This window comes from Notolabrus celidotus, chromosome 14 (assembly GCF_009762535.1).
Source record: "Notolabrus celidotus isolate fNotCel1 chromosome 14, fNotCel1.pri, whole genome shotgun sequence".
NCBI classification, from domain to species: Eukaryota; Metazoa; Chordata; class Actinopteri; order Labriformes; family Labridae; genus Notolabrus; species Notolabrus celidotus.
Genome location: NC_048285.1, coordinates 30,058,161 through 30,196,650, shown reverse-complemented (window position 1 = coordinate 30,196,650; position 138,490 = coordinate 30,058,161). Strand labels below are relative to the sequence as shown.

The 138,490-nt window shown below is 42.2% G+C and overlaps 4 protein-coding genes across 6 annotated transcripts; 3 read left to right on the top strand and 1 right to left on the bottom strand.

The window, feature by feature from the left end:
- The first annotated feature begins 29,993 nt into the window (after positions 1 to 29,993).
- bcl9l (bcl9 like) lies at positions 29,994 to 73,427 on the top strand. The gene is made up of 9 exons (XM_034700697.1): positions 29,994 to 30,386; positions 63,629 to 63,703; positions 63,999 to 64,416; positions 67,473 to 67,595; positions 67,951 to 68,125; positions 68,260 to 68,344; positions 68,712 to 71,121; positions 71,212 to 71,451; positions 71,716 to 73,427. The coding sequence occupies exons 3-9, from the start codon at positions 64,083 to 64,085 to the stop codon at positions 72,903 to 72,905; spliced, it is 4,557 nt and encodes a 1,518-aa protein (XP_034556588.1). The 5' UTR covers positions 29,994 to 30,386; positions 63,629 to 63,703; positions 63,999 to 64,082; the 3' UTR covers positions 72,906 to 73,427.
- Positions 73,428 to 73,506: 79 nt separating this feature from the next.
- On the bottom strand, positions 73,507 to 78,815 carry LOC117825074 (C-X-C chemokine receptor type 5). Of its 3 annotated transcripts, XM_034700701.1 has the most exons (3): positions 78,789 to 78,815; positions 76,511 to 76,586; positions 73,507 to 74,777 (listed from the first exon to the last, which is right to left on the bottom strand). In XM_034700701.1, the coding sequence occupies exons 2-3, from the start codon at positions 76,559 to 76,561 to the stop codon at positions 73,719 to 73,721; spliced, it is 1,110 nt and encodes a 369-aa protein (XP_034556592.1). In that variant the 5' UTR covers positions 76,562 to 76,586; positions 78,789 to 78,815; the 3' UTR covers positions 73,507 to 73,718. The 3 variants fall into 3 exon arrangements, with proteins under 3 accessions (XP_034556592.1, XP_034556593.1, XP_034556591.1); XM_034700702.1 differs by lacking the exons at positions 76,511 to 76,586; positions 78,789 to 78,815 and adding an exon at positions 75,729 to 75,845; XM_034700700.1 differs by lacking the exons at positions 76,511 to 76,586; positions 78,789 to 78,815 and adding an exon at positions 74,942 to 75,178.
- ddx6 (DEAD (Asp-Glu-Ala-Asp) box helicase 6) lies at positions 78,757 to 91,866 on the top strand. Its single transcript, XM_034700699.1, has 14 exons — positions 78,757 to 79,059; positions 79,711 to 80,352; positions 81,217 to 81,280; positions 82,217 to 82,321; positions 83,393 to 83,522; positions 85,030 to 85,176; positions 85,622 to 85,716; positions 85,833 to 85,955; positions 86,049 to 86,177; positions 86,470 to 86,586; positions 87,026 to 87,089; positions 87,965 to 88,066; positions 88,180 to 88,359; positions 88,710 to 91,866. Exons 2-13 carry the CDS (start codon positions 80,129 to 80,131, stop codon positions 88,353 to 88,355), a joined length of 1,476 nt encoding a protein of 491 aa, XP_034556590.1. The 5' UTR covers positions 78,757 to 79,059; positions 79,711 to 80,128; the 3' UTR covers positions 88,356 to 88,359; positions 88,710 to 91,866.
- A 60-nt stretch (positions 91,867 to 91,926) lies between these two features.
- Positions 91,927 to 103,018, top strand: treh (trehalase (brush-border membrane glycoprotein)). The gene is made up of 15 exons (XM_034700698.1): positions 91,927 to 92,136; positions 92,588 to 92,688; positions 92,783 to 92,930; positions 93,010 to 93,097; positions 94,558 to 94,658; positions 94,832 to 94,924; positions 95,083 to 95,199; positions 95,399 to 95,521; positions 96,532 to 96,581; positions 97,123 to 97,323; positions 97,428 to 97,645; positions 100,635 to 100,746; positions 101,717 to 101,829; positions 101,924 to 101,977; positions 102,309 to 103,018. Exons 1-15 carry the CDS (start codon positions 92,054 to 92,056, stop codon positions 102,444 to 102,446), a joined length of 1,740 nt encoding a protein of 579 aa, XP_034556589.1. The 5' UTR covers positions 91,927 to 92,053; the 3' UTR covers positions 102,447 to 103,018.
- Positions 103,019 to 138,490: the final 35,472 nt, after the last annotated feature.

Here is a 138,490-nt window from a genome sequence, read left to right as displayed (position 1 = left end):
AAAAGTCGATTTTGCATGATATGTCACCTTTAAAGGGTCAGTTCACCTCATTCATAAAAAAACAGACAGTTTCCTTTAGTTTTCCTCACAAGAAAAAGTGGTTTAAACCAAAGACTGTATACATAATGGACATAGTATCCGTGACGTCACCCATCTGTTTCTGAAGCACTGTTTTGAGGCCAATCGGCAGCCATATTGGAATTGTTGAACTCAACATAACTTCTGTTGAGCGAGTGTGATCTAAAGAGGCGGGCCTTTAGCCTCCTCGCCAAGTAAGCTGTGCCTCTCATTGGAAAACTTGCAATCTCAATATCTTTGAAATTGCCGCGTTATGAAAAAATTCAACCCCCTGTACAGTGTGTGCCGATCCAGAAATGAGCTATCCAGGCTACACTCGTCTTTTGTACCAGACTGTGAACATGTTTTTTAATTTTTAATTTTTTAAGGTATATTTTTGGGGCTTTTTGCCTTTATTGATAGGACATATGAAGAGAGACAGGAAATGTGGGGATTAGAGAGCGGGGGTAGACCATAGACTGTAAATAAAAATGGACAGCGTTGCTCCGCCTCTTCCTGTTGTACGGTTCTGAAGCCAAAAAATCCCTCTCCTGGGCGCCGCCATTGTGCAGCCAGAGCCTGTGAAGCCACTGTAACGAGCTCCGCCCTACAGTGTACAACACAAGATGCTGTGTGTCCTTTGTCCCTCTACGGCGGCTGTGAATCAAAGGAAACCCAGAAGTAAAACCCCGTTTTTTAAACTCTAATAACTAACGAAAAAGAAACTTTTCAGAAAAAAGAGGCCTTGGACACAAAACAGTCAAATACTAACTACATATAACCACAGCATACGGATGGGAGAAACATTCGTACAACGTGTATTTATTTTTTAAAGTTTGACTGCTCCTCCATTCAAATGAATGGAGGAGACAGATTTTTGACCTATACTGCAGCCAGCCACAAGGGGGCAGACACTCCGCTGAAGGCTTCGCCACCAGCCGAGCGGAATGCACCCCTGGGGTAGACATGCAGCGGATGGTCGCGGCCGGGAGTCGAACCGGCGACCTCTGCGACGAGGACTATTGCCTCTGTATGTGGGGTGCTTGGACCGCTAGGCCACCAGAGCCCCGCTGTAAACATGTTTATTTCTGCTGTAAAGATCGTCTTTTTTGAATGGGTGTGTATGTGGTTTCCAGTGCTTCCAGAGCCAGCCTCAAGTGGACACTTGATGAACTGCAGTTTTTAGCACTTTTGCATTGGCTTCACTCCTCACCAGAAGTTGGCGCTTGGTTTAAACATGGATGTCGGTGGATTATTTAAAGTAAATGTGACATATTTTGTGAGAAGATGTTAGATTTTCAGTTTTTGTTTGTAACATATTGGAGAGAGAAATCTCTGAAGCCAAAGGTTCAACATTTGTAATCAAACTTAACTACGTATTTGGTTCCAGAGGGAGTTAAGTTGTGAAATATATTTTGTTATTTGGGTGAACCAACTCTTAAAGTAGCACACAAACTGTGAGAGTTGTTAAAAATGGCCATCTGTCTCTGTTTAATGACATTACAATCCAGGATTTCTGGGAACTGCGGGCTGAATCGCCAGCTGGGCTGAGGACAAATTGGACAGTGGTATGTTAGAAGTAGAAGTGGAAGTGAGTCTCTCTCTCTCTCTGTGTGTGTGATGCTCCTGATGTGTGAGAAAGCTGCAGATAACTCATTCATAAAAACCCGTGTACTACACTCCTCAGGTTTCAGCCAAACCCATTTTCAGAAGGCTTAAAGCCCTCAGTAGGTTTTAAAATAATCTCTGTGCTACGCTGGCTGATTGGAGTTGATGGGATTGCAGGCGGGCAGATGACAGGGCTGGCTGTGCTTCACTGAGGATGACTGTGGTGCAGGCTTTCCATGCTTGGTGCCTGTCTGCCCGCGTTTGTGCCAGAGTCTGCTGCCAGTCCTCAGGCCCCGGCTCGCCTGGCATCTCTCCTCCCACTGATGCTATACGGGATATTCCTGGCACCCGGATTTACTCGCCTGCTGCTCAGGCGTGGCTCTGCCTCTTCCGGCTGGTATTTTTAGTGTCGATTGAGACTGGCGGCATTCGTTCAGTACACTTGACTTCAGTTTTCCCAGGAGTTGCCTGCTTTAGAGTTGTGGAACTTAAAACCCTTACATTTTTGTGCTTCAAAGTTGCAAATTGAGTCTTTGAACGTTCTCAGCACAGTGTCGTTCAGTTCCTCTAATCTTTTGTTTTATTTCCATTCAGTAGCTGATCTTAGAGTCCATTATTATCTCCTCTCTGCCATGAGGAAGAAAGAGGAACAAACAATGGGTAGGAAATGAAGCTGGAAACGACAGAGAAATGGTCTGAGGAGGGAGAGGGGATGCTGACAGATGCAGGCTGAGCTGATGAGGAGAAGATAAGGGCAGGGTTGTCTCTAAATGAGCTGCTTCTCCATCTCCCACGTCTATCAGTCGGCACTCTGCCTCAGCCCTGCCCTGCACCCTCTACCCACGCAGCTACACCCCTTCATTAAGGAGCCCATGGGAACAAGAAAGCTCATTGTCCGCCCTGGAATTTCTGCCCCCTTGCTGCAGAGCCGACCTGTTAACGCCGGTCCCTCTCCCCTCCGCCCACCATTCTTCCTCTCTCTCCTCTCCAGCACACTCTGAATGAATGCAATTCTTATGAATCGGGCAGTGTGTTGTTAACTCACTTGATTCAGCCCCAGGCGGGTTTCATCCTTGAGATGTCACAAACCGCAAGTGAAGCATGTTGTGGTTGGATGAACTCCAACGGCATTCCTCTGGGTCCTCAAAAAAGACGCGCTCACATGTGGTATGAGATAATAATAATCTATATGTTCTGCTGAAGGAGATTCACTCCATGTTTGTTATCTGGATCAGGTCCTGAAGATGTCCCACACCAGGGGCGTTACTAGGCATAAAGCTCTACTGGGGCACAGGCCCCCTACTATTTCCCCTTCCACACACACACACACACACACACACACACTTTTTATGGGCAGGTGTTTTCTCGTGCCCTCTAAAGAGATCCAGAGCTTTTTTCCAGTGAAACCAGTGCTCACAAATGTTTCATGTTTCATGTGTTTACCAAACATCCTACATGAGAAACAAAAAGCTGCATCTCTATTTACAGAATATTATAACCAGGGAAAGCTTTCAAGCCATTGTGAATTTAAAGCTGGGGTTGGTAATCAGATTTAGATACACTTTTTGTCATACTGGTTAAAATGATCTTTATGTCCTGATGGCAATCATTACATGATGTGTTCCTAAAAAAGAGTGAGAAAAAACTGCTATCTACAGCCGGAGTAAACCTGGGAAAACACCAACCAATCACCGTTTTTTGGCTCCCCAAATTTTAAACCAATCATATCCCGTCCTGCGTTCTGCCCTCCTCCTGCGCGTACATTTCCCCGGCGTGCACTCCTCCGAGTCCCCGTCTCCTGCCTCTACTTCCCCTGACTCTATTTACTGCCCCTCTCGCTCGTCCTCGGGCCTGTCCCCTCTGACCTGATGAGGTGCTTTGCTCAGGACTGTAGTCCGGATCAGAGTCTAAAAAGCTCTCACCAACAAGCAGAATAATTAATGACGTTCAGTAAGTCCGACAGAAAATATATATGTACTGTAGCGTCCGTCCGGACGCTGTAGTGATGACGAGCCGATTCGTGAACACGTTGATCTTTAATAACCGGTCACTGTCGGCCGTGATCACGCCAACCAACAAAACAACAATCAATGTTTGAATGAATGAAAAACTTCTCCTCTCCTCTCTCCCACTCGCACACTCTATACCTCTCCTGATGCCTTCACTGACCGTCAACACTGTAGGAATTAAGATCATCTACACTGAACACGTTTAACAAACAGTAGATCTGTTACAGTATTATATATGTGTTATAACTTAACTCCTGATATCGTGTCACCGGTACAACTGGATAATGCTAGCATGATAGTTGTGAGTACTAACAGCAGCCATGTTTGTTTGTGTTTTTAACTTTCACTATGATAATGTTTTGGTGAGGACTGGTTTTGAATCAGTCACCATCATATGGTCGAGAATCAGCGGCGCTCGTGCATGTGAGCGGGGGGGCGTCGTTTTGGAGGAGCTCTGAGGGAGGAGGGGAGGGGTTAGACGGAGTCATGAGGAAAAGCTACATTCAAATTCATGCTGGTTTTCCGAGACAACCAACCCTAGCTTTAATGATGGTTTTTTTTTAACCCAAAGCAGTGCTGGGGATAGTGGGACTTCACTTGTTTAGGAATTAATGAATGCATGGGAAACACTGCGGTGGATGCGCCTAAAGTCTTTTCCTTTACTTCCAATGGCCAGTCCACCCCTGATACTGGGGCACAGCTCATTTATACTGAGGCACGTGCCCCAGTAAAGGGGGTCTGGCGACGCCCCTGTCCCACACCCAACTTTCAACCACAACATCTGTAGCTGTACCAGTTGGACGTAATCAGAAGTGAAAAACAGCACTGGCTCATTTTTGTCCCAGCTGCAATAATTTAAGTCTCCCCGTTTTCTCTGTCAACAGACTAAACAATTCAAGTCTGATCGTTCTGCTCTGGATCAATAATGATCCGTCTGATCATAACAAAGTCTGACCTGTTGACAAGAGCTGACTTTCAGGAGAAAAACAATGCTCTTTACATGAGTCAGAGGAAACTCGGAGAGCCACAGTCTCTGAAAATAAACCGGCAATGTGTTCATTTTTATTCACAAACCACTGCAGGATCTGTTCGCAGATATTCACATGATATGTTTATTTTATGTGCATGAATTGTTTAAGAGAACATTTGTTTTATGTGCACAGTTTCTGTCAAGGTGTCTGTCACTTCAAAGGAGCCACAATGTTCCCCCAGAAACCGTTCAGCAACTAAAACTCACCCTGGAGCGGTTTTGTCAGCGTGCTCTGGATGTGTCTCTCACTCTGCTGAAAGTGACAAAACACAGCGGTTAAATAATGAGCCCAGTCGAACACACTTAAATAAAGACGAACCACACAGAGGGTGGCCATTAGGAATAAGCACAAACAGTAATGAACAATATTTACTTCAAGAAAAACAAACTAGACATAGCCTCGTCTAATGAACTCGTCGTCCAGATGGTTTTAATAATCAACACAACACAAAACCGGTGAAGTATTTGAAACAGAAACCACAACCTCAGGTCCACACGGTGTCACGCTCTGTAAGTTTATATGGCTACAAAGATTGCAGGAGACAATAGCTCAGTCTTTGACTGATCAAAGTGTTTCAGTGTGTCTAACGGTCCAGTCTGGTGCTAAAGAGCCTGCTCTCCAGAGTGACACCAAATATTCCCACACTCTTCAGATATTTTAGCCACGACTGCTTCCAATTATTCACCCGCTTTTCAATGACATGCTTTCAAGATCTCTGCTTTAGTCCCAAAACAAATGAGGTGAGTGACATTTTATTATTAATCAGTCATTTTTTCAGCTAACTGGATACAAAATGAGCAACAGCAGTGTGTCTCACCAAAAAAACGCTTCCCCAGACACTTCAAACAGACAGAAACCAGGACTTTATAGAGACACATTTTTCTGCTGGACTCACTATAAAGTTTGGGATTCAGAACGACAGCTGGAAGAAATGAAATGATCAAAACTAATGCTGCAGAATCTGTGATCTTCTGACCCGCTGGTATGTGTCACAAAGGGGAAATATATTTTTGACCAACAATCATAAATTTGAAGTTTTACTGATTTCTGTAACTCATTGAGTTTGGTGAAGGAATCATCACAGATCACTGTCAGGTGTGGGAGCCTGATCACCCCTGATTTGGAGCTGGTGTGTGAAGCTTATATATACTCCCTGTGCTGCCTCATGAGCTCACCTTCAGAGGTAGTGAGATGATCTCTCCTGTGTCGTGTTGTTTGCTGAAGCACCACCAAATCTCTCTGGCAATTTGTTATCCATTTTTTGTCGCTATAAGAAAACAGTTTGGTTAAAGTCGGGCTGGTTTGTACCCCGGTCTCTTTTGTTCTCCTCTAAGGCATCTCTAGTAGCCTTTGAGTTTTCCTGAGTCTCCCAGCGCTGATTTAGTTTTCTCCTTATCTTTGTAAAGCTTTAAGTTAAAGGAACCTCTATCTTTATTTTTGTTTTCTCCCTCTCAATTTTATTGTTTGTGATCTTCGTGGTTATTCCTCTTGAAATAGCTTCCAGAACCCCTGTTGTCAGCATTTGCATCCCTAATTCCCTCATCCTGACAGATTTCACTCCTCCTGACTTCACCCAGCTTTTCTGGAACTTGAGAAAACTGTTAAAAGTTCAGAAATACTTTATTTATCCCAGGGAGTGAAATTCAGCAAAATATCTCATTTATTCTCATTGATAATTTACCACAGCTCGAGTACATTCTTTGATCAGTCGCGTCCTGTGTGTAACACTGTTGTGCGTTGACTTAAAATAAACAGTGTTGAAGATTGAGGCAGAAGAAAGCATAATAAATTATTAATGCAATTAAATTAATCCAATGAAATGAAGGATCATTGTATCTTTGTCACCAGATTGAGCTATTTTATTTAAAGTGATGCATAAACACACCAAACACTTGTTTTAGAGGATGCCTTTCACTGTTTTTTCCCCCAGTAGGTTTTCCTTCATGCCTGAAATGGTCAGCAGAAGGGAGCTGTTATTGATTGTTTGCAATCTGCAACCCCACAGCTACAAAATACTTCATCCTGGTCCTTTAAATCTATATTTCTACTGGTCAAATGTCCCTCATCTGTCATGGTTGCAAAAACATCTCAGCAGAGAAATCCTGAAGAATTTAAGAGCAAAACTATGTGCATGACTACACACCGCAACCATTCCCTGTTTATTAATATGGACAGCGCTCCTCCATCTCCTCCCATTGTGGGATGCAAAGCCAAAATACCGCTGTGATGGGCACTGACATATTGCGCTGGTGGAGCCAAGGCATGCACAGAGAGCTGCAGGCCTTACGTCCCACTACTCCCATTTCACGTACCGATAAAACATCAAAGATCCCTCAGGCTGGCTCAGTCCACAGCAGGATGTATTCTTGTGTTGATTTGAAGTAGTGTTCGTGTTAAACTGGACATAAATCAGCATGATAAGAACTAACTGCTCTGACAGAAAAGAAGAAAATAGTTGGAGTGTATTTTAATGTTCTAGTTTGAGGCATGTTCCACCTGTTATAATGGAGGAGGCAGGGTTTATGACCTATACTGCAGCCAGTCACCAGGGGTAGCTCTAAAGGTTCTAGCTTGAGTCTATAACCACAACAGGTAAGTCAGAGAAACCAAGTTAATCACAGGAGATGGTATGAACGACACACACAGACACACAGGGATAGAGGCCATGAATCCTAACAGTAGATATTAAAGCATCAAGCTGTGATGATGCTGCTCAATAACCAAACAGAGTTAACTTCAGTCATCCTCCACATCAAGCCGTGTGAAGTAGAACGTGATCCTGGCCCCGTCGTCGGTGTCGTACAGAGCCTGGCAGGTGTACATCCCCGCTGCCTCCCTCTGCAGCTCCTCTATGACTAAAGCTGACGTGTTCACAGGAACCTGAATGTGACCCAGGCCGCTGGACTGAGCCTGCAGCTTTGGGCCCTGTCCGTAGTTATAAGCCAGAGCTACATTATTATCAGTTCCTGGTTTGGTGAACCCCCAGATGAAGATAGTGGGCACAGCTGAACCGCAGTCCAAGATGACTGAGCCTCCCACTGACGCCGTTGTGTGGGAGCGAATGTACTCCACCTCCTCCGGATCGAGTATCTCCAGACCTGAAATACGAGACATCAGGAGTCGGTTAGTGTTACTGCGGGGAAAGAAAATCTTGTGTTGTTTTCTACACAACGACAAACAGCCTCTACACGCTCAGTATTGACAGATGTTTATTAGTCAGTGTCTTCTGAATACTTTTACAAGACCTCACAGCTTGTTGGGAATGGTCTGCATCAGCTGTGGGGGATGAACAACACTTAATTAAACACACTATTTATCTGCCCTCGGCCTGTTTGATGGATCACAGTTTATAGCCCCTGCCTCTGGCTGTGCTTAGCAATTTGATAGAATAATGACAGCAGTTTGTGATAAAGTGAAGTCGACTCGCCTCGACATGTCTTCTACTTTGAATATTTGTAGTTAAGGTAAGGTATAGAGTCCTTACCTTGCAGAGGAAGAGTCAGCCAGCAGAGGAGGAAGCAGAGATAAGGAATCATGGTCAGACTTCTCACGGCGTCACGAAGCTGCAGCTGAGAATCCAAAACCAGGACGTTTTTTAAAACCTCTTGCAAAGGTGAGTGTTTGTCTCCTCTGCTGTCCACACACTGCTCTTCACACTCAGAGTGACTTAGCGTGCCTGCAGGACTGACAGCGAGAACACTTTCCAAACTACACTGGATTCCCTTTAAATTATTCATCGACGCGTCCACCTCCCCAGTGTCGCTCCATTCTGCCCGTCTCTCCAGCATCACCACTCATGACCGAGCTAATGGCCAGACCGCCGAGTGAAAGGTGTAGGGTGTCAGGATGATGCCATCGCTTCATATATTATTGAATAAACTGATGGAGATAGTCTTTTTTAAGAGATTCCAACACTCCCAGTGTGAAATGAAAACCAGAGCACGGCAAGGTCCCACGCAAACACCTGCCAGTTATTATTTACCCTCTGAGGGGCATGCAGTCAGCATCACATCACAGCTGATTCATGTCGTCTGCTCATAACTGCTTCTCTTATGAATCACTAGAAAGCATTGTGTTATCTCCATAGAGGCAATACACACACTTTAAAACGCAGTTAGTGCATTATTTATGCACACGTATTCATCCCCAAATCCTTAGATACTTGTTGAAGTAGGACACTCATGCAACTTTTTTTTGTTGCAATGAAAAAAGTCTCTGTTTAGACTAGATTTAGGAGGAGAAAAACAGTGAGCATCATTAGTGGCTGCCAGTAAAAACTCTGTTTCCCACAGCTTGCCTGATGTTTGGGCCTGCGAGCTGCAGCAGAAGAGGCTGAAGCTGAGCTGAGCTGCCCATAAAGCTGCTCTGACTGCAGGCAGCACCCAGACTGAAGAGAAGGCTCTAATTAGTAAGGACTTAGTGTTCAGCTTTTTTTTAAAGAGGGGGGGGGGGGAGGGAGGAGGTGGACTATATTTAGAAGCTGCTGGAAGGCAGACAGATGTAATAAAAACACAATATAAAACAACATGGTTTCTGAGGGCAGAGTGGACTGGCAGATGAAGTTCAAAAATGTCTCAGAGAAACGCCGACGAGCTAGTAAACACTTTGCATGATGATGTTATTGATCAAACTATCAAAGAGTACATTACAAGGGTAAGATTTGACCTGAGGATTAAGATAATAATGTTTGGAAAAGAGCAGAAACAAGACAAGACACCAGAAACGAGGGGCAGTGAGGAGACAGTTAAAGCAAAGAGTGCTTCAACCTGTTTGGTGGTTAAAGTGTCTGCAGCTTTTCTTTCCCCTGCACCGACACAGAGAAGATATACAACAACTTTATGAGGAGTTAAAACAAAGCTTTCACTCTGTCTTCTTCTGCAAACATCTGTTCACTTTTTTGAACTTCACTTTTTGCACTCAGCTGGCTCGCACCCCAGCATACAGATCAGATATGTCACTATGATTGGCACCGTAAGACATCTCATCCTAAAGTCTGCCATAAATCCATCAAAACAGCCTCAGAAAAGAAGAATCTTTCCATTCATTACTTTAACACATGGTCAAAATAGTACAGTATCATTGCATTAACACCATCAAAGCTAAGGGACAAAATTGGTTTTGTGACACAAGCACCTGTTAGCGTTTGGCTTATGAGGATTATGTACAAAAGATAAAAATGTTTGGATATGAGCAGCAACAAGACAAGATACCAGAAATGAGGGGCAGTGAGGATACATAAGCAAAGAGTGCTTCAACCTGTTTGCTGTGAAAGTGTCTGCAGCTTTTCTTTCCCCTGCACCGACACAGAGAAGAGATACAACAACTTTATGAGGAGTTAACAAAACAAAGCTTTCACTCTGTCTTCTTCTGCAAACATCTGTTCACTTTTTTGAAGCTTCACTTTTGCACTCAGCTGGCTCACACCCCAGCATACAGATCAGATATGTCACTATGATTGGCACTGTAAAACATCTCATCCTAAAGTCTGCCATAAATCCATCAAAACAGCCTCAGAAAAGAAGAATCTTTCCATTCATTACTTTAACACATGGCCAAAATAGTACAATATCATCATTTTAACACCATCAAAGCTAAGGGATGAAGTTGGTTTTGTGACACAAGCACCTGTTAGCGTTTGGCTTATGAGGATTATGTACAGAAGATAAAAATGTTTGGATATGAGCAGCAAGAAGACAAGATACCAGAAAAGAGGGGCAGTGAGGATACATAAGCAAAGAGTGCTTCAACCTGTTTGCTGTGAAAGTGCCTGCAGCTTTTCTTTCCCCTGCACAGACAGAGATAAGAGATACAACAACTTTTTGAGGAGTTAACATAACAAAGCTTTCACTCTGTCTTCTTCTGCAAACATCTGTTCACTTTTTTGAAGCTTCACTTTTGCACTCAGCTGGCTCACACCCCATCAGATATGTCACTATAATTGGCACTGTAAGACATCTCATCCTAAAGTCTGCCATAAATCCATCAAAACAGCCTCAGAAAAGAACAATCTTTCCATTCATTACTTTAACACAAGGCCAAAATAGTACAGTATCATTGTATTAACACCATCAAAGCTAAGGGACAAAATTGGTTTTGTGACACAAGCACCTGTTAGCATTTGGCTTATGAGGATTATGTACAGAACATAAAAATGTTTGGAAATGAGCAGCAACAAGACAAGATACCAGAAATGAGGGGCAGTGAGGATACATAAGCAAAGAGTGCTTCAACCTGTTTGGTGGTTAAAGTGTCTGCAGCTTTTCTTTCCCCTGCACCGACACAGAGATACAACTTTATGAGGAGTTAACAAAACAAAGCTTTCACTCTGTCTTCTTCTGCAACATCTGTTCACTTTTTTGAAGCTTCACTTTTGCACTCAGCTGGCTCACACCCCAGCATACAGATCAGATATGTCACTATGATTGGCACTGTAAGACATCTCATCCTAAAGTCTCAGAAAAGAAGAATCTTCCCATTCATTACTTAAACACATGGCGAAAATAGTACAATATCATCGTTTTAACACCATCAAAGCTAAGGGATGAAGTTGGTTTTGTGCCATAACCACCTGTTAGCATTTGGCTGAGTGCATGTGCTGATAAGAGCAGTGGAAATGGTTATAACTCTAGAAATAGAAGTTGATCTTAACATAGTCTTGAGAAGTTGCTCCACGTTGCACAGGGACCTTTGATAATAAAAAACCATTATCCTCCTATAATACATTTATTTTGTTCACTGTTCAAATCTAAGCCCGTATCTGTTCCGCTGGGCCACTGAACCAGCCATGACATCACCATCCTGCAGCTGCTGCACCAGAGCAGGCTTTAATGTCCAGGCTGTGACAAAGGAGAGGCGGAGTGTTTTTTGTCATTAATGGGACCAGTAAGTCCTGTTCAGTTGGAGTACGACTGACCAAATTCTTTACTGGTGAAGCACATCCTCTCTGCACTCTGCAGGCCTGCCACATCTGCTGGCTGCCTGCCTGATTTGCTGCCTGGCTGCTTACAACTTTTTTTTTTTTTTGGAATAAAAAATTGGGAGGAAGAGAAGCAGGCGACTGGAAAAAGTGAGCTGATGAAAAACAAAATGTTTTTGGATGGTGGACAAGCTGGCGACAAAGGGAAGGTTGTATCTTATCTGGACCCTGTAAAAGCTTTCAGGTGCAGTGCCCCATTGAGCGGATCCAACCTGGGCCGAGCTGCAGCGACTTTTTTTCTTCTTGGCAGCAGATGAGAGAACAGAATCAGACCCAGATAGCTGGGACTATATGGGGATCTGTGTAACACATTACTGCCACCCCACCATGTGCCACCCGCCCAGACTGCGAGCACTTGGCAACAATTGTCTTTATGTAAGAGCAAAGCTGGCAAAACAGGTGGGTTTCGTGAGCGTGCCCTATGATTAGATCAGTCATTACCACTGGCATTGTTGAAAGCAAAGCAGCCTCTCATTTCAGTGGACCACCTGTACTGGAATGTGTTACTAAAGCTTAACAGCAGATGATTCAAGCTGTGGATGAGAAAAATAGTCTGTGCTGGCTTACAGTGAGGATGTGTGTTTCCACTTATCATCTAATGAGAGTCTGATTTTCTTTTCTTTGCCTTTATTTCCACAGCGCTGTGCAGCCACTGTGTTTATGTTTTTCTCAGGTTTCCTCACTGTTTTGTCCAGGATGCAGCCATGTTGACTTACTCTTATTTGTAAATGTAGTGGTCCTCTGTGCCCCTCCGTCCTCTGACTTGAGTCCCATACATCTCAAGCTGGCTGCAGCTGGGAGGTTTCCTCCTCCTCCTCCTCCTCCTCCTCCTCCTCCTCCTCCTCCTGCTTTTTCTTCAGTTGACAGTTGTTTCAGGGACCACACATTGAGGAGGTGGAGCGAGGCTGTTGTACTATTCTGGTAGACAGGCTAACATATATTAGCCAGCCTACCGTATTTTTCTGCTCTATCATCATTTATCTGCCAGGCAGGCAGAGCGGAGGTAAGCAAGGTTGAGCTCGTAAAGCACAGAGGCCCTCCTCCATGACCTCCATTTCCCTCCTGGCTCACTCATCTCACAGCCTCAGACCTCGCCATGCTGGCCTCTGCACAGGGCTCCCTGATGGGCCTCTACCTGAATCACAGAGCAGAGCACAGCCACAGCTGACTGGCCTTGGGACAAGAGCAGCAGGAAAGGAAGGGGGCCTCTCTTCCCGACCGAGCCCCAGGAGTATACAGGCACAAAATACTGATTTACAGAAAGCCTCTGCAGCCGTGCACAAATTGTTTTCTCACTAATATTTAGGTTCAGGGGTGTGGGGCCAGAATCAGTTTGTGTTATGCATGACAAAATAATTGAGCTAAGGCTTCTCCTCTCCGCAGCTTCAAACCATTAGTCACAAATATTTAGTCTCTCCGGAGGGAATCATTGATTTACAGTGGAAGGAAAAACCTGAAGTCCAACATACTAGACGACATGGGACATCAATCAGACAGTTACAGTAAACAACCAAATAAAAGAAGAAGTATCTGTGTGTTAAAAGTATCAAACTCTCAGAATGCTGACCATGATGAAGTGCTGCAGAGCAATGCAGTCAAGGTGAGCTGTAAATAATGCAAATATACTGCGCCTGGAACAAAAATAAAGAAATATAAAAATCAGGTGATCTGAGAGGGAACTAAGAATCAAATACAACGACACGGTCAATGAGTTAAAGTTAAGGGTTGACTTTTAAGGAAATAGCAGATCAGTTTCTTGTCAAGAGTTTCATAAGAAGATGATTATCACTGTAAGAACTGTTGGGAAACAATGCAATAGGATACGAAAGGATACAATAAGATGAGGAAATTTGAAACAGTATGATTAACTTTATTGTCTTGGAGAAATGTGTCTTGTTCTCAACAGAGCCATAGCCAAATTCCATTTCAAGCCCATAACATATAGCACAGAAAACTTGTTAGAGAGGTGCCAAAACTGCAGTTCCACTAATGGCCACTTGAGGCTGGTTCAATCCCCAGAGAGTTTTCCATGTTAAAATGTCTAACTCTAGATAAAAATAAAAATGTTTACAGTCCTGTTATTAATCTCCATCACTGACTTTAAATTGTGTGTGCATTTGCTTATAAGTTAACCCTCTATATTATATTTAGGCTTAAAAAAAGTGGCTGTTGGGGCGCTGGTGGCCTAGCGGTCTAAGCGCCCCACGATCAGACGCTACAGTCCTCATCGCAGGGGTCGCCAGTTTGATTGCCGGCCGGTCGACCATCTCCTGCATGTCTTCCCCCACTCTCTACTCCCCACATTTCCTGTCTCTCTTCAGCTGTCCTTTAAAATAAAGGCAAAAAGGCCAAAAAATATAACTTAAAAAAAAAAAAAAAGTGGCTGTCACCTCAGTCTCTGAATACAATCTCTTCTCAATCCAAAAAACAAACAGCACAAGCCTAAATGTCAAAAATGACGCTTCAAATTAGTAATCAGCAAACTAATGGCTGACATCACAGCGGCAAAATCGAATCTGATTCACAGTTTAGGCTTAAAGTGGAAAGAAGGATCCCTCAGGACCTCTAAAGCTCTGCAGTTAGAATTTTTATTTTGACGACTTCCTGACTTTATCTTAACACTTGTTCAGGTTGTGAACAGATGAGCTTGTTGATAAGTTTACCTTCACATTCAAAGCTGTGTAGATTTGATAAGGATTTTAGCTCAACATCAAAGTGATTTCTTAGTTCAGTATTTAGTGTTGAAGCTTTTTTTTCCCTTTAAAATAGAACAAGAGGAAACTGCCTTTGGGCTGAGATTATTCCACTTGTTCTCATTTAAAAACAACTTGGGGAAACTTGAATGGAGTGTTGTTCTCTTGAGACCCCACTGAGAAGATCTGCTGATTCTGCCTTGTTTCAAGATGTTTACACACACACAGAGAGAGAGACTCTGTAAGAGGAGAACTCACAGCAGATCGAACAGGAGCTGCGAGTCTGCACTAAGTGAAGATTTAATTTGGTGTCAGAAGGACACAGTGTTAACACTCACTGTATTGCTAACCAGGGTCTGACTGTGGTCATTTCTTACAGTGTGCTGGTGTGAGTGGAGCTTGCGACATGCTAGGTCGGGTATGTAAACCACAGCAGTACAGAGGGCCTGGCACTCTCCCCTCTGCTGAAGCAGAAAGCAGGTCCATGTCAGGGAACGTGTGTGAAGTCCTGGACGAGCTGACCTGGAAAGAACCAGATGGGGATTGGGGTTTAAGAGCCATAGAGGCCTTCTGCAAACAACATATGGAAAGGCTTTGGCAGCTAATGTAGCGTGGAGTATTTATGTACTGAGCACAGACTTGACCACTGTCCATCAGGATCTGGGGAGCAGATATGCCACAAACAGTCACGACCTCTGCAGACCATTTCCACTCGACCGCCTCATCTGGTCCAGCCCACATCCCGTTCTCCCCTGGGGACCCTCACTCACTGCTCCTGGTTCAGCTGTTTAGTGCACAGTAGCTCATACCCACAATCCTCTCTGAGCAGGTGGTCTGTCATAGGCCTCTTTGTTTTCCACAGTCACTCATGGCAGCTGAGGACAAGAGGAACAAGCAATAATCCAGCGCTCTGGGCTTTTTTGGCAGTGCTCTGGATTTATTCATTAAGTGGGAATATCTTCATAGTAGATTATCAGAGTGAGGCTGACAGTGGTTTTACTTAATGAATGTTAAATGTGCTGATTTTACAAACTGTGTTTTATTAAGTTCAACAGGGCAACATGAGGGCAACACCGGCTGCAGCTTGGACACTACAGACAAATCAGTCATATTTATAATAATAATGATAATATCAATAATAATAATAATACATTTTATTTATAAAAGCGCTTTGAAAGTTTATTGAAGACACTTTACATAAAATAAATTATACAATAGATAAGCAATAGAGTAGATAATTAAAAACCTTTCTTTAAATCAATTATACATTAAAAGCCTTTCTAAATATGTGGGTTTTGAGTCTGGATTTGAATGTGGTGAGTAAGGGAGAGAGTCTATGGTGTTGGGGGAGAGAGTTCCAGAGGGTGGGGGCAGCGGCAGAGAAGGCCCTGTCCCCCCAGGTTCGGTGCTTGGGTTTGGTGAGATGGGTGCGGAGGTTGGCAATGGTGGTACAGAGGTTGCAGGTGGGATTGTATGGCTGCAGAAGGTCGGTGAGGTAGAAGGGAGCTAGACTATGGAGGGCTTTGCAGATTATGAGTAGGATCCTGTACTGTATTCTGGAGGGGTTGGGAAGCCAATGGATGTTCTGGAGGACTGGGGGTGATGTGGTCTCTGGAGCGGGAGTGAGTGAAAAGGTGTGCAGCTGAGTTTTGTATGTATTGTTATTTGTTGTATATTCATCATCTGAGCATGTACATTGAACATAGTGGTTGATTGTGTTTGTCAGACAGATGCTCAAAGAGGACCTTAATCAGTGATACATGGATGATGGAGCACCATGATAGGGACCAAACTCCAAACTTGGGTCTGTGATCATTTAAGGGATTATATTATCCTGTGTCCTTGCATGACTAAGTATTTAATATAGAACTACAGTACAAGAATGACTGATGGTTATATCCCATGATATGATTGGTTAAAACTGGTTGGCTCAGACTGAGGTAGCCATACTTCATGGGATTGTATTTTGCAATAAGGATAGAAAGAACTATCTTTATTGAGATCCTGTTGGCTGTATTACCAACTGGATTTTGGACGTGTCACCCATTACATTTGAAATTATATTCATTTTGTGTTGTTTTGCCAAAGCAGTGATGCAGAAGTATTTTCTTTGCACACTTCACATCATCCAAAAAGGTGACAGTGAAAGCAACAAGTGGAGTTGAGGTCTCTGCATAACTTGTTCCCCATGTTCTGTGATGAGTTCATGGATAAAGTTGGAAGTTAGCAAAACAAAGATTTCTAAAACTGCTGCACGCTTTCAGAAACCATTATCACTTATGTTAAGCATGAAGAGTGTAAATTGACTAAAACATGCACAAACACAGATGTTTAAATTGCTTGGGGCAGATCCTGACTTCATTTCTCCTCTTTAGTGTCAGACGACATATTTCACTGTCACTGTGACCCCTGTATTCATGTTCACAGTGTTTATGCTGCAGCATTTGACGAACACTTTGTATTATTATCCAATTTATCACCAGATGTAGGACAGTAAATTATCAGACTCTCTCAACAGAAGCCAACACTGTGGCATGTCGACAATTTAAACGTTAAGACGTTTCCCAAAAACCAAAAATTAGCTTCGAAATGGCTTCAGACATGATGGAAAAATTACTATTTTGTTTTCACTGCTGTAATGGAGTTGTCAAACATGGTTTAACTCCTTCGTCTCTTGGAAAAATATACATCCTGCGTGTAATTTACGAGCGCACCACTAATTTGTGTGAGCGGGGGGTGTGAACATGCATGATGCTGCCTGGCACTCACTGATGTAAGAAATCACAGCCAGAGAAGAAGAAGAAGTTCTGAATTTCTCAGGATCCCTCTCACTGCTTAACACACTAAGATGTTAAATATTATTCATATAACAAAACAGGCTTAAAGTGTGTTAGTCCTTTAAAATCATTTAAAGTTTCTTCCATTCTCTCAAATAAAATGAGAAAGCTTTCACTTTCAGATTCAGCTTATCTCTCAGTGTGGGTTCAAGTGAATCTCTCATGTTGAAGAAGCTTTGAAACTCAACCCAGAGTGACTTTATGAAAAAAACAATCTCATATATTATACTAACACTGATGATAACTGATATATGATTACCTTATCTGTCAGCTACAGCCTGAACCCCTCTGATTGGGGATCAGCTCTCTCTCTCCTACATTACTATGACATGCAGCTGATGCTGTTCCTGATAGTGAAATCCATTTTTACAACGAAAGGGAGCAAAATAAATTAATCACTACCGTCTAAAATTCAAATTGACTTCTGCACCATGAAGGGGGGAGACAAATCACCAGATAACAGCAGACCAGAAGATCCTCATCATTAATTCATTGATCGATCCATCCATCCATCATCTATACAGCTCATCCTGCTTGGGTCATGGGGGACTGGAGCCTAGACCAGTTAATGGGCGAATGGCAAGGTACAATCTGAACAGGCCGCACTGGCACAGAACATGAAAAATCCACACAGAAAGGCCCCAGTTGGGATTCAAACAGGAACCTTCAAGATAACTGCAGATCAGCTCTGTTCCATTCCATCCCATCCCATTCCATTCCATGCCATGCCATTCCATCCTATTTTAATCTATTCTTTTCTATTCTATTCCATTCCATCCCATCCTATCCCATTCCATTCTCTTCCATGCCATCCCATCCCATTCCATCCCATTCCATTCCATTCCATTCCATCCCATCCCATTCTCTTCCATGCCATTCCATTCCATCGCATTCCATCACATTCCATCCCGTTCCATTCTCTTCCATTCCATTCCAATATATTATATTATATTCCATTCTATTCTATTCTATTCTATTCTATTCTATTCCATCCCATTCAATTCCATTCCATTCCATCCCATTCCATTCTCTTCCATCCCATTCCATTCTCTTCCATGCTGTCCCATTCAATTCCATTCCATTCCATTCCATTCCATCCCATTCCATTCTCTTCCATTCCATTCCATTCTCTTCCATGCCATCCCATTCAATTCCATTCCATTCCATTCCATTCCATTCTCTTCCATTCTCTTCCATTCTATTCCAATATATTCTCTTCCATCCCATTGCATTTCGGTTTTATATACACTGAAAAGTAGAGTACACAGTCAGTGGCATGACATGCATGTTGCCCTGACGCCGGCTCATCCCTCCAAACTAATAAACTCAAACTTTCACAAACTGCAGAGATGAATCTTCAGAGCCTCATCCTCTCTTCATAAAGACTCTTTAACCCTGGTGTTTACCAACTTTAACTCAAGGAAGAAGAACCCAAGAACAGTGATTTAAAGTGACATTCTGCAGAAACCCTCTAATAATAATAATAATTGCATTATAAAAAGCTCCTTATACACATAAAACAAACTTTATTGACAGCTTGAGGTTCATCTGTAGTCACGACTCGCCCATCCAGTCTCTTATAATCTCAAACCTCTCAGTGTAACATTTGACAGATGTTTCCATGTGAAGAGGTAAAAGCCACCTTCAGCGGGAGACTCATTCTCTCCTCTTACTGTTCCCTTCAGCTCCTTTACAAGCGTCTTAAATGGATACTTGCTCATTCTGAAGAGCTTTATGTGGAGGAGGTCACGAGAGCTCTTTGGGTGGGAAAGGTGACTGTAAAGTTGTTCAAGTAACTGTTGCTTTTGTTCCTCCTCTCATTACCTGGACCCTTGGAGTATTATAAGTACAAAATGACTTCAGTTAAATCTAGCATGGTGGGGGTTTGTTTGCAGGAGAATTAAATGCACATGAGGACTGAGAGTTTGCAGAGACATCTTGAGACACAGCAGCATCTTACTTTTCTGTTTAATGCGCCTAAAGAAGAATAAAAGGAAAGTGTTTAATGATTTAATCTGCAGTTTAAAAAAGGAGCTTTACTATAATAATACACAAGGTTGAATGCCACAGATTAAACCTCTGACAATGTCCTTGCAGACGCCACGTAGATACACAACGAACTATGTGCAGCACACGGCCTGTGAATTTCACAGAGGGTCACAAATCTGCGACAGGCCGTATCACTCTCCTGCAGCTCTCTCCTCTCGCTGCATGTTTTTTGTAAGGTAAAGACATTAAAGCATTACATTTTTTTCAAAAACAAACTTGAACCCTGGAGTGCCTTCCCCATCTGGAAGCAGTAGAGGGCTTGTCTAAAAGATAAAAACGATATGAATCGCTGCTGGCAACTCAAATGTCCAGTCTGGGATCAATTACATAGACAGGATTCAAAGTCAGAGAGAGCGGGAGGGGGGGATACAGATTCTATATCGTGGTCTGCTCCAGCATACACCCACACACACACACAAACACACACATACACACACTCACTAAACAAACTGCTCTGTGACCTGCAGCTTTGTGCACACAGTTCTAGTGTCTGGTTATGGATTGGCTGGGACCGCATGCTGCCATGTTCCCTCCCCGCTCGCACTCTGCATTTAACAAGCGACTGATGGCAGATCCAGATGAGGCCGCGCTCAGCCAGCTGCTCTGTCATGTGGGTTTGGGGAAAGGATTTCTGTCAGGATCAATAGAAAGGGCTGGTTGTCTCTTTTACAACTCTGTGCAGTTTTATAGAATAAAAGGAAAACTCGTACAAATATGTTTATTGTTCAATTTGGTGGATTGTTTCCCAGCTTTATGTTCAATGTCCAAGTTTGTGTAATATTTCTCCATCCAGAATTCGTATGCCTCAGCACCATGAAAACATCTGCCAAGCACAGTCTGAGCGAAATGCATTGTGGGATGCTTTAGATGGAAGGGAGGAGGGTCGTAATGGAGTGAATATGAATAACACAAAGTAAAAACAGACAGCGCAGCCAGGAGGGGAGAGAGAGAGGGAGAAAGACAAAAGGATTTAATAGGATCCAGACCGTTCAGAACTCGAGCTGTTTCAAAGGGAGACGTTGCCATATGTACGTCCGCACTCACTGTGTTTGCAGGAGACCTGAGCAGGGAAAAGCAGGCACTCAGAGCTTTACAAAGGGTCACAGCAACACCTCCAGTCCCCATAACCTCCTTTAGGGTCAGGCTTCGATTCACAAATAGTGCAGGACCTCACCTCATGTGGCCCCATTAAACCGCAGCAGCAGGGCCTGCTCTGTGTCTCCCATTACACTCACACATGTAAATACACGCCGTCACAACCGCTCGTCACTTTTACACATTGTTGCACAGACTGGAGGCACTTTGATTGTTCTGCCTTTATGTGGGATCAGATGAGTCCGGATTGAGTCAGGAGCTGGGATAGAATCAAACTGGATTAGTAACACACCTTTATTATAAGTTCAGATACCTTATGTGACATATTTTCACTTTTTTATTCCTTCTTAGATTAAATATAAAATGTAAGTTGATCAGATATTTCTCATCTTTGAAGACGAGTTATGTTTATTCTGAAAGAAGAATTTTTCTCTGAACCGAACAAAGACTAAATATTTTCATGCTGGACTTGGATTTCTGTGCCAACATGGCAGCCAAGTGACAGTTTTTCCAAACCTGAAACATCTGCAGACTTTTTGGACTTCTTTTTTTTTTATTCTCCTGTTTTTCTGTGATTGTGCTCTGCAACGCTGCTCAAGGAGGGAGACTGCGAACAACTGTGTCATGATTAAAATTCATCAGAGAAACTCTACTGCCATCTACTGTTAGCTCTGATAGCCAACAGTGAGAAGAACAGGGATGTTGTGTGATGTCTAAAAAAGCTTCATGGTGAATTCAATTCACATTTCTCCAGTGCTAGCTTCTCTACACTGGCTCCCAATAAAATGTAGAATATAATTTAAAATCCTTCTTTTAACCTACAAAGCCCTTAAAAATCAGGCACCCTCGTATCTTAAAGAGCTCATAGTGCCCTATTACCCCTCTAGAACTCTACGCTCCCAACATGCAGGCTTGCTAGTTGTACCTAAAATCGCTAAAAGTAGTATGGGAGGTAGAACTTTCAGTTATCAGGCCCCTCTCCTTTGGAATCATCTACCAGTCAGGGTCCGGGAGGCAGACACCCTCTCCACTTTTAAGAGTAGGCTTCAAACTTTCCTTTTTGATAAAGCTTATAGTTAGAGCTGGATCAGCCTTGGACCAGCTTTTGTCATGCTGCTATAGGCCTAGACTGCCGGGGGAACTGGCACATTGACACACTGGGATCCTAGCTCACCCCCTTCCCCCCAACCCCTTCATCACTTACTTTAACTCTACCTGTCCCATTAAAGTTACTAACCATAGACCTTTCTGGAGTCCCTGAGCTCCCTTGGTTGTAGATTCCTCTGAGCTGCCGTAGACGTCCTCCTGCTGCGGACGATCTGGACTCCAGCTGATACGGACGTGCTGGACTCCAGCGGCAACAGCTTCTACGACTCGTCTCATCACTATCACCTCTCTCTCTTACTCCCCTCTATCTGTCTTTCCAGACCCAACTCAGTTGAGGCATGATGGCTGTCTAACATGAGTCTGGTTCTGCCTGAGGTTTCTGCCTGTTAAAAGGAAGTTTTTCCTCACCATTGTAACTAGCTAAATACTGTGAGGTGCAATGCTCTTGATGGATTAAGATGGGGTCAGACTGAGTCTTACCCTGTCTTGAAGTTGGGTCTCTGTTCATAATTTGACATAGAGTGGTCTAGACCTCCTATGTTTGTAAAAGCATCTTGAGATAACGTTTGTTGTGATTTGGCGCTATACAAATAAAGATTGATTGATTGATTGATTGATTGATTGATTGATTGATTGATTGATTGATTGATTGATTGATTGATTGATTGATTGATTAATTGAAAGCAGATCAGGAGGAGATCACTCTGATCACTTGAGTGAGAAATGAAACAACTGTTGTTCAAAGGTTTGTCATTCTTTTAAAGTGACTGCAGTGATGACAATCAAATATGTTTTAATCCAATTTGCAGTAGACCACAAAATCAGACGTTCAGCAACCAATCAGAAGACAAACCTCCTCTCAGCATGTACTTCCACTCTGTTAGAGCACAACAGTATATTTCTTTAATCCTGCTCTAGGCTGCATACAGTCAGACTGAGCCACTTTGTATCAGAATCAGAATCAGAAATACTTGATTTATCCAGGGGAGGGAAATTCGGTCATTTATAACAACAATAATAATAATAATAATAATACATTTTATTTGGTGGTGCCTTTAAGTCACCCAAGGTCACCTTACAGAGAGTAAAAGCATCCATCATTAAAACATCATTAAAACAGAAGATCAAAATATAAACAAGTGAAGTGCACAGTGTCCAGTTAAAGGGAATATGCTCATTTGAACAGATGAGTTTTGAGTTGGGATTTGAATCATGTGATGGAGTCTGCTGTCTTATGTGTGAGGGGGGGAGGGAGTTCCAGAGTCTGGGTGCTGAGCAGCTGAAGGCTCGGGCACCCATGGTACTGAGGCGAGACATTGGGATGGATTAGCAGTCCAGCAGAGGTTGAGTGTAGGGAGCGGGAGGGAGTGTATTCATGAAGGAGGTCGCAGAGGTAAGTGGGGGCCAGGTTGTGGAGAGTGCTTTATAGGTGAGGAGAAGGTTTTTGTAGTGGATGCGGTGTTGGACAGGGAGCCAGTGAAGTTGGATGAGAACAGGATTGATTACATTACAGAGCTCTTATAGACAGCATGTAAGAAAGTCAAAATATGAATGGAAGAATGAATTAAATAAGATATAAATACAAATAAAATAAAATAATAAAATAAAAAAAGATCAAATAAAATAAAATGAAATGAAATAAAATAAAATAAAATAAAATAAATTAAAATTAAATGAAATAAAATGAAATATAATGAAATTAAATTAAATAAAATTAAATAAAATTAAATAAAATTAAATAAAATTAAATAAAATTAAATAAAATAAAATAAAATAAAATTAAATTAAATTAAATAAGATAAGATAAGATAAGATAAAATAAAGATCATAGAATTACCTATGTACAAAGGCGCTGGGAATGAAGGAGATATATGCAAGGATGTTAACGTGGTATGGTTATTGCACAGAGTACAGGTTATTGTTTAGTGATCAGAGGGAGGAGTTGAACAGTCTGATGGCCACAGGCAGGAATGACTTCCTGTGGCGTTCTGTGGTGCATTTAGGGGTAATGAGTCTCGCAAGCTTTCCAGGCACTATAGAGCTCCTCTGGATTATAGGTTGTTATCCAACATGTTGACGATACTCTCTGGGTCTCTAAGTTAGCACAGCAGGTTCAGCTTTATGCAAGAAATTCTTCTTTTTTTAAGGAAAAGGTTGCTTTTGTTGTTGACCCTGTTGCTTTTATGATTTAAACTCTATTTCCTCATTATATTGTTTGAATATTTGTAATTTTGTGAAAGAATACCATTAAAAAAATGTGGCTCCCTTTGTGTTGTCTTAAATTTAATGAATGCTCTTTTGTCTGTGCAATAAAACAACTAAATATTACCTAAACTGTCTTCATACACGGACCCAAGCCAAGAATACACGCTGGCCAACGTCCTGCAGAAAATTGGCCACATGGGTATTTATCTGTGCCAACAACCTTGATCACAACACAAACAAGACTGTGGAGATCGGATTGACTTCCACGAGGACCCAGATGCTTGTCTCCGCCTGGTAATCAACAATAAATCCTCGTGTACACAGCTGAGTTGATTAAATGCGTCTAAATCCCCAGATCTGAGGAGAGCATTTCCAGTCTGACTGAAAGATGCTCCTCCTGTCTCCACATTGGCAGCTCACACATGTCACTGCAATTCTGGTTAGATTCCTCCTCAATGAGATGCTGCTCAGTATCTGCCACTGCTCTGTCTCCTAAGCACTTTGTCTTTGTCAGTGTCTGCTGGCTGCCCTCCATCAAACACCTGCAGGATTTTAAAGCAAGGGAGGGAGGAACACATGATTGTAGCTGACTTTGCCCATCTGGGAAACCACCTGTGTGAGATACTGTGCATCAGTGCGTCAGTGCATTTTACTCAATTACAGCTCTCTCTCACCTAAAACACAAACACACACACACACACACACACAGAGTCAGACTTACTGAATATTAAAGAAGTCTGCACACGGCTGCTAGTTTCATTATTTGAGCTATTTATCAATGTCATCCACTGATTCAACATCTCTGCCTTTTGTGTGCATCATTGCAGTCTCAGTCTGATTTTTTATATTTAGGGTAAACACAGTTGAAATATATAACAGCAGCATGGTATGACAGGGCTGTAGCAGTGTTTCAATGTAGTTTGAAATTCTCTGCACTTCTGCAAAGTCCTGTATCTATTCCAATGTCATCTCTCCTTTAAATCTCTGTTCAGATGTTGCATTCAATGTACTGTATTCTTGAATAGATGCACTTAACATAAACAGCAGTACTTTATGGGTGACATTTAGCATGGTGATTAATAAGATTTCAACCTGTTAGTATGCAAAAAACATATATGAGATAATTGTTTTTAAAGCTACCATCAGGAACTTTTGGTTTAGGTTGACTTTGGCGCCCCCCTGTGGACAAAGTCATACCTCTTATCAATTCAATGATTTTGTCCTGTAAGAAGTTTTTTTTGTTATGTAAATGTATCACCAACTTTATGTCTTTGCAGTGAAAAATCTAAAAGAAAAAGTGAGAGGGTTCATCACTTCATCATCACTTATTGCAGCGATTTTATGCATTGCAACTAAAGCCTAGTTTGTACTGTAGTGACCGCCGCTGTGAACCCTGCATTCTTGTGAGTCAGAGTGTCCCCGCTATGCCATACACCGCCTAAACCCTTGTAGGCAGTGTGTTGCATGCTAGTGAAATTGTGAAGTAGCATCATGCTACTTTTTGTGATAAATGTTGCCACTGATCATGCAGCATTTCTACAAAGAAGAAAAGGGACGAGCTGTCAGAGGACATGGTAATCAGTCAGATGTATGGGGATTCCTGAAATGCTGTAAGTGCAGGAAATACAGTACTGCCCATCGGACCAATCACAGGGCTTGTAGTCTGCTTTATTTAGCCGTGCATTCTGGAGGAGGTGCATGTCGGGTTAGGTGCATAGGCTTGTGTGTAGGAACAGGGCTACCAAGACCTATGGCGTAGGCTACAGGGTCGACTCAATGAAGAAGCATAAACCAGGCTTAACTCTGAAGAAATGATGGTCTTTGTTTGCTATAGAAGCTCAAACAGAGGCATCAGTATAAGTTTCAGTCTGTTTCATAGCCAGTTAAAAACTCCAACTGGGAGCTTTCAGTGCATTCACTTGAGAGAACAACCTGAAGATTTCAGAGCACACACACACACAGATAAACTCGGAGACACCAGCACATCGCCTGTTAAGCACACACTGTTCTCAGCTGTACTCTGTCTCCACTCTGAAAGCGGTGGTAGATATTGTAGGTGAGGGACTTGACTTCCTGCATCACTACACACAATGGCAGTGGTAGTGGTTGTCACCAGGGAAACCATCTGTTTCTTGGCAACATTCCTATCATCTCTGGCTGACTCTAGCATCAAATCTAATGACGGGATTCAAGCGGTCGACTGAAAGACAAATGTTTGTGAGCAGAGTGCCAGTACAGGCTGTAGGAGAGTGAAGCAGGCAGGGGAAAGGGAGAACTGTGAAAGAAAGAGGTGAAAGAAAGTTTTTCCTTTCAGGGGGGACGGGGTCACAGATGTGGTGGAGATCTGAAAAAGAAAGACTCAAACTATGACGGCTTGTCTTTGTGAGCTTTATTCTGGCCTTCAGTGAGCTTTGCAAAGCGGTCAAGACAAGGTCTGCACAACTGACCCAGAGTGAAGATACAACATGGTACTTATTCGTTAACACATTCAAAGAGCTGTGAGACAAACCAGAGAGCTTTTTACAACATCTCACCCCCTAGTCTGCTCCTCAGCCATGCAAACAGATAACAATATGCAAATCCCAGAAGGTCTGCTGTGTGTGTGTGTGTCTTTCTCATTTCTAATCAACACAGGAATAACATTCTACCATGTCTGTATTTTTTCCATCACACAGATCAGACGTCTTGTACACGTCTCTCTAAAGACATCAAAGAAACAAAGACAGAGTGTGAATCCTGTCGTCTGTGATAATCTTAAAAAAAGCGTGAAGAGGGCCGACATGCATCTCCATTACCAGATGTCACCGTGCAGCAGCATCCAAGCCACAAGTTGTTTATCACATTAGTAATTCACCCACTCAGACTGACCCCTGCCTCTCGCACACTCAAACATTTTTAATTAGTCATTTGTAAGAAAATATTCAGCCCGAAGAGACGAGGATGATGTCTCCATCCTCTGTCTCAAGTCTCCACATTTCTCATTGTCATTACGATTTTAAATGAACTTTGATTTTTCTTTACACGTATAAAATGTTTTAGAAAGTCCTCCCTTAAAAAATATCTCCCGGCTCATTTCTTCCCCGTAGTGCCATCGCGTTCCCTGAGGGTAAACCAATTTACATTCTTGTTTTGCTCTTCAGATCCATGCCAGTTTCCATGACAACATAGTTTCACTTTCTCATCCTCTCTCTATCTCCCTCCTCTCTCTCTCTCTCTCTCTCTCTCTCTCTCTCTCTCTCTCTCTCTCTCTCTCTCTCTCCTCTTGCTGTTCTCTCATTCTCTACTGCTCTCTTCTTATGTTCTCTTGACCTTCCTCCAATGTTTCATTTTCCTTCTCTCCAAATACTGGGGGTCCTAATTCCCTGCTCTCCTCTCATTTCCTCACCTAATTGAGCTCATTCCTCTGCTTGCCATACACCAGCAGAGAATAATGGACTCGGATGAAATATATCTCAAGGGGAGGGGGGAATGGCGGGATAAGACTCACAGCATCCTTTTTGCATTTTCATCATAATAACAAATGCAGTATACTCTGTCTGCAGGCTCTCCAACATCCCCAGGCTGCTCTATTTGGCAGGAAATTACTAAATCAAAAACATGTCTACCACAGTCTTCAGTCTTTTCATTAAAACTACACTCTTGTTTTTAAATGAGCGTCTCCACACTGAAGCATTCATTACATAAAGGAAAGATGCCTCTGTCCAATCACTGTATGAATTTCTTTCTCTTTAATTAAGTTATTCAAGTGAAAACAGCTCTCAAAATTCAGCCTGAGCTCCTCTCTGATCTGGCATATCACGACAGAATAATGTAGAGTTCACACCTCTTCCAAATGGCATAATTAAAATCTCAAGCTCTTTAATTACTCAGTGATTAAAAATGTCTGGTGCCAACAGGTGTGATGGAGCTCCCCCGGCTGATTGATGTCGACTCTATTTGCCCGACTCTGACATGTTTGCCTGCACTCGCTCCACGTCTGCAGGTCAGCGAGTCGCAGCGAGTCACCTGTGTTGGTTCTGATTATATCCACTGCTCCAGACCGACCCGTATTTACTGCATTCGTGTTTTATTCCTCTCCCACTCAGAATAAATCACTGCAGCTCACAACCTCAGGGATTAAGGACTTGCCCTGCATGTGTTCTTCTCTAATATTTAAGAGCTTGCCTCATAAAAAAAACAGAGTTGTTCATGCTTTGAGCAAAAAAAAAGGGGGAAAAATCTCCACTGTGGGTGGTCTACAGACCTACATCCTCGAGATTCAAGAAGCAACTGTTGCATGGTGCAAATCTGTGCAGCAGTGAAAACATCTGGAGAAGGAAAACATACGACATATGCTCTCCTTCTGAGCCATGTCTCATGTTCCTTTGAGTTCTGCACACAGCTCAAGAATACAGATATAACCTGCAGAAGGTGTCGTCAGCTGGAGAGGTGCATTCAAACACACATGCTCTCAGATGCCTGTAGGCATTACTCGAACTCACGTTTCAAATTAAAAATAGTCTGTACATTTGCAAGAAATGCCTGGATCCAAAGTTCACATGAGGGTATGTTGCCAAGGCTCTGCTACCCAACCACCAGAGGGAGTATTTAACTGAACAAAGAGCAGCAGTGCAACAACTGGATCTTCACTCTGAGTGACTTTATAATGCTTTCCCTAAAACACTAAACTGTCCAACCTCTGTTTAATATTTCAGATTACTTCAATTTAAATCTGGAATGAGGCAGTCTACTCCTGCAGAGGTGTGACCATCAATAATGGGATTATAGCGTGGATGATCAATTTGCTGTATCAGGTTTTGAGGGCAAAAGAACATATTTTATCTCCTCTATCTGTGTCCATGACTGATTCACTCCATTTCAGGACAGACAGGCTTTAGGTCCTTAACCCTCCTATTATCCTTGGGGTCAATTGGACCCCATTCAATGTTTATCATCTCTAAATTAATGACTAACATTATTTTTCTGGCTTCATATTTCATGACTTTTCCTAATTTAATGGGGGCAACTGGGTAAAAAAGTAAAATTAAAATGTTGATATGTTCCAATTCCCTGTGAAAAAAAATTGACATATCAGTGTTCCTTGGGGTTTAATTTGACCCCAGGTTGTTTTAGCTGAATATAACATAAGAAATCTAATATAATATCAACATTTCACATTTGTTTTGGATGATATTGAGGTCACTATAACCAAGGACACTTCCTGCAGGAGCTGGGATCGAACCCCCAACCTTTAGATTGAGATATATTTATTTCCTCTGCCGACGAGAGCATGACAAACTCACAGCAGTTTCATGTTCTGTTTTACAAATAAAGTCCTTCTGAATGATTTTAATTGTGTTTATGCTTGAAATATATTTTATCTAAAGGGCTATTTAGGTAGTCAACAAAGAAACATAAAGTACCTGACACACAGTGGAGTGTCTAGAGAGGTGGCCAAGGGTGGCACTGGCACCTCTTGAAATCCAATTGGCCACCCCAAAATCCCAAACTATGATTGGCTGTTTGCCTTGTCAGAGGTGGGGTTTCTGTTAAAAGCTATAATTTGGGGTGAGTTCAAAGGGTGACAGTAGATTTCTTTATTAGTGCCCTCAAATGTGACTTTGTAAAAACATCTTTTGTAAGTCCTTAAAGAATTAAGATTAGAAGATGTATGCCACTTTGTCATGTTTGTTATACTTTAATGAAAGTAGGTTGTGAAGACAGAGAGAGTAAATGTTATTTATTTGCAAATGCACTGGCCACCCCGGTCCAAAAGTTCTGCACACTCCCCTGCTGACACCTCAAAAACCTCAAACCTGGGTAACAATCAGTTTGTGGAGGGTTAAATTGCTGGGGTCAAATTTACCCCAAGGATTAAAGATGTTAGTAATTTTGAGGGTAACAGGAGGGTTCAGAAAAAATGTTTTCAGGGCGTTGACATCATGATCATGTCAAATATTGTCATTTTTGCTCTCATAATTAAAGCACGGAAGAGGATTAGGGACACTGAAAAAAAAAAAATTTAAGTCAAATTTTTTTTTTTTATTATTGAGATTAAAGTCAAAATTCTGACTTTAATCTCAGAATTCTGACTTCTGAGAAAAAAGTCAGAATTCTGACTCTAATCTCAGAATTCTGACTTTAATCTCAGAATTCTGACTTCTGAGTAAAAAGTCAGAATTCTGACTTTAATCTCAGAAGTCAGAATTCTGACTTTAATTCTCAGAATAATAATTTTTTTTAAAAATTGACCTTAATTTTTTTTTTTTTTCAGTGTCCCTAAATAATCCTCTTCCGTATTAAAGCCCTTTAGAGAGTAATAAAAGAACGAGAGGCAGTGCAGAAGTCCAGTCTGACATACCAGCAGCAGCACAGTGACATACGGATGCCCGTGTGGCCACACTAATTATTGTCAGCGGCTGGGAGTGATATGGACTCGCAGAGAAATGCAACGTCCTGCCCTTCTTCTACATCTTGAATAGTGGGAGTCATGAACCGCTGCAAGGTGACGCGTCCTCTGATTTCACCCGAAACTTCACCCTTAGACTCTCCGTGTTATTAACCACCCTCTGAACCCTCGTCAAACTGCACCAGCTGCTCCTGGACCAGACCTCGGGACCATCTTTGCGCAGTGGTTTCGGCGGAGGGAAGAGCAAACGGTGGCGGCGGCCACTCCGGGGAATGTCGGCTGGCCGTCAGTCCTGACATCGGCCTCTTGTGATCTCAGACACCAGGACCAGGTACAGTCCTCAGCTCTCCAAAAACCACCACTCACACTGCCCGAGCATGCTAGCTGTGCGCGTAATGCTCAGCTGGCTTCCTTCCTCATGTGTGGACTTGTATAAGTTTCTCCTCTTTTTTCTTTATGGAGTCTTCTTCTGATCCTCTTCCGAGCCAATAACAAAGTTCAGATCCCGTTAGCTAGCTTTGGGTCGCCTGCAGATGTGTGTGATGTGAGAGTGCAGCTAGCAGAGACATGAATTAGCATGCTAAGTTAGCCCAGCAGGGGTGGACCGGGCTGTCTTTTCACTCTGGGGTTCACAGGAGGGGCATCATGTGTCCTTAAATTCTCCTTACAGCAACAATGCAGTGCTTTGCTCGACTACTACGTGTACAGATCCGAGCCTTTGAGTCCAGATGTGTGATTACTCATATTAGCCTGTCAGGAGGAGGCTAATCTGTCAGACTCAGCCGTGGCAGCGTTTTGAATGGTTTTTGTGCTAAGCAGCTAAAACCGTGTTCAGGAGGTGACAGACTGCGTAACGATACCTGTCACTTCATCACACACTCAGCGTGGGCATGTGGAGAGCAACATGCAGCTCATTCTGCTGCTGCTGCTTAACACTACACCTGACTCTGTGCTAACTAACACTGTGATAAAAGACATTCTGTTGTTCTTAAATATTTAATTTTAAGCGTCTTTTTCATGCATTGCTGGGATTCTTTATTCTTCTTTATTCTGTATTCTTTATTCAGATCCCCATTAGCTGACACTAACGTAGCAGCTACTCTTCCTGGGGTCCGCATTAAACAAAACATAACATACAAAATATACATAAAATACAAAACTAAAAATTCTACAAATATTACAAAGTAAAACTGTGAATGCTGTATAGAAATAAAATACAAACAAATAGAAAAATGCTACAGACATGAAAAACAACAACTGAATATACTACTACTGTAATGAAATGCTAAAAACACAATGTAGAAAAACTGAAAACTGAAAATGCTACAGACATAAGATAGAAAAACTAAAAATGCTACAGACATAAGATAGAAAACTAAAAATGCTACAAACATAAGATAGAAAAAATGAAAATAGTACGGACATAAGATAGAAAACTAAAAATGCTACAGACATCAGATAGAAAAACTGAAAATGCTACAAACATAAGATAGAAAAACTGAAAATGCTACAGACATAAGGTAGAAAAACTGAAAATGCTACAGACATAATAAAGAAAAACTGAAAATGCTACAGACATAATATAGAAAAACTGAAAATGCTACAGACATCAGATAGAAAAACTAAAAATGCTACAGACATAATATAGAAAAACTAAAAATGCTACAGACATAAGATAGAAAAACTAAAAATGCTACAGACATAAGATAGAAAAACAAAAAATGCTACAGACATAAGATAGAAAAACTAAAAATGCTACAGACATAAGATAGAAAAACTGAAAACTGAAAATGCTACAGACATAAGATAGAAAAACTGAAAATTCTACAGAAATCAGATAGAAAAACAAAAAATGCTACAGACATAAGATAGAAAAACTAAAAATGCTACAGACATAAGATAGAAAAACTGAAAACTGAAAATGCTACAGACATAAGATAGAAAAACTAAAAATGCTACAGACATAAGATAGAAAAACTGAAAATTCTACAGAAATAAGATAGAAAAACTAAAAATGCTACAGACATAAGATAGAAAAACTGAAAACTGAAAATGCTACAGACATAAGATAGAAAAACTGAAAACTGAAAATGCTACAGACATAAGATAGAAAAACTGAAAATGCTACAGACATAAGATAGAAAAACTAAAAATGCTACAGACATAAGATAGAAAACTAAAAATGCTACAGACATCAGATAGAAAAACTGAAAATGCTACAGACATAAGATATAGCAGCTAGAAAGAAGAAAATTCTGTGTCCTGTGTGGCCAAATGGATCTTACAAAATGAAGTTATAGCAGCATATTTCAATTAATCCACCTTTATTTATACTCCAGAGATCAGAGGTAACCCTCATTTACAATGATATAGAGTCATTTACATTTAAAAAACAAACAAACAACAATGCATCAAGAGTATCAAAAGTCACCAAATAGGATAGTTTTTTTGATTTTGATATAAAAACAATTAAAAAGATTAAATCAAAATATACAAATAAAAGGAGGTTAAATGTTAAATGTAGTGTCTGCATGTGTCTTCTTTCACATTTCCTTATTGCTGCTTCCTGATTGTCCTGTTTTGTGTGTTTGTCTATTTTATCTTTGTTTAATCTTGATCTTTTTAGATAAGATAAGAGAAGATAGTCCTTTACTCATCCCACAACTGGGAAATTCAAGTGTCACAGCAGCATGTAGACAGTGCAAAAAAAAAAATATATATATATATATATGTGTGTGTATATATATGTATATATAAAAAGCAAACAAGAGCCTATAAAGTAACAATTATTAAAAAGTTATTAGCAATTAAAATGCGTCTTTTCATGTATTGCTGTGATTCTGTGTCCTGTGTGGCCACATGGATCTTACTCAATGAAATTACAGAAGCATATTTCAATCAATCAACCTTTATTAATACTCCAGAGATCAATGAGGGACAGTGACATTTAAAAAAACAAACAACAAACAATGCATCAAGAGTATCAAAAGTCATCAAATAGGATAGTTTTTTGATTTGGATATGAAAACAATTAAAAGATCAAATCAAATTATACAAATAAAAGTAGGTTAACTGTTGTCCTGTTGTGTCTGAATGTGTCTTCATTAACATTTCCTTATTGCTGCTTCCTGATTGTCTTGCTCCATGTATTTTATGTCCATGGACACTTTCTCAAAGACGGTCACATCATGTCCTTATGTAGCTTTTAGTTATTTTTAATCATATGGTGCTATTTGTACTTTTCTTTTCTTCTCTTTTTTGTTTGTTTGTTTGTTGTTTGTGTTTTGGTTTCTCCTCTACCTTCTTATTTTGATCTCTCTGTTTTATCTTTGTTTAATCTTGATCTTTTTAGGGAGCCTTTTTAACATCTTGCAAGGGACTATGGATGTAAACTAGCCTTTTGGCTAATTCTGGCATATTTACAGAAGTGTTAATTAATATGCATGGTCCTTTTAAATAATAAATAAATAAATGAAAGGTAGAGGGGCTATAAAAGCACTTAAATAGGAACTGACTATAAAAGCACTTAAATAGGAAGGGCCTGTGGTTAAAATGATACAATAAATATTTGGGACGTACCGATCCTACTTTTTAGGTCCCGATACCGATATCGATACCTGGCCTTTGGTATCTGCCGATACAGAGAAAAGCATAGAACTGAGATGAATAGGTCTGCCATATGGATCGGCTCTATATATCGGCCCTTTGTCACCGATAACAGATCTAGCTTTTTGAGTCCAATCTAGCCGATATCTGATACCAGGATCGGATCAGTGCACCCCTAATAAATATACACAGGTAAACCTAGCTAAAACAGTTGCAGAGTGCGGTTGAAAGGTTAAAAATTAAGACTCTAAATCATCCAAAAGGTAAAAGTGCATTTAATTCAAGACACTGCTGCAACTTGTTCCAGGGGTCAGGAGCAGAGAAACAAAAATAGCAGTTTTTCCCAGTTCTGAGCGAACTCGAGGAACATGCAGAAGTAGCAGGTTTGAGGTGAGACTCTGATATAAACAGTCTGGGTAATGAAGAAGTTCAGTAAGGTAGGTTGGTAATTTTCCTAAGACAGCTTTATAGATTCCAATGGATATTGTGCTTTTCATGGAGAGAGGGCCAGCCAACCTTAACACATTGACATCCAAAATAGACCACTACAGTTATAAACACTACATTATTATAAAAAATAAGCGTATCTTACAACATATATGTATATTTTATTGGTTATATAGTCTGTTAGGGAGCCTTTTTAACATCTGGCAAGGGACTATGGATGTAAACTAGCCTTTTGGCTAATTCTGGCACATTTACAGAAGTGTTAATTAATATGCATGGTCCTTTTAAATAATAAATATATAAATCAATGAAAGGTGGAGGGGATTGACTATAAAAGCACTAAAACAGGAAGGGACGGTGTGTTAAAATTATACAATAAATACACAGGTAAACCTAGCTAAAACAGTTGCAGAGCGCGGTTGAAAGGTTAAAAATTAAGACTCTAAATTGTCCAAAAGGTAAAAGTGCATTTAAATCAAGACGCTGCTGCAACTTGTTCCAGGGGTCAGGAGCAGAGAAACAAAAATAGCAGTTTTTCCCAGTTCTGAGCGAACTCTAGGAACATGCAGAAGTAGCTGGTTTGAGGTGCGACTCTGATATAAACAGTCTGGGTATTTAAGAAGTTCAGTAGAGTATGTTGGTAATTTTCCTAAGACAGATTTATAGATAAAAAGATTCCAATGGATATTGGGTCTTTCATGGAGAGAGGGCCAGCCAACCTTATTGTACAGGCATTTAACACATTGGCATCCAAAATAGACCACTACAATTATAAACACTACATTATGAAAGCTTAATACTAAGATAAAGCATGTGGAAATGTGTGATAAATATCCTTTCCTCTGTATGTCTTTGATCCCACCCCTTCATTTCAATGTGTGTGTGTGTGTTTAAATGTGTGTTTGGATTCAGCCCACTTAACTTCTGACTACCACTCCTTGCTAGTTCAGCCTGTTGAATATTGTTTGATAGTGCTGCACTTAAACCTGTTTACAGAGGAAGATACTACAGCTCATCTCTTTCCCAGTGTGTGTGTGTGCACAGGCGCTTCTTACTGTTTGTGTATATATCCTGGTGAGCTATATATAGCACCTAACAGAGTTTGCAACTTGATCCGAATTGTCTTTCAGAGCCACAGTACGCCGTGTGTTCCTTTCCACTCGAGGTGAAATATCTCCTGGACCGAAGCATCTCTCTCTTTTTGGACCTTTTCTTTAAAAAATGTGGCGTTCTTTGTTGCTCACCTGTAAGCCTTCATGCACACCTGTTGAATTTAGTCCTTTGGGGTGTCTATAAATAAGGTTGCAGTGGATGTGCCAGCCAATTAATCTAATAAGTGATCTCTTAAAAGGACAAATATTGTTTTTTTATGGTTATTTACAAGCTGCAAGGATATTTTGGTGTACCTTTCATTCAGATTAAACACATGTGACAGAACAGGTGATGATGAAGCAGCGTTCTTATTACAAGGAGGCTAATATATCCATTATTGTGCTGTAAGTTCATACCTCTTTGTCTTGTCCAGGGTTAATTTGAATGAATAAGTGCGTGGCCACACACACACGGCTCCTGTGCACGCAGAGACAGATTTGGTGAGCCGCTGACAAAGTGCTTCTTATCTGGTTTGGTGATCTGAGAAGTTTGGGGTGAGTTACAGGGAGCACAGCAAAGGTGAGCTATGAAAGAATAATGTGATATTGAGAACGTTTCCACACCGACAGAATATACTCGGACACTTAAGTCCTGCACTCTATAGGCTGAGGGTTAAAAAGAAAGGCTCTTCGTAATCCCTCACTAGAAAGCATTTAGAAAGCATTTTATATGACACTTGTGACACGCTGTATGCGTCACATTAATGCGCATTGCCACTTAGTGTCTGTTGTTCTTCCGTGCCCTTTGGTGTGCTCATCTTTTGCATGATTTTTGCATACTGTCTTTGTCCACAAAAGCTCTCTGTCCGCACTGCTGCTGGCCCTCTGCCTTTCAAATTGCATTAATATATTTAGTCACACGAGGCACACTCGCAGCGGCGTGTTCTGACTCTTTAACTGCGGTTTGTTTGGTCAGGTGAGAGCGATGCCGTTTGAACTCAGGTGAGCAGCAGATACCTGCACTGAGGCGTCTTGAGAGTGTGTTTTCAGGGAAACAGTGGTGCTGCTTTGTGAGAGGTGAGGATGTAATATGAACCAACCACAGGATTGAACCCTCAGATACTGCACGCCGTTTCACTGGGGTGAGAGGATGGATGTTCACCTCTGCTTGTCAGCACTTTGTTATGCTTCAGAAGGCTTTGTGTTACAAGCTGTGTCTCAGTGAAAGCTTACATTAAGAATTATTCTCACATGTTGAGAAAGATTAATTTGAAACACATCCTACATGTTTATATGTACTGTTAATATCCAGTAATTAGATACGTGTGAGTGTGTGTGATGTTTATTTACAAGCTTGAAAGTCATCTGTGTTAAACTAGATGACTCAAACAGGAAGACGCATCTGAAACCTTTCAGATAAAAAGCAGCTGTAGGTGTGATCACATGCTTGAGACTAATGAAACCACATGTCTCCTGTAAAGTGGACTGACCTCAGATCTAGCCAATCATCAAAGCCTATACTAATACAAACAGTGTACATAGGTTAAGGAAGCTAAGTTAGCTTTAAATTTACTATAGACTGTATAAATAATGGACATAATGGGCGGCTGTAGCTCAGTCCATAAGGACTTGGCTTGGGAACCGAAGGGTTGCCGGTTCAAGTCCCAGTATGGACGAAGTTTGGCAAGTGGACTGGTGGCTGGAGAGGTGCTGGTTCACTTGCCTGGGCACTGCCCTTGAGCAAGGCACAGAGTGTGCTGGTTTATGGCAGCATCTCTCCCTAAGAATGTCCACTGCATGTGTGTGCATGTATGTATATATACCAAAAACTGTGTGTGCAGCATGTCCAAAAAATAGCATGGGTGAAAAAATTGTACCTTTCTTTCTTTCTATACGTGACGTCATCCATCTAATTTGAGGCCAATCATCGGGGGGAGCCATATTGCAGCTGTTGATCAATTGTGACTTAAAGAGGCAGGCTTTGAGCCTCCTATCCAACAGCTACATTGTTCCCGCCTGTCAATCAAGTCAGCTCTGCCTCTCATTGGACGACTTGTAGTCTCAATATCTTTGAATTTACCGTGTTATAAAAGCATTCACCCCCCCGTACAGTGTGTGCCGATCCAGAAATGATCTATCCAGACTACACTCGTCTTTTGTACCAGGCTGTAAACATGTTTATTTCTGCTGTAAAGATTGTCTTTTTTGAATTGGTGTGTATGTGGTTTCCTGTACTTCCTGAGCCAGCCTTAAGTGGATCCTTAATGAACTGCAGTTTTTAACACTTCTGCATTGGACTCATATTTTTAGACCGGAGGTTGCCGCTTGGTCGGCACACACTGTACGGAGGGTAATTTTTTTCTAACGTGAAAATTCAGAAGATATTAAGTAGGGCTGGGCGATATGGCCTAGGAATAAAATCCCCAATTTTTTTACAAAAAACTCAATTTACAATTTTAATTGATTTTGTGTTTTTCTCCTGAAAAAAGAAAACTACAAATGACTAACAAGAAGTTTTGATTTAATTTTATCAATACAATTTGACAAAGGCAAACTGAATTTCCCCTTAAAAGTACAGTGTGCAGCACATAGTGACAGAACAGACTTGGTAGGAATGGGAAACAATATTCATTGTACTGTTGTTCCTTTTTTGATTGTAAAAACTTGACAATGGAGTATCATACTTATCATGCATCACAGGAACTTATTTTCATTAAAGGCCACTGTTGTCTCACGGGAGGGGTGGGCAAGGAAGCGCTTCAGTCTAAAATCTGCAGCGGAGGAGGTTACAGAGAAAATCTAGATTTTCTTTTTTTTAAATCACCTGAAACCAAAATTGGATTTATCGTACAGCCCTAATATTAAGGTCACCAATTTTGCCCATTTAAGGACATGACTGACTTGACTGACAAGCGGGAACACATAGCTATTGGCTAGGAGGCTCAAACCCCGCCTCTTCACCTCACTCTTGAGTTCAGCATTACCAATATGGCTCCCGTTGACAATTGGCCTCAAAACAGCGCTTCAGAAACAGATGGGTGACGTCATGAATACTACGTCCATTATTTAAATACAGTCTATGGTTGGAGCTGAGTGATGATAAACTCCTTGAGGATGGAGAGAGCTTCATGCCCTCTGTGTCCTCCTGATGAATGACATTTTAAAGCTTCATTTATCTGAAGCGCTTTTACATCATATTCATTGAATTTTCATCACATTTTCTTGCAATTACTCTCACTTTCTTCAACAGCACAGTGCTGTTATGCATTCATTGAATTAAAATAAGAATCAAATGCATTTTAAGTGCAAGATGAGCAGTTTTTGATAGACGTGCAGGACGTATTCTTTAATTACCTGCACAGCTGTACAATTAAATGTCAGCATTTGTGATTCCTGGAATCAGTATGACGTCATGGGATAATGACAGCCGTGAGGATACTTCTTACACACAAACCAACCCGTGCAATTCAATCAGAGCGACTGTCATAAACATTCATGTAACCAAAAGAGGGTGAAACACCTTAAAACAAGAGAGGGACACTCTCAGGTGATAAAACCTGAAGGGTGGGATGTGTAGAGGAATGTTTGGCATCAGTTTGACTTTTATAAAAGAACTGTGAGGGCAAAGTTCTGCTTTATAATCAATGCAAACATTTTAATTCATGTAATAATTAATTCTCTTACTTCCTGGTAATTGAATGTTCAACTCAGGACAAGTTGTTCAAAGCTTGTTTGAGTTTTACTGCCTGCTCTGTGAGTACACGCTGGTATTTCATCCCTGTGCAGGGTTCATGGAGCTCTCTGTAGCTTAAACAGTGAGCACCATTATTTCCTCTGAGCAGGCTGTGTTGCAAATTCTATTATATACAAATGCAGAAACAAACAGGCTCCAAATAGGACTCTACATCCGGATGCATCATCTGTCACCACCTCTATCCTCTTAAGCGTTTGCCTCTGTGATCACGCCACAACTTACATGAGGTCTGTTCCAGTTACACAAACAGAAACAGTAAATATGTTGGAAGAAATCTCTTTCATAACAAGGTTTAACACAACACAAACATGTGCATACAAGAGACAAACATGTGCAAACATTTAAATGATCTGTCAGTGATTCCCGGTGTGTCTGGAACCTTTGAAACCTCCGATCAGTCCAGGTGGATTTTACATTTCTTAGGTTTTCTTTCATCTTTTTTTTTCATCTGAAGTTTCTCACAGCTTGCATCATGTCTTCGGTTTAGGAGAACTCACCTTTCACTTCGACCTTCACCGGCTGGTAGGAGCCATGTGTGTGTGTGTAAAGCTTGAAATGCCTCTGATTGTAGTCCTGCTGTTCTCAGATTGGGCTAATGTCAGTGTGAGCTTCTGGAGCTAAGGTCAGGTTATGTTTAGGCTAAAAGTTTGTCTTTGCTTATGTTGAGTTCAGGGTTGTTTTGGGAAGAAGATGCTGTCTACAACCTCTACTTCTCCCCAGAGGGACAACAGTTACAGTTGTTGTTTTGCCTGTTTAGGTTTACCACGTCTGGAAAGGATCTGATGTGAAAATAAGCAAATCAGTCCAAAGCAGGAACCTCCAGTCTCAAAATATGAAGCCCATGTGGAAGTGTTATAAACTGCAGTTCATCGAGGAGCCGCTTGAGGCTGGCTGCAGAAACACAGGAAACCACATACACACCAATTCAAAAGAGATGATCTTTACAGCAGAAATAAACATCTTTACAGCCTGGTACAAAAAACAGCTTGGGTCTACGAAGCTAATTTCTCTATCAGCACACACTGTACGGCATTGAATAATTTTCTAACGCAGCGGTCAGGATGTAAAATTAACTTTTTACCTCATCTGACATTGGCTAGTTGCCTCCAAAAATATTTTTCACCGGCCAAATAAAAAACGAATGGGTTTTGCTTCTGTTTATCCTTTGTGTGTTTGCAGCAAAGGCTGCAGCTTATGGTGTGGTTTGTCGGGTCATAAGTCAGCCAGGACCGAGGTTGGCCAGCCTCATCAAATTTCCAGTTTTCTTTGAAACACAATATAGTGACAGTACTCTGTTTAGCTGTCTGTTCCTCTTCTTGATCGTCTCCTGCCTCTTTTGTTTATCCTTTTTGTTTGTGGTGGCTTCACGCTAGGGGCGTGTGATATGATGATCTTAGATCGTGAAGGATTAGAATGTGACGATGATCTGCCAAAGCACAGAGATCGTAGAACCGTCTGTAGTGCATATTCTATCCCTCGTTGTGCTTTAAGTCAGTGTGCCCATGCACAGCCACATCCAAAGTTTTTTTTTCTCTCTGCCAAATCACACCATTTGTTAGTCTGCTTCATGTAAGCACTACAGACAGACAGATGAACCAATCAGAGCGAGCTCTAGGCAGTGTCTTGGTTTGTTTACCCCCCCTCCCCTTTTGCCCCAACTACGTGAGAGAAAGCATGGCTGCTAATGAAAGCGAAAGTGAGGAGTTGGTCCCTAAAAGAAACTGTACCTGGGTAATATGGAACTGGTTTGGATTTTCCCAAAGCAACACAACGCAAACAACTGTTATTTGCAAAGTTTGCACCGAGAAGGTCCGCACCTCGGATGGAAACACAAATGGAGCGACGCCTGCGAGCTAGTTCAGGCAGACAACTCGAGCTGCAATGCCGTACACGTCACATGTCCCACTCTCTTATCCATCATCCAATCCTGCCCTCTGCCTCTCAAATTGGCGGTCTATTTAAACTGGGAAAAAATCTCCCATCTCTCCCTCTGCCTGTCAACGACTCTGCTGCTGCATGCCATTGCTGATATTTTCTTCTTCCCCGCCGCCTCCCCAGCTTCCACCTGCAGGCTCCGGGGGGTGTTTAGTATGTTTTGCTCATCACTCCTCAAAGTCTGCATGTAAACTTATCTGCAGGGAGTGATGAGGCCGGAGCCTGGGCGCCAAACATGAATATGTATTTGCTGCTAAAATAAACAATTTAAATGTGAGTTGTCTGACTGAACTAGCCTTATAGCCTGACAGTCGGCAGAAATGGGCGAAAGTATGAAAACAAAACCTCACATGCAATCCAAAATTTTCCATCGGCCACTGGCGGGTGTGTGTTTTTGTTTTACACACCAAACTATTTTTTGACATGCCATTGGCGCTTGGCGGGTGTTAATTTTTCCTGGTGACGGCTCACAAGATATTAAGATTACAAGTATTTGCCCAAATAAGGAGATGACTGACTTGACTGACAGGTGGGAACCATAGACTGTATAAAATATGGACTAAGTATCCGTGACGTCACCCATCTGTTTCTGAAGCGCTGTTTTGAGACCAGTCGGCGGCGGCAGCCATATTGCTTCTGTCGAGCCAGTGTGACGTAAAGAGGCGGGCTTTGAGCCTCCTAGCCAACAGCTGCAGTGTTCCCACAGGCAGCTGTGCCTCTCATTGGAAGACTAGTAATCTCAATATCTTTGAAAATGCTCCGTTAGAAAAAAATTCACCCCCCTCACAGTGAGAGCACATCAAAATGAGCTATCCAGACTACACTCGTCTTTTATACCAGACTGTAAACATGTTTACTTCTGCTGTAAAGATCGGCTTTTTCCCATTCATGTGTATGTGACTTCCAGTACTTCAGGAGCCAGTCTCAAGCGGATCCTCGATGAACTGCAGTTTTTAACACTTCTGCATTGGACTCATATTTTTATACCGGAGTTTGCCGCTTGGTGGGAACACATAGCTGTTGGCTAGGAGGCTCAAACCCCGCCTCTCTACACTAAGTTTGGTTGAGTTCAGCATTTCCAATATGGCTCCCGCCGACGATCGGCTTCAAAGCAGCGCTCAGCAACAGATTGGTGATGTCATGGTTACTACGTCCATTATTCACACAGTCTATGATCAGTCCCAGAGCACCATGTCAAGATATGTGACATATAGCTGTTTCTGACAAGTGGGAACACCACGACACTCTCCGATCGGACGGACTGGTCGTCCCCTGTTAGGTGTGTTAAGCTTGAATTGCTTCTGTCCGTCAGCCTGCTTTGTGCTGTAATGCCTTCTGTCTGTGGTGAGGCTGCAGTTTGCTCTTTTCCTTGTTCTAGTTGGCTTTCTTCCCAGAATGTGTTGAAAAGGATGCAACCCTTGACCCTCTGTACAAAACGAGTCCAGTACTTCCCTCTGAGCTGAAGCTAAACCATGACGAGGAACCTGCAGTCTTTTTAACACTTCACGCTCAGAGGAAGTCTTTCTCTGTGTTTATCTGGAAGAGCTGGTGAATTATTAGTAAAGTGCTCATATTTCCATAACTCCTGAGTATGTAAAACATGTGATATCATGCTCCTGGCTTCATGGAGCTGGTTTGGATTGAAGCTCAAACATCCCTTTCACTCCTCCTGCTTTACTCACTCCTTTTTCGTCTGGCTCATAATGTTTTTCCTCGGTGTGAAAAGAAAGGTGCATCTTAGGTCATCTCTTTTGTCATCACTGTGCAGCGAGGCCTGCTACATCAAAAGACGGCGATGCTTTGAGATCTTTACAAATGTCTCTTTTTTTCCTTTTTTTTTTTCACTGGCCTTTCCTGAGTTGCCGTCTCTCTCGCTCTCTGCACATCGCCTACTGGTTAGCCTATATTTACTCAGCCCCGTGACATGTTTTGTTGCCACAGCAACCTGCCACAACCCCCCTAGTGTGCTTTTTGTTGGCTGTCACCTGTGTTCTGTCCCACAATGCACTGCAGTACTATTAGATTTGTGAGTGCAGAGAAGGCAGCGATGATGATGATGATCTCAGACATGTGAACAGTTTTAAGTTCCTCAAAATGTAAAAGAGCCTCGCACTTACACTCTGGACTGAATGTGTCCTGTTCTCAGATGTTTAGTAAATGAATGCTGACCCGCAGTAACCTCTTGTTATGCTTGTAGAGTAACACATTCCTTCTACAGTAGGCTGCAGAAAAACAGAGTGCATGTTGGGAGGAGAGAACAAGCGTGTGATTGAAGTAAAAGTGCAGGAAAGTAAAAAATGTTGTTTCAAGGGCTGTAAAAGGCAAGAAAAGATACGTCTGTACGGCCGAGTGTGGTCAATACTCCAGGAACGGGGTTTCCCCTGCCTGTTACGCTGCTTCACAAAGTGCTTTGACCAAAAAATGCCAAATATATGTTATTTTCTCCTGCAGGACTCTTGAAGTAGCTGTGTCCTTTTCTAACCTACAGCCTCTGACTGCTTGAAGTTTTGAGTCTACATCCACCGTGCCATAAAGCAGGGGTTCCCAAAGTGGGGGGTAGCTAGGGGTGCAACGGATCAAAAAACCCACGGTTCGGATCGGATCATGGTTTTGAGTCACGGATCAGATCATTTTTCGGATCAGCAAAAAAAGAAAAACAAAAAAAAAAAAAAGAAGATAAGACAAATATAACTTTGTCCTCCATTTATTTTGTAAAACACTTTGCCCATTAAATAAAAACAACATTCAACTCAAAATTTGCAGCATGTGCAAAGCACCCTATCTGTGGGCCCAGTCCTGCCTCATTTACTGCATTTCATGTCATGGCAAGTGAAGGAGCAGAGGAACTTCAAAAATTTCACTCCATTCTTCTTTCAATCGCTGATTTTCACCGTCCACTTTTCTTTGAGCTGCAAACTGTGAACACACCGTTATCGTTCATTCTAGGGTCCTACAGCTGGCAAAGTGCCAACATGCGAACTGCTCCATAAACGAAAGTGAAAGTTAAAAATTGCACTCGCAGCAGTGGACTCTTAAGTGACCCAGTAACAGCCTGTCTGTGTATCGTTGGCATGGAGACAAGTCCTGGTAAACACACGGTGACCCGACCAAAACACAGAGTGAAGGAATAACAGTTCGGGGCCCACAAATAGGCGGCCGGATGCAGCCCGCGGGCCGCGTATTGACCAAGCGGCAAACTCCGGTCTCAAACGATGAAGCCAATGCGGAAGTGATATAAACTGCAATACATCGAAAATCCGCTTGAGGCTGGCTGCAGAAACACCGGAAACCACATAGATATGAATGGGAAAAAGACGATCTTTGCAGCATTAATAAACATGTTTACAGCCTGGTTCAAAAAACGGCTTGGCCCTACAACGCTAATCTCTCTAATGGCATACACTGTACGGGGGGTGAATTTTTTTCTAACGTGACGGTTAAGAAGATATTAAGATTATGAGTTTTGCCCAAATAAGGACATGACTGACGTGACTCCCGGTCGGGAACACACAGCCATTGGCTAAGAGACTCACACTACGTCACACTCTGCCTAGTTGAGTTCCGCATTACCAATATGGCTGCCGCCGTCGATTTGCTTCAAAACAGCTCTCAGGAACAGATGGGTGACGTCACGGATACTACGTCCATATTTTTTACAGTCTATGGTATTGACGGCCTCTGGTCTAGTGGGTGCGTGACGGAATTTCATAACGTGGCTCATTCAGCATTCACTGTATTTCACAGGGAAACCAAAATGCTCCCATACATGTGACTTAAGAGATGCAGGAGGGTTTTCAAGTTCCTCTGCTCCTTCACTTACCATGACTACCGCTGCGCTTGACGAGTGAGTGTGGATTGAACATGCGGTCATCACGTGAACACGCGCAACTTTTTTCATCAACCGATCCGCGGACCACGTCCGTGCCGAACCGTGGAGAGGCATCCTGTACGGATCACGGATCAACGATGATCCGTTGCACCACTAGTGGTAGCAAGACACTAGTGGGGGGTCGCAAGATGTCTTCCAGAGCGTTTGATTTTTATGTAATCTAATATGACATATTTGATCAATATGTAGTTAAAGCTGCTGTTGGTAGGAATGGTGTAAAAACGTTGCTTTTTTTCTGCTGGGTTTGGAGAAAAGGTCATAATGCCCATTGGTTCTCATCGGTAAGTGGACTAATTTGAGACTATTGCAAAATCTCTGTGTTTTCCAATGCCTATGTTTAAAGCAATGTTATTATTCCCCTATCTCCAATCCTCTGTCCTGATTGGTTGAGTGGCGGCCCCGCTACATCGACCTGATTAGCTTTTTTTTAAATTTTTTTTAAATGTTTTTATTTTACCAGGAATAGTCCCATTGAGAAACAAAGTCTCTTTTACAAGGGAGTCCTGGCCAAGACAGCAGCATAAAAAGTTTCACAAATAGAACAGGACAAAACATATAGTGACAAGTATTACATGGATTTATAAATTAGCAGTGTTAAGCTCTAAAACATGTGTACAAGCTGATCAGATCATCCTTTATCCTAGTTTTAAAATCCTCCAATCGAATTAAAGAATCCAGTTTCAGGTGACCCTGAAGCTCAAACCAAATACAGAGCGAGTCTGAGGAATGACAAAAAGAATTTGTCCATGGGACCGAAGATGACAGCCACTGACAACTTTAGGAGTCAATAAGGAGCATAAATTAGACGGCAGCTCCTGGAGTACGGCCTTATAAAGAAAGACATACCAATGCTCCATTCTTCTGTTGTGTAAGGAAGACAAGCTTACCTTTTCATACAAGATACAGTGATGTGTGCGGAAACCTAAACCAGCTTGGAAGCCACTACTTCCTCATAGAATGCACACAGTGATCTTTTGTGGGCGGGGTTACGACAGCAGAGAGGCGAGGGGGGTAGCGATGACATTCGAAATCTCTCTCCGAACTGATGTTTATATCACGACTACCAACAGCAGCTTTAAATTAGAAATACAACCTTGCAATTACAATTTTAAAAATCAAATTTCTGCCTTACTTTGTTGCCAGATGACTCCAGGGGTTAAAGCTGGGGTTGGTGGTCAGATTTAGATACACTTTTTGTTATAATGGTTAAAATTATCTTTATGTCCTGATGGCAATAAATACATAATGTGTTCTTAAAAAAGAGCGAAGAAAAGCTGCTATCTACAGCCGGAGTAAACCTGGGAAAACACCAACCAATCAGCCTTTTTTGGGTGCCAAAATTTTAAACCATTCAAATCCCGTCCTGCCGTTCTGCCCGCCTCCTGCACGTACATTTCCCCGTCGTGCACTCCTCCAAGTCCCCGTCTCCTGCCGCTGCTTCCCCTGACTCTACTGGCTGCCCCTCTCGCTCGACCTCGGGCCTGTACCCTCTGACCCGATGAGGTGCTTTGCTCAGGACTGTAGTCCGGATCAGAGTCTAAAAAGCTCTCACCACGGGGGCTCTGACAAGCAGCAGAATTAATACAGAAAATATATATGTATTGTAGCGTTTGCCGGATGCTGTAGTGATGACGAGCTGATTCGTGAACACGTTGATCTTTAATAACCGGTCACTGTCAGCTGTGATCACGCCAACCAACAAAACAACAATCAATGTTTGAATGAATGAAGAGCTTCTCCTCTTGTCTCTCCTCTCTTCCACTCACACTCTCTACACCTCTCCTGATGCCTTCACTGACCGTCAACACTGTAGGAATTAAGAACATCTACACTGAACATGTTTAACAAACAGTAGATCTGTTACAGTATTATATATGTGTTATAACTTTTCTCCTGATATCGTGTCACCAGTACAACTGGATAATGCTAGCATGACAGTTGTGAGTACTAACAGCAGCCATGTTTGTTTGTGTTTTTAACTTTCACTATGAGAATGTTTTGGTGAGGACTGGTTTTGAATCAGTCACCATCATATGGTCGCAAGTCAGCGGCGCTCGTGCATGTGAGCGGGGGGGGCGTCGTTTTGGAGAAGCTCTGAGGGAGGAGGGGAGGGGTTAGACGGAGTACTGAGGAAATGCTATATTCAAATTCATGCTGGTTTTCCGAGACTGCCAACCCCAGCTTTAAGCTCAGAGTCTAGGTTAATGACAGTAAATTTACAAAAGCATCAGTAGCAGGTTAATTCCAAGCAGCAACCTCCGGTCTAAAAATATGAGTCCAATGCAGAAGTGCTAAAAACTGCAGTTCAAGGAATGTCCACTTGAGGCTGGCTCTGGAAGTACTGGAAACCACATACACACCCATTCAAAAAAGATGATCTTTACAGCAGAAATAAACATGTTTACAGCCTGGTACAAAAAACGAGTGTAGTCTGGATAGCTCATTTCTCAATCAGAGATATTGAGATTATGAGTCTTCCAATGAGAGGCACAGCTGACTTGATTGACAGGCGGGAACACTGTAGCTGTTGGCTAGGAGGCTCAAACCCCGCCTCTTTACGTCAGCAGCAATATGGCTCCCGCTGTCGATTGGCCTCAAAACACTGCTTCAGAAACAGATGGGTGACTCATGGATACTACGTCCATTATTCATACAGTCTTTGGTTAATTCTCAGCAGCACCGGAAACACTGCCACATAGACAAGCTAAATTAAATATGAAGTAACATTGAATCACTTTGAGGGACACTGGGGGTCACGAGTCTTTGGCACAGGGGTCGTGGAGTTAAACGTTCAGGAACCCCTGCCAGAAAGACTCTCCCCGACAAAGACGGATCCTTTTCTAGACACTCGTTTCTCCCTTTATTATCTGGAATCTGTTGCTATAAAATCAGACATGGGTGGTTGGTGCTTTCAAATTACGTGACCTTTCAGAGGCCACATTGTTAAGATCCCCATGAGGGAAATATTTTTAACATCAGAAACTTCATCCTTCAAAGAGTCTGAAGGCTGTAATGTAGCGAGCGCTGGCACCGAGACTCACTCAAAATGTAACTGATGGCTGTCACTTGAAGCCGTTCCACATTATTGGTCTCAGTTGGTTTTCCATGACTGAAAGTTGGCTCAGGTTTTGGAGCTGATTTAACTTCTTTAAAACCTTCAAACAGAGCGTGCCTGTCATCGTCCTTGTTCATTTTTCTTCACTTGCATATCATGGAATAAGTGGAGCTCGCACAAGCTGTCAGAACCTTTAATTTCTACTTTAATTTCTAATTTCAGCCAAGAGTGATGACCTCTCGGAGGGCCGATGTGTGTTCAATGATTCTGTAGGAAAAGCTTAATATCCTTTTGAGGTAGCATACTTTTCTAATACCCAGCGGTGGGATTTGAACCACAGGAGACAGAAACAGTCCTCTGCTGTGTTCTCTGCCAACAGGTCTATTCTGCAGCAGACTCTTGGAATGCCAGTGTGTTACATTAGGTGGCTTCTCCATGTGGCCACCAAGTTTTATCCCCATGCAATGAGATTTTAGGAATGCTCAGATGTACTTCCATAGGAAACTGGAAAAGCTTAGTATAGTAGAGGAAAACGGAGCAGGTGTAGCCAACACTCTCCTTGAAGCAGCTGGACTCAGGAATCTCTTCTTCTGTTGCTATTTTTGTAGCTTTGAGGTTTTTCTTTGACATTGGTTTGCTCCTATAAGGTCACAGCTAGCCCAGAACCTTGCACTCTAACATGATGTGATTTCATGTCAGATTGTGCAGATCATAAACCTCACTTTGCATCTAATTTGACACATTCCACTTTGGAGCGGGTTCCTAATACCCCCTTTCGACCAACTGAAGCCTGGTTGTAGTTCCGGGCTGATGCTCGCACCGGTTCGGACCTGGTTGAACTTGCGAACCAACTTGGCACCAGTTTGTTTGTCCACCCGTGGAAGAGCAAAGTCATGATGTCACTTCTACATGACCGCCTTTCCCAGCAGCTCTTGCCTGAACTTTCCCTCACAATAACAAAGATGGCGGACAACGTAGCATGCTTGCTGGTGTTGCTCCTGTCTTTTCATAATCACATGAACTCCCGAAGAGAACTTATCCAACTTTCCCAACACTTCTGTGCTACTCTTGGGCTTCACATGGACGGCGACTTCACCCCTCACCCTCACCTCTGACATAAGCGGTTTGTGGTTCTAGTCCAGCAAAGAGAAGGTGCTGCCCTGGAACCTGTTGTCCTTGCCGGGTGCCGGTTCTCACGCAGTCGAAACACAAAGTAACTGGTTCTCAATTGAGCATCGGCTCCAAAAACCGGCCTTGAAACTGCCCCGGTGGAAAAGGGGTATAACTTGTGGGTTTGGGCCCAAAAGTGGGCCACAGAGCCTGCATCAGGGGGTTGTGAATGTATGCCTGAAATAAGTTGTGGCAGAAAGTCTTTGCAATGTCTCTAATTTGAATTATGTGTTTCCTATGACAGTGTTCTTGCGGTAGAATTGCACTTTATTCCCCTTTTAGCACAGTAGGCGGTGGTAATGTATCGACCACACTGTCTGTCACCAACCGCCATTAATCAGCAAAATGTTGGGCGCCATTGTCATCAAGGAGTTGGTGGGATTAGACCAGTTGAGAGTGACTGTTGTAAAAGACAACATCTGGATCAAGGAGCAGGAGCTCTGAGAAACATTCAGCTTGTCTGACTCTGTGAAGAGTGAGGATGAGGAGGATGCTTTTGGGCTTGTTTGAAACCTTTGTGTGTGTGTGTGTGTATGTGTGAACTCACAGGGACTCATCCGCAGCCACACAGCCCACATACCATCAGAGTAGGTGAGGGGAAAACCCATCAGAGGTGTGTCGTAGTCTTCTTTCAGGCAGGTTGTGATACACCAGTGGTGTATGTTAAGTACTTTAAAGAGGGGGTGTTGTGCTCATTCTCAGGCTTCATATTGTCCCTCTGATACCTCTGTAGTAGCTTGACATGAATCATGTCTCAAAAACATCTTCATGTATCTCAGGCTGGTGTCTTTAGAAAACCTCACGTCAGCTCTGTTCTCAAGTGCTTCATTTTGGCTACTGTCTCTTTAAGACCTCACCCTACAAGCCAGCTTTCTTCTGAATGGCCAGCTCTCATGGAGCTTCCTCCACTGTTGTCTTGCTACAAAGTGGACGTTAGTGAGTCTCTCATTTGAAATTACTTTTAATGAAATGTTTTGGACCCTGGAAAGTTTGGAAACGGAACCACAAGAAAAACTTCAGCTACAAAGAACAGAGCAGGAAGTTTCCGTTTGCTTATACAATTATTGTCCTCTTGTAAGGAGAGCATGTCTCTTGTCCCTCACACTTAATTCTTCAGGACTTAATTCAACAACAAAGAACACAACAGGAAGTTTCTGTTTGGTATTACAATTATTTTCCTCTTATAAGGAGAGTCACCAAACACATGAAGAACTGAGCACGCCTCTTGTCCCTCATGCTTAATTCTTGTGGGACTTTTTGAACAACCATTCGGGCTAAGGCTGAGCTAAAAAGATTAAATCCTGGTAACAAACCTTGCAGACTCTTCCCTCTAAGTAACTGAAAATAAACATGGTGGATTCCTTTTCATTTACCCGTACCAACAGGGTGAACAGTCATTTCAGGAGAAGGGCACAGAGCTACAGTCGCCCACTGGTTTGCAGACTAACATTTCCAAGCATCCAATTGTGTCTCAGGCTTCATATTGTCCCTCTGATACCTCTGTAGTAGCTTGACATGAATCATGTCTCAAAAACATCTTCATGTGTCTCAGGCTGGTGTCTTTAGAAACCCTCAGGTCAGCTCTGTTCTCAAGTGCTTCATTTTGGCTACTGTCTCTTTAAGACCTCACCCTACAAACCCACTTGCTTCTGAATGGCCAGCTCTCCTGGAGCCTCCTCCACTGTTGCCTTGCTACAAAGTGGACGTTAGTGAGTCTCCCATTTGAAATTACTTTTAATGAAATGTTTTGGACCCTTGAAAGTTTGGAAAGGAACCACAAGAAAAACTTCAGCTACAAAGAACAGAGCAGGAAGTTTCCATTTGCTTATACAATTATTGTCCTCTTGTAAAGAGAGCATGTCTCTTGTCCCTCACACTTAATTTTTGTGGGACTTTTTGAACAACCATTCAGGCTCAGGCTGAGCTAAAAAGATTGAATCCTGGTGACAAACCTTGCAGACTCTTCCCTCTAAGTAACTGAAAATAAACATGGTGGATTCCTTTTCATTTACCCATACCAACAGGGTGAACAGTCATTTCAGGAGAAGGGCACAGAGCTACGGTCGCCCACTGGTTTGCAGACTAACATTTCCAAGCATCAAATTGTGCATTTATTTTCTCGCCTGAAGTATAACTGGGTTTGAGAAGAGGATGGACACACCTTTTCAACACTTCAGTGCTTGCTTAGAGGTCAGCATGGTAGCGGCTGTAGATCACATGTTAGCCAGGCTGTAAAGCATACCCTGCTTCATTGTGTTTTAAGATGAATTGGGACATTAATGAGCAAAATGAGCATCATGCTGTACCGATGATGACTTGGAATATGTTACTGGGAACATAAAGTCATTTGGAAAATGTTTACAGAGATTCCTAACCCTAACCTTTGGGCTTTCTCGAATTCTATCGCCTCACCCAAACACTTACCCTAACCGCTTGGAGTTCTTGCCTAACCCGAACCCACAGTATTTGTCAGTGGACTTGGTTCCTAAACCTAACCCTTGGTAATAAATAAAGTTAGAAGCATTCCAGTCTTCTAAAGTCTTCTTTCACTGTCCCTGGAGTCCCTCCTTGTTATTTTGTTAACAGTCATACATGTTGTGTTATCCGTGGCCTTGTCCTAAATCAGAGCGCGGAGCGGCCGAGATTATTTAACTTATTTTCTTCTTTGGCTGGCGCCATGAGAAAATGCAGTTTGTTAAGCATCTGATGTAGAAAGCGTCTGAACTGTGAATCTCTGTGTGCTGTTCTGCGTCATACACATTATTCATTCATCAGCTCTGTTAAACAGTTTGGCCTCAGTGTTTACTGGTGTCGGTCCACAGAGCAGCACTGTGGCATCTGTGTTTTGGACTTGGCGTCTTATTTTGTTCTCACTGCTGGCCCTGACTTCTCAGGGCTCTCTGGGTCTATTAATACCAGCTCGCTCTAAAAATACAGAGCACTGTGTGACCCACTGGGACTAAGTATGAGCTCAACCTCTCACTGTAGGCTTACAGACATATACACACACACAAGCGGTTGTGAATCCAGATTTTTTGAAGAGTTAAGCATCACATAGCAAATCTGTATTTTCCACAGTGGAAGGAAAACGACCTCAGGCGGATCAATCTAAATCAATCAAACCTTCAGGCGTTCCAGAGAACAGTGCAGCGTGTTTCCGCTGATGTTCAAGGTATTTTTGAGTTCCCCTTCCCTGGCATTATACGTACAGACCACGTGTTCTGGATATTTAAACACATTGAATTATTTCCCTAATTTGTTTGGAGCAGCAAGTTGACGCATATGGATAAGAGCCAACTGTTAAATTGAATTTGTTTCCCAAAGTACTCGTGAAAATGTCAAATGAGAAAAAAGGAGATGGAGAACATTTCATGCCCAAAACACATTTGTTGATTTGATAACAGCAGACTTTGTGTAAATGTTATGCCCAGCTGATATCTGCTATGAAAGGAGCAGCTTATCAAACATAAATATATTTGTGGAAGGCTTATAATTATCTCATGTACTGAACAATGAGACTAAACACATAGATCAGGACATTATCATTGAACACCAGCCTTCGTCTTGTCTCTGTGTCATGAGGACAAGGTGTTTGTTGAAGATCATGTCTTTGACCTATGAAGGTTACAGAAGTATTAATGTTTGTTCAGTTTCAACATAAACAACAGGCCTGGATAGATTTACTTACTGACATACTGATTTTAAACACACCACCATGTGCATGTCTTTATTGACACATCACTTCTCCAGATATTAGACAATGATGTTTTTGTTGTAGCCTTCAGACATCAGCCCTCATGATCCAAACAGTGCATTTCTTTCCTGTCTCAGTTGGAGGAATTGCTCTTTAAAGGTTGGCTGTACTTTGACATAAACTCTTCTTTGTTGTAATGCTCGCTTCACTCTTGGTGTAGGACACGCAGAACATTGAAGTTCTCTGGTAACTCACCAAACAGGATGCTATAACAAACTTACTGAACCCTCCAAAACCAATCAGAACTGATCAGTTTTATCAATGCAGTGACAACATCAATGCACTCCCGGTCAGATGAAGTGTTAAACTCCTAATTCATAATCATGATGGAGGAGTAAAAAGGGGGGTTTCACCTTTTAAACTGGCATGTCATCAGTGTCAGCCAATAGAGATTGAAATATATGTGGCACTGAACACATAAGAACATGTTTAACAATTATCTAGTGAGGCCAATAAAAGGACACTTGGATTATGTAACTTTGATTTATGACTCATTGGCAGTTGATCTATTGTGTTCACTAAACACTCGTGTAAACTTTTATGGTCACAATCATGGCATGATGTCTTTTGAGACTTCATGCTCTCCGCAATTGAGAGAAAAAACATGCAGATATTGGCACCTGCATTAGCAACATGCTAATTAGAGTCTGAATCAAGCAGTAACCTCTGGTCTCAAAATGTGAAATCCATGCGGAAGCGTTATAAACTGCAATTCATCGAGCATCCGCTTGAGGCTGGCTGCAGAAACACCGGACACCACATACACACCAATTAAAAAAAAGACGATCTTTGCAGCTTTAATAAACATGTTTACAGCCAGGTTAAAAAAACGTCTTTGGTCTACGTTGCTAATTTCTCTATCGGCACACACTGTACGGGGGGTGAACTTTTTTCTATCTCAACGGTTCAGAAGATTACCAGTTTTGCCCAAATAAGGACATGACTGACTTGACTGACAGGCAGGTTGGCTAGGAGGCTCAAACCCCGCCTCTTTACCTCACACTAAGTTTGGTTGAGTTCAGCATTTCCAATATGGCTCCCGCCGACGATTGGCTTCAAAACAGCGCTTCAGGAACAGATGGGTGACATCATGGATTCTACATCCATTATTTATACAGTCAATGATCTGAATATACTGGCACAGTAGATATCAACATTTAGCATCATGCATCTAAGACTTAAAGCTCCTGTGAGGAGATTTTAGCTGACCGATTTATTTGTATGTGCAATTAAAGCAAACAAGACCATCAGCAACAAAATTAACAATTTCTATATTGTGACTCAAGACTGCCACTGAGATTTAACGCCTGAAACACCTACATGACAGGGTCAGTGAGGACATAAGAGGTGTTACTTCATCCACAGGGGGCACCAAAATCAACACAGACAGAACGTCCCTCACTGGAGCTTTAAAGTTGTAAGATCCAGAACTGTGACTGCTGTGTCAAATATCTGATACTGTATGGATACAACTAAAGAGGTGGTATCATGTGTGATGGGGTGAAAAAGCATGATCGATTACAGCCTGGAGATGACCATAACATGGACTCTTTAAAAACCTCTTGTTTCGGCTGAGTTTGTTTTAAGAGCCGAGGCACTCTGAGAAGTTTGAATTAATACAACTCAAACTGGAGACACTTCCTCTCAGTCAGTACCACCCGGCTGAGTGTTCATTTTATATTTAAAGCTGTTCGGCCTCAAACAGACTTGTTGGTTGACATTCTCAGAATAACAGGAAGGAATTATAAGACACCTGAGAAGTTTGGCCTTACGAACCTCGGGAACAAGCTACTTACATGTGCAAAAAGGAACACAGCTTTCTTTTTTTTACCAACAAACAAATGTGTATCATGCTCACCATGAAGTGTGACAGAGAAAGACTGAATTCACAGGTTGTTGATCGCAATATGGAGAGTCTGGAAGGAGCATCTGGGGATTTAGCAGCAAGCTAGGAACAATGTTTCAGTGTAGGGATGTGCGTGATGGATAAAATAACCATCTTCATCTTCACATGGACAGCTGAGGCTACACACAGCCTGATCAGCCTCTGTCTGCTCCGTGTCGTCACTTTTACTGTGTTTTAATAAAGCTCAACTTTACAGATTGTGGTCATTTCCATATTTGCTAAGTTATGGCTCCAAATCTTCGACCTTCAGTGAGAAATAGTGACAGCAGATTTAGTTTAATGAAGTGATTAACCGGCTGAAGTCGAGCAGCAGACTGTTTTCAAACGACCTGCAGAAGTCTATTTATGAATCACTGCTGACAGATGAATCTATGGTGTACAATAAAGGACTCTTTTTTTAACACTGATGATAAACCAGTGTGTTACTAGCAGCCCTGCACCGATCTGTTCACATTCTTTTGAATTATGTGTTTATTTTTATCCAGCTACTTATCTAACAACCAGGTTAGCCTGTCCGCCTGCAGCGGACATTAAAGTCTATCTGAGAGGAAATGAAAGTCAGACTTCACTCACGTTTCTTTAAGAGTGACTCTGCTGTGTGTGTTTTTCTGTCAGCTGCTCGTCCGTCCAGGTGATGCTGGAGTTAGTCAGTCTGTGTACACACCAGGTTTGTGTCATCAGTCACAGGAGCCAGTGACCTTTCCATGACAAGCTTATCAGAGGCTTTACTTCACCAAAACTGTGTCAGCGTGCGCTTTGACAAAGTGAGATTTGGGTAATGAGGATCCATGCAGCGTTTTATCTCTTCTCACTTATTCTTTTAGTGGCTGCAGAGGGCTGAAAGTCATGCCCGGTCATTCTATCTCCATTTCTCTGTGTCTCTACTTTTATTCAAAGGCTTTAAAGAAGTCTAGTCAGTCAGGATATTGGACCTACAGAGACGAATATTTGACAGCTAAACTACCAGTCAAAAGTTTGGAAACACCTTCTCATTCTGTAGATTAAAGCTAGGGTTGGTAGTCTCGGAAAACCAGCATGAATTTGAATGTAGCTTTTCCTCATGACTCCGTCTAACCCCTCCCCTCCTCCCTCGGAGCTCCTCCAAAACGACGCCCCCCCGCTCACATGCACGAGCGCCGCTGATTCTCGACCATATGATCGTGACTGATTCAAAACCGGTCCTCACCAAAACATTATCATAGTGAAAGTTAAAAACACAAACAAACATGGCTGCTGTTAGTGCTCACAACTATCATGCTAGCATTATCCAGTTGTACCAGTGACACGATATCAGGAGAAAAGTTATAACACATGTAATACTGTAACAGATCTACTGTTTGTTAAACATGTTCAGTGTAGATGATCTTAATTCCTACAGTGTTGACGGTCAGTGAAGGCATCAGGAGAGGTGTAGAGTGTGCGAGTGGGAGAGAGGAGAGGAGAAGTTTTTCATTCATTCAAACATTGATTGTTGTTTTGTTGGTTGGCGTGATCACGGCCGACAGTGACCGGTTATTAAAACTCAACGTGTTCACGAATCGGCTCGTCATCACTACAGCGTCCGGACGGACGCTACAATAAATATATATTTTCTGTAGGACTTACTGAACGTCATTAATTATTCTGCTTGTTGGTGAGAGCTTTTTAGACTCTGATCCGGACTACAGTCCTGAGTAAAGCACCTCATCAGGTCAGAGGGGGCAGGCCCGAGGACGAGCGAGAGGGGCAGTAAATAGAGTCAGGGGAAGTAGAGGCAGGAGACGGGGACTCGGAGGAGTGCACGCCGGGGAAATGTACGCACAGGAGGAGGGCAGAACGGCTGGACGGGATTTGATTGGTTTAAAATTTGGGGAGCCAAAAAACGGTGATTGGTTAGTGTTTTCCCAGGTTTACTCCGGCTGTAGATAGCAGTTTTTTTTCACTCTTTTTTAAGAACACATCATGTAATGATTGCCATCAGGACATAAAGATCATTTTAACCAGTATGACAAAAAGTGTATCTAAATCTGATTACCAACCCCAGCTTTAATACCAAAGACATCAAAACTATGAAAGAACATATATGGAATTATTTAATTCACACAAAAGTGTTAAACAAACCAGAATATATTTCATATTTCAGATTCTGTAAAGTAGCCCCCTTTTTCCTTCATGACAGCTTTGCACACTCTTGGTATTCTCTCAGTCCGCTTCATGAAGTGGTCTCCTGGAATGGTTTCTAATGAACATGAGCCTTGTCAAGAGTTCATTTGTAGAATGACTTGCCTTCTTAATGTGTTTGAGACCATCAGTTGTGTTGTTCAGAGGTAGGGTTTAGTAGGGGCGTAACGATTCGATTCGTATCATGATTCGTGGTTGCCGACACAATTAAAGGACCGTTTCTGTCAATTTTGAATGATCCGTTCCGAAATGATTCAGTGACTTGAAATCGTTTCAGTATCTTTTTAGCCAAAAATTCAACCAGTGTGACTGAAATAAATACCTTGATACTGGACAGTCCTAGATTCCTGTTGTTTCTTGTAAGGGAATCAGGTATAAATTAATTAAGAATTAATTGCTGGCGAGGCCTGAGGCTTCTGCAGAGCTCGTGTTACCTTGATATACACTCCAAGAGGTGCCTGGGCGGTCGGGGTTGTGTGAAATCCCATGGTGCCTTAGTAGGTGGTTGGATTGATTTGGCGTGTTGCTGTGGTACTTTACTTGACCTTTACATATCCTACAAACAGCGAGCGACTTATTTAGTAGGGCTGTCAAAATTGCTCCAAAATGACAATTGAATATTTGCTCTAAAAAAACCCTTAGGTTCGAACCATTTGAATATCTATATTTGCGCATTATGCAGTCCCTCCAGGAAGTTGCGATTTCGCGATCGCAACTATCAACGCAAATTCAACCAATCTGCGCGATTTTTTCGCGGCCTTGCAATTTTATACAATCACCGCAACTTTCTCGCAACTTTGACCAATTACCTTAACCTCAGCCCCTGTACGTCATCGGTTTTGTCATCAATTTCACTTCATTGGAACATAAACAAAAGTCCTCACTTGATCGGCACTTTTCAACAACAAAACACGCACAGAGAACGGGTGAAAAGAGGGGACGGCAGGCAGGACAAGTGATGATGACAACGTTGTTATTTATAGATTGAGGGGCTCAGTGTTAGCTTGGTCACTACCTGCAGCAGGTGTGCTTTATGAACCAGCTCTCCTCACCTCCATGCATCTGTCTCATCTTCATTGATGATTTTTACCCCCCGGTGTGCGTTAGTGACAGAGACACACCCGGGGGACGTCTGTTTAATATTTGAGGTTTGACGTTGTTGCCGCTCTCACCGTAAAAAGCTCCGCGTCTACAGCTTGATTTAATCCAGTTTGGTGATACATCAGACACATTTAGTAAGTTTTGATCAACTCCTGGTCAACAAAGATGCAGATTCACTTCAGAGTGCGTGAACTGACTGTCAAGTGCCTCTGTCACTGCGAGGTACATTCAGGGACCGTCGTAAATGTGCAATACAGTCCTTTCATGGCATTTTTTTGTGAATAAAGAGAATCAAAACACAGTCACAGTGGCCACATCAAGAATGTTTTCTAAAAAAATCTGTAATTTAGCGTATTTACTTGCCCCTGAGATGTTATTGGGGGAAAAAAGCAACAAAAAAAATCGCAACTTTCACCGCAATTTTTTGAAAAAGCTGTCGCAAAATCAGGCTATTTGGGCCGCAACAATTACAAAAAAATCCTGGAGGGACTGATTATGTCAATAACAGGTGGACAAACTAATACAAGGAGATTTCAGATTTAACATGCCTAAAACATACCTACACATTACACAACAAGTAAATGACCTAATGGTCTATACCGTAACACCTTTAAGACTGTAGACCTGTCGCTCGCTCGCTCGCCCCCCTCCCCTCTCTGTGCGTAATGCGCTGAGTGAGTGCTGAACAAGACTTGTGTGAGCAATTACAGGTCCTGACTCTTGTCCCTAATATAGGCAGGCTTCATTCAGTGATTGAAGCAAATATTAACATTAACTGAAGTTAAAGTTAAAAATGAAAAAGTAGTCCACTTACATTCTTGGCGCTTGTATAAAAAAAAAGAGGAAAAACTGCATTTTATCCCAGTGTCACTGATTGTCGGGCTCTTTTAGTCCACTGTCAATGCAGGGTCTTAGGCCTGACAGGTTATTTGCCAAAAACACAAGACAGTCCACATGTGGAGAAGACAGTCCACATGTGAAGAGGCCCGATCTCTTTTTATTCACTATATTCCCAGCGGAGAAAAAGACACGTTCAGAGCGCACTGAGGATCAGGGGATGGAAAGATTTCTCTCTGCCGTCTGCTTTACGCTGTGCACGTGTGACTCCTGTGACCTGTCCCTGACCCGTCATGCAGGGCGCCCACTCGCAAAGCAGCCGCTGATGTGTTTTTTTTCCACAGTCGAATATTAATTTTCACAATCGAATCTCCGTTTTTTTTTAATACTCAAATATATTCGAATTTAGAATATTCGTTGACAGCCCTATTATTTAGAACATCTCCGTCTTTGCAAAAGCCAAAGTGTTTCCACACGCTGGACCACAATGGTGGCTTGATAACTTCTCGCTCGCCGGCCTCTCCTCTGTCGTCAGCCATGCAATGTTCTGTTGTCTGCTGGCGCGTGGCGATGACGTCACAGACAGGCAGCCTGGATTGAGTAACGTTTAACGCCTTTATCATTAAAAGTGCAAAAAAAACCACATCCATATAAAGTCTACCGTGCTTAAATCCAATGAGTTATTTCCTAGTATCAATACAATCTGTTTATTACCTTTTAAGACGATGTTAGATCGATATGTTGTCCAGAAGGCCAACTTGCCGAGCACAGATCGATGTAGTCGGATCATAGGAATATAAATTGATACATCGATGTAGTAGATGAATGGTTACACCCCTAGTTAGCACACAATGGATATCCCTATTTGACTACTGTTGTAATCCAGATTACTGCAAAACCATATTATTTCATAGTTTTGATGTCTTCAGTATTAATCTACAATGTTGAGAACAATTAAAATAAATGAAACCCATTGAATGAGAAGGTGTGTCCAAACTGTTGACTGGTAGTGTTTATGTTTTCCTGACAGAGTCGCCGTCCGTGAGGCCAGATGGAGAATTGCACCCACATCAGAGAGAACTCATCAGCTCGCCTGAAAACGAACATTAGAAATCTGCTTTGGCAGAAACTGCTCGGCTGGTTAAGGGGGAGGGAAAGGCAGAACACCTCCCTCAGGGGACATTAACTCTGATTTTACAGCCATGACTTTATTGCAGATTAATTGCATAGCAGCCGGGTTGATTTGATTTAATCCCATCATTCAAATGTCACCATAATTAAGCACTAATCATTTCTAAAGCTTGCCTGTTAAATGTCTTGTTACGTGCGGGTGTTGAGGTCGAGATGTAATGAATGCAGATGACACCAATTAGGTTTACTGTTGGTACTTTAGGCGTGTCTGATTAGTCCACACCTTTTTTTAAATAGAGAAATCAAAGCTGATGATGGGACATGCAAGTCAGATTTTGCCTTTATCTGTGCTGCAGCTAATTAAGCATTACATTACTTCTCAACAGTTTTAAATACCTTTGGGTTTTTCCTTTTTTTTCTTCTTCACAGAGTCTGATCAAAGCGGATGTTATTTAGCTCTTTGACGCCCATCAGATGAGAAAAAGAGCAAACAACTCATCACAAACTCATCAAAGTGAAACACAAATACACAAAATGAAAGTTCACACTCCTTACTTTGACACACCTGAGTCAGAATGCATGTGTGTGCTTAACGTTGAGCAATCACATGTTCTCTGATTATTAAGCCAGACCTTACGCGCCACAAGTCCAATTAAAATCTACTTTTGAACATTAAGGAGTTTGGGTTTAACTTCTCTGGAACTTTTGTCCAGATGTTTGAACACAAACTGAGTCCTGAGAGTCTTAAAATGAAATACTTTTGAAGTCTGTAACTGATCTGACTAAATAAACCTTCTCGTCTTGAACAGAGAAACTTGCCTTGTTTGAAAGATGTGTCCAGGCAATAGTTCAGTTTACGTTCTCATGCTTAAGACAGAATTGAGTAGCGTTGCGTAATAATGCTTGTTACATATTAAGACAGATTGTCTTTCATAGTCGTGTTCATACATTGTTTTATTTACATGTTCCAGAACCTTAAAGCTAGGGTTGGCAGTCTCGGAAAACCAGCATGAATTTGAATGTAGCTTTTCCTCATGACTCCGTCTAACCCCTCCCCTCCTCCCTCGGAGCTCCTCCAAAACGACGCCCCCCCCGCTCACATGCACGAGCGCCGCTGATTCTCGACCATATGATCGTGACTGATTCAAAACCGGTCCTCACCAAAACATTATCATAGTGAAAGTTAAAAACACAAACAAACATGGCTGCTGTTAGTACTCACAACTATCATGCTAGCATTATCCAGTTGTACCAGTGACACGATATCAGGAGTTAAGTTATAACACATGTAATACTGTAACAACTCTACTGTTTGTTAAACATGTTCAGTGTAGATGATCTTAATTCCTACTGTGTTGACGGTCAGTGAAGGCATCAGGAGAGGTGTAGAGTGTGTGAGTGGGAGTGAGGAGAGGAGAAGTTTTTCATTCATTCAAACATTGATTGTTGTTTTGTTGGTTGGCGTGATCACGGCCGACAGTGACCGGTTATTAAAGATCAACGTGTTCATGAATCGGCTCGTCATCCCTACAGCGTCCGGACGGACGCTACAATAAATATATATTTTCTGTAGGACTTACTGAACGTCATTAATTATTCTGCTTGTTGGCGAGAGCTTTTGAGACTCTGATCCGGACTACAGTCCTGAGCAAAGCACCTCATCGGGTCAGAGGGGACAGGCCCGAGGACGAGCGAGAGGGGCAGTAAATAGAGTCAGGGGAAGTAGAGGCAGGAGACGGGGACTCGGAGGAGTGCAGGCCGGGGAAATGTACGCGCAGGAGGAGGGCAGAACGGCTGGATGGGATTTGATTGGTTTAAAATTTGGGGAGCCAAAAAACGGTGATTGGTTGGTGTTTTCCCAGGTTTACTCCGGCTGTAGATAGCAGGTTTTTTTCACTCTTTTTTTAGGAACACATCATGTACTGATTGCCATCAGGACATAAAGATCATTTTAACCAGTATGACAAAAAGTGTATCTGAATCTGATTACCAACCCCAGCTTTAAAACCATCCAAACTCTCTCAAGGGGGAAAGTCAGCCGGTCTGAGAGAGGCGTTAGCTGTTCAGGAGTCACTGTAATGTTCCTTGTGGCTGATTACATAAATATAGACTTCCCACACATGGGAAGGAGTGGGGATAATGGCAGAGTGAGGCCTAACTTCAGGTTTACAAAATGTTCAAGTGAGACCCAAAAGTGACCCAAACATTGACTGAAGAGTCCCTGCTTCAAAGCTAGTCACAGTCTAAACTAAACTAAACTGGACTCCTCCAGGCGTCCCCTCACGCCACCTTGTTGATCAGATCAACTCCAGCAGAAACAACAGTGAGTGTCCCAGATATCCACTCCGCCTGGTGTTCACTTTAGATTGGCCTATCTTTCCTTAACTGTCCACTGGAAGGTCAGCAACTCAACATATGATTAGTCTGCCTCCAGTTTGAGTTGCACAAATCTAGTGAGTCACACTTTGTCAACAAAGCGACGTCTGACTGTCCCTGCTTGAGTTAATGAGTGATGAAGTCCTCAGCCAGAGAACAAGGCTCCTCTCTGTGCTGACTTGAGCCTGTGTGAGTTAATGACTAATTACAGCATTGTGTTTACCATTACCTGTCGAGATGAGTGAGTGAGTGGTACAGATGGTTCTGTCGGCGCGGGACAGCTGACCTGACCTGAGTGACGCCGCCGTGTGCCGTGCTGGGAATTGTGTCATGGGACAAAAATGGAAACCAGTGGAAATGTTTACATGAGATCTGCATCACGCCTGCCAGATACCTCTGCTAGGTGTTCCTGAGCAGGCTGCGATGTCTGTTTTGACCAACTATTGTTCACCAGCAACAGGTGTGGAGGGGTCCTGTTGAAACCTGCAAATACTGGAGAACTCATTAATGCTCTGTGCTCGAGAGGCTTTTGTGGGACTGGTGAAAAACAAGAAGTTTGCCTGCTGTGCTTGAATTCTTTGACTGAGAGAAACTTGCCCCAGTTGTAAAGGTTAAAATGAGAAGCTGGGGGTTACAGACACAGGCAGGTGGTGTCAAAAGGGCGTCAGCTTGCAGCTATGGACTTGAACTCAGACTGAAGCCTCATGAACTGGGAAGTATCCTCCAACCTTAATGTTGACCTAGAATCCGGCTCAGTTTGAGCCTGTTTTTCTTCCGCAACATGACCAATAAAGCGAGAGCTAGATATGAGACACAGGCCTTGTCATCCACTCTCTCAGGTCTCCTTGTATTGGACTGAAAACAAATGCTGTGACGAACCCCTGAGGTTTGGTGTTGAGTCTGCACTGGCCTAAACTGAGATCTCTAATAAGCAGGTATTGAGTTTTTGCCAGTTGGTGCTTAAAATGGAAGTGAGAATCGGAGAGTCTGTGAGTGAGGGAGACAGGTATTGCTTCAGAGCGTGTTGTGGAATGTGTGGTGGAGTTTTTGTGGTTTGCAAAGTGTTTGGTCAGGGGAGGGACCTAGAACGCTGCTGAGCTACTTCTGGTTTGCAGGTCCCTCCCCCCCGGCATGAACTCAGTCTTTGCCCTCGGTCTCTTAAAGGAACAGCTTCCCTCACTGCGTCTCTCTGGCCTTGGTCTCTGATCAATCTCTCTGATCCTCTCGCTCTGTTGTCTTGTCTTTGCTCATGAAGTTGATGTTGACCCACAGGCTGAGGACGCACACAGTGACAGATAACACTGGCTGTAAAGATTGCTATCTGTCTCCACTGATGATATTACTCTGTTGGTTTCTCTCAGGTCCGATGTGTGGTCAGTGAAGTGTCCTGAAGAGCAGCATGGCAGTGTGTCAGATGAGCGTCTGGGTGAGATGAGGTGAGTCAACAGGCTGAGCCGTTTGTTTTAAAGGCCTTAACTGGAACCAGATTGTGGCGATCCACTCTGTTCTCTTTATGACATTTTATGTGTTGAAAAAAACAAAACATGAAATCACTCCAGCAACAATATTTCTAGAAACTTTGCCAGTTTATCTCACATTTTAAATTGCTTCTTGTGTGCAGATGTGTCTCTGAAATATCAAATATTAAAGAACAATAGGAAACTTTCTATCCAAGGATCCAGTACAACTTTTAATTCTAAGATGCTGTCCTGATTCTTCTTTCTCCATCAGTGTCGCCAGTAAGCAATGTGACCCTCACTGACAACAAACGCAGCAATTCTCCAACCAGAACTCCACCTGTCACCAGCCAATCAAATGCACACAGACAACAAACTGGCCAATCATGGCAAACAGGTCAGCGGTGACAGCCGATCTCAGATACCCGGTGTGAACCAGCAGGCTCAGCAGCAGCAGCAGCAGCAGGGAGCAGCCAGCCACCTGGGTCCAAAGGGCGTCGGTGCCGGGAGCCATGGAGTCAAACCCAACCAGATCTCCCCTGGCAACCCTGGGCTGAAGGCCGTCAGCCAATCGGTGAGCGGCGTCGGAGGGATGCTGAAAACCAAATCCAAGCGGGAGCGGAGTGTCTCCATCGACTCTGGCGATTCGAGAAATGCCATTCCTCCAGCTGTGGAGACAGATGCCAAAGGAGGTAAGGCGTGCATGCACAGGGGGGGAAACTGTGTCAGAGTCTGAGACGTACACACACTGTGTGTTTCTGTTCGGAGTATGCAGAAGTTCACTTCCTTTCCCTTCATATCAGCCAAATCTTAACTCGAAATACCAGATTACGTGTACTCACCTCCTCCACAGCAGGAAGTGGATGTAAGGACTGAGAGGACAGAAGAACTTGTTTTCTCTCTTTTCTGAAATGCCCTGACCTTTCAGTGGAGCGGCAGAATTTCCCCCAGCTTTTTTGATAGTGTGCTGTTCCTGCGCTGCCGTGACGTCTCTCAGAAAAAAAGCATCTTTGCTTTCTGTCGAGCTCAGAGAGAGAGAGAGAGAGACGGGTCATGAGGTTGCACAAACTAAGAGGTTGTTATTAAAGCAGGAGACAGTGAGTGGGTGGGAAGACTGTGTTTGGGTGTTTTTGTTGATGCGGTTCAGTTCTAAGTGTTTGATTTGCATCTGTTTGCTGCAGCTTATTTAAGTGTTCACGTGATCGCATGAGCGTTCACTGTAGATGACATTAATATGGCCTCCTGAACATGACTTGACTCTCTTATTTAACCACACACAACAACACACCTTGACACAGAGAGGGAGTGGTTCAAACACAAAGAACGACAGAGGGTGAAAGAGGAAGAGAATGAAAGACAGGGTGGATCGTTTCAAGGGAAATCTTCCTCTGTTTAACCTCCCACCTTTGCACATGCATTCTCTCTCTCTCTCTCTCTCTCTCTCTCTCTCTCTCTCTCTCTCTCTCTCTCTCTCTCTCTCTCTCTCTCTCTCTCTCTCTCTCTCTCTCTATCGCTCTCTCTCTCTCTCTTTCTCTCTCTTTCTCTCTCTCTCACAAACCTGCCTCTTTTACTTCAAATGATTCTGCCACCACACCTTAGGACCTACAGAGTCAATGATAAACAGTCTTAACACGCAGTAGACATAACAAGTTTACTGTTGTTCTTCTCAACATACAGTGATCCTGTAACTGTTGGTAACACACATACATTAAAGATAAGAGATCAGTTCTTTCACACCACAGCTCCGTGACAAAGTATCAGACCTCCCTCTGCCGTTCTTTCCTCCGAATTGTCACTGCAAACTTCTCCCTTCCTCACTGTACACTCACACTCTTTTATGTCTGTGGTTAACCAACAAAGTCAGTAACTTGTTGAGTAATGAACCTGAAAAATCCACTCGGGTTGTTTGTAAGTATTCCCACACTGTGGACTCCTGTCTGTAGTCGGGGATATGTACAGCTTGTTTTTCTGTGCTATCACCCGTTTGTTTTGCTTCTCTTACCTTTTTGAAAATGTCCCAGCTGCACAGATTTCTCGCAGCTGTTTGCACCCACTGGTGGACAAGGTGTGTGTGCATCCACAAGATCATTATTATGCAATGTGAGAAAGTTCAGCACATTTGTTTTGTTTATTAGGATTTATTATTTATTACACATTGGTGTAAAAAGTCAGCTATTACAAAAATTAGCAGATCTAGACGTTTTGTTTGTTTGTTTGTCTTTAGCACAATAAAGTCTGTTTTTTTTCCACACATTAGAGAGTCAGAAATTAAATGTAGCATCCAGTTTATTTTATTTCTCATGTTCTGTTTCTCTCACAGGTATAAAGAGCACATTCCCATGTGTGTCATTGCTGATCTTAATATCAACTTTTCACATTAAACCACAAAAATGAGAAAGTAGAGTATGAGCATAATCTGTGGTTACAGCAGCAGGAGCATGTCAGCTGAGATACTTGTTTCAGACATGAGTGAATATCCTGAGTATCACATCATAGGCTCTGAATGGATCCAAAGTTTGGCTCAGGAAGAAATAATGTGGCTTTGGTTAACACAATCTACAATCCTACATGACATGAATATCAGTCCCTCCAGGAAGTTGCGATTTCGCGATCGCAACTATCAATGCAAATTCAACCAATCAGCCCAATTTTTTCGCGTTACCTTAATCTCAGTCCCTGTACGTCATCGGTTTTGTCATCAATTTGACTTCCTTGGAACATAAACTTAAGTCCTCACTTGATCGGCACTTTTCAACAACAAAACACGCACAGAGAACGGGTGAAAAGAGAGAGGACAGCAGGCAGGACAAGTGAACATGACAACGTTATTATTTATAGATTGAGGGGCTCAGTGTTAGCTTGGTCTCTACCTGCAGCAGGTGCACTTCATGAACCAGCTCTCCTCACCTCCATGCATCTGTCTCATCTTCATTGATGATTTTTACCCCCCGGTGTGCGTTAGTGACAAAGACACAACCGGGGGACGTCTGTTTAATATTTGAGGTTTGACGTTGTTGCCGCCATCACCGTAAAAAGCTCAGCGTCTACAGCTTGATTTAATCCAGTTTGGTGAAACATCAGACACCTTTAGTAAGTTTTGATCAACTCCTGGTCAACAAAGATGCAGATTCATTTCAGAGTGCGTGAACTGACTGTCAAGTGCCTCTGTCACTGAGAGGTGCATTCAGGGACCGTCGTAAATGTGCAATACAGCCCTTTCATGGCATTTTTCTGTGAATCAAGAGAATCAAAATACAGTCAGTGGCCACATCAAGAATGTTTTCTAAAAACAACTGTAATTTAGCATATTTACTTGCCCCTGAGATGTTATTGGGGGAAAAAAGCAAAAAAAAACAATCGCAACTTTCACCGCAATTTTTTCAAAAAGCTGTCGCAAATTCAGGCTTTTTGGGCCGCAACAATCACAAAAAAATCCTGCGAAATCCTGGAGGGACTGGAATATGCTCTTTACATGACTTAATGCAGGTTGTTTCAAAGAAGATCATTTGATCACTGATATACTCTCTGCTTTTTGACATCATGAAGCTTTAAAGTGTTCAAATATAAAAGAAGCTCTCCACAGAGATGCTTTATCTTCTAACAAGGACAGATAGCTGTAATCATGCTTCTGACTTTTTAAAATGCCTTGATGGGTAGTGGGTGATTGCGACAAGGCAAAGGCACAAGTGTAATACACTTTAAAGAGACAATTTTGTGACAGTTGTTATGTGTGTGTGTTGTTTTGTAGAAGGCGTCATGCGCAGTAAGCGACGCTGTGTTCTGGAGAAGAAGCAGCCATATAGTGGAGATGAATGGTGCTCTGGACCTGACACTGAGGAAGATGAAGACAAGCCACACACTGCTGCCCCTCGTGAGTTTCACTGTTGTTTACATGTTAGAGTCCTCACTAACAGCAGTTTTAATATGTCTGAAACTGTGAAGGCTGTGTGAATGAATCAAAAAATTACCCATAATGCCTCAGTTGGCTTTTAAAAAAAGGAGGTTAAAACAATGCATTCTCCATGGGTATTTTCAGATCTTGCACACACACTAAAGGGGAAAGAATTCAGGCTGTGAATGCCATACCACAACCATTTTGACTTTATATGTGTTTTAGCTCCATCTAGTGTTGAGGTGTTGGATCATAGAGGATGTCTTGTACTGCAATCAGGAAGTGAGGATGTCATGGAGAGAAAATAAAATGCCATGTTTCTGATTTTTCTCAGGAGAGTGTGGGCTGGCCGGTCCTATCCAGGGGCTCTCTGATCGCCTTTCTGCAGCGCCGATGTCTGAGCCTGGGGCCGCTGTCATGGGATGTAGCGTGGGTCCAGTTTTAAAGGCAGAGCCGCCTCCGCCTTCACAGCAAGTGGTGTATGTTTTCACAACCAGCCTTGCCAACAGGTTAGACGAACTGTTCTTAAGCCTGACATGTAGATGATTACTAACATCCAAGGGTGAAGATGTTTACATTTTCCTAATCTACACTTTATTATGTAACTGCAATGATATTTTCATCTGCTCTTTTTGTTTGACAGTGCTGCAGAGGCAGTAATAAAAGGACAGGCTGATTCCATCCTACTGTTTCACCAGCAAAATGTTCCACGCACCAAGCTGGAGCAGGTCAGACATGCACAGCTTTGCAGCAAATTGAACAAAATGTCAAAGAAGTGTGAAAGCATGCAAGAGTTCACATGTTTGTGTTTTTACTGTGAAGATCACAAGCAAAGAAGGGGGGTTAATTTGCTTAGCTATTTTGGTCACAGAAACCTCCTTGTTCCTGTTGTGCTGACTGAACTGAAAGTAGGTGAATTACATCATGTGTGGTCTTTGCAAAAAAGTAACACACCACTTACTGTATGAAAGTGGCAACAAGCAACAATATAGATCAACAGTTCCTCTTCTCAGAATAAAGATAATGTCATTGTAGGTGTGAAAGTTGCATTTTGATAACCTGAACTTTTTCTTTTTCTCCTTTTGTCTGTCACAGAGTCACCAATCAGGGAAGCTTTCTAACCTACCTGAGAAGGTTAACTCCAGCAGCTCTCCACCCACTGGCACCCCTAAATCCCAGAGTGGAACTCCTCGGCCGGCTTCTGCAGGTGTTGGAGGACCAATGCACCCTGCAGGGACCCCATCATCAGCAGGACACTCTGATAATGAATCCCCTCAGACCAGACCTTGTGGAGCTTCCAGCAATAACAGCTCTGTTGCCCATAAATCAGAGGGAGGGAGTGCAAACACATCTGCAGGCCCGATACCAGGACCCGTGGATGGGCAAGGTACAGGGGGTACGAATCTTCCAGTTGCTACTCTTTCCCCATCTGGGAGTCCCTCCATCCTGTCTGCACACCTACAGAGTGAAGCAGGCCAGAGGGCCAGCCAAGGGAGCTCAGATTGTCTTTCCAAAGAGCAGCTTGAGCACAGGGAGCGCTCTCTGCAGACACTCAGAGACATAGAGAGGCTGCTTCTGCGCAGTGGGGCAGGTGGAGGTCCTGGAGACCCAGTAAACTCCAACAACAATGGTAGTAATAACGCCTCCAATCTAAATAATAACAATAACACTGACAGGAGTGTTATGCTTGAGGACAATGACAATGGTACCAATAACTCTGGAAAGATCATGAGTGGGAATATGCTTCCATCAGCTTTGGCTCCAATGGGAGGGATGAAGAAATACGAAGAACCCCTCCAGTCCATTATTTCTCAAACACAGTCACTAGGCGGGCCTCCTCTGGACAGCCCTCCGATGGATTCACACCATAACTTACCACAACATCCCCATCACCAAATGTCTCCCGGGGTCGACATGGGTCCCTTACTTGGGCTAGATGGGCTGACACCAGAGCAGATGGCCTGGAGGAAACTTCAAGAAGAATACTATCTAGAGAAGAGACGACAGCAGGAAATACAGCCCCCCACACATCCTCAGCACTTAAGAATGATGAGTGAAATGGGCATGCATGGGGGTCATGTGATGATGAGAGGACCCCCTCCTCCCTACCACAGCAAGCCTGGAGACCAGCAGTGGGGTCCTGGAAATATGATGGGAGGAGGAATGGGTGGAAATGTTCGAATGATGGATATGCACCAAGAAGGACCTCGTGGCCCAAGGTTCATTGGACAGATGCAGAGAGGACCGCCTGGTGGTGGAGCATTTCCTGGTAATACAGGTGGAGTTTTATCAATGGAGGGTCTAGGACCCCAACGGCCCAACAGACCAGGGATGATTTGGATAGATGATATGCCCAACAACATGGGGGGTGGAGGTCCCTTTCATGGCTGCTATCCAGGTGGACCTCCTCAGCACTTGCAAGGTGACCTGGATCACTTGTTAACACGTGAAGAAATGTGTCGCATCATGGAGAAACGGCAGTTGCAGGGGCTTCCAAGGTTTGAACTTGAAAGACTAGTTAAACAGCAACAACAGGGCAACCTTGGATCAAGAATTATTGATAATTCTGGTGGCCCAGACTTTACCAATCTAGGAATGGGCCGGGGTCCACCCTTAAACCGCGGTGATCCCATTGACTTCCCTGGCTCACGGGAGATGATGGGTTCTCCTGGAGCTGGTCCCCAGATGAGAGACCTGGTGGATTCTCCTTTGGGGGGGAACCTAACAATGAACATGAACCAACAGATGAATGTTCATCAACAGCAGCAGATTATGCTATCTCAGAAGCTCAGAGGGGGTCCTCCAGGAGGGGGGCCTCTGGCTGAAATGTTTAGCCCTGGAGAGATTTCACGAATTAGGGCTGCACAGAATGGAAGAGGAGTAAATAAGGGAATGATCCCAGGACCTGATGGCCCCTTCCAGTTCCCTAATCAAGGTCCTTTCTCTGGAGGACAGGTGGAAGGGCCGTACCTTCAACAGCCTGGCCCCGACATGTTTGGGCCTGACCAGCAAAGCCCAAATCAAATGGGAGGTACGTCACGGCTTAGTCATATGCCAATGCATGGAGGCCTCAGAGGAGCAGACCTAGGTCCTCGGCACCCCTCTGATCTATCAATCAATGTACACCCCCTCACCTCTCCTTCAGTGCCTCCTTCTCATCAGCTCAAATCTCCATCCCTCAACCAAGAGCCATCTCCTCTTTTACCTTCTCCCTCTGCTCCAGGACTGAAGTCGCCCTCACAGATGTCTTCTGCTGGGCATCACCCCCCTCTTCCCCCTCCCTCTAGAGCTGGGACTCCTTCTTCTTCCATGAAATCCCCCCAGATAATGGGGTCTTCCAACCTTGTGCTGCACTCTCCATCTGCCTCTCCTGGACGACTCAAGTCCCCAGCAATGGCCTTGGGCTCTCCGGGGTGGGCATCTCCTAAAACCGCTCTTCCAAGTCCAGGTGGTCCAATCAGTGGGAAGGTAGTGGGAAATGGAGGAGGTGGTTCTGTAGAGACAGGTACTCTCAAAATCCAAGATGATGTGAAAACATTAATATACTGTTTCTTGAGTTTCTGTGACATAATTCCGTTTTTATTGCTCTTTTCAGGCCAGTCCCTTCCCCCCAGGAGTTCCAATTCTACCCCCATCAGCCAGCCTGGTATGCCATTTACTTCCTCTCCCGATGCTCCGCCATCTCAGAATCCTTTATCTCTTATCATGTCCCAAATGTCCAAGTATGCCATGCCTAGTTCCACTCCTCTCTACCATGATGCAATCAAAACAATTGCCACGTCCGATGACGAGATGCTGCCGGAGCGACCTCTTCTATCTGGTGTCAGCATTGGAGGTAAGAAAACACAGATATATTCTGACACAATCAGAAAACACACTTGTTATCTAAAGACAATTTGACTGAATGAATAAAGTTCTTTATACTCTGCCTATAAAACCCTCTCTCAGCCTAAACCCTTATATCACAGCCATGCTTTTTGAAAACATGAGCAGACCTGCAGTCAATATATCACAGGTCTCATATAAAAAGGAAAAAAAACTATTTTCAAATGTCAATGTTGATTCTTTTTTTAATATGCTGGCCCTGTTTTATCACCAGGAAACATGGTAAACCCCCAGACCTCCCAGATCCTTGTCTCCCAGGGCTCCGTTGGCCCCCACAGTGATCCACAAAGCCCCATGGGTATTGTAAGCCATGGTCAGCAACACATGTCCCATGATGCCTCAGGACCTGTGCTTTCTTCCCCAAACCACATGGGCATGCCTACCATGAACTCTGCCATGATGGGAGGCGGTACACCGGATGGAATGGGACCGTGCAATGTTTCACCCATATCTCAGAACCAGATGACAGGATTTTCTCGCATCCAGCAACCCCCTCATGGGCCCATGCACTCCCCTATTGGGGGGATGTCACAGAATTTCTCTCAGTCTAATGAGGATATTCTGCCATCCCAGCAGTTACACCTGATCAGCAAAGGTCACCCTCACCAACGCACCCCTCACCCCTCAGACTCATTTTCCTCCTTGACCATGGGGGACGGTCCGGATCTAAGTGAAGTCATACGACCCTCTCATACAGGGATCCCAGAGTTTGATCTCTCCCGCATCATGCCCTCTGATAAGCCCAGTAGCACTCTGCAGTATTTCCCAAAGAGTGAACCACATCAGAATCCCCATCATGGACCCCCATCCCAGCAGCCTACTCCCCAGCAGCTTCTCAAACAGCTGTCTTCCTCTGGCCCTCCTCACGGCAGTGGCCCCTCATCCAACCCCCATTTAGCAAACCTACAGAATATGATGGCTGAACAGCACCTGGTCCCTCACCCTTCTCATGGTGGAATACGCCAAAGCATGGGCATTCCTCAGGGGGGTTCTCGAGGTATGGTTCCCGGTGGGGGCATGGGCTCCATGTGCCCCCCTGGACATATGATGGGAAGGACAGGCATGGTGCCCCAACAGCTCCAGCAACAGCAGGCCATGATGGCAAACAGCCTTCTCCACCATCCCCAGAATCCTTACCCTGGTATGATGTCCTCCCAGCAGCACCCACACAATCTGATGGCACAGCAGAACATTATGATGATGCAGGCGAAACAGCGGAGCATGTCAATGCCAGGGGATCCCTTTGGCCCCCAGGGCCCATTAATGTCCCCACAGGGTCCCATGATGGGCCCTTCCCACCCCCAGTCTGGTATGACAGGCCCCCAGGCTCTCAGACAGCGTGGAATGTCCCTGGACAGTCCCATCGGCTACGGTCCTGGAGGGATGGCAAACATGCCGTTCTGATCCAGTACACATAAACTGTAAAAAAAACAAAAAAAAAAAAAAAAACATGCCCACTCGGTAACCTTCCCATTGTGTCCAAGTTTTTTTCATTCATGTTATTCCTGCAGTTGTTTGAAAAGAGGAACTGTAAAAACAATAATTCAGTGATACTCCTTAAATTTTGGATTACAACTGATTTAAAAAAGTTGAATATTTAAAAGCACTGTAAAACAGTTCAATGACAAATCTGAAGCCATTTTCTAAAATACTGTACAATATGTATATTTCAAAGATGTGTGTATTTGTTGTTGAACAGAGCGGCAGTCAGGAGAGGAGTGCCTCAAATTTCTATTTGTTTTAATATCATTGATTTATTTTCTCCAACTACCAAACTGTTGTGCAAAGGAGTTCTATATATAAATATAATATATACTTGCTGTATATAAGATGCAATTTGTGATTGTTTGCAGTTGTTCTGTATAACTGTGTTTTAACAGAAGTCTAAAATAGAATAATTCTGATCTCTAAGGTGGTTTCACTTTTGCTTATTGTGTTGTCAGTTCTTTTTGGTGGGATGACTCAAACAAAGAGACACAGCTGCTTTGTAAATTCATTTCTTTATTACATTTGATTAGAAAAGCTTCAATACAAGCAAAAACAGCTTGAGCAACGTGCAAAATCTTTTTTTGTCTGAGGAATTAAGACATTTTTTTAAATGTAACGGGAACCAAACTGGGAGAACAACTGATAAAATTAAAACAGTTTCCATGCTGCAAGTTAAAAACTGTAGGAAAACCAGCGTTCTATGTACAGCTTACATTGTATAAGAGTTTATCAGGATAGGATGGTGCTGCTGGATGTCGTTCCTTCGGAAATCCATGCTCTTCCGTGACCCCGAGTTCTGCAGCCCAGTTTACTGAGAAGCTGGAAAAGCTCATTGCGAAAGCGCACCCCAACAAAAGCGTATAAGAAAGGGTTTAGGAAACAGTGAGAGAAACCCAGGCTCTCGGTCACATCCAGGATGGGTCGCAGTAAGACGGAAGATCCACAGCTTTCATAGGAGATAACCTTCAGATCCACCAGAGTTTGTATCAGCAGGGTGATATTATACGGCAGCCAACAGACGCAAAAGACAAAAGTGACAAGTAAAGCCAGTCGAATTGCTCCTTGCTTTGCTTGGCTTTTCTGGCTGTTGCACAAAGTAACAACAACTGCTGTGTAACAGTAGCTCATGACAGCCAGAGGAAGGAAAAAGCACACATGATCTAAGACTCTGCTGGTCAAAACCCAGTTGTGTGCATGGATGCCATAATGATGATAGTCACAGGAGAACCTAGAGGTGTTTTTTTTGCTCTCCTCTTTCACACTAAGAAACACAGCATTGGGTATTGAAAAAGCCAAACAGAACAACCATAATATGCTGCACGTGAGGTGCACTGTTCCCCGACGTCTACTTTGCAAACTGGGAATAGCATGAACGATAGCCAAATAGCGATCAAAGCCAATGCAAGCAAGAAGGAAACTCCCACAGAGGAGGTTAAGATTTTTCATCAGGCCCACCAGCTTGCAGAGGAACTCCCCAACCAGCCAACCGGCAATGTTGTCCACCACCCTGAAAGGAAATGTGAAAAGGAGCATGAGGTCGGCCAAGGCCAGGTGCAGCAGGTAGATCTCGGTGATGCGCAGGTGGCGCCAACGATCCAGGAGGACTGTCACCATCAGGCCGTTTCCGAGTACACCCAGCAGAAAGATCAAACTGTAGAGCACAGGTTTGACCACAACACGGAAGGTCTGCAGACCCTCCTTCTCGTTCTCACAGATGTACACCGTCATGTTTTCATAATAGTAGTCCGTCATGTTGTCAGGATCTCCGCTGCCAAACAGCTGGGAAATCTAGAGAAGAAGAAAATTCAGTTTGGTTATCGTATTTCAAGAATCACTGTTTGCTCTATGAAATAATAATCCAAGGTTCTCAATTGATTTGTCTAGATATTAAATGTTGTTTCTGATAATAAAGGGAGTCAATACTTAAAGGTAAAGGGTTTTAAAATCAATACCTCGGTCATGGTTGTGGTTCTCTGCAGTTTTGAAATTAAAATGGTGAGGTCGGAAACGCTGAATAGCATGACATTTTTCACTTCTCCTTTTGGGGTGAAGAACTGCCAAAACATCTGAGTTTGGCTAATTCTAAATGTATCATAAGTTAGTTTGCCCCAAACAACAAAATCCACATTAACATCTGGTAAAAAAAAAAAATCACTGCTGTCATACAACCTGATTTGTGAGTGCAAAGAAGGACCAGCTGGAACAAAAATATTTAATGAACAGTGTTCTTCTAAAATCAACCGTTTTTGACATTGTGAAAACCCCTGAAAAAAGGATGCATGTTCGTGCAAACAGGAAGAAGCAGTGTGCACTAAATTATGTAAACCGAGAACATCTGTGCATTTTAACAGCAGACTGATCAGACTGTTTTTTTTGTAGTTACATTTTGAGTAATAATAGGCAAAACAGCAGCTATTGTCTGACTGTTACATTTAAAGCTTTTTCTCTTGATGCCAGATGCTGCTGCTGAAGTTTAAAAAGAGTTAGATATTTATGCCATATTGTCTTAAAATGTAGATTAAAGCTACTGGAGGATGCCCACCAGCAATTATAAGACATTTAAATACAGACAAAATCATTATAAATCTGAACCATTTGCATGTGCATGTACTCTTGGAAAAATATAACTGAACAAACATACACACAAGTAAATATTTGAAATTAAATTAACGCAAACATTACAAAGAAATGAAGGTGAAAAGGGTATTAATTCACTTTGTATGTTTTATTTCTTCTTACCTCAGAAGCTGTAAAGGTTTGTATGAAATCCATGACGGTAAATCTTGGTCTCCTGAATGTATATCTGACTCTGCTGGAGTGAAATGTACTGTACTTCCTGCCTGTGCATGCTCTATATTTGCTTTGCTGGGGCTTAAACATCCACAGGCTTCACATAAGGGCAGCCATGCGAGTCTGAGTAGCTTTGCCCTTTAACATCTTACTCTTGATAAGCAAGAGGCAATTATGCTGAACTGTTCAGGTTAGTAATTATAATTAATGCAACAACAAAAACCCCTGTTCATTCTTTTCTGACTGAATCCTCCAGCCATCATCTGACAAGAACTGTTTCAATTACCATAAATATCATAAATCATCATCTTGTTTTGCAACCTGCACTAGCACTGTGTTTGTGAATGCAACACAAATGAAAACATCATAAAGGGAAAACAAGGTAAGTGCAAGGGACTTAAGTTTTTTAAGTTTCTGGGCGGCTTGGTTCACCAAATTCATTCGTTCAGGGACAGTCATTAGAATCCTGACTGCACCCATGCAGCAGCTTCGTGGCTGGCAGGCCTGACTGTGGTTGTGTAAGGCGGCATTTGTCAACCAGACATTTCAGAAAGAGAAATATTCCAGCTATCAGTTAATGTCACATGGAGGAATGGTGTTTTTATAAGAAACAGCACCTTTATACAATAGAAAAAGCATTCTCCTTGATATTATGGTGTTTTTTCAAGTTAAGTCCAATTATTTATGTAGTCAAAATCCATTTTCTTCAGGGGGTGCACACTAATCCTTACCTCAGCTGTCGGGTTATTCCAGGGTACAGGGATGTGATACCAGAACACCATGCAGTCAGCTGACCTCTGTTTGACTCTGAGGACAGACAAGTGTCATGTAGCTTGTTTTCCTGAAAGCTCAGTACACAATAGGATGCAATGTCATTGAGGGCATGGATTCAGGAGTCAATAAACAGATTTGTGAGAGCACCTCAAAGTCTGTTCTGTGATATGCAAGGAGTCAGTGATTTAAAGCTCCATGAGAAACTTTCTATTTGTGTCCATTTTGGCGCCCCCCTGTGGACAAAAATATACACGCAGGACACATATATACACACAGGACACGTATATACACAGGACACATATGTACACATAGGAAAAATACACACAGGACACATATACACACAGGACACATACACAGGACATATATGTACACACAGGACACATGCACGTAGGACACTTATATACACAAAGGACATACACATACACACAGAAGACACATACACACAGGACACATATACACAGGACACATACACACAGGATACATACTGTATATGCACAAAGGACACATATGTACACATAGGACAAATACACACAGGACACATATATACACAGAGGACACATACACACAGGACACATGCTGTATATACACACAGGACACATATGTACACACATGACACATACAAACAGGACACATATACACACAGAGGAAACATATACACAGAGGACACATACACACAGGACACATATACACAGGACATATATATACACACAGGACACATACACACAGGACATACACAGGACACAACCTACACACAGGATGCATATACACACACAGGACACACATATACACACACAGGACACATATGTGGGACACATACACACAGGACACATATACACAGGACACATACACACAGGATACATACTGTATATGTACAGAGGACACATATGTACACATAGGACAAATATACACAGGACACATATATACACAGAGGACACACACACACAGGACACATGCTGTATATACACACAGGACACATATGTACACACATGACAAATATACAAACAGGACACATATACACACAGAGGACACATGTACACAGAGGACACATACACACAGGACACATATACACAGGACATATATACACACAGGACACATACACACAGGACATACACAGGACACAACCTACACACAGGATGCATATACACAGGACACATATACACACACAGGACACACATATACACACACAGGACACATATGTGGGACAAATACACACAGGACACATATATACACAGAGGACACACACACACAGGACACATGCTGTATATACACACAGGACACATATGTACACACATGACACATATACAAACAGGACACATATACACACAGAGGACACATGTACACAGAGGACACATACACACAGGACACATATAAACAGGACATATATATACACACAGGACACATACACACAGGACATACACAGGACACAACCTACACACAGGATGCATATACACAGGACACATATATACAAACAGGACACATATATATACAAACAGGACACATATACACACACAGGACACATATATACACAGAGGACACATACACACAGGACACATATACACAGGATATATATATACACACAGGACACATACACACAGGACATACACATGACACAACCTACACACAGGATGCATATACACAGGACACATACACACAGGACACATATATATACACACAGGACACATATACAAACACAGGACACACATATACACACAGGACACATATGTGGGACAAATACACACAGGACACAGATACACACTCAGGACACATATACACACAGCACACATATATACACACAGGACACATAGGACACATATATACACACAGGACACATAGGACACATATATACACAGAGGACAAATACACACACAAAGGACACACACACACAGGACACATATACACACACGACACATAGGACACATATATACACAGAGGACAAATACACACACAGAGGACACACACACACAGGACACATATGTATACACAGGACAAATATACACAGAGGTCACATACACACAGGACATACACAGGACACAACCTGCACACAGGATGCATACACACAGGACATACACAAATGACATCTACAGGATGTGGACATGTAAAGTCCCTTTACTGAGGTGGAAGTACAATTTTGCACACACCAGTGATCAGTCAGAGTTGATGCTTGACAACACAAATAACAACAGCCATAAACATTAATGCCTTGTGTTATGTATTGAAGCATTGAGGTGGACTCACACAGGGAAATAGATCAGAGAAAAGTGACATGACACAAAAAGGAGCACAAAGTACTGAAGTATGGTGTGAATAGTTTAAAGACCTCTAACTAGGGGGTTAAATCGTTGATTTGAAATGAAATCAGCTGATCAGTTGGATGAGGGGGGGGCGGGTTCAAATAAGAGTGGAAGCCATCTTGGACGCTTGTTTGACATGACTCTTTCGCAGTCAGCTAAAAAAATTGAGAACACCTTACAAACACCTACAGAGCCGGTCATTTCAGGGACTCAAGGTAAACGCGCACCTTGACAACGTCCTCTTCATCATGGCAGTCACACATTGAATCAGTGTCTCTGCTGCTGTGTCTCGTATTCGGTTGACTTTGGTGTTATTTCGGCATCGTTAACCTGCTCAGTTTTTAGCTCGCCATCATGCTAGCACGCAGTCTCCTCTGCTGGGTTCACAACAGCGTTTGGATTTAGTAGCTGACAGTGAATATCTCGTGTTGTGTGTTAGAGAACAGATAATTGAAAGTGGCTTTATTAAATAATCTGGTGTCATGTTACGTACATGAATGAAAACTAGCTTAAATGTTGTGCTAGTTAGCTTGATGCGGCAGCTAGGTAGCAGAAGCGTATGTCTCTGTTTTGTAGTTTGATAGACTTGAGAGACAATAATTACACCCAGTTTGGTTGGATGTGTATTTATCTACTTTATATAGTCTACAAAATAACCCTGTTGTCACATTAACTGGCTAAAGCTAGCTACATATTTCTACCTGCTAGCTTGATTCTAGGCCAGTAATCAACGGTTACAGTTTACAGTTAGCTAGTACATTAAACGTCTAATATTTGTCTAAATGCAGCATTTTCACACACATAATCACTGTTTTAAAGTCAGTTTGTTTGTTTATGTTTTCTAATATGTGTCTTGTTTGTTTCAGGGTTTGGAGAGACTGAGGAAAAGACGCAGCGGCGCAGTTCAGCTACACAAGATGGCTAGCTAAACAGTCAGCCAACACTTGATAGCTAGCTAAGCCCTCCTGGTGTATGAATAACTGCAAATCAAAAAAAAAAAATCTATGCTTAGCCCTAAATAACTTTAAGAATTTAATGCTTTAGAATTTCAGAAAATTTAATGGGTGATAGTTATTTTGACACCCCATGTCCTAGAAATGAGATTATAGTTTATGAACCACCTGCAGAGACTGGAGATTTGAACAATTAAACATCTGAACTTTTGGAGTCTCCAGAGAGGACAATCAAACTTTGGGGGGGGGGAGTGTCCGAGGAGAGTGGACTTGCTTCGCCAAGAGACTGTTAAAAGCTTTCATTGCTATTGGAACAGACAAGTAAGTAAACATGAGTACTGCCAGGACAGAGAACCCAGTGATTTTGGGCTTGTCAAACCAGAATGGACAGCTGAGGGGGTCAGTGAAGCCTGCAGGAGCACCAGGTGGAGGTGGAGGTGGCGGAGGAGGAGGAGGTGGTGGAGGTGGTCCTCAACAGCAGCAGCTTAACCAGATGAAAGGAGCAATCAACAATGGTAACTCCCAGCCTGCTCCTACAACAAATGCTGTCATCAAGTAAGTTGTTGGAATTTTAACCTTGTATTTTCTAGGGTTGCAAAGGTGTGGAAAATTTCTGGAAGTCAAGTTGGGGAATTTTGGAAATATTCCAAATTGGAAACTTTCCATGGAAATTAACTGGGAATTGAGGGTAATTTAATGGAAAGGTATCATATCCAAGCATAAATATTTGTTTTGTTATAGGCAGACATCCATCCAAAATAATACAAGATTTATTCATAAGTAGAACTTTATCAAGCGTCAAATATTCTATTGAACAATCAATTCTTTAATTGAAGAACAAAAAACATGAATGTTGAGTTAAATATTACACATCCCCTCGACACAACCCATTCAAAAATTAACAAAAATGCAATCCCAACAAAGTCCCATTCAAAATGTTAAATGAAAACAGCCCCTCTCCCTCCAAAAAAGTCCCATTCAAAATGCAAATAAAAAAGCATCTTCCCTCAAGCTTCTGAAGCCTAGCCTCTGCAGGATTCTAGAAATCATCTGTGCATGTGAAGGAGGGATGCACAGTGCATATAGGGGGCGTGGTCTCAATAGCCCTGCAGTAAGCAGTGTGCTATGTGCATGTGATTGAGGAAAAGGATAGACATTCAACTGTACTTGCATGAAATCTGGTTGTTATAGTCAGGATTATGCTAAAATATATTTTCCTCAACTATATTTAAGTTCACTATTAAGAGCCAACCTTCAGTTTAGTAAATTCCTGGTTTATTTCCATTAATTCCCATGGAAAGTTTCCAACTTTGAAAATTCCCGGAATTTTGCAACCCTAGTATTTTCTTAATGTTGGCATTAGTACGACTTAAAACTGTTTGTTTTGCTTGTTTTTCACAAGAACTTTTTCCCCCACAGGCCTGGAGACGACTGGAAGAAAAATTTGAAATTGCCCCCAAAAGACATGAGGATCAAAACTTCGGTTGGTACAAGATAGCTCTTCTCTTATAGAGCTGATAGAAATGGAGGACACATTTATCTTGTACATTACTTCTTGCTCAAAACCGTCACCCAGTTATTTTCCCAGCTGGTTAAAAACTCAACATTTCTCACAGTGGATGTCAGTGTTACTCTAGAAAATGCTGTGTTTGGCTACTCTTCCCACTTAGCTAGTTTTCAAAAGAAGGTGGCTGATCCTACATAACTCAATTCAACTGTATTTATAAAGCACCTTTACTACATACAAACATGCTGCCCAAAGTGCTTCACAAAATAATAGACAGAAAACGACAGCAATGGTAAAATTATAAAAGGCATGATTATAAATAAAATACTTAAAAATAAAATAAAATCAATTAGATATAACAAAATAAGCCAGAGTAGAAAGAAAAGTTATAAATAAGGTAGAGTTAAAAAGATCAGATAAATACAAGAAATAAATAAATGTTAAAGCAATGATTATATAAGCTGATATATACAAATGCCTTTCACTAATTCTGCTGTGCAATCTATAAATTGTCATGTGATATGTAATTCTTATACATGTCTTTTGTATAGCTATTTTCAATAGGGGGCTTATTGTACATACCACAGCTTAAACAAGTACTCAGTTGTTAAACTGTTTATAATCTTTAAAATACATTGCAAAACAAATGCTGAACTATTTCTAGTATGCATTCACAGATTATTTTGTTGTGTACTTATTTATATGGTCTTTGTGTAACTAATGACCTTGAGCTTCTTATTATTGTTAGGTGAAAGAGAAGCACTTTCATTCCTAAATTGTCTGACCCTTCTGTGAAATAAACAACCTTTTCCTCCTTTCGTTGTCAATTGAACACAATCAGCAAGTTGTGACCCTGTAATCTGTAAACATCATGTGAAACAAATTCTAAGTCCATATTTTTTATGGTTACAGGATGTGACTGCAACTAAAGGCAATGAGTTTGAAGATTATTGCCTAAAGAGGGAGCTGCTCATGGGAATCTTTGAGATGGGCTGGGAAAAGCCATCTCCAATTCAGGTACATGCAAACACAGTGCTAATTGTATCACTTCGGAAAGCAGGACAAGAGTAGTCTGTGCTTAAGTACATGCATATTTAAATTGTAAGTTTGGTGCAGGGATTCCAATGCTCTGGCTTTGAACTTTTAGTATTACTTTTTTACCATTTTTTAAAAATAAAAATCGTGTAAAATATTGAAGTGAATCAGAGCAAGCATTGCAGTTTTCCACTTTGTGGCTCAAAACAAATTGTGACACTTTGTTTTTAAAACAATGTCAAGGTTTCATTGGATGGAATTGTAGTTTAAAGTGTCTCGCTCAAAGTCTATTTAAATGTGGATTTGAAAAAATAAAACTGTTTAGATGGAGATATAACATTGATTAGGGTCAGGACTTGGTTTGGTTTTAAGCCAGACTGAGGGGTTGCACCAATTAAAAAGAAGCAGGCTTTCCTATATAGATACAAATCCAATACAGGCTCTGTCAGCCTTGTTCTTTGTGTTTTGCACAGAAAATTTAAAGTTAGCTTTCTAAGATGTTAACTGAATGTATTTATCTTGTAGCGTTATACCAGCCAGTCATCGGCTTGTTTATATTATCACGATAATGTTAAAAGGCTTGCATCATCGAGGCCAAAGCACAGCTGTGTGGAGGATGGAGGAGGGTTGGTTGATGTGCTTCGGTGCATTCAGATAGACCTCGGTACTGGTTTGACGATCGCACTAAGCAACCTGATATTTGCTTTTTCTTCACTCACTCTTCATGTCATCTCTTAATTGGTAGTCAGGGGATTGGTGCTAGGTCCTGCTGTCCGCATGTCCTCGGGCAAGAAATGTAACCCCCTCTGCCCCCGATGGCTGTGCCATCAGTGTGTGACTGGGCTTAGTTGATACTGATGGGCTCTTTCCAGAACAGCCTCTGCCATCAGAAGACTACAGGAAGCGCTGCATAAACACTCTATTTACCATGTCACTTACATTTGACCAAACATTCTGTTTGAGCAGTCATGCTCTAAATCTGTCACATTGACTGCTGACAACTAGACCTAATGTAGCATTGCTTGTAAATCTGATGTTTGTGCACTTTCACAGGAGGAAAGTATTCCCATTGCACTGTCAGGGAGGGATATCCTGGCCAGAGCCAAGAATGGCACGGGAAAGAGTGGAGCCTACCTCATTCCCTTACTTGAACGCATTGACCTGAAGAAGGACTGCATACAAGGTAAGAAGGCTCGTTTTCTGCTGCAGCTAGCGTCCTGGTTATGTCAGTGGGTTCACACGTATACATTATTGGTGCTTACTGAACTGAAAAATTACACAAATATCTGGAATACAAGTGGCATGGGAGGCGGCCGGTTTTGGGGGCTTCCCAGCTTCTCTGCAGCTGTGCAGCTCCTTCAAGTACCATCTGTCTTCACCATCCTGCTAGCTACTCATACCGTCGTTTAGCTCGGCCTATAGTAGCGCCGATTGTTGTGGGTTACAGAATGACCCACGACCAATTTGCAGAGACTGTCGCGCCAGTCTTCTGGTCCCTTGATGTCTTAAATGTAGAAGTCTTTTTCAATCAAACCAGGACTCAAGGTTTATTTTCTCAATAGAACGCCGGCCTTTACTTTAAATGCCCGAGGGAGAAAGGCTGTTATGTTGCACTGCTAGCCTGGTCTGCCCTGCTTTGTAAGGAGCATCTTTTGCTCAGCATGCTTACTACTCCCCTACCTGACCCTGTAAAGAGACCTTGGGTTTCTTGAAAGGCACTGTATAAATCCCAGTTATTATTATTATTATTATTATTAATCTGCGGACCATTTTCTCTGTAAAATACTGCAACACAATAAATAAATAAATTAATCAGACTTTATTTATAAAGAGCTTTTCATGCAATGACATTGTAACACAAAGTGCTGAACATTAAAAACAACTTAAAATAGAGTTTAAAAAAAATAATATATATATATATATATATATATATATATATATATATATATATATATATATATAAATGAAAATAAAGAGTCCCCCCCCCATCCTAATCCCAACCCCAGCCCTGACCCCAAACCCACCCCACAATCCAAAGGTTAAGAACACAATATATGCAACAACAACAGTAATGATGATAATAATAATAAAATAAATGAAAAGTAAAAAAGAAGTTGCTGAACGAACTGAGGAAACACTCTCATGATATCTTAATGAGGAAGCACTGGAGGTAAAATAAGATGTTAAAACTCAACACAGGAAATTAAACTCACCAAAATAAAATACATTTCTAAGATAATAAAACACTAAAATATTAAACAATTTAAATGAAATAAGATGCTATACTTAAAATAAGTAAATGAATGAATAAAATCAAACAAAATAAAATGAATACAATTTGAACTAGATATTACATAAATAAATAAAGTAAGGTGAAATAAAACTAATAAGAATACAACTCAGTTAAAAGGGAGACTTAAAAAGGTAGGTCTTGAGTTTTCTTTTAGATTAATAATAAGTATATCTCTCTGCATTAATGTGTTTGTCTCACCTGTGTTTTTGATGCATCTCACTTTTGGGATGAAAAAATACATTATTAGGGATGTGTCTGATACACACATGTTGCTGAAGCTTGAAAATCAACCTTCTCACTCATTGTTGAGACATGTAGGGTTTGAACTGAGACCAGGCAGGCTCTGGTTTGGTGTGTGTGTGCATACTTTACACATGACTGTTTGTCTTCTCTCCAGCATTGGTCATAGTGCCCACCAGAGAACTGGCTCTGCAAGTAAGCCAAATATGTATCCAGGTCAGCAAACACATGGGTGGAGTGAAGGTAATGGCAACCACCGGCGGAACCAACCTCCGTGATGACATCATGAGACTAGATGAAACGGGTAAGTCTCTCTCGGGTGAAAATGCAAATCTGTGACTAACTGATGATGATGATGAAGACTCTCGGTCTTCTGTGGTTCAATATCGTCAATCTGAGACTCAGAAAAGCAGTCTAAAAATAGTTGTATGACCTCATCACAGTTTGTTTTTGAGACAGTGATTAATCTATGAAGTATGAGGATGTCTGTCCTAAAGACTAGCTAACGTACCACCAGTAGCTTTCTTTATTTAGCCAATACCCTAGTTGACATGAAACTAAACCACAGAAAAGGTTGAATTGATATATAGCAGCTAATCAGTCAAATATTCTTGTATAATCTTACTGACAGGATGCCTGGATGCCCCTGCTATACTGAAAGCTTTGTGTTTTCTTATCCTGTGCTAAACCTTAATGTAAATCCAAAGTGTCATACATATTTTAATGCATATGTTTGATGGTTTTCACAGTTCATGTGGTCATAGCCACTCCTGGGAGGATTTTAGACCTCATCAAGAAAGGAGTGGCCAAAGTCAATCAAGTGCAGATGATAGTTCTGGATGAAGTGAGTTTGTTTTTGACCTCACAGACATTATTGATGAATCAATCTGACATCTGTTTGTAGAGTTCCATCTCACACAGCTGTAACTGTGCCGCCTTCTCTCTCCCTCTGCTCCACAGGCAGACAAACTCCTGTCTCAGGACTTTGTGGTGATGATGGAGGAGATACTGGGCTTCATGGCCAAACAGAGGCAGATTCTGCTTTATTCTGCAACCTTTCCTCTCAGTGTGCAGAAGTTTATGGTACCTTCTTTTTATTTTTAGATCAGTTATTGGAATGTTTTTGCTGATAAACAAACCCGGCATGTGTAACAACACTCGTCTTCACCTCTGCAGAACTCGCACTTGCAGAAACCATATGAGATCAACCTGATGGAGGAGCTGACACTGAAGGGTGTGACTCAGTATTATGCTTATGTAACTGAAAGGCAAAAAGTTCATTGCCTTAACACCTTGTTCTCCAGGGTAAGTGTTTCCTTTCTGCATTTTAATTAACTTCAGTTGTGCCATGAAAACTTAAACCTACAGTGTTCCACACGACTGAAAGAGGTTTTTAATGCAAATGGATGCTTTAAAAACTTAAAACAATCAAGCTGACTCAAGCACTGCTGTATTTGTGCTGTTAAGACTTACTCAGACATTGTGAGGTGAAGTTGTGCATTAGAAATATGTATCTCTGGGTTGTGAAAGTCACCTCAAACCTCACAACTCAAACATTTCCCCCAAGATTTACTGTCCTTGGTTTCCTCTTTTTCAGCTCCAGATCAACCAGTCCATAATTTTCTGCAACTCCTCTCAGAGAGTGGAGCTCCTTGCCAAGAAGATCTCCCAGCTTGGTTATTCATGTTTCTACATTCATGCCAAGATGAGACAGGTCAGCTCGCAGTGATGCCTCAGAAATAGGAGCTTTAAGACCAAAATAAACAAGCGGTGATGGAAGCGCGTCTGAACTGCTGCAGCTATTAGTTTTCACATTGCACTGTGTACACATGCAAGTGTTTCTACTTGATGGGCTGCTGCTGTTCATGCCAAAGGATTATTTCTGGATGGATGCACCCAGTTACTCAAGTGTTTACATGTATATTCTTATCAGTTAGCTTTTAACACATGCTGCACTGACATCACCCGTTTTATTGTGTTTAAGGTGCTAGGTTTACACACTAGAATTACATACCCATTAGACTGTAATTTTTGTACTGCAAATAAAATACATTGCACTGCACAACCAGCTTCATATAAGGTTTAGATAACATGCTGTTTATTCCTGGGACTGAATGTGGCCTTTAAAGACACCTTCTCTTTCTGCACTGCAGGAGCACCGCAACCGTGTGTTCCACGACTTCAGAAATGGCCTCTGCAGGAATCTGGTCTGCACTGGTAAGTGGCAGAGCCGTGTGTGTGTGCACATGTACTTGTTTTACAAGCACAGTTTTTTAACACTTGAGATGCTGTTTTGTTGCAACTGTTGGTAACTGTGATACTGTCTACACATCAACAGTAACACCATCTTCGTCCCAGTTTTAGCAGTTACTGTTGATGTAGTCAGTGATGCACACAGCTCAGTTTGTTACTGTACTGTTATGTATGATAGTCATTTTAATTACTGAGTTTCAACAGGTTTGCTTTGCAAGTTTAAGAACATAACTTTCAATCAAGAACTGAACCAGACTATGGGACAGAGTTAAGAGTTGTATAAAGTTTTCAAAAAGGTGTTCTTGCCTCTAGAGCAGGGGTCCCCAAAGTGTGAGTCGGGACCCCTTGGGGGGTTGCGAAAGATGTCTTCCAGAATGTTTTTTTAAAGTTATCTAAAAATAGTACATTTTACCCATTATAGTAAAAAATATGGACAAATAGTAGCTAAATTTGAAATAAAACCTTTTCAGCAATCACTGAATAAAGGATTCTCCTCCTCCTCTCCTCATCCATGTTGTCTTTATGGTCATCTGAAAACCTCTGACTTGATGACTGCAGGCCTGGCTCCACTCAAAATGATATTGTTTAGATTCTGAATTATACAATTAAACTCACAATCTTGATAAATGAGACATTTGCATAGAAATACTTTCATAGACGTGTTCTAGAGGTGTCTGCTTTTTTTTGCAGCTGTGGTGTTGACAAACAGAATTTCTTATTGTGCAGATTTTTTTATTTGTAGTTTGACTGAAATCATGTTGGTTAGAATGAAGGATCTGTTTTCTTGGAACTCTTAATTTGCAGACACTTGACAGTCTTGCTTGCTGTGTTTTCTCTAGACCTCTTCACAAGAGGAATTGACATTCAAGCTGTGAATGTTGTGATCAATTTTGACTTTCCCAAGCTGGGAGAAACATACCTTCATCGCATTGGCAGATCTGGTAAGAGCCTGTTTTATTTCATGTTGTTGTTCAGCTGTGACTCTTCTCATGTAATAATTATTTTAGGTAGAGCAAACAATGAGAGAGCAATAACTCAATTCCTTCATTCCCAGGCCGCTTCGGACACTTGGGTCTCGCCATCAACCTCATCACTTACGACGATCGCTTCAACCTGAAAGGGATCGAGGAGCAGCTCGGAACAGAGATCAAGCCCATCCCTGGCATCATTGATAAGAGCCTCTATGTGGCAGAGTACCACAGTGAGAGTGGTGAAGAAGTCAAGCCATGAGCCAGTAAGTACACGATGAGGGTTCACACAGACGAGGACACTCTCAGGGTCATTTCAGGATCATTAAACTGATTTTCAAGTGGTCTGTTTTTAATTATACACACACGGCAGTACAAGAGACTTTTTGAAGTGGTGCAATAAGAGGCGGTGATCACACTTAGGAAGTGTAGCTTTTACTGTAATGAACTTGATGTTGCTTTTTCTAATGAAAATGCGACATGAGGAAAAAACAAACCTTTTGAAAAATCAAGCTGTCTAATAAAAAATCAGGACTTGTAATTTTAGGAACCTCTGGTTGAATAGTTCCTTGAACACAATCTCATCCAACCTGATTTCTCTCTCCTCTCTCTACAGATCAGTCCATCCTCCATTACCCCCTTTGTACCTTTTTTCACCCCCACCCCCACCCTATTGTCTTGGAGTTCCTTTTTTATGTACAGTTTCTGTCTGTCTTCCTGTTTTGGATGCCACCATGAGGAATGCGTATTTTGATGGACGTGTTTTCGGAAGAACTCATTTGCCTTTTTATTAGGCTCTGTGCTGCACTACCACCACCACCCTGAAGACATAAGCACCTGGAGGAAAGCATGGGACCAAGTTCAAATGCATCGATGCACATTGTGACTCTTCATATCCACCTATGACACAAAGCCAGCACCAACAGACCGCTACATGTTACCCTCCATTCTCCACTTAGTTTTTTTTTTTTCCTTTTGGAAGTTTTAACCCATTTGTATCAAGTGCCTTAACAAGCAGTTCAACTCGTTCTAAAGTAATAACCCTTCATTATCCACCATTGTCTCGCTCACCTCATACCACACTCTCACTCTCAGCTGATTGAAAACGTGTCACACTAATTTAATGTCTGACGGAGAAGGTGAATTCATTACAGCTTTTGGTTGGATCATCTGTTTGAAAAGGAATGGAGATAATTAGGAGGGAGACTGGTCTGAATTATCGTTCTGCTGGCTTCGCTGCACTCAAGTCTGGCTGAAAAACGAGGACAAACTTGGATTTTCCATGGACAGAGATGCTGGATTTTCTCCAAGAGACAGCCAGACTGTCCAGTTGCTTGTAAAGAAGCTTGTGCTTCTAAAAGACCCAAACCCTTTCCTCTGTCTTCAGCATCGGAACACTAAAAATGAATGAGCAGCTTCTCAACACCATGAGTCACGAGGATTCCTGTATCGGTGGAGTTTATTGTAGGGGAACGCTTTTTTCTTTTACGTCCCGTGTTTCACCTTCCTATGGATGGCCATACTAAAAATCTCTTGAGATGTGCAGCCGACGTGGGGTGCACCTCACATCTTGTGTATATACCTTCATTTTAAGATTGTTTTAAACAAGTTCAAAAGGCTGGCTGACAAACTGAAAAGCTTTTCCCCCTTGTTAGCACTGGAGACTTTCTTTAACTGCCAGTTTGTTTGATCCGCAATATTGGCCTGTGACTTTATTTATAATTTTAGAAATTGCAGAAGTTATTAGAATCTAAAACATTGAAATGACCTTGTGCATGAAATGTTATTTTTGGAGGACTAGTCCATCACTGAGAATCTTTATAGCCCCTCCAGATTTGATGGCAAGTGCAATTCTTCAAAAGCTGCACTTAAACTGAGAAGTTTCAACAGTGGCCCTTTTTCTCCTGCTCCCAGTGTTAACAGTTGAGACAGATGGCTTTGTTAAGCTTGTGCATTTGAGTAATGAATTCTTTGTTGTCACCAGCCTTAACTTGTGAAACTGACTCTTGAGACGCACTCTGAGATCTCCCGTTAAAGCGAGTGCTGTTTAGAAGAGAAAATATTATACCATGTAGTCGTACTACTCGCTGCAGTGCAGCTGAATTGGCAGAGAATTAGTTTTTTCTGGGGGGAGGTATTAGCTGTTACGTTGATCTTTGTGCTCCTATAAGCACAGCGACATTATTTCACAAATGTTGAGCCGGGAGTTGTGGATTTATTTTCCCCCCTGTTTTTGAAGAATGTCGGCCGAATGCATCAAAGTGAACCATCTGACCTAAAATGTAGCAGGAATTCATTCTCTGTGCAGGCTGGTTTTCTAAAACCGGCTAACAAAAGATGCCTCACTGAAACAACCTGAGCAGGTTGGGCTGCACTTAGCACACAGAGAGATGGGTTCAGGCAATAACACTGACTGCACTGCTTTCTGTACACTCTTGCTCCCCGCTGAGAAACGTGTAAGATGGTGCATAACAAAAAAAAAAGAAGAAAGAAGTGGCACGGAGAGGGGGGGGATGGGCACGAAGGATTTCAAAATGACTATCAGTCGACTGCTTGTTTGAAAGAGAGCTTTCTCAGGCTGCTGAGTTTTTGGCGTTGTCTGCCCTTTAGTACTTCATTATGGGTTAGGGTTACCTTTTTGTTTGCAACATAACCTCCGTTTGCATCAAGGTCTTCTGAGCACATGTTTGCAGACCTGAAACCTTTCATGCAAATGAGGTCCCCTGTGTTTATGGTTAGATGCTCTTTAATGTTCTGCTCAATGAGAAGTATAATTTATGCTCTTTTTAAAAGATAAGTGTGAAAATGTTGATTAGTTTAAGCTTTCCCCTTTTTATTTCTCATTGTTCAGGACTCTGATCCCTCTTCGCTCAGCTCGATCGTCCCCTTTAATACTTGCTCGTGTGATTCGGCTCATTGTTTGGGTGGGAGGGCTGTGTTTGTTTAAAAAAAAAACTAAATTAAATTGAGCACTAGTTGAGTGAGCAGGGATCAGAATGTGCAGACACTTGGCAGCTGTCTGTTTTGGTGTCAGCCCGGCGGCAGGAATCAGCACCGCCGAGCTTTCCAGGCTCAAATCAACGACCCTTCAACATCCAGTGTATCGTTACCTTTAACGCGATGCTGCTTCACTGCCTGTGGCTGACATCTTGAAACCTTAAAGACTGAGACAAGAGCATCTTCCTCCACATCGGGTAAATAATTGGATTGTTTCTGTAATAATATTGTCTCACTCTTTAAGGTCTTTTTTAAATTAACTGGGTGGGTTAATTCTGGTTTTTGCTGCCCTGATGCACACGTTCTCGTCCTCTCTCGATGATCCTGACAAATAAAATCAAACACTGCTTTTGTGTACAATTCGGCCATGCTGGTACGTCTGTGAGTGAAGAACGTAGAACGTGTGCATCGGTAGAACAACACGGGGAGGGGCCTGCGGGCTTTACAATAAAAAAAAAAAGGATTTGATCTGAGGATCCAGAGTTATGGAAGTGGGTACCAAAAAAGTTTGAAGAAGTTGCCCTTAAATTCGGATTTTTGTTTTCTTTCAGATGAAACGTTCAAGTGGAGTACACCTTATTTCAAACGTCTCTAAATTTAAGTGAAGACTTTAAAGCCTGAGTTCATTTTCTTTTATTTGATGAGAATTTGGTCGTTATTTAATTGGCAGATTTTTTCAGTGAAGCTATTTTTACAGTGGAGTTGAGTTTAAAAGGATGTCACCAGTAAGGAAATGATTGAAAGTTTTGTTGAAAATAAAGCTCACTGAAATTTAACACGTGTGGAGTTTTGTTGTCTTCCTTGGTCACCTCTGCAGCGTCCTGTTACCTCTTTCTTTCAGAGCTAGGTGTCAGTGTTTTGCTGTTTGTTCACACGTTCAGTTAAATTAAACTCTGACCCAGAGGCAGCGCTCGGATCAGGGGTTAAATCAGACTCTGCTGTCGCCTCACATTCGGGATCAGGATGCAGGACTTCACACTTCTATGCTTTTTAGCCGTGGCTCTCTCTGCCTGTGTACAGAGTGCTCTTCCACCACCATGTGACAGGTGAGATATGTTTGAAGTGTTTATTTTAAGAGATATGATCATGAGGATTGTCTTTAAAGTTCTTCTCTAGCTAATGTATTCATTTCAAACTGAGGAGATCATTACTAACTCGTCAATCCTGAGTTCAGCTTATCTTAAGAGTTGCAAAAACAAATAGCACAGATGTCATCTTTAGCAAAATGTGTGTGCAACATGATCCCTTAAATCCTGGAGGGAATGAAGTCTATGTGAGCGTTGAATTACTCCTCAAACTGAAGCTAACAGACGCTCCTCACAGTATTTGTTTTGGTCTGTTTAGTTGTCAGCAGACCTTTGCCCTCTCCTGCTCATTACAATGACGGTAATATGGTTTTATTGCTCCCCTGCAGGACTCTGTAACGTGTGCTTGCTCTATTACACAAACAGCCTTTTAACTCTGGATTAATAATTCATAACTATCAATTAATTTCAGTGAGATTTACTGCAGGGGTCCCATCCTGCATCAGGTACAGAACGCTAAACTATATGATGATGACAAGTTCTTTGTTGACATGAAGCTGAAGGAAACTCCCGGTAAGTCCAAAGTCACTAAATCACACCCCCACCCTTCTCTCTGTGACATCCATTAAGGTTCTGCTTTGTGTTTATTATCCTTCCTTACCCCCAGATATTGTTTCGTCTGCGTTTCGAAACCTCTCACTTGAATTCCCAGAGGGGATCCTCCCTCCTGCTGAGCTGCAGAAGTTCCTCAATATGTACTTTGAGAAACCAGGGACAGAGTTTGAGACGTGGACGCCACCAGACTGGCATGAGAAGTGAGATCTACTAAATAGGAATCGCTCGTACTTGAATCTTAATTTGTTCTTTGCTGACACGCTTCTTTGATGTGTGCAGACCAAAGTTTCTTGGAGGAATCGCAGACCTGGAACTACGCGCATGGGCTGAAAAGATCCATCTGCTGTGGAAATCTCTCGGCAGGAAGGTGCTGAAAATAGATGAGGCTTGAAGAATCATACATTGATTTGGGGTCATCCCTCCCACAGCCCTATGTTCCCACATTTCTAGGACATTTTCAAAATTAGGTCTTGTGTTCCTACATTTCCCTTCAATTTAAACCCTATCCTCCCACAAGATGTTTTGGAGGCACTTTATAGTAAATTAATGAATGAATGAGTCATTTTATTTGGATCAGCAGCAGCAGAAATCATCACAATCAAAATCATTACAAGAAAAAATAAAATAGGCTGTTAGAAAAGGGTTTCAGCTGAAGCAGAGCTTATAGAGGCCGAAATGTGGGAACATAGGGCTGTAGGAACATAGGGCTGGGGAACATAGGGCTGTAGGAACATAGGGCTGTAGGAACATAGGGCTGGGGGAACATAGGGCTGTGGGAACATAGGGCTGTGGGAACATAGGGCTGTAGGAACATAGGGCTGGGGGAACATAGGGCTGTAGGAACATAGGGCTGTGGGAACATAGGGCTGTAGGCACATAGGGCTGTGGGAACATAGGGCTGTAGGCACATAGGGCTGTGGGAACATAGGGCTGTGGGAACATAGGGCTGTAGGAACATAGGGATGTAGGAACATAGGGCTGGGGGAACATAGGTCTGTGGGAACATAGGGCTGTGGGAACATAGGGCGGTAGGATTATAGGGCTGTGGGCACATAGGGCTGTGGGAACATAGGGCTGGGGGAACATAGGGCTGGGGGAACATAGGTCTGTGGGAACATAGGGCTGTGGGAACATAGGGCATTAGGATTATAGGGCTGTGGGAACATAGGGCTGTGGGAACATAGGGCTGGGGGAACATAGGGCTGTGGGAACATAGGGATGTGGGAACATAGGGCTGTAGGCACATAGGGCTGTGGGAACATAGGGCTGTGGGCACATAGGGCTGTAGGCACATAGGGCTGTGGGAACATAGGGCTGTGGGCACATAGGGCTGTGGGAACATAGGGATGTGGGAACATAGGGCTGTGGGAACATAGGGATGTGGGAAAATAGGGCCGTGGGAACATAGGGCCGTGGGAACATATGGCTGTAGGAACATAGGGCTGTGGGAACATAGGGCTGTGGGAATATAGGGCTGTGGGAACGTAGAGCTGTGGGAACGTAGAGCTGTGGGAACATAGGGCTGTGGGAACATAAAGTTTGATTCAGGTTTAGTTGCATTCCATATTTCCAAGTTCCCATGTGCAAATATATTGATTTCAAAGATTTGAAACGAGTATACATTTGAAAATGTTAAACTGAGCTAAAGGAGATTTAAGTCATATTTTTTCCTGGTATTTTGCAGACTAAAACATTAATCTGACACAAATTCCACCTCATCAGTCAGAATAATTGTCATTTATTCAAAGTAACATGTTTTTCAGTGCATTTCTAAAGATCCATGGTTATGCGTATTTGGTTCACAAAATGAAATGATCTGTCCTGCAGATCCACTCCAGCGTTAAAGACCAGCCAGAGCTCTACTCCCAGATCTACACCCCTCATCCTGTAGTTGTGCCAGGGGGCCGCTTCAGGGAGCTGTACTATTGGTGAGTGAGTGATGAAGCCTGTCTGTCTGTCAGCTGGCTCTCTGAGTGGTGTGGAAGAGCCTCAGAAGGTCATACTGAGGTCAAATCACAGCCAGAACCAGGCAGAGTTTCTCTGCTGTGCGCCCACCCAGGTGCTGTGTGCAGACAGTGACGTGAGCCGCTCTGCCCAACAGGGACTCCTACTGGGTCATCAACGGGCTCCTGCTGTCAGAGATGACACAGACGGCCTACGGGATGATTCAAAACTTCCTCTACCTCGTTGACAGGTGAGCTTCAGAGCACTTTTCATCTTCCACAGAGTAGGAAAACGTCCGGCTCGCGGCGGGTCATTGTGGATGAGTCATTCATGAACATTTTGCATATGAAGCTCTCAGGGGAATTTAAGATTGGTAGAATAAAAGATGATTTTCAATCACTCCTGCAGATATGGCTTCGTTCCAAATGGTGGGCGGATTTACTACGAAAGGCGAAGTCAGCCTCCATTCCTCACTCTAATGGTGGAGAGCTACTATCAAGCAACCAAGGATAAAGAGTTCCTCAGGTGATACTTAGGTCTGAGCTGATGTCCTGCCAGACGCATTATCATTCCTCAGCTGTACGTTTCCTCCTGCAGAACAGAGAAAGAGCCTCAGTGCTTGTGTCCTCTTTCTGTCTCTGGTGTTTAGGTTTTCCTCACACCCTTTCTCTTTGTGTGTAATGATTTCAAAGAATGTAAAGTAGTCTGAAATTCATCGTTGTAGAGCAGCTTTACCGACTCTGGAGCGGGAGTACGTCTTCTGGATGCAGAACCGGTCTGTGGCTGTGAGAGCAAACGGGGCAGAGTACAAACTGAACCGGTATCATGTGGAAGTAGGCCTCCCCAGGTACGCCTAAAAACCCTGATAAATACACAACAAACAAAGATACAGTATCTCACAAAAATGAGCACACCCCTCACATTTCTGCACATATTTAATTATATCTTTTCATGGGGCAACACTGAAGGAATGACACTCTGATACAATGTAAAGTAGTCAGTGTACAGCTTGTATAACAGTGTAAATTTACTGTCCACTCAAAATAATTCAACACACAGCCATTAATGTCTAAACCACCAACAGAAGTGAGTACACCCCTAAGTGAAAATGTCCAAATTGGGCCCAACATATCAATATTTTCTGTGGCCACCATTATTTTCCAGCTCTACCTTAACCTTCTTGGGCATGGAGTTCACCAGAGCTTCACAGGTTGCCACTGGAATCCTCTTCCACTCCTCCATGACAACATCACGGAGCTGGTGGATGTTAGAGACCTTGCGCTCCTCCACCTTCCATTTGAGGATGCCCCACAGATGCTCAATAGGGTTTAGGTCTGGGGACATGCTTGGCCACTCCATCACCTTTACCCCTAGCTTCTTTGGCAAGGCAGGGGCCGTCTTGTAGGTGTGTTTGGGGTTGTTATTTTGGAGTACTGCCCTGTGGCCCAGTTTTTGAAGGGAAGGGATCATGCTCTGCTTCAGTATGTCACAGTACATGTTGGCATTCATGGTTCCCTCAATGAACTGTAGCTCCCCAGTGCCGGAAGCACTCACGCAGCCCCAGACCATGACACTCCCACCACCATGCTTGACTGTAGGCAAGACCCACTTGGCTTTGTACTCCTCACATGGTTGCCCCAACACACGCTTGACACCATCTGAACCAAATAAGTTTATCTTGGTCTCATCAGACCACAAGACATGGTTCCAGTAATCCATGTCCTTAGTCTGCTTGTCTTTCTTGTGCATCATCTTTAGAAGAAATGTGAGGGGTGTACTCACTTTTGTGAGATACTGTATGTAGGTATTGTAAGATGCACCTTCAACTTATCTGACCACGTCTTTTTTTCCAACCAGGCCTGAATCGTACACAGATGATTTGGAATTAGCCGAAGGACTCAGTGATGGTAATGGCTTATTAGTGTTCATATTCTTGGTGGCTGAATATTTCCCCCTTTTATGAGCACGAGAGAAATGACTCTGCTGCTGTGGTCATTTTATTTCACGAGAGAGAGAAAGAAAATGAAAAGTTCATAATTGCTCCTTAGCAGAAAATTTGAATAAATTCCCCAGGATTCAAGGATCATCTGTGCAAAAATAAATTGCTCTGAAAGTACTTTAGTACCATGTTGTCATGAATATTTAATGTTTAACACAGCTTGGCTTTCGCTTCACCCATGAACTATCTGACCACACATTTTAAGAGAAGCTGTTTTTGAGTAGAACGGTTCTGTTACTGTTCAATGAAATGTTATTTTTAGGGATATTTTAAAGAAAGTAGTCGGTTAAGCTGTTTCCTCCATGAAATGTGTCGTCTCTGAAGCTTTATTGTGAGAACTGAAATGATTCAGAGGCTGCATATTTGACTTTTAAAAACAGCACAAACATGAATAAGTAACTAATTTCTAGATGCTGATTTGTTGTGGCTCCTCTGGTTTCTTGCCTCAGAGGGAAAGGAGCAGCTGTGGATGGATCTGAAAGCGGGTGCAGAGTCTGGCTGGGACTTTACATCCCGCTGGTACATAGACAGTGATGGCCACAACAACGGCACCCTGGGCTCCACTCGCACCAGTCAGATTGTGCCGACTGACCTCAACGCGCTGCTGTGCCTCAGTGAGAAAACTCTGGCCTCGTTTCACAGGATCCTGGGTGAGTGCGGGAGCGGCCTTTGACCTTGATGCTAACTTTGGATCGCACTCTGCTTTTAGCTCCGAACTGGTGTTGCGTAACAGTGATGTGTTGTTTGCTGACAGGTGATGGTGACTCAGCTGCACAGTACGAGCAGGCTGCAGCCCGCAGACTGCAGGCGATAGAGGCTGTGCTGTGGGATGCTGAGAGGGGAGCCTGGTTTGACTTCAACTTGGTGACAAACTCCAAACACTTTGAGTTCTACCCGTCCAACATGGCACCGGTCTGGGCTCAGTGTTACTCTCAGCCTGCGATGGGAGAGAAGGCTGTACAGTATCTGAAGGTGGGTGAACGTGCAAGCTCTTAATTCACAAATGATTGTGGAAGAATTCATTTATTTTTAATGAAGGAGTTTGGTTCACACAAAGGACACCCACTCATCCCCACTCATCTCTAAAGAAATCCAGTCATGCAGACACAGTAGGTGTTGCTATGTTTGAGCAGGTGTTAGATTTTTGTCTCCAACTCAATATTAATAATACAAGCACTGAAGAAAGCATCCAAACAAATAGTAATTTGTCTTACTAGGAAAGGCTAACTGAGGCTGTTACAACTGTTTATGAAATATGCTCCATAAAGGATAATGTATAGTGAGTGGGGGGTAATACAAAATATAATCTCAACAGGGTGAGACAAGACTCAGCCCACAAGTTTTTGTCAAGGGTCGGATTTGAAGGTTGGTAGCGCTTCCATGGCAGCAGCATTTTGTCTTCGGTTTGCTTGGGTGCACTTAACATTAAAGTCACAAATTTTCCAGATGCACAAAATAACAGCAGTACCTGTGTAAGCTCCTCTTCCTGTTACCCTCTTCTCACTCAGTCAGTCCTGTAACTCTGACAAAGCTCCCACCGTGTCACAGTTTGTGGTTTGTGGTTTGGTCGACGTCTCTTTCACTCAGCTGTGATTGTGTGTTTTCACATCACTTGCTAGTTTCTGCTCCTTGTCATCGTTTCTCTGCTGGTGACTGGTCAACCGCTGAGTTTCGTGCTCTCTAAATAGATTGAGAGTGATATTCAAAATATCCTCCATGTTGTTTAGCGAGGATATCTGAAACCAATATTTTGAGGTGAAATCATAGACTTTATTTTTATAAATATGCAGGACTCCTCTGTGGATTGATTTAAAGGTGACATATCATGCTTTTTTCATCAATATATGTTGGTCTAAGAGGTCCCCAAAACATGTCTTTAAAGTTTATGCTCAAAAAAACACTTTGAAATCAGATTTTGGTCTGCCTGAAAAGCCCTCTTCTTCAGTCCTCCTCAGAACACTCTGTTTTCTCTCTGACCACGCCCCCTCAGGAAGTGGATGTGCCTCGGCTCTCCAGCACGTTGATCTAATGTTTACATGTTGGCTGAATATACACGGCTGCTCATAGATCACGTTACTTCAACCCTCTGAATCTGATCCAGAATCTGATCCTGACGGAGAGGCGCCTGCAGCAGGACCTTTCTGAAGGATTGGTCACAGATTTAGTGTTTCTTGTTGTTTTATTTGTCAGTATGTCGACGTGTGTCTTGATACACAGCTACAGCTACGAACATGTAGCTATGTGGCTATGCTAACTAGCGCTAGCACTTATCCATGATAAATAAAAATCATCCACTAGATCTTCAAATCTGCAGACGTGGGGAGTAAAACCGACCTTTGTGTTTATTAAGACAGCCTACAACTAGCATGCCTCCCAGGTGCCTTTCTGTGTGGAGTTTGCATGTTCTCCCGTGCATGCGTGGGTTCTCATGCAGTTCTCCGGCTCCCCCCTCCAGCTTCCTCCCACAGTCCAAAAACATGCTCACCAGGTTAATTGGTCACTCTAAATTGCCCATAGGTGTGAGTGTGTGTGAATGGTTGTCTGCCTCTCTGTGATAGCCCTGTGATAGGTTGGCGACCTGTCCAGGGTGTACCCTGCCTTCTGTCCGAAGCCAGCTGGGATAGGCTCCAGCCCCCCGTGACCTCAAACGGGATAAGCGGTCAAGATAATGGATGGATGTTTTTTACTCAGCTAATTTTATATTTTTTGAGAAAAGAGAAAGCTGAGATGAGAGTTGGCCATCATTGTTACTTGGTTGCACTAATAAAGTGAAGTGCTGTACATCTGTGGTTGCATTGTTCTATAATAATTTGCCATCATTTTTTAGCATGCAAGAGATGATTTCGTGGATAGCCATAGACTGCACGTTTTTCAATGTAGACTTCCACTGAGAGGAACATAATAGACTATTTAGGAACTACATTAGGAACTAAATTTAGCCTGTCACACCAGCTTGATCATCACTGAAAATGTCATTGAAATGTCCTGGAAAATGATCTCTGGAAAAGAGTGGGAACCCTGCACTGTTGTCATGTTTTTATCTGCTAAAGCCAACAGATCTGCTCTGTAAATCATTCCTTTGAAAGAAAACCAGAAACCAAAAAGAGAGAAAGATTAATGTGGTTTGATGGAAAGATGGCGCCCTCTTGTTTTGCATTAATTTCACAGCTGGACATCTGTCTGTGTAGATAGGGACCCTCATTTTGATACGGCCAGTCAGATCTTGCAGCTACGTCACAGTTTTATTTTAGGTAGAGCAGACGGTCACACTGAGCCAGACAGCAGCAGCTAACACAAAACAACAGCCCACATTAGCCCAGCTGCATACTTCTCCCTCTTATAGGACCTACATACATAAACACATGTGGAGTCCTGCACCTTAGCTTGTTGAACGAGCTGCAGAATAAAACAAAGTGCTCTGCTTACATGAGATTTCAGGCTAAATCACATTTTGAGCTGCTAGCATGAGCCTATTAAAATCAGGTGTACATATCTGCAAAGGTCACTGAGCTCTGGTTTGATGTGTGTGGTGGTCCTTAATTTTCAATACTGCAAACAGCATGTCTGCCTGCACAAAAGCAACCACACAGTTTATTTAACAGTTTCATTTTATATAAAGCAGTCAACAAAAACAAATGCTCCTCCAGCTGGCTGATATAAAAGCAGAATTTCTGACATCTGTCCAAATTCTTTTTCCCTTTTCAGTGTTTAAAATCTACAAACGATACATCCAAAAACGGAGTCTGAAATTATATAAAATACAAACATTTTTTATTTTAATTGGGCCTGAAATAGTTTTCCTGTATTTCTGTATTGGCAGCATTTAAAGAAATAATTGCTCATCGAAGATATTTCATTTGCTTTGGCTGTGCTCCTGTGCTCCAGCAGATGGCGCTCTCACCCTACACTCGTTCCCTCCCCTCACACTCCTCTGTTTGCTCTTTCTCTCATGTCTGCACAGAGGAGTGGTGCCCTCCAGTTCCCCAACGGAGTTCCAACGTCTCTGAGGGAGTCAGGGCAGCAGTGGGATTATCCTAATGCGTGGCCTCCTCTGCAGCACATGCTCATCCACGGTGGGTGGGTGGTGAAAACACTGATGTGCTAACATTGAGGAATTCCTGAAACCTGCATTGATGACTCACATGTTGATGAAGATGCTGCTCTGCCTTCTGCTTGGCATATTATTCCCTTAAAAACATCTCTCTCTGTTTCGTTGTTTTTGCTTCAGCTTTGTACTTCATCTCATGAATTTTTGATGCAGGAAAAGGAGTTTAAACTTCTGACCTTCATGTTCAACTTGAGGGTGTTTACATCCACACTGCTAAAGGTGCCTTGTGGAGTCTCCACTAAATAAACAAAAGCTCTGTCTGTGTTGGGCCAGAATGCATTATGTATAACTTTGGGGGTCTAACAAACATGAATTACCCTCTCTTAAAATATTTGAAAAGCCTGTTTGAAGCTTGTCTTTGTTCTTAAATTGCCTAAAATGCCACCTTTGATTTCTTAGCACTTTTGTTCCAGGCTGTCAGTCAGTGGAGGAGTGTGACAGCATTGACAGACATGTGTACCAGACACTGGGGTGTGCATGTGCCTTCTCCCACTAGAGGTCTAGAGTCCTCAAGACTCATTTAAAGGGGAAGTAAAGAAAAGAAGAGGTTACATAAAGCCATCATACTTGAGTTTGTTTACGTCTGCCTCGTTGATTCTCTGCAGGGTTATTCAGCACGCCCTCATTTTTAGGGATTTGTGCCTTTTCTCTGGTCTTAAGAACTTATGACAAATAATAATCTTCAATCTTAAATTGATTCTTGAACTTGGAGATTATAAATTACTAGGAATAATACCCCAAGAAGCCATGACCTCACTGCATACACTAAGCGTCAGTGTAACTTAAACTCAGGTTTGTTTTTCCATTTCAAATTAAATCTGCCCACACACAGATTAAAAACATGTCACTTCATTTACACTCTTGCTTTAAGCATCCTCATATTCAAAAGACTGTCTTAGTCTTGCTGAATGATTGAAGTCATCTTGTATTTTCAGGGTTATCCCAGCTCCCCTCTGAGGAAGCTAAACAACTAGCTTCAGATTTGGCCCAGCGTTGGATCAAGACAAACTGGTTGGCGTACGAGAAGTACGACGGCATGTTTGAAAAGGTGAGTCCTCTTTAAGGTTGCAGTATTTCACAGCTTGTGTTGCTCAGTGATAACACAGCTGGAGCTGAATGTGTAATGTTCTTGCTCCTGACAGTACGATGTGAACGGAGATGGCAAACCTGGCGGTGGAGGGGAATATGAAGTTCAGGTATTTGCTTCCATGCGTTGATGGTGTAAAACTAATGTGCTTAGAGTCACACACGTCTCTCTAATTTCATGCAGAACGCTGTCAATTCTCTCTACTTCACTTCTGCTTCTTAACTTGAACACATTTGCATACTTATGCACACATAAACTCCCACTCCTCCTCACTTCTTTGTCATTTTATATCTTGTTTTTTTTGTATAATTTTCTACCCTGTTAGGTTTTGTTTTTCTGTTTTTCTCTCTCCATTCCCTTTTTTTAATCACTGAGCTTTTACTGCTTCACAAATAAACACATCTATCTTCTCTGCTGTGGTGCCCCCCCTTTTCTTTTAGCTGGGATTTGGTTGGACCAATGGCGTGGCCCTGCAGCTTCTGGACCAGTATGGCGCGACTCTCACCTCAGGAAGCGGACACGTGTCTTCTTCCCTCCTGCCGCCTCTGGTCATCTCAGCCGCCCTCATGCTCCAGTGAATCAGAGGTGACAAAAGAGGCTGACTGGGGGCTGGATTTATTTTTTGTGTTTTCGCTGCCTTAAATCAATCCTGTCCCCAAACCAGACTTCAACCAAACACACACTGACATTTTCAAATTCAACCAAAGTGTTTACATTTTAACAAGGTTTGATATTTCTCTAAATCCCATGTGATCATTTTTATTTGCAGTAGAAACATTTATGATGACTAAGAGTTCCTTGGATGAATATTTCAGTATTTATCCTCTGAGGTAAATAATCTTAAATATCAAAGCATACAGATCATTTAGATGCTCCCTGACTCTCTCCATTAACTCAGAGCGCTTCTTGCTGCTCACATCTCAACATTAACTTGCCCCAGATATTGAACTGACTTTTCAAACAGCTTTATACTTCAGTCAATTTTGATGCTTAAGCTATCTAAACTGGGGCTTTACTCTCTCTGAGACCTTTTATTTACATGCAAACTCCACTTAAAGCTGGGGTTGGTAGTCAGGGTTAGATACACTTTTTGTTATACTGGTTAAAATGATCTTTATGTCCTGATGGCAATCAATACATAGTGTGTTCTTAAAAAAGAGGGAAAAAAAAGCTGTAGTAAACCTGGGAAAACACCAACCAAGACAGACTCCAGGGGAAATGCTACATTCAAATTCATGCTAGTTTTCCATTACTAACAACCCTAGCTTCAAAATGTATATGAGCTCATGTGTGAAATAAAATATTAAGAGAATGTATAAAAGTTTCAAACTTGGCTGTCTTTATTACCGCCAACAACTCAAGAAGTCAGCCATCCTCTGATCACATGTTTCATACAGTGATGGATTCCTGCACACTATCAGTACTTAGCTAATCTTCAATGTAATGTTTTGGTCTTAAGGCTCAAGCATGCAAAACTGCACTATGATCAATCGGCAACCTCTGGTGGCGAGAATTGAGGCTAATGCAGAAGTGTTAGAAACTGCAGTTCATCAACTGTCCACTTGAGGCTGGCTCCAGAAGTACCAGAAACCACATACACACCAATTCAAAAGAAGCCGATCTTTACAGCAGAAATAAACATGTTTACAGCCTGGTTCAAAAAACGAGTGTAGTCTGGGTAGCTCATATCTCTATCAGCACACACTGTACAGAGGGCAAATTTTTTCATAACGCTGCAATTTCGAAGATATTAAGACTACTAGTCTTCCAATGAGAGGCACAGCTGACTTGATTGACAGGTGGGAACACTGTAGCTGTTGGCTAGGAGGCTCAAAGCCCGCCTCTTTACGTCACACTCACTCGACTCATTCAACATTTCCAATATGGCTGCCCCCGCCGAATGGCCTCAAAACAGCGCTTCAGAAACAGATGGGTGACGTCACGGATACTACGTCCACTAATTAAACCACCTATGGTCACGTGGAACCTTTGAAAAGTTTGTTCAGAGTTCAAGAGATTATTAATAACATTAGAATAAGAGCGTTAAGGTTTGCAGCTGAGTGTGAAGCAGCGGGGATGGGGATCAGCACCTCCAAGTCTGAGGCCATGGTGCTCAGTCGGAAAAGGGTGGCCTGCCTTTGCCCCAGGCGGAGGAGTTCAAGTATCTCGGGGTCTTGTTCACGAGTGAGGGGAAAAGGGAGCGGGAGATTGACAGATGGATCGGGGCGGCGTCTGCAGTGATGCGGGCGCTGTACCGGTCTATCGTGGTGAAGAGAGAGCTGAGCCAGAAGGCAAAGCTCTCAATTTACCGGTCAATCTACGTTCCGACCCTCACCTATGGCCACGAGCTGTGGGTAGTGACCGAAAGAACGAGATCGCGAATACAAGCGGCAGAAATGAGCTTTCTCCGCAGGGTGGCTGGGCCCAGCTTTAGAGATAGGGTCAGGAGCTCAGACATCCGGGAGAGGCTCAAAGTAGAGCCGCTGCTCCTCCGGATCGAGAGGAGCCAGATGAGGTGGTTCGGGCATCTGGTTAGGATGCCTCCCGGGCGTCTCCCTGGGGAGGTGTTTCGGGCATGTCCGACTGGGAGGAGGCCACAGGGAAGGCCCAGGACACGCTGGCGAGACTATGTCTTTCAGCTGGCCTGGGAGCACCTCGGTATCCTCCCAGAAGGGCCGGGGAGAGGAGTGTCTGGGCTTCCCTGCTGAGACTGCTGCCCCCGCGACCCGGACCTGGATAAGCGGAAGAAGATGGATGGATGGAGAATAAGAGCTAAATGAGTGTTTTCAAAGTAAGTATTTAAATTTTTTATGAATAACTCTTTAGAAAGTCTGTATATCTTACCATCTTTGTACATGATCTTAAAAAAAACCACTATACAACATCGCTCGACAGCAGTTATGTTGAGTTCAGCATTTCCAATATGGCCCCCACCGCCTTACAGTGAGCAGGAGTTTATTACTTCCTCATCTTTCTACACAAAACAAATGCACATGACACAAAACTTAAGATATCATCAAATGTTAGTGTTCTTTTTTAATACATGTAAATAGCACCACTGCTAACCACAGTGATAAATACATCATGTTTCCTGTGGCAGCTTCACAATAAAAGCCTGTAAAAAGCTTTTCATTGTAGCATTCGTGTGGCAAGTTAGCATAAGTAACAACTTCAAACATTCCTGACATGACAGAGAGGGTGAACAATACAGTAAGGCCAACATCAATGAGATAATTTTATGCTGTATTATGAATATCAATGCGTTAATTTCCCATGACTCAGCTCAGCATTGAATCTAAAATGAGAATGTGACTCACTCACCATAGAAACAGAATAATATCAGAAATTGGATTGTGAAATACTTCTACATAATCAGACTTCTCTTTCTGCATTTTTCAGAATTTTTCAGTAACAGAGACGTTTGACTCTGTGTGTTACAGGCCACGTTATTTCCTTTCACTCCCGTTTGTAAGCCGGCTCACATCAGAGGATGAAACAAGCCAAAGGGCATGTGGACTTTCTGAAGACACTGTAAATGTTTTATTGTTACTCCAAACAGACGTCCCGTTAATTCAAAAAAGAAAGAAAGTCAAGTCAACATTTTTTATCCTTTTCTGATTGTTCCAGGCAAGTCATTCTGTCTTTTTCCATTTCTGCTTACATCTCTGGTGAAATGCAGGTCAAGCATGAAATTAAGTCCTATATAGATATTCAAATGGATGTTAAAAAAAGTAATGAGAAATTTGCTTCCTTAAAAAAGAAATTGCATCCCTCTTGGCTGTGAGGATATGAGGTCTGAGCGTGGATTTCTCTGCCTCTCTCTCCTTAGCATGACTGCACACAACAGATTGACTCTGCAACTTAAATGGGCGAAAGGCCGATAGGTGCAGCGGCCCGTGCAACCTCAAAGATCACACCTTGGTAATGTGCTATTGTGGGTTTCCATCTACAAGTCATATCGCTGGCTTTTTCCCTCTACCTCCTACATATAACTATGACACCCATACAGTGGCAGCCTTGTGCATTATGCTGTGTTTAGAGAGCTTTAAGCAGCAGGCAGCAGTCATTATGTTTCCAGCCCCTCGTTGACAGCGGGAACTCAAGTAGAACCTGCTCCTTCTGATAACTCTCGCATTACTATGCCGATTTAGCACAAATGTGTTGTGCTCACTTAATGAGATCGAGCTGTAAAGTGAGGGGGAAGTTGTCCGGCAGTTAAGTGGCGATGAGGTGAAACTACAGCGTGTTTGAGTTGCAGTGTGCAGGCGCGTGCACCTTTTAATTACACAAATGCGAGGACGTTATTCTGAGGAGCATGTTTCATGGGGCGGTGCATGAATTGTAAAGCAGCAGTGACAAGTGCATTACATGTTGTTGTGGAAGCAAAGGTCAGTGTGTCTTGTACTCACCACTCATCCAGTGACTGCGACAGAATACAAACTAGCATGAAAATACAAACTAGTTTTTTTGTCCAGGAGTGCCTCACATTTTTAATCAAAGCTAGGACCTCTATGTTTAAGTCCTCTAAGACAAAACTATGTTTAATACATATGTAGTTGAGGGACACAAGAGGCAAACACAGTCCTTGGTTTCCCTAGAGAAAAGGATGTAGGATGATGTGTGAAATCTCATCAAACAGTAGGGAAAGTGGAAAATAAAGTCGCAGAGGAGGACAATGGAGGTGGATCTGAGTGTCTGTGTGGCTGCAGACGGAGACCTGTTCTTCATTACAGTTCCCTGCTTTCACTCGCCCCTGCAGCACACATCACAAAGATGCTCATTATCCACTGAGTCCTCGTGGTGCTGCCGAGTCCCTCTCGGTGCTGCAGGAAACCTCGCTCTGCACTGCCCGGATAATCCCCACAGTCTGTGAAGACCCACGGTGAGGATGTGCAGGGGAGGGCGGCTGCCTGCCTGTCTGTCTGTCCTCTGAGCTTCCACTGACTCTTATTCAATAAGCTGTGATCAATAAGTCATTGAGGGATCATGCCTGTTTTCCTCTCAAATGTATTTACCTAATTATGACCCTGACTTCAGCGACAGAAATTGGTTTGTCTTTGGCTTAGCAGTTAAATTGTTTGGTGATTAAGAAAACTCCTTGACCTCTAAACTGGAAGGATTGGCTAACTGCAGGCATGATACGGTTAGATATGAGATAGCTTAGTGATATTGATTCTGCGCTGTCCGGAGATATCAGGCTTTTCATAATCGATAACTCTTGAGGAATCATTCTTATAGAATTTCTCCTGCTTAAAGAAGAGAATTCAAAAATCCAATCTATTGGAAGGCAAGAACCATCAGTGAGAGAAAATGTGATATTGTCTCAGCTGATCTGCACCCTTGAACCGGAGGCCGAGAGGATCTCTAAAAAAGAGAACTGCATGAAAAGCAATTCACCTTGCTTATGCCAAGTTTTTCTGTCCCTTGGTGAGGGCTTCAGTCAGCTCGTGCATATTTCTCTATGATAATGTCAAGTGCAGCAGTGGATAGACTCTGGCTTTATGTTTTGAACAAATGGACTGACTTCTCAGCCAAACTCGAGCACATCTGATTCAGGCGAACACAACTCCCCTTAAATATGTTTTATATTAAGATCTGGAGCGCTCATGGTCATAGCTGAGACTGAAACAGCCTGAATTTAGGCTTGAAATGTCTTTTAGACTGCAAGACAAGATCTTAAATCTTAAGGTATTTCTTACTGCATTATGTGCTAATGACAAAACATGTAGAGTAGCATGGTTATTAGGGCCTGAGCACTGACAAGCAGTGGCGGCGAAGGCCCCATTGAAACCCTAAGGATTATTTTTATTCTTTGCCTTAACATGCATGAAAGCGCAGAAATTTTTGCACACTCATCAGGCCTGGTGACAAATTCGCGAATTTATGTGTCTCGTGCAAAAAAATCACAAAAATGTGCTCACTAGCGCCCCTTAGAGTTTTCAAAAAACGCCTCCCCATAGAGGTTATTTTGAGCTACATGCATGAAAATTAATACGCGTATTCATGGCATCAGGACGCACAAAAAAGCCTCTTACACCCATATCCGAAACTCAACAGGAAGAGCGCCACCTAGCTTTGAAAATTCAAAATGGCACCCAAATAAGGGTGCATACTTTTAAGATCTCCTCCTAGGGCTTTTCTCTAATTCAGTCCAAACAAAGAACATTCTATAGTAAACACATTGATGATTCAAAATTATTAAAGGAATTCTGTTCAGACTAAAATTGTGGGCGTGGCAGGCTTTCAGGCGGTGCATCAAATGCACATACAGCTTTGAATGTGAAGAATGACGCCCAAATAAGAGTGCATACTTTTGAGAACTTGTCCTAGGGCTTTTCTCTATTTCAGTCCCAACAAGGCACATTCTATAGCAGACATATTGATGATCCAAAATTATTAGAGGCATTCTTTTCAGAATAAAATTGTGAGCGTGGCAGACTGTCAAGTTTGGAGGTTTTCTTGGCAATCTGCCAAAAACCTGGAACATTAGCTGCACCTAAGGGACACAGGCGGTGTATACTCTCAGATCCTGCTTTTACATCATGTAGTGGCTCATATCAGGTGGTGGCTCACATGAGGCGGCGGCTGCAGGTGTGCGAGGACCCGTTCTTCACTGCTTGCGGCTTTAATTATAGTTTATTATCCTTAAGCTGCTTTTAAAATGAAGTAAATCTACCTTTAAATAAGGTATCTTATCACTGCTTTACACACTAATACAGCTTACAGGATTAGATATACACATTTAGGAGTCCTCTTTGCTCACATCTTTTATGTCTGTGTTTCATCTGTAAAGACATTCCCAGTTTTCATACATTTTTCAGATATCTCAGAGGGATCAACACAGTTTTTATCTGATGTCCCTCCTCCTGTCCAAAACCACGTAGGCCTGTTGCTCAGACGTGCCACAGTGAGGCGGTAGAGCTCTTCCCTGTTTTTAATTATGTGCTTTGTGTTCTCACTCATGCCATTTGGTAGGCACATGATCAATATGGACACCACTAAAGCCCATCACCATTTACAGAGTGGCACAGTGTCCCACCTGCTGATGGAAGGCTTTTACCAGACGATTTACATGTTAAAGAAAAGAAAAGAATCACGCTCTGACTCTGAAGATGTTTTTGTTGTGTTTGAACGACGAGCCAAGAGAATCACACGCAATATTTCACACTGATTTTTCCATTATCCAGCTGGGTGGGATGTCAGTGTGAAGGCTGGCTCAGATCAATAGAGTGCTGTTTGGGAGGACCTGACGGATCTTCAGCTGGAGTGTGAGAGAGGAGAGTTTTGTTTTGTCAGAGTAATTGGGAGTGATCACGTGTCTTGTACATGCCACAGAGCGAGCCTGCGTAAGGTTATCACATTCATGCTTTCATGGAAAGATGAAAGCAGTGTTGTGTTAAGTGCCTGGGCTTGCTGCGTAATGGCAGGACATAATGTGTGACAAAAGCGCCTGAGCCATTTCTGCACACAGCGAGCCTTGGCTGCTCGGTGGCTCCATCATGGGATGCAAACAAGTCAGTCAAACAGCAATGCAGGGGAGGCCATGCCTGGAGAGTGGGATGAGCCAGAATCGAGAGGGAAGAGAAAGCAAGGGAGGGAAAAGAGAGCACATGAGGAGTGCTGCTTATTACAGCTGCACAGATGGTGCAGCAGATGAGATGGGAGGGAGAGATGGATGGATAAGGAGTGAGAGGGAGACAGGGAGAGAGAGAAATGGCATGAGAGCACGTGCTTGACAGTGTACATAAGGAGCACCCGATTGGAGACTTTCCAAGAGAAACACTTTAATATTTATTGTTCAGTGGCTGGTCGGAAACTTTCTTTCCTCCTCCAATTCGTCAGCAAGAAAAATGGCTGAGGAGCCGCCTGTGAAATATTAATTCCATTGCAGAGAAGCGGGATACTGAAGGTAGGAAAAGCTAGAGCGGCATATGGTGGGAGATCCTGAGGGGAAGAACACTGGGAAAGAACACACGACAGACAAGGGAGGGTCGGGGTACTGAGGACACGAGGAGGGAGAAGAAGGAGGGAAATTAAATTATTGGGAGGAGGATTCGCTGGAGCTCATGAGTCTGCATTTGCAAGGGAGCAGTATTTGAATAGCCCAGACTTTGTGCTTTGTAAGCTATTATTCCAGGCAAAGTCAATATTCATTCAGTCTGTCTGGCTGTGATAAATGCAGAGGTAATAAGAGGAAGATGACATTCCTTGCTTGTATTAAAAAAAGAAAGCCTCGGCAGACAGAAGCTTCACAGCACACTGGTTCTTCGTAAGCTGTTTCCTGCACCTCATTGTTCTGGTTTATTTGGTTAAATTCTAACATTGAGATCCATGCAGGTCCTGCAGCTTCTGAACAAACGATACTGATGACAAGAACACCAGGTGAGTATTGTTACTGAGCTTTGCGTGATTGGATTTTGTTGGCAATCGAGCAGGGGACATAAACATAAAGTCTGCTTTGATTCGACTCCATCAAAAATTAATCTCATGGAGCTAAATGCACACACTGGAGGTGGTGGAGGAATAACTCAACATATGGCTGCTGAGTGAACCCACTGTAAGATCCCTCTGTGCCACTTGTTATACTGACGGCAGTCTCAGGTTCTCAACATGCAGTATCCCTCTTATGTTGTATGTATAAATAACAGTAGGTATCATGATTTTTTGAAGTGCTCAGGATGGTTTTAAACACAAGTGTATTGTAAGCAAATAACTATAAGCTAAATGTATGCTGCTGCATGTGTTCATGTTTTTTAATATTCATTAAACGCCTGTTTGCATGAGACTCTTTCTCTCTCTCTGCTGGCAGTTAACACATTTACCTGATATCAAGACATTAAGACATTTATTCCAGCTCATCTCATTTCACTGTAACAAAATAAAACCATGCACATTCTAGCTGCTAATAAAACCGGACAAAGGTGCCAACCTTCCTCCAAGCTAGTACTTGTCAGTATTAATTATGAGAGACACTTTAATTATCACTGAAGCCTTGGTTGATATAATCAAACTATTAATACCGTTTTGATTCATTCTTACCAAAAAGGCTGTATCAAAGTACTTTAAAGTTTTCTTTGCTTCTCTCTAGGAGGAGCAGCTGAAGAGAGGAAACGGTGGGAGTGGAGAGTGTGGGACGACATGCAACAAAGGGTCACGGCCGGGATTCAAGCCAGTGACCACTGTGGCGAGGACCGTAGCCTTTGTACAAGGGGCGCAAGGCCAACTGGGCGCCTGCTTCATCAAAGTATGACATTCATAATGAATACTGTGTAATGGGAGGATACACTGGGTCAGAATCAGAATCAGAAATACTTTATTTATCCTGGGGAGGGAAATTCGGTCTTTACAGAGCTCTTATAAACAGTATGTAAGAAAGTCAAAATATTAATAGAAGAAGGAATGAAAAAAGATATAAATATGAATGAAATAAAATAAAAAATTAAGATGAAATAAAATAAAGATAAAATAAAATAAAATAATATAAAATATAATGAAATAAAATAAGATACCTTTAAATATAATAAAGACAAAATAAAATATAATCAAATAAAATCAAGATCAAATGAAATATAATATAATAAAATAAAGATCAAACAAAATAAAATAAAGATCAAATAAAAAGAAATAAAGATCAAATAAAATGTAATTTAAAAAAGTAAAATAAATATCAAATGAAATATAATAAAATAAAATAAAGATCAATTAAAATATAATTAAAAAAATGAAATAAAGATCAAATTAAATCAAATTAAATCAAATCAAATCATAAAAATCAAAATACTACTAAAGCATATACAGAATCCCAGAATAGCTAGAATTATCAATGTAGAGAAGCGCTGGGAATGAAGGAGATATATACAAGGATGTTAAGTGGCACACATAGTCCTCACCCAGCAGAGAAACAGTCATCAGATCAGCTGTAGTAAAGTCTACTGGATTAGCAAAGATCACACAGATTAACTTTGCAAAGGAAGATGAGACAGGTTAACCTCTGTCCTCAGTCTTTGAGTTAATTTGTGCAGCAGTGTCAGAGGCAACACCAGCATATACACCTGAAAATAAGACCTTATGCAGATGATGTTCTACTCTCTGTAGGTGATAGTTTTACACCTTGATCTGGCAGTATGAAAAGGGCAAATGTTAAAACCAATACAGACGACTTCTGTTGTAAAAAGAAGACAAACCACCCTTCCCCTGTACCTAAGTTACGCATGTCGCAGGGAAATCTTTTAAAAACATTTTGCTGTAAACATCAAATAAATGTCCCACGTCTATAACACAGGTGTGCATAGTGTTGAGTTATTTACATTCTGATGGGTGAGTTGGATGTTGGAACACAAAACTGACCCTGCGGTGACCAAAGACGTCTTCATCTGGGGAGCCGGACAGACCTGGAGCAGGGTTTCCTGACATGCATGTTAAACAGCACCCGGAGCTCTTTTCCTCTTTGGCTCCTGATGAACACTGGAGGTGGTGGAAGGTGAGTCACGTAACCGTAGCCCAGAGCTGATGGCTGGAAACAGGAAGGGGGGAAAAAAGAGCATTTTAAAAATCAGCCTTAGTAGACAACAGACTTGGCAGACCCTTTGTGGTGAAAGATGTGAACCTCCAGAGGAAGCTGGGAAGAGAAAATGCAAAGACTTTACATGCATTGACGTGAGGGAGCAAGGAGCATGCATGTGGAGTGTATCTGATAACAGAATTGCTGAGTTTGATTTACAGACATCTGATTTAGAATTCCAACACATCTGAGCATATAGCACACCTGCACACAGTGAACAGAGTCTATTCCACAGAGAGCATAATAAATCAATGAGTGACACAGGACATGTTTCTATTCTAATCAAGGTAATCAATGCACAATCAGTGTTCTTCTTCTTGTGAGCGTGTTTGGGTTTCTGTGTTTTAAGTACACGCCACATCATCCTTTAATTAACAGGCACACCTTTGCAAATGTGTATTTGATGAGAAAGCTAATTTACCCTTCTCTGCAGACGACAACAAAGAATGTGCTGAGGAGATTTCTTGTCATTTCTCTTTGTTTCATGTCCCTCATTAAGAGCACTCACGTCTGAATATTTACCAAGGTCAGGTCAAGACCATCTTTGTCCACTGGAGACCTGTTGTGTCCCCTGTGGAATACAATAATGAGGAAACCAATTTCCTCCATTGTCAGAGCCGTGTGAACCATATAATCAGCAAATCCCTCCAAACAGCCTTCAGAGGAGAGAAAGGGGAGGCTTTATTTAAAGGGAATATTGAAGCTTCACAGCTTTTATTGCTTTTGATTGTCATCTTTTATAAATGGAAATATTCTGGTTCTTGACTATTACTATAACCAACCATGTCATTCAGCACTGCTCTTTGTAATGTTTGCATTGGCCACGAGGAAACAGCTCCCAGCCTGCTTCGTGCACTTCAATATCTGGTATCAGAGCTCAGATACAAGAAGGAATATAAGGGTTTTTTTTTTCTAAGATGTCACCTTTACTCCTCACCTGTGGATCAGTGCAAAGCGAAAAGGCATGAATGTGAAATTTAATGATTAACATCTCATGATGACGGAGGGATTCTTTAATAGTGTTGCAGGGCAACAGTTCCCCTCCTGGTGTGGGCTTGAGAATCAGTGAAAACGCCCTCCCAGGTGTTGCTCTGCCAGATGGGCTCGGTATGCGATGATAATGTATTCCCCAGGCGTTGGCTCTGCCTTTGAAAAATGCTGGAGCTGGAAGAAGATGGCCTTGCACTGTTTGAAAGGCAAGCCGCAGGGGGGACAGATGCTCTGATATTCCAGCAGGGGTGCAGCTGCGGGGTCTCATGGCTGTTCGCTGCTGAGCAGAGGGAAGTTCTGTCGAGTCACGCCCACACAGCTCAGCAGGAGAAGATGGGGGGGAAAGGCAGGCAACGAGGATCGGCATGCACCTCAGGTCACATAGCTGCATTTACCAAGGAGGGCAGGAAGACGAATATGATCACTGAATGTACTAATTTAACAAGCATCAAAAAGTCAGAGTCTCGCTCGGTGCTGAGCTGGGCTGCTGTTCAGACGCTCAACAGCCGAACTTTTTTTGGCTTTTTGACCCTCACAAAACTAATCAGTCTCATAAGAGAGCTGCAAGTCAGTTAGGTTTCTGTGGACATGAAAGAGGGAGTAGAAACAGAGAATCTAACCTGCTTTATTAGATTGTCAGTCTAATAAATATTTCAAATAATCTGTTTCACAGAGACCTTTCTTCGAAAACCACCCATCCAGGGGGAGGTTTCCTCTCATCATTACACTGAGATGAAAGAGATTTCAGAGTCTCTCTCCCTGTAACCGTTACATCATATTGGTCCCTCTTCATCCCTTTGTCTCTTCTGAAGGATCAAGTTACATTCCCATTATGTGAGAAGGGATGAGTCAACTTTCAAAAAGCACTAAAAAAATAAAAAAAAGCAATCATTAAAATGTGACCATGACTACAGTCTGATCACTGATCTCCTCCTCACCCTACACACAGATTGTGAGACTCCAGTGTCTCTAAACAACTTAGACCACATCTAAGACCTGAAAATCTCTCTCTCACATGACAGGCTGAGATTATGGACTCCTTATGAAACCAACTTTCTGAAATGTAAATGCAGGCTGTAGACCATAAAGTACACACTTCATGGAAAAATAGAAATGTATTGTATAACGAACTTGGCACAGGGGTTGAGTTGTTTCAGGTTGAATATCTAAAAGCAGAAACATTTATTTCAAACCTAAAAAGGTCTGGCAGTCAGCATGTTGATGTATGAGCCTTCAAAAGCCATAAAATATACGCTGGGCAGATTGAATATCTGTTGCTACTTGGTTGCATTTGACTTTCCTGATACCAAAGACGGATTGCTGTTCAGTTGCGTTAGCCAGATGGTGAAAAGGTTCATCCGTGTTGCCAGCCAGCCTGCTCATGAAATCAATGATTGATACATATGTGTTATGTATTTGACTTGATGTGTTTGGTTTGGCTTTGAGCCGGTTGTTGGTTCGCTGGTTACTCTATATATAAACCTTAAACTTGTCCTTCTGTACGGTAGCCCATAAGGCCAATTCATCTGAAATGAAATGTGCCGCCGGTCCAGATACGATGCATATTCATAATTAATGCAAATGTCCAAAACAAATGCATCAACAGCAGACACGATGCAACAACATAAACCATGCAGATCCAAAAACACAGACAGCACATGCAACAATATCAAACTACTGCAGATCGATGCATGACAACTCGAGCTCCAGACGCTCAGAGACAGTTATCAGTGAGGTGAACATTCTCAGTTAAACTTTATTCAAACTCAACCAGATTTATTGTTTAAGTGAGAAAGCAGCAGAGTATTAAGGATAGGATGTAACATCAAAATTACTGCAGCTGCAGGCAGGGGTGCTCCAAGGGATTTTGGGCCACACGAAAAAAAATCACATTAGGTCCCATCACTTCATTTCTGCAAATATTTCAGATATGTTCTGGGGTCCCTGTCAGTCAGAACTTTCCTAACTATTCTCAGTCCCTGTCTGCAGGACTAATTGAGCTTCATAGCAAACACACTGCATTCAGAGCCTAACAGCCAGTAATTCATCACAGACTGTATTTCTGTCTCTTGTTTTTTATACTTGCAGCAGTTTCTGCAGTTGCATTTGTTTCGGACTCTTGGAGTCAAAGATCAGAAGTGAAAGGTTACAGTGCAAAAGCCTGAAAAGAAGTTCTTGAACTGTTTCCTATCAAAAAATTCTCTTTTTTTTATGGTTACAAAAACAAAAGCACATTTTTAAAAGCACACAAGCTTTGTTCAATCATTCAGAGGAGTGCAGGGATTAGTCAAACACAACAATTAGACACAAGGCTGACTGGAGGAAGCACAGCTAGCACTGACAGTCCGAGCTGTTAGCATGTTGTTCGTGTGTGATAATGAATTCCATGTGTTTATGAATTTGCAGCACATTTCTCCTCTGAAGATCTTTAAGGCCATTGCAGATTGGTTAACCTTGCTGGCCACCATACTTCTGCCTATTCTATAACCTTTTTTTGGCCTCTCCCTTAAATGTGAGCTTGAGTAATTCTGCAGAGAAACTGATATCTTGTAGTCTTTTGCAACTATTGTGTGTCTTACTCCTGCAACTTGTTTCCAATTTACAGATCCAAGGCCGTACTATCGTTTATTGTGTTTGTTTGTTTGTTTGATGTGTACATGTGCTGTGTAGCTGCAAAATTTCCAGGGCTTGAAGGATCTGCTGCTCACGTCCTGGTGCCAGATACCACAGCACACCTCCAGAGGTCTAGTGGAGTCCATGGCTGTTTTCGAAACCACCTACTATACTAGCAGTACGTACTGATATGGCCAAAATTCAGTATGTAGAATGTGAACAAGAGCAAAATCTGCAGTATGCCAAAACTACCTGGCCCTTACCAGAGGGGGGTCTACACAATATTAGCAGAGTGGTCATAACGTTAAGGCTGATTGGTGTCTGTATTACAGGGAGATGATGAATTTTGCACTCACATTTGCCAGGGCTGCAGAAACAACACTCATTATGAATGCTAATGTTGTTCAGTAATAGATGTACAAACTGCATATTTAAAAGGCTAATCATATCCACCTTCAAAATGTTAGGATTTAATTTCAACACTAATTGTCCGCTGCCCCCAGGTGTGGGCAATAAAATAAGTTCTCCAGATATAACCCTCGATTGGAGGCGAGAAGGATTCTGTTTTTAGTTTCAGCAGCGTTCAGAGAGCTCTCACTGAAATCAGCATTTCCCCCACAATCTGAACAAACAACTGATTCTAAAAACAGAGCATTGCTCTTTGTTTGCATCCCGAGTCAACATTCAGAGTCTGACAAATAAATAGATCCAAATGTAGATAACACAAGCTTTCAAAGACACAATAATCGAAAAGCCCTCTGACTAAAGGTGATGTCTTTTCCAACTTAGACGAACCCCTGCATGCTAGATCAGGCGAGTAACTCGAGCTGCACTAATTTCACACCCGACATGCCTCATTCTCACAATCACCCAACAGACATCTCACAGTTTAGCGGTATTTAAGCATCAAGATTTCCGATCTCTTCCTCTGCCCTGTCACAGAACTGTCCTCAAACTTTAAGCTCCACTACCTCCCAGCATCCACCTGCAGGCCCCAGCTCAGGGATTTAAGATCTCATCACTCATCAAATGTCTGCATGTAAAATAAATCTGTGAGGAGTGATGGAGCCAGGACACCACACACAGGCAGGGCTCTACTGCTGCATTTAACACAACAGCTCACTAAAACGGCCTTCTTCCACCTCTGAAACATAGCCCGCCTCCGTCCATTCCTCTCTTTCTCTGCCACAGAAACCGTGATCCATGCATTCATCACATCCCGTTTAGATTACTGTAACAGCATCCTGTACGGCACATCATCCAAAGTCCTCCATAAAATGCAATACATTCAGAACTCTGCTGCACGCCTCCTCACCTGCACCCGCTCCCATGACCACATCACCCCCTTACTCCAACATCCTCCAACATCTTCATTGGCTCCTGTCCCCTACCTACCGCATACAGTTTAAAATCCTCCTCCTCCTCACCCACAAAGCCCTCCACCACCAGGCCCCTTCCTATACCTCACTGACCTCCTCCACCATCACACTCCTTCCCATAACCTGTGCTCCTCACATGCCCACCTCCTGTCTCCACCTCACAGAACCAAGCACCGAACCTGGGGGGACAGAGCCTAATTCCATAGCCGCCCCCCACCCTCTGGAACTCACTCCCCTCCCATATCCAAAACTGCTCTGACCCTTCAGCTTTCAAATCTCTTTTAAAAAACTCACCTTTTTAAGTTAGCTTTTAATCTGTGATTGTACTGTTGATTTGTTTAATCTGTGTTCCTTGTTGGTTGCTTGTATTGATTTTAACAGTTGTACAGTGTCTTTGAGTTTCTGAAAAGCGCTATATAAATAAAAAAGTATTATTAAAAGTATTATTATTTCAAACATTACAAACATGAGCTGCATGAATGATATTTAAAAAGTTGCCAAATTCCTCAGCTATGTTGAAAGATTCATGCAACCTGGTCAGTCGTCTTCTCTGCTTTTTATAGCAAGGCTTCCTACAAAGAAGCAATTGCTTCCTGCAGTTAAAGCCACTTTGTCCTGCAGTGATAACATGATGTCATATTGAGCATGAAAGGTCTCAAATTTTCTCTGTTGCTTTCCACTAAACAGAGGAGTTCAGGATGTTTCTCTGTTGAAAAATAACCACAGATTCATGTGTTGATATTTCTGCTTTCAATTATTGAAGATAACTAAAACTACCCACAGTTCCTCGTTAGGATTTAATTTTCTGTGCTTTGATACAAGAGGATTTAAAAATGAAAGTGGTCAAGTGAGCTATAATAACGCCTAGAACCGACACTGCAGGACTCTTTGAGGTCTGGAGGGAAGTTTATTCCAGTGATTCAGTCATTTAGCACTAAAAACACTTGTGTGGTCTAATCCTGTTCATTACCAAGGTTAGGGATGTGCATGAACACTTTAAGGGGCTGTGAATGAATGAGTTTATAAATTAAGAAAATACAAGTCCAAAATTTGTGCAATAAGGTTTTTATAGAGGCTAAATTGAATTTGGCAAAAGAAAGGAGACTCATGACTAACAGAGCTATTAAATAAACAAAGCACTCTGGAGGCAAAACATTCCCCCAAACACAATGTGTTTTGTGAGTCCTTGAAGTTAAGAAGTGCTAGTTTTGCTACACTCACTTTAAGGTTGAAGCACGGTGATTACAGACACAAACATTAGGTTTACAGAAGCAAACAGCAGCCCTTCTTGGAGGAGACGGTGTCCCTGTGCCGCTTCTTTTTGGGGCCCTCTGGATCGTGGAGAGAGGCCTTGATGCAGCGGCTGAGTTTATCACTCCTAATGAGAGACTCTGCGGTAGGCCACACTCCATTACGCATGAGCCAGATGATAAATTACATTGCCTTCCATGACTCCCTGACCCCGAGGGATGTTTAATTAATCAGAGGCTGGACATGGCCGCCATTAACCGAAGGAACAGCGGCCAGGGCTGCCCTGGACACATTCTCCCTCCCACACATCATTATTTGGCTATCCAAGCAGCTCCCTCACCTTGGCAGCCAGGTGTGAATATACAGAGTTAGTAAGAGAGAGAGAGAGGGAGAGAGAGACGTCTACGTGACCTCATGGGGGCTGTTACCAACACTAACTGCTGTTTGAAAGTGAAACCTCAGCTCTTAATCAGGTTAGGTGATGAATTATTGAGTGTCACAGATTAGCAGAGAAGAGGAGGAATCTGCTGCACAGGTAGAGCAGCAGTTCCCAAAGTGGGACCAGGGGACCCCCAGAGGGGATCCTGGAGGGGGTTCCAGGTGGTTTCTTACAAAATAAGTAAAGTTGAACTTCAATTAAATTCACGAGGAATTATCACAGCCTGTGAAACACTGTTTTAATGAAGGATCATCATCATCATCGTCTCAATCACTTTTATTCTCCCAACCATGATGAGAAAATTCAATCTAGTTCCTAAACAACAAACACTCTTCTTCCTGCTGCTCCTCCCTGAGTAAAGTCAAACCAGAACCTGTGACAGATTTATGTCCTGTGGCGTTTTCTGTCACTCTGACCAGCTGTGCCATCACAGGCTATTAGCTCTATGAATTTAATGTATGTGGAGCTGCAGCTGATAAAAACACTTATTTGTGATGAATATGTATTTGAGTTGATGATATAATCATGTCAGAAAAAAGATGATTCACTTAAAACAACACAACACAGAGAAACAGAGGAGCTGGTTTGTTTAAGCGGTTGAAGGGCGGATCTACAGAGGCTACTTCCTGGTTTCAGCGCCCTCTGGTTTGACTTCCAGCCATGAACTTAACTCTCTACACTTCCTGCCTCCCTTCAGCTGTCTCATCTAATAACATCTCAGCTCAAAATTTTAACTTAATCAAAACAAAGATGATCAGTTATTCTGCAGGAGATGAAGAGAGATGCTCTTCCAACACTGCAGCCTGTTTACACACATTGCTGAGAGCACTGTTTCATCAAAGGACTTTGTCATTTCAAAATGTTTGGGACTTTGCTGGACAAAGATAACTATGGAAGAGGATTAGGGCCACTGAAGAAAAAAAAAGTAAGGTCCAATATATATATTTTTATTATTATTATTTTAATCTCAGAATTATGACTTTTTTCTCAGAATTATGACTTTTTTCTCAGAATTATGACTTCAATCTCAGAATTATGACTTCTGACTTTAACCTCAGAATTATGACCCTAATCTCAGAATTATGACTTCAATCTCAGAATTATGACTGCTGATCTCAGAATTATGACTGCTGACTTTAACCTCAGAATTATGACTTCAATCTCAGAATTGACTTCAATCTCAGAATTATGACTTCTGACTTTAACCTCAGAATTATGACCCTAATCTCAGAATTATGACTTCAATCTCAGAATTATGACTTCAATCTCAGAATTATGACTCTGATCTCAGAATTATGACTGCTGACTTTAACCTCAGAATTATGACTTCAATCTCAGAATTGACTTCAATCTCAAAATTATGACTTCAATCTCAGAATTATGACTTTAATCTCAGAATTATGACTTCAATCTCAGAATTATGACTTTAATCTCAGAATTATGACTTCAATCTCAGAATTATGACTTTAACCTCAGAATTATGACTCTAGTCTCAGAATTATGACTCTTATCTCAGAATTATGACTTCAATCTCAGAATTGACTTCAATCTCAAAATTATGACTTCAATCTCAGAATTATGACTTCTGACTTTAACCTCAGAATTATGACTTCAAACTCAGAATTGACTTCAATCTCAAAATTATGACTTCAATCTCAGAATTATGACTTCTGACTTTAATCTCAGAATTATGACTAACCACAGAATTATGACTTTAATCTAACAATTATGACTTCTGACTTTAACCTCAGAATTATGACTTTTTTCTCAAAATAATAATAATATAATACAAATATTGGACCATATATTTTTTGTGTTAGTGGCCCTAATCCTCTTCTGTAGAAAACACTGTTGTTTTTTGTGGCACATGTTTTGGTCAGTTTTAATCTGATTTTTTCCCCAATGGTTAGGTTTTTAGAGCATCATCACAAAGATCTTCCTGTTTGCACCAGAGCTTTAGTTACGGTGTGTTTTTAGTTTTGGTTACTGTAACTTAGAGGGCTGGTTCTCAGTCTGACAGAGCCTCCTTTTAAGAGGTACAGGGGACATACACACCTGTGCAAAACAACTTCAAATGCACATTGTTCGCATAAATATTTATGTAGCTATAGGTTATTGTGTAATTTCAAGTCCAGCTTACAATGCAATAACATAAAAGTGATAACACTCAAACCAACCAGCATCTGACAGTAGCAGCTGGTAATGCATCTCACTTGACTCACTGTAACCCTAAATCACATGGGTATAGTTTCCGTGACTCCTTGTTCCTCTAATGCTCAGGAAGTGAGCTCAAGAACGACACGATCTATACGCCAAAACAGCCACATCTGTAGATCCACCATGCTGAAGTATCCTGATCGATTTGAAGCTTCAACAGTCTTCAATGTCATTTAAAGATGTTTGGGAGTAAATGGAAACCAAGGACGGTCTCAGAAGTGAACAAATCATTAAAAGCATGAAGTGCTGCTGAATATAATAAGCACTTATATACTGCGTAAGTTATTTGTGGTGTAATGGACTAAAACATGCTTAATTGCTGCGTTGGTTCATTAACCTCCATGAATTACTGCTTCCCTCTCTCAGTGACCTCACAGAGGACCTCGGACCATGTTTTTACCCACCGCTGCATTATTTTTCACAACACAACACTTGGCTCTGCTGCTCGTGACAAAAATCCTCTGCTGTCCTGAGGCTCCAATGTTATTTACTCTGGAGATGGAAAACTCATTCACACTTCCATCTCCTTCAAAGTGCGGTTTATGGCCCCTGCTTGCTTTTTGATATTGGGGAGGTTTATGAAGGAGCTGTCCTTGGCTACAGCGATGATTGTAATGACCGGAGCTTGATGACTGTCGGAGGATCAAGGTCTTTGTTTATCCATTGTTTGATGCAGTTTTGATGCCGTGCACTGAATACAGAATGCAGATATGAAGAAATACTCCTTCGAGGGATGTAACAACAACCTGAAATCATGTTAACTTATGATTCATGATGCTGTTTGCAATAAACAAAATTTAAGGCTGCAAGTAACCCAGTTATTGTCCAGGCTTTAGAAGAGATTGCCTCTTTATGTGGTTATTTGCTTTTTTAAAGCCCATGCAAAGGTTAATTTACTCAGTAACAACCATGCTTTTATTTTGAAAGGAAGCAAAGATACTTCCTCTAGTTCATAAAGTTACAGCAAGCAGTGGAAAAAAAGCTAGAAGAACGAGCAACTGTGAAAAGTGTCGGGTGTATCATCACCTCCTGATGAAACATAAGCTCAGACGTTGTCATAACTTGCCTCACATCTCTCTCCTCTCTCTCTCTCTCGCTCTCTCTCTCTCGCTCTCTCTCAACCTGAAGATCAGGTACAGAAAGACTACTCAGGACACTCACACAAGCACCAGAGAGAGAGGACGGTACCCACTGAGTTTATGGTGGCTGATGACAATCATACATGGATTAAAAAAAGCTAAAATGCTTGGTTAATAAACTCGGTCTGCCAAATGATGACTTATTTTCTTCAAGATTAAACTGAATTTCAAAAGCTGATCTAATTTTTAGTAGCATGATTAAAATTGCATTATTTTGCATGAACAGTATTTAAGTCTTTAATAACAATGTAAAGCAATAAGAAAAAAATGATGTATGTATGTATGATTTTGACTATTATATTTATTATTTAAGTAAATGTTGCACTGCTCGTTCATTTACATGGAAACAGGGTTTTGGGCGACTTGAAACAAAGTGAACAAGTGACATTTTTTTTGAAAACGCAACCACTTCAGTAAACAAGTTTATGTTTATGTTTATTTATTTGCACAATTAAAAGAAAATACATACAAAAAAAATAGCAAAGATACATAATATACTGTGCAGGAAGAGGCAGAAAACTCAGAGAGCTTATTTGAAGCCTCCACTTAAAGCTGCTGTGAGGAACTTTTAGCTTGTATCGATTCTGGCGCCCCCTTGTGGACAAAGGGATACCTGTTATCTCTTGTCCTGTACATGCAAAATAATTGTCTTCAGACAATAACCTCATCCTGTTGTCTTTTAACATTTAGACTTATCTTACAATGTGATTATTTGCAATGAAAACAGCCAAAAAAGGGTGTTTCTGAAGCGAGTTGTCAATCATCTGTTCTGACACCTACCCCCTCAGAGCAGTTTTAGACATCAAAATGACAACAGAGAAGCTATCAGTGTTGTTGTAGATGGTCTTGTTTGCTGTTGAGGGTCATAAAGAGGCATCAGTATCAGTTTCACTCTGTTTCTCAGCCAGTTAAAAACTCCTCATAGTGCCTTTAAATAGTGTTCTAATATCAAAAATGAATTAAAAAATACTAGATTGACACATATAAATAAAGAATATACAAAATTAACAATTAATATAAATACATTATTACATCAGCAGAATTCAAAAGTACAAAATATGAATAGGATGTGATACGCATCTCCTATGAAAACTGTGACGACACAGCCCCATTCGCACATGAGTATTATGTTCAATCATATAGGAGGACATGATATGGCATATGACTCTCTTATCATGGGCAGCGTGAGATCTCTGGTTAATAAGATGGATGAGTTAACAGGAGTCAGCATAGTTTTGGGAATGTAGCATGGTGTGCTTCATGGAAATGTGGCTGCATCAGGATATTCCCGACCGGCTTCCAGACTGTCCGGGCAGACCGGGATAACACAGAGAGCGCTGTGGGCCTCAGACCATGTTATCTGCACTGGGAGATCTCACATGTCATACTGGTAGCTGTTTACATCCACACACACTGAGGCACACACACACTGTAACACATGCAAGCCTGAAGGTGACACCCAACTCCAGAAGAGACCCTATGTGAGGGTTGGCAACTGTTTTGATCTTCCTTTTCTTTTTGTAAAGAAGTTAACCCCACTCAGAAAAATGAAAAAGGTGTCAAAAGATAGATATTGATAAATGTATTGTGGATGAGTTGATGGAGGATATGTGGAGTAATGAAAAAGACTGGTATTTAGTATGTTTTCCACAATGCCTTCGGTGATCTTGTTCTGCCAACCCGACTACGGCGTCCAACGTTCTCAACGCTGCCAATAGCCAGACTCCAGACCGACCACCAGAGTTCCCTCTTCCTGATCTCCGGGGACTTCAATCATGTATTTTCTACAGAGCTTATTCTGTCTTCTGTACATACTTTTATTATCATTATTATCATTGTATTTGTATTTATATCTTATTAATTACTTTCTTTAATTGTGTATAGGAGCAGCTGTAATGACTGAATTCCCCCCCCCTCAGTATTTCTGATTCTGATTCTGATTCAATAGCAGATTACTGAGCTGTGTTTGAGCTGCTGTCTCAAGACCAAGTTAAAGCTAAGGTTGGTAGTCTCGGAAAACCAGCATGAATTTGAATGTAGCTTTTCCTCATGACTCCGTCTAACCCCTCCCCTCCTCCCTCGGAGCTCCTCCAAAACGACGCCCCCCCCGCTCACATGCATGAGCGCCGCTGATTCTCGACCATATGATCGTGACTGACTCAAAACCGGTCCTCACCAAAACATTATCATAGTGAAAGTTAAAAACACAAACAAACATGGCTGCTGTTAGCACTCACAACTATCATGCTAGCATTATCCAGTTTTACTGGTGACACGATATCAGGAGAAAAGTTATAACACATATATAATACTGTAACAGCTCTACTGTTTGTTAAACGTGTTCAGTGTAGATGTTCTTAATTCCTACAGTGTTGATGGTCAGTGAAGGCATCAGGAGAGGTGTAGAGTGTGTGAGTGGGAGAGACAAGAGAAGAAGTTCTTCATTCATTCAAACATTGATTGTTGTTTTGTTGGTTGGCGTGATCACGGCCGACAGTGACCGGTTATTAAAGATCAACGTGTTCACGAACCGGCTCGTCATCACTACAGCGTCCGGACGGACGCTACAATAAATATATATTTTCTGTAGGACTTACTGAACGTCATTAATTATTCTGCTTGTTGGTGAGAGCTTTTTAGACTCTGATCCGGACTACAGTCCTGAGCAAAGCACCTCATCAGGTCAGAGGGGACAGGCCCGAGGACGAGCGAGAGGGGCAGTAAATAGAGTCAGGGGAAGTAGAGGCAGGAGACGGGGACTCGGATGAGTGCACGCCGGGGAAATGTACGCGCAGGAGGAGGGCAGAACGGCTGGACGGGATTTGATTGGCTTGAAATTTGGGGAGCCAAAAAACGGTGATTGGTTGGTGTTTTCTCAGGTTTACTCCGGCTGTAGATAGCAGCTTTTTTTCACTCTTTTTTAGGAACACATCATGTAATGATTGCCATCAGGACATAAAGATCATTTTGACAACCAGTATGACAAAAAGTGGATCTAAATCTGATCACCAACCCCAGCTTTAAGGATTTTTAAGTGCGTGTTTGCCATAGTCTTCATGCTCTGTTGAGGACACAGGCGTGTTATATTCCTCTGTTGTTTCATAACAAAGTTAACTGCCCCAAAACAGAAGCATAACCTCAAACTCCTGGTCTGGCATGCACACTCCAGTGTTTCCAGTCTTTTTTTTTATTGTGTTGACATGTGAACGCGATTTCTGTTTTTTCAACGCAAAGAAAAAAACTTTTCCGTTTTTAATGAGGCTGTTCCGGAGTAAACAAGGCCTGAGACACAAAGTGCATATTACTTTTGACTTGTCAACTGAGCTGTCTGGAAGTTCCTAGAGTGGTGTTGTTGTTTTTCCATCACAGCAGAAGGAAAGTCGGCCAAAAGAAACAGAAAAGCATGCAATTGAAAAATAGGAACTTGTTATTTTCTGACCTTAATTACATGGTGATGACCACATTAATCCTGTCAGCTCTATAAATATACTTTGGCATGCTGCTCAGGGGTCGTGTACTTGTGGGAAACACTAGAAAATTAACGATGTTGACCCAAGCGGCAACCCTCGGTCTTAAAATATGAGTGCTAAAAACTACAGTTCATCGGGGATCCTCTTGAGGCTGGCTCTGGAAGTACAGGAAACCACATACACACTAATTCAAATGAGCTAATCTTTACAGCAGAAATAAACATGTTTACAGCCTGGTTCAGAAGATGAGTGTAGTCTGGATAGCTCATTTCTCAATCCGCACACACTGTATGGCGGGTGAATTTTTTTCTAACCCGGCAATTTCAAAGATATTGAGATTATGAATCTTCCAATGAGAGGCACAGCTGACTTGATTGACAGGCCGGAACACTATAGCTGTTGGCTATGTAACCAGGGTCAACTGCACCTTACTGCAGCTGGCTGGTTCAATAAACTCTGCGTTGTGTTTTGAAAGGATGAAGGAGGCTTGATGGAATATCCAGACCAACACTTTATATCTGAACAGGAAAGGACATAACATATGCTGGTCAGTTGCACAGTGGCTCGTTCAGTGTTTCATACAGCACACTACAAAAAATAATGACATGGTTAGCTACTAGCTTGCTAGCTTAATTATAAATGTACACGGTGCTGCGTTCTGACACTCACCTCCGGCAGGTCTACACACACTGGCACAGCACTAGAGCTGCACAGCGAGTATATACCTCGGAGAGGGGGCGCTCTAGAGCCACAAGTACATGTATCAAACATAGACTGTATAAAATATGGACGTAGTATCCGTGACGTCACCCATCTGTTTCTGAAGCACTGTTTTGAGGCCAATCGGCTGCAGCAGCCATATTGCTTCTGTCGAGCCAGTGTGACGTAAAGAGGCGGGCTTTGAGCCTCCTAGCCAATAGCTACAGTGTTCCCACAGGCAGCTGTGCCTCTCATTGGAAGACTAGTAATCTCAATATTATCGAAATTGCCGCGTTAGAAAAAAATTCACCCCCCTCACAGTGAGAGGACATCGAGAAATGAGCTATCCGGACTACACTCGTCTTTTGTACCAGGCTGTAAACATGTTTATTTCTCCTGTAAAGATCATCTTTTTCCCATTCATGTGTATGTGACTTCCGGTACTTCCTGAGCCAGCCTCAAGCAGATCCTCGATGAACTGCAGCTTTTAACACTTCTGCATTGGACTCATATTTTTAGACCGGAGGTTGCCGCTTGGTATCAAACCATTACACACTAGAGAAAGTGGGAGAATATGCAACACAGTACCCATTACAGCTAGGAGGCTCAAAGCCCGCCTCTTTATGTCACAATATTGCTCCTGCCGATGATTGGCCTCAAAACAGCGCTCCAGAAACAGATGGGTGACGTCACGGATACTACGTCCATTATTCATACAGTCTATGTGTTGACCTTGAGAAGACAAAGGCAGATAGCGCCCTCTGCTGTATATGAAAAAGCATATATTTATTGTAGCGTCCGTCCGGACGCTGTGGTGATGACAAGCCGATTCGTGAACACGTTGAGCTTTAATAACCGGTCACTGTCGGCCGTGATCACGCCAACCAACAAAACAACAATCAATGTTTGAATGAATGAAGAACTTCTCCTCTCCTCTCTCCCACTCACACACTCTACACCTCTCCTGATGCCTTCACTGACCGTCAACACTGTAGGAATTAAGAACATCTACACTGAACACGTTTAACAAACAGTAGAGCTGTTACAGTGTTATATATGTGTTATAACTTTTCTCCTGATATCGTGTCACCAGTAAAACTGGATAATGCTAGCATGATAGTTGTGAGTACTAACAGCAGCCATGTTTGTTTGTGTTTTTAACTTTCACTATGATAATGTTTTGGTGAGGACCGGTTTTCAATCAGTCACCATCATATGGTCGAGAATCAGCGGCGCTCGTGCATGTGAGCGGGGGGGCGTCGTTTTGGAGGAGCTCCGAGGGAGGAGGGGAGGGGTTAGACGGAGTCATGAGGAAAAGCTACATTCAAATTCATGCTGGTTTTCCGAGACTACCAACCCTAGCTTTAAGTTTTTTAGTTGTTTTATCATGATTCTTTTACTCTATTCTATTTTATTCTCTGTGTGTTTTATGTTCTGTGTTTTAACTTGTTTTATCTTACTGTGCAGCACTTTGCTAAACCTGATTGTGTTTTTTTAAATGTGCTATATAAATAAAGTGGATTGGATTGGATTGGAACACCAAACTCTATAACCATTTCCATTACCTTTAACAAAAACATAAATTAGAATCTAATCCCTTGAGTAGCATGCTCTCCTCTGTCTGACCTGATCACCTCCTCCTCCTGCTGCTGTTGTGTTGATTTATCCGTAGCAAACACTCCTTTGTTCTCCCCTGACTCAGGGAATACTCAGTGTGTCTAAAGTTCACTGGCTGCACACCTTCTCCCCCCGCTCTCTTTGGATTGTCCGAGATCCTTTTGGAATAAGCTGATGAGATAGCCGGACATGAATTTGTCCTCAGAAGTCTCACTTTGGAAGCCTTAACTCGCTCATTATTGAAATCTGAAAGTAAATTCTGCAGTGAAAGGTCACAAAGACACGACAGAAATATGTGAGCTGCAGGCTGCCATTTGGTGCCACATTTCAAATTGGCTCCATTAAAAGCTGAGTTACACTCCGACTGAGCTCATATCACCTCTGATATCAGATGAAGGTGACACTGACATTTCTGCAGAGCTGCATTTTTACTACACTATCCCCCCAAAAAATCACTGTATTCATCTCAGATATGTGCTGTCCTCGCATGCATATGATCCATTCAGCTGTTTATTCCCAGCGTATCTGATTTCTAAACGACAGATATGGAATAAAACTCTTAGTGACCACAGGTTTCTGTAGTCCTGGGCAGTGACTGAGGTGTGAGTTACAGCCTCTGTGTGGCAGTGTGTGCTCACACTGTCCCTCCGACTATTTCAGGCTTAGCCAGCTCTGCACGAACAGCCCTCCTGGCTCCTCTGGTTTGTCTCATCTGCTCTCTGCGTGCTGAGCATCTTCCAATCTGGCCGCGAGCGGTGGAGGGGCTGGCGCTCTCTGTGTCAGCTCTCCTCAGGATTGTCAGAAGTCCTCTGTCAAATCCCCCTACCGGCTGGCCCTGCAGGCTCCGAGGAAATTAACCAGGAGGAGAGACAGAGGAGGGGCAGACCGGCCAGAACTTTATATTTCAGTTTATGTTGCAACAGTAAAGACTTTCTGTGTGATCCCTGCCAGTGGTCATTTCATTTTGGGGAGTGAGTGGCAGTCTAGGAGAGCAGAAAAGATGAAATTGACTTCTCTGTGTTAGCTCTCCGGTGAGACTGACCAGCAGGTCTCTTCAACGCTTCGTCTTATTTCCTACTACACTTTTCAAAAAGAAGCTCACCTTGAACCTTCCCGTGACTCATCTGCACAAAAATATGAACATTCACATCAGGCACCTAATTAACATTTTTCTGCTCTCTGGCTGCAGCCGCTTCCAGATTCCAAAATTCACGAGCAGTGTTTGACCTTTTGGATTAAAAATAACCCTCAAAGCAGCTCTGGATACCTGCCAGGGCGGCTGTGAGGTAAATAAACTCCAGCCTGCGCCAGACTTACCAACACTTTCCTTGAGTTTATCTCCCTCCTGATTTACGACAAAAGAGCCTGCTGAATGCAAAAGCCTTTGGAGGTTGTGAGAAACACAGATAAAGAATATGATGCTCTCACAGTTCTCTGGATCAGGTATTTTCATTATAAGCACTTTTTGATAGCGACTCTTGAATGAGGGGATCAAGAGGTTGGAGTTTGGACCTGCTGGAGTGTTTTTTTAAAAGATGATTAAAACTGAAACAAATGTGAAATGAAAAGCTAACAGCAGCATCACTTCCTTGTTTAAGTGGCACGCTTTAATTCACATCAAACCTGCCCAGATACCTGCTGTTTTAATTATAACAGAGGAGAAGCTGTCGACCTAAACTAAAACCTGTGTGCTGAATCAGATCCAGGTGACAAAACATACTGCAGGGGGATGGAGGTGTTTCAGCTTTTTATTTCTTTAGTTTGACAAAATAAAGACTTTTCTATGGTGGCTGTCAGACAGTCTATGAAGAGTGTTTACTTCATGCAGCGGCAAGTTTATTGGAAATACTTGACTTAAGATAATGCAGATAAAAAAACCCCACTTGAAATAGATCATCTCTTCAGAAAGGATATAAAGTTCAGTCTGTGTTGAAACTGCAGAAATGAAATGTTACGTTAACTTTATTTTAATTTCAGAGGATATTACAAGCTCCAGATTATTTTTATCCATGCAAACTGCACAATAACCTCAGCAAATTTAATGCACAAAAATGGCATTTCCATTGCTATTACCTGGTTTTCACCACAGCTTCACATACAGGCTGAAAATGTGACAAACAAAACCTTTCGAGATGAGACAAAATCCAACAATCAACACATCCAAACATGTTTTATCTAAGAGTAAAATGCATCAGCTAAAGCTGTTCGACAGGTTAAAACAGGGCCGACCCGTGGCATAGGCAGTATAGGCAAATGCTAGGGGCCCTGGCTGTCCATAGGGGGCGCCATTTGCACCCTAAATAAAAGAGGAAGGAAATTTAAAGCTAATAGGAAAAATAATATTGTTTTATCTAATATTATTTGGGGTTAAATTGTGGAAATTGTATTATTTTTTTCCTGCTAAACATCAGTGTTATTACCATTTCATTTTAAAATACAGAAAAAGAGTAAAACATAAAGCTGTATGTCAGTTCTCTTTAAGTGTATATGTGATGTGATTGTTGGTGGAGTTGGCTACAACACAAAGAGCACCAGTTGAAATCTTGCCTATAGGGCACCAAGTCACCAAAGCTGGCTCTGGGTTAAGAGCTAGAACATTTCTTGGCAACAAGAAATGACTACCTGGAGTGTTTTAATCACTGCAGCACTGTCAGGGTTGATGCTAAGCTAACAGTTTGCTAGCAGGGGCCTCAACTCTAACACATGCAATGCACAAATTTCACATACTGGACCAGCACTTGGCAAAAATCAAAGCAAAGGCATTAGCCTAAATGTCACATACTTTTGTAAGTAGTAAGAACTTGATGCTGTAATCAGTACAAATATGCATCCAACACACATGATAAAGTCTTAGGCTCAAAATCAGACTTAAAGGAAGCATGCATTTTGACGTAGTGAACCCATTAGTGTATTAGCTGCTCGAGTCGAGAGCTGGGCAGTGTTTAGTTTTACTCTTTTCTGTTTTAGAGAAGGATAAACTCATTGTACACGTTGTTATAAAGTAGCATTAGAGATGTGTTTTCTGCAGATTCAGGCACAGTAAACAGTCTGTCTACTTGCTGTGGCCATCACCATTATGCACAGCAAGCTGTATTTCATGCCTCCCATAGAAAAATGAAGAATATGTGACGTGTTGTTGTATCCAGTCTGTGTGCTCCTTTAGACCAAGGAGGGGATCCGTTTGAACAGAGTAACTACATTTATCAGAGATGTGTTTTAATACATTCTGCCATGATGGATGAGTCACAAAAAGCAAATGGACACACACTTAAAAAGAAAGTCATTTTTCTAAGACTCCAGTTACAGTTCTTTAAACTGCTCACCTCACGGTGTCCCTCACAGAGAAGATGTGAAACTAATGCCAGGTATACACTTTGAGAACTGAGACCATTCTGACCCCACTTTGGAGTCTCAAGACTGCTTTTAAAGTCGACCGAACATCACCCCCATCGCACTTTTCTTTGCTATGCAGTGTATGTGGGCATGAGAGCACGGCCCGATCAGCTGCTACTGCCTGCACTGATGAATTTCTGGCATGTCAGAATTTTCGCTTGCCAACTGCAGACGATTGCACAGTGAAAGCAGAGCTACGAGCTGATTCTCTGACTTGAGGGCTTTTTTCCCTGATTGTGCCTGTGTAGAATGGTGGACGGCGTCCGAAAGCACCGTGGCACTATGCCCAGTGATGTGGACATCTGAAAGACACACTGAAATACACACAGAAACACACTATAACACAACAATATGACCACCTGTGCAGTCTTATGGAAGCAAATGGATCTACCACAAGTTATGCTTTACAAAGATGTGTTCAGCTTTTGTTCTCATGTCAGACTTTGTATTTATGACTGAAGTCGTATTGTCTGACTTTAACTTCTACACTGGGAAGTATTCAAAGGAAACTTTATTGACTATTATCAAAGCTCTGTCCCAATTAAACACGGACGATGCCCTGCGTCTGAAACGACTCACTCCTACAGTGATTTCACTATTTACCACAACATTTATAAAACTGACCAGCATGATGGCTGTATGTGTTGATGCTTTCAGCCTTGTCTTTCTCCATAAGTTATACTCAAATTGAGGTCATAAACCATAGATCATGAGAAGGGTGAAGAGTTGTGTAAAAAGGGAAAGTGTAAACTGTAAATACTACATATAAATATGCTATACCTAGAGAGCCTTGCCGGCCGTCAAGGTTTTTTATTTACAAAGTCAGCCTACTATCACCTTAAGAATATATCGAGGGTTAAAGGACTTATGTCTCAGCAGGATGCAGAAAAACTCGTCCATGCATTTATCTTTAGCAGACTAGACTACTGTAACGGGGTCTTTACAGGACTCCCTAAAAAGTCCATCAGACGGCTGCAGCTCATACAGAATGCTGCTGCTCGAGTCCTAACAAGGACCAAAAAAGTAGACCACATTACTCCAGTTCTTAGATCTCTACACTGGCTTCCTGTCTGTCAGAGAATAGACTTTAAAATCCTGCTGATGGTTTATAAAGCACTGAATGGTTTAGGCCCAAAATACATTGCTGATCTGCTACTACTTTATGAACCACCTCGACCTCTGAGGTCATCAGGTACTGGTCTGCTTTCAGTTCCTAGAGTCAGAACGAAACATGGTGAAGCAGCGTTTAGTCGTTATGCACCATATATCTGGAACACACTCCCTGAAAGCTGCAGGTCTGCTCCAACTCTCACCTCTTTTAAATCAAAGACTAAGACTTTTTTATTTGCCACTGCCTTTCTATCTTAGATTATTTTAACCCACTTTAAATTAAAATTTTAATGAATTTTTAATATATTTCTAATTTTCCTTTTCTTTTCTGTTTTATGTGTTATTCTATGCCTGTCTGAATGTCTCCAATGCTTTTAATGTTTTAATGTAAAGCACATTGAGTTGCCCTCGTGTATGAAATGCGCTATACAAATAAAGCTGCCTTGCCTTGCCTTGCCTTTCTTTGCAAAGAAAAGGTAACTCCCTCTTATCAGGCTGCCCCAATAAGTCTCTAAAGATTCTTCAGCTAGTTCAAAACGCCGCAGCTTGAGTATTGACTAAAACTAGGAAGAGGGAGCACATTTCTCCAGTGTTAGCTTCTCTACACTGGCTCCCAATAAAATGTAGAATAGAATTTAAAATCCTTCTTTTAACCTACAAAGCCCTTAAAAATCCGGCACCCTCGTATCTTAAAGAGCTCATAGTGCCCTGTTACCCCTCTAGAACTCTACGCTCCCAACATGCAGGCTTGCTAGTTGTACCTAAAATCTCTAAAAGTAGTATGGGAGGTAGAACCTTCAGTTATCAGGCCCCTCTCCTTTGGAATCATCTACCAGTCAGGGTCCGGGAGGCAGACACCCTCTCCACTTTTAAGAGTAGGCTTAAAACTTTCCTTTTTGATAAAGCTTATAGTTAGAGCTGGATCAGGCTTGGACCAGCTTTTGTCATGCTGCTATAGGCCTAGACTGCCGGGGGAACTGGCACACTGACACACTGGGATCCTAGTTCACCCCCTTCCCCCCAACCCCTTCATCACTTACTTTAACTCTGCCTGTCCCATTAAAGTTACTCACCATAGACCTTTCTGGAGTCCCTGAGCTCCATTGTCTCGTAGATTCCTCTGAGCTGCCGTAGACGTCCTCCTGCTGCGGACGATCTGGACTCCAGCGGCAACAGCTTCTACGACTCGTCTCATCACTATCACCTCTCTCTCTTACTCCCCTCTATCTGTCTTTCCAGACACAACTCGGTCGAGGCATGATGGCTGTCTAACATGAGTCTGGTTCTGCCTGTTAAAAGGAAGTTTTTCCTCACCACTGTAACTAGCTAAATACTGCGATGTGCAATGCTCATGGTGGATTAAGGTGGGGTCAGACTGAGTCTTACCCTGTCTTGGTGTTGGGTCTCTGCTCATAATTTGACATAGTGTGGTCTAGACCTCCTATGTTTGTAAAAGCGTCTTGAGATAACGTTTGTTGTGATTTGGCGCTATACAAATAAAGATTGATTGATTGATTGATTGATTGAATCAACACATGAGTGGTCAGAATGAAGAAAGACCCCGGACATGAGGAGACCTAAACATTTACACCTGAGGAACGCCCCTCACACCCTTTGTCTGCTGCAGGTATCGGCACCAGGACAGGGTTGTGTATCCAGGCGTGAGGATTACTAGGTCTAGACATCACAATTTAAAACACAGAATGGCCTGGTATCTTGGTGAGAAAGCAGGAGAGGAGTCACCTCAAGCAGTTGAACACAAAGTAACCAAAATTACCATTACACCTATTAATCACGCTTCACTTAATAGGCTGTTTGCCGTACCTGTACAAGGAGGGGTTTCTGGGGTTGGGCTTCCTGAAAAGCAACCTTAGCTAAATTAAGAACAGCTGCTTAATTTACATACAGGTGCAAAAGCAGCTGTATGCAGAGTGAGAGGGAGAGAGAGGGAGAGAGAGGGAGATGTCACAAGAATAAATTTCATGGGAGACGCACTGCTCCATTACAATCTCCATTTCCTCGCTGGACAAGATGCCATCTGTCAACTGTGCATATTTACATCTTAACATAACATAACATAACATAACATAACATAACATAACATAACATAACATAACATAACATAACATAACATAACATAACATTACAGCAGTGGCCATTCATTGGATCTAAGGCCTCAGTATTAGGCAAACAGCAGTGTTCAAGCATCTATGCACAGACATCTTGTGCTCATGCTGTTGGTGTGAAGTCAAGGTAACTGTAATGAAATTTCCATTCATCTGCAAAAAAATGGAAGATGATGACAGACACTATGTATGTATGTGATGATAAACCTCTCCAGCAGACCAAAGTTTAACAAAAGCATTGGTGAATGCTTCTGTCTGAGACATTCTCATGCTTGAAAAAAGGGAGGATTATTTTGTGCTGATAAAAGTGAACCGTTGCCTTCCACTGTCTCTTCTCCATTTTTCAGCATGCTCCCCTCTCGTGACTTCACAGGGAATCCTGAATAGAGGTTTGTCCAAATACCCGCTGATGTGTGACTCTTTTTTTTTTCCAGCTGTTGAGAGGCTCTTTTTCTCTGATTGTAATGAAGAGGAATTCAGATAAGAGAGATGAGGAGAGGCGTGAGAGGCGGAGGAGAAATGGGTTTGATCTTGAAGCGGGGAAAAGGGCGTAGGAGTCCTCGGGGGCCTCGGCTCCTTAAAAGGTGCTTGTAGCCTCCGGGGGAAGACGCTCGCTCTCTGCTGCTCTCCTCTCTCAGCGTCTTCATCCTCGCTTCCCAACACCCCCGCTACTCAAGATCAATTATGATTGACAAGTGCTCTGGTTCAGAACTCGTTTAGGTTGTTTGATCCATAGGCAGATATCAACCCTCCTGATATGCAACACGCCTCGCCCCCATTCCTCAACCATTCTCACTCTTGCGTCCCATCGTTAGAACAATCTGAGATCACGCCGAGCACCTGAGGGGTCGCTGCTTTCACCAAAGTTGTCACAGCATGTGAAGCACTGTTATCTCAAGGGGACTTTCGAATGACTTGTGCTCTGTTTTCCAGTTCAAGTGAGGATGCTCTGTTCGCTCGACGGAGGAGGAAAAGAGATTTTTCAGCTATGCAGCGTTGTAAACTGATATCCTCAGCCTAAAGAATCACTTCAGGCACGTCCATTTAATGTTCTGTTCTCAGAGATCTGCCTGAAAATGGATTATCCCTGCCATCTCCTGTTAGCTATAGTGCAGTAGATAACAAGCTCAACATAACATCTCAATTATGCTGGGAGTTAGCCTAACGCAAGTCAAATGAGTGTGATGATGAGATCTGTGCACAAAGAAGTCAACACTTCCAGGTCTCATATAACATCCGAGACAAAACAAGGCATTACCTCCCACTGAGGAGCTTGATTCACTGACCTAAATAAAACAAAAGGATACGGGGACGGATTGTCTTGAAATTTCATGCAGACTTTCATGATCCCCAGGGGATGAATCGTATGAGACTAGAGATTATATAACATCTCTTTCATGGTAAGTATCAGGTTTACATTGGTGGCTTTCACTACAGTAAGGCAAGCAGCATACTCAGATGCAGAAGTGCAAAAAACCTGCAGTTCCTCAAGTGTACACTAGGGGCAGGCTGCAAAATTTTAAAACAAAGTGAAACGTGTTTACAGCTTGGTTCAAAAAAAGCTTAGTTAATGATTAGGGTTAGGGTTATGATTTAAAGACTAATCAAAACCCTAACCCTAATCATAATCTTAATCCTAACCCTAACCCTAATCATTACCCTAACCCTAATCCTAACCCTAAACTTTACCCTAACCCTAACCCTAATCCTAACCCTAACCCTAATCCTAACCCTAACCCTAACCCTAATAATAACCCTAATCATAACCCTAATCATAACCCTAACCCTAACCCTAATCATAACCCTAACCCTAACCCTAACCCTAACCCTAACCCTAACCCTAATCCTAACCCTAACCCTAATCCTAACCCTAACCCTAATCATAACCCTAATCATAACCCTAATCATAACCCTAACCCTAACCCTAATCATAACCCTAACCCTAACCCTAATCATTACCCTAACCCTAATCCTAACCCTGACCCTAATCCTAACCCTAACCCTAACCCTAATCATAACCCTAATCATAACCCTAATCATAACCCTAACCCTAACCCTAATCATAACCCTAACCCTAACCCTAATCATAACCCTAACCCTAACCCTAATCATTACCCTAACCCTAATCCTAACCCTGACCCTAATCCTAACCCTAACCCTAACCCTAATCATAACCCTAATCATAACCCTAATCATAACCCTAACCCTAACCCTAATCATAACCCTAATCCTAACCCTAACCCTAATCATTACCCTAACCCTAATCCTAACCCTAACCCTAATCCTAATCCTAACCCTAACCCTTACCCTAATCCTAACCCTAATCCTAACCCTAATCCTAACCCTAACCCTAATCCTAACCCTAACCCTAACCCTAATCCAAACCCTAATCCTAACCCTAACCCTAACCCTAATCCTAACCCTAACCCTAATCCTAACCCTAATCATAACCCTAATCAGTACCCTAATAATAACCCTAATCCTAACCCTAACCCTAATCCTAACCCTAATCATAACCCTAACCCTAACCCTAATCCAAACCCTAACCCTTACCCTAACCCTAACCCTAATCCTAACCCTAATCATAACCCTAATCATAACCCTAATCATAACCCTAACCCTAACCATAATCATAACCCTAACCCTAACCCTAATCATTACCCTAACCCTAATCCTAACCCTGACCCTAATCCTAACCCTAACCCTAATCCTAACCCTAATCATAACCCTAATCATAACCCTTACCCTAACCCTAATCCTAACCCTAATCATAACCCTAATCCAAACCCTCACCCTTACCCTAACCCTAATCCTAACCCTAACTGTAACCCTAATCCTAACCCTAATCCTAACCCTAACCCTAACCCTAATCCTAACCCTAACCCTAATCGTAACCCTAACCCTAACCCTAATCCTAACCCTAATCATTACCCTAACCCTAACCCTTACCCTAACTGTAACCCTAATCCTAACCCTAATCCTAACCCTAACCCTAACCCTAACCCTAATCCTAACCCTAACCCTAATCGTAACCCTAATCATAACCCTGATCCTAACCCTAACCCTTATCCTAACCCTAATCCTAACCCTAATCATAACCCTTACCCTAACCCTAATCATAACCCTAATCATAACCCTAATCCAAACCCTAACCCTTACCCTAACCCTAATCATAACCCTAATCATAACCCTAATCATAAACCTAACCCTAATCATAACCCTTACCCTAACCCTAATCCTAACCCTAACCCTAATCATAACCCTAATCCTAACCCTAACCCTAACCCGAATCCTAACCCTAACCCTTATCATAACCCTAATCATAACCCTAATCATAAACCTAACCCTAACCCTAATCATAACCCTAATCATAACCCTAATCATAAACCTAACCCTAACCCTAATGATAACCCTAATCATAACCCTAATCATAAAACTAACCCTAACCCTAATCCTAACCCTTACCCTAACCCTAATCCAAACCCTAATCCTAACCCTAACCCTAATCCTAACCCTAACCCTAATCCTAACCCTAATCATAACCCTAATCAGTACCCTAATAATAACCCTAATCCTAATCCTAACCCTAATCCTAACCCTAATCATAACCCTAACCCT

Excerpts from the sequence above, each read along its gene's own strand:
- bcl9l (XM_034700697.1), top strand. The coding sequence starts at position 64,083 with ATGCACACAGACAACAAACTGGCCAATCATGGCAAACAGGTCAGCGGT. Across the intron at positions 68,345-68,711 it reads CACGCACCAAGCTGGAGCAG|AGTCACCAATCAGGGAAGCT; the intron begins GTCAGACATGCA and ends TGTCTGTCACAG. Across the intron at positions 71,122-71,211 it reads AGGTGGTTCTGTAGAGACAG|GCCAGTCCCTTCCCCCCAGG; the intron begins GTACTCTCAAAA and ends TGCTCTTTTCAG.
- ddx6 (XM_034700699.1), top strand. The coding sequence starts at position 80,129 with ATGAGTACTGCCAGGACAGAGAACCCAGTGATTTTGGGCTTGTCAAAC. Across the intron at positions 82,322-83,392 it reads AAAAGCCATCTCCAATTCAG|GAGGAAAGTATTCCCATTGC; the intron begins GTACATGCAAAC and ends GCACTTTCACAG. Across the intron at positions 87,090-87,964 it reads CAGGAATCTGGTCTGCACTG|ACCTCTTCACAAGAGGAATT; the intron begins GTAAGTGGCAGA and ends TGTTTTCTCTAG.
- LOC117825074 (XM_034700700.1), bottom strand. The coding sequence starts at position 75,055 with ATGTTTTGGCAGTTCTTCACCCCAAAAGGAGAAGTGAAAAATGTCATG. Across the intron at positions 74,778-74,941 it reads GAACCACAACCATGACCGAG|ATTTCCCAGCTGTTTGGCAG; the intron begins GTATTGATTTTA and ends CTTCTTCTCTAG.
- treh (XM_034700698.1), top strand. The coding sequence starts at position 92,054 with ATGCAGGACTTCACACTTCTATGCTTTTTAGCCGTGGCTCTCTCTGCC. Across the intron at positions 97,324-97,427 it reads CTCGTTTCACAGGATCCTGG|GTGATGGTGACTCAGCTGCA; the intron begins GTGAGTGCGGGA and ends GTTTGCTGACAG. Across the intron at positions 100,747-101,716 it reads GCAGCACATGCTCATCCACG|GGTTATCCCAGCTCCCCTCT; the intron begins GTGGGTGGGTGG and ends TTGTATTTTCAG.